Below are 139,324 nucleotides of genomic sequence, written 5' to 3' on the forward strand. Positions count from 1 at the left end.
GGCTGGACAGCCGCGGGACCAAGCGTGTCTTGGCTGGGAGGCCCAGTTCGCCTAAGGAGGAGCCAACCAGGCCTGGGGAGGGGCGGGGGATGAGTTAGAGAGACCCACCTTAAGCGTACACTTTGCGCCCTCAATCTACCTTTGAAACCAGAGAGAGAGAGAGAGAGAGAGAGAGAGAGAGAGAGAGAGAGAGAGAGAAATCTTACCTCTGAATTTCCAGTAAATACTCCCTTTAACTTCAGAACCTGATGTAGACAAAGTTGAAAATTTTACCCAAAGCAGGGTTGGCACAACCCTACAAGTCTCTTTCCCTCTAGACAGGGTCTTGTTCATTTAACAATATTTGTACATTATATTCATTCATTCATTCATTCATTCATTCATTCATTCAAGTGTTTGAGTGCCATGAGCCAGGTACTGGAGAAAGAAGAGAGGGAGACTGATTTTCAAGTGACCGACTCCAGACTTGGCAGTGGGGTCAGGGCGAGGGCTGAAAGTAGAGAATGGTTTTGAGATCTATAAATACTAAACACTAAAACCGGAAAATATCCTAAATGAGGATCCAAAGAAATGAGAGCCGTTGTGAAGCACGTGTGGACTTTGGTAAGAAGTGCAGTACTGATGCAAAGTAGTAGGAGTAAAATTCATTTTTATTTGGAGTGAATTCTTTCAACAGACATTTGCTAACTGTCCGTTCTGAGCAGGTCACCTTGCTGGAGGGTGATGGCAGCTTCTAACAGGAATCGGAAGACACAGCTCCTGATCTGACTGGGAACAAAGTTACCTCTGCGGAAATTGTAAATATTGACAGAGGACATGGTGTGTTACACCACGGTTTGTTCTTTCAAGAGAATCAGGGAAAGAGACACTACGAAGGGAGCAATAAAGTGTGTAAAGGAGAGGGCAGAGAATCTCTGGTTAAGGAATTGCAGGCGCAGGAATGTCGCCGGAATGGACACAGGCGTCTCTGTGAGGAGGCTGGAGTGCACTGAGACAGGAGGCTTCTGCCTGGACGGGCTGCTACTGGAGGGAGGTGAGTGTTGAATGCTACACGCTGAAGAGTTTACCACTACTCTGTCCACCCTACAAACACGATGGTCCTCAAAACAACCTAACAAGGTAGATACTGTTAGCCTTATTTTTACATTTGAAGGACCTGAGGGTTTGGATAATTAGCCTCATGGCACAAAGGTGAGATTTAAGCCCATGCTGGTCTGATTCCGTTGCCCATTGCTTTTTGTCCAACCACAGAGCTAAGGAGCTTGGTGTATATTCTGAAGGCTATCGGGAGCCATTGAAAGTTTTCAAGCAGTTAAGTGATGTCACCTCTGTGTTCTGAGCAAGGAACTCTCTCAGCAATGTGAAATGTGGATTGAAGAGGCGCATAAGAGTTTAGAGTCAGTGTATGATTCACAGAAGGCAATCATTTTCTTTTTTTAAATTTTTTTAATGTTTTATTTATTTTTGAGACAGAGAGAGATACAGCATGAGAGGGGGAGGGGCAGAGAGACAGGGAGACACAGAATCTGAAGCAGGTTCCAGGCTCTGAGCTGTCAGCACAGAGCCCGACACGGGGCTCGAACTCACGAACTGGGAGATCATGACCTGAGCCAAAGTCGGATGCCCTACCAACTGAGCCACCCAGGTGCCTCCTCACCTGATTTTTAAGGCATTGAAAATATGTATCTTATTCTCCTGGCTGCAATGAGTCCTCATCCAGGAAAACTTGAGGATAGAGGAAAACTCTGAAAGTCATAGAGGCCATGCGCCTACCTCCAGGCAACAGCTCCTTAGTGACTGACAGGGGTTCCTGAGGTGGGTCTGCTGGGGACACATGGGGCAGATATGTAGAGACAAGGGCTTCAGTGATAGAATGACTGGAAGAGACTGGGCTCAGCTGCTTTGGGTCCGGTCGGTTAGGGACCATCCCTACCACTCTGGAGGGTTCAGCCCTGTGTTCAAAAGGCTGGGGATCTCCTGGAACATTCTCTCCTAAGAGATGACTGGGGAAGTCCAGAATTCAGCACTTGGTGATGGGGAAGCAGATGAGATTTTTAAAACTTCTGAGACCAAAAAGGATCTGTGCCTTCTCTGAATGGCAGCAAGAAGTGTCGCCTCTCACAGGTCTGCCCAGAAGATGGTGCTGTAAGACAAGCCCCACCTCTACCTTGCCCAGCTGGGATCCGGCTGGGGCCCTGGAAGCCTGCAGGAACCACATCTCGGAGCTTCTCCACCGCCTCCCTGCAGCAGTTACCGCTCAGTGCTGAGCACTGGAGTCCATTCCTAGAGGTCCCTAGACCTAGACAGAGCCTTGGTGTTGGGGGGCATCTCAGGAGAGAGGCCTGTGCATCTTGATGGAAAGGGGAGAGGGACCCTAGGAACCAGCGACAAATGCACTGAGAAAACAGGGTCTCTATCAATACACTGTCAAGAAAACCAGGTCTCCCTTTCAACACTGGAGACTCGACCCCGCTCCTTAGGGTAGATGAAGATTGGGCAAGAAGGCTGAGAGGTTCTGGGCATGGAACAAAGTTTATACTCTCACTGCCTAGTGAGAGACCCTCAGATGAGGGAAGTGGGGCTGAAAGGGTGACTTCAGTGTCACGGAGCTAACAAGTGAGAGCTGGAAGCAGGAAAGAGGGTTTCCCAAAACCTTGCTCACCTCCCTCTGCCCTGCTGCCCCTTACTTTCTGCAGAACATTGGAATCTTTTCTTTTTTTTTTAATTTATTTTATTTTTTTAAATGTTTTATTTTTTCTTTTGAGAGAGAGAGAGAGAGAACGAGCACGAGCAGGGGAGGGTCAGAGAGAGAGGGAGACACAGAATCCGGAGACAGGCTCCAGGCTCTGAGCCAGCTGTCAGCACAGAGCCTGACGCGGGGCTTGAACCTGTGAACGGCGAGATCATGACCCAAGCCCAAGTCAGACACCTAACCGACTGGGCCACCCAGGTGCCCCAGAACATTGGAATCTAACACTGACAAATAGAATTGCCACAACAAGGACGGCTTTCTTGGGCAATTTTTTAAAAAGGGGAGCTCTTGACTCAAAATCCCCAATTCACATCTTTTCCTTGCATGTTTTCAAGAAGATTGTTAATAGAGGAAGGAGAGAATATGTACACAAAAGACAAAGAAGCTCCTTGTATAGATTTCTTTTAACGAGACGTATGTAAATAACACATTCGCCAGGTTAGGTAAAAGAGTTGTATTTCCTGGGCATATGTACTTTTATTGGCACCCCCTGAGCTGTGGGGTGAGTCATCCCCAATGCACAGCTGGGGAAAACGAGCTACTGTGGTCTTGGGAGCACAAGCAGTGAGGTCTTGAACCAAGGAAGAAAGGTCTTCCTTTTCTTCACTTAGAAGAAAGGTCTCTCTGCTGTTAGGACAACGACCTGGACTCAGTGGGCCTGCCCTTCCTCTGTGTTCCCTTTGAACCCAAAGGGTTCCAGCAAGATGGAGCGTCAGAATGGCTGGGACTAGGCTGATGGGTGGGTAGGTGGGTAGGTGAGTGCAGGAGGGAGATGGAAAATCAGACACACTTCCCTAGGGCCCATGAGAAACTCCGGCGGGCAATATTAAACGAATCAGAGAAGGTGAGAATCCTGGAAACCCATGCGGAGCTCTGTGCCCCACACGGCCCCTTCCAGTCCGTCCCCAACAAGGATTAGAACGCAGGAAGGCTGCTCTTGTGTCCCAAGGATGAAACAAGTGTTTACAAAAGCTGGAGAAGCATGCCAGGATGCTTGTCTAGGCCCAGAATGGATTTCCAGGACATGAGGTTAATACTACTCCATCCTGAAAAACAACTAGAAGAAAAAAAAGTGGGAGTCTCTAGTTCTGTACCTCTTTTGTTCTGAGGGGGTGCATTTGGGTCTTCTTGAAGTTCTACCTGAATGCATTGAGAGGAGCTGAGGTGCAGCAGGTAAGAAAGAGACAAAGAGGGGCTGGGAAGGCATGGGGAGGGGGTTGGGGGGAAGCAGGGGAGAGACCAGGAGGCTGGGCTGAGAGACAGCACAGGGCTTAGGGCGGCTCCTGCCGGCATCCTGGGTGCACGCGATCCTGAGCACCCCCTCCAAGATGGCGCCCTTCAGGGGATGCTTGACTTAAAGCTCAGACGCTGGGCAGCAGCAGGAAGGAGGGAATTGGGGTGTCCCAGGGCAGATCTGCTCAAGGGGTCTATTTGTAGAGCCAGAGCCCCAGGGACTGCCGTGTGCAAGCTGCTTAGGGCTCTGAGTCACAAGAGAAATAAGGAGCTTCCCTGATGGCAGTCTTACTCCTCCTCTTCCGGACTCACCTCTTCCCTCCACTCTCCTTAAACCTACTGAATCCCTTAGGCAGCTGGGATCAACATAAGCTAGAGGCTGATCCGTGTACAAGGGAAACAGGGGAGCCTGGAAACAGCAGAACCTGGGAGAGGTATCCGTGTACAGGGCAAATGAGGGGAGCCTGAAAACAGCTGAATCTGGGGAGATGGAACTGCCTAGTGAGAGAGCAAGGGGGTTCTGGAAACTGCCGAACCCAGGGAGGCCAATTTGTATACCGGGGAAACATGGGGGAACCTGGAAACAGCAGGATCTGGGGAGACAGTTCGTGTACAGCGGGGCAGAGAGTGAGAAGCCTGAAAACTGTTGAGGCTGGGGAGGCAGATTCGTGTGCAGGGGGAGCGAGGGGAGACTGGAAACTGCACAATCTGGGGAGATGTGCAGTGTACAGGAGAAGCTGGGGCAGCCTGACAACAGGGGCTCTCAGGGGATGGATTTGTGTGGGATTGCAGTGGGGGGATGGGGAGCCTGGGGAGTCTGATGAGGCAGGCGGGGCAGGGAGACAGACAATCACAGGAGTGGAGTCAGAGAGGTGGTGATGTGGAATGGGGGGCACAATGAGCCCCCTCCCTAGGAGGTTTGAGTGAGACTCCTTCGCAGCCCCCATTCTTCCAGACACTGCAGGGCAAGCGAATAGATCTCCAATGGTGACCCAAGATTTCACATGGCAAGAGGAGAAGGGTGTTTGAGAGCAGTTGCTATCCTGGTCCTAAAATGAGCAGAGCCCCAGGGGAGCGGAGGAGCAGGAGCAGGGGTGGGGTGGGGGTGGGGGTGGTGAAGAGATTGAAGAAGCTGTACCATCCCCCTGCCTCCTTCCCTACCCCTCACTGACAGGGAGAGGCCTCTTTCTCCCTTTCACCCAACCAGTCTGACCTCTCCCCCAAGCGGTTCACTTCTGAGTGACAGACAGACAAAGACAGAGCTGGAGACAATCGACTGAGGGAGGCCCCACAAAAGCTCCTTCCCCACCCCTCCAACCCCCCCAGAGAGGCCTTAGGCTGACCAGGGCCAACGGGAGCTGTCACTCCAGTGGCATTGCCTTCAGGTGACAGGTCTTCTGGAGACAGAGTGACGACGGGCTTAGAAAGGCCTGAGATTTTTGGGATTCTGCCTGTGCCTCTTGGAAACCAGCCTGTTAGTTGCCCCTGAGAGAGGAAAGGGAGGGGTACCCGCAGCCACCACAGCAGAAAGCAAAGCGAGGCCCCGCTGTCGGCTAGGTATGGGATCTTGGGCCAGTTATGGGCCCTCTCTGAGTCTATGTTTTGTCATCTGTAAAATGAAAGATTGGTTTGGATCTCGGAAGGCCCTTGCAGCTCTAACATGAGGATTCTTAGGAGACTCGGGAGAAAGAGCCCAGAGTAGCATTTCTTCTCATTGGCTGATGCTGCTCCGGGACTTTGCAGGCAAACATTGGGAGGAGGCTGGCATTTGGATGTTGTGGGAGTGTTTATGTAAGCTTTGCCTGGTGCGGAGGGAGGAGAACTTTTCCCCTTCTCATCGCTCCGAGGGGGTCCCTCCCCCTAAACCACCTTGGACTTCCTGGCTGGTGAATTAGCCTGGAACGTGGAATCAACAACCCTCTCCCACATGTTTTGCTCTGCTTCTGGGCTGGCCTCACCCTTTGCCCCTCTGTCCTTTTTTGTCTTTGACTTCTGTTATTACCCTGTTTCTCTTAAAGCCAGAGATGTTTGGGTCTTGTAATGAAGCTACAGAGTCTAAAGGAAAGGATTCTCCTCTTTCAATAGAAAGACCTCCAGAGTCTGTCTCGGAAGCCAAGGAGGGTCAGGCCTGGTTAGTACTTGGGTGGGAGAAAGGCCTCCAGGTACCCCAAGGCCCTGGGGGCTTACAACTGCCTCTTGCCCACTAGCAAGCCTGGAGAAAGAACACAGTACATCACTTGCAAGGCTGCCTGCTGTGAGCGCATGGGAGATCCGCCTTTAAACAAAACCCCTCAGCCTGGGAGCATGAGAAGCATACTGTGGGATGGCCAGGGGATCAAAGCAACCACAGGCCAAGGTCAGGCCAGGCTGCACCATTTGAGTACCAGACCTGGGTCTCTCCACTCCTCCCTTAGTCCGAGAAAACACGGGTTAGCACAAGGGGCAGAGCTTGGGCAAATGCTCTGCCCGCTCCAGCAGCCCACCTCACTCCCAGTCTGTGCAGAAGAAACCATTTCTAACATTTTCAGAATCGCAATGGAAGAGTCCTGCCTAGGTGGAAGGGGAACTAAGTGGCCTGCCTTACGTCTCTTGGGGACCTCAGGTGACCTGCCTCAACAGAACCAAGAAGGGGGGAGGGAGAGCCTCCAGAGGACAGTACTGGGAGCTGGGCCGCTGGGGGTGGGAGGAATAGGGGGTGTCCATGACCACCAAAGATGGCTTCAGGTACACAGAACCTCTTCCCAACTGGGGCCAGTCACTCCCAAGCAGCGAGTGATGCGCCCGCAGTTCTCACAGGTCCCAAAGCTGCGGGAGCTGGAGGGGCAGTGCGCTGGGCGGAGGAGGGTGGGCTCCGCCGGGCCGCCGGGAGGCGGGGGAGGGGAGGGGATCTGATTAGAAGCCGGGCCGTATGGTGAACGCTGCGGAGATGGAGGTAATCACTGAGCGGGCGAGACAGCGTGCTCGGCGACAGCAGGCGGCCCGGCCGTCGCCATGACAACCGCGGCCTCCGGGGCGCGCGGCTCGGCGCAGCTCCGCGTCCGCGGCGGAACATCTGCTTTGCACGGGGCTGTTGGGAGCCGGGGGGCGCGGGCGCGGCTGCTCCCCCCACCCCGCAAAAAAGAAACAAATTAGGCCAACTGTCCAATGAGGGGCCGCAAATGTATTTATTAATGCGAGGGAAAGGTTGTTCCGGAGCGCAGTTTGATTAATGTTTGAGTCTTCAGCTTGTCAGTCTGGTTTTGTCTCCCGCAAAAGGGAAAGGGGAGGGGTGGGGTGGGGGTTGGAAGGGGAGTGGGGAGGAGAGAGACAACAAAGCGGGAGGGGATGTTAATAGCCAAATAGGCTCTTTTTCATGTTTCCCTCAGCCTGCCACCCTTGATGGATGGCTCAGACAGAGACCGGAGCGCATCGGGGAGACGCGAGCCCCTCCAGAGAGCTGGGGGAATGGAGGAGAGGGGGGTGGCTGGAGCCTGGCTAGGGTCTGCGAGGACGGAGCTCCCCGAGGGCTGCGGGGAAAGGAATGGCCCCAGGAAACGGGCAACTCCTGGGGAGCCCGAGGGAGAGCGTACAAGCTGTTTACAAGCCTCCCCAGTTTGCAACCTCTGGGCCCGGGGAGATAGCACTGGAAGTCAGAGGTTGAGGGTCTGTCCCCTCTGGGTTCCAGGGAGCGGCGGAGAGGCTTTCTCTGTGGGGTTAGGGATGGGGGGAGGGAAGTGGGCAAAAGACGATGGCTTCGAATTGTCCCTCTTTCTGTCCTCTGCTTTTTCCATTGCTCTCCCCCCGCCCCCGCCATATTTCTCATCTTCACTTTTTGCTCCCATCTTCCCTCCCTTCTCTTTGTCTCTTCTTCCATTGTTTCTTTCTCCCATCTTCCCCTCCTCTCTTGGTGACATCAGCTGGCTGTGATAGAGTCTGCCTTCCTGAGATGTCTTCTATGAACACAGGCTGACCACATATAATGCTTCCTGTTTTCTGTGTCTTCTTTTCTGGAGTCATGGGGTAACTGAGGGCCCCATTGGAACCCCAAATTTGGCTTGGATTATGAGAAAACACAACCCTACCCCTTTTCTGCCATCCTCACCAAATTCCCCTAACCCCCAGCTCACTAGGAAATGGGGGGGGGGCAGCCCGGTGGAGGCGGAAAATTACAGATTTCTGGCCAGGCTTGGGATTCAGAAACACAGGAGTCTGTAAACTTAGACTGTTCTGACTTAAGAGGCTTCCTCATTACTATCCCTTGCCAAAACATGAAGTAAAGAGAAGAAAGTAGCCCTTTAAAGACCAGGCAAAATTCTAATGTTATTTTGCAGCTCATTTTATTCGCTCATACAAAAACGAAATGAGTTTATACTTTCTTCCAAAGTGCTTTGCGAGAATGAAGTTATTAAACGTTGGAAAAGCTGCTTGAGCTGCTCAAAAACTTATTTTCCTTAGAAAAATATTGTTTCCTATCATCAGCATCACAATTATTATTATTTAAAGTCTTGGGGTGGGCAGAATGTCCTCTTCATGGCCATAGCATGGTGGTTAAAAGCAGGGGTTCTGGATTCGGACCATTTGGGTTGAATCCTGGCTTTTCCACTCACTAGGTGGATGATCATGGGCAGATTCCTTAGCCTTTCTGAGCCTCAGTTTTTCATCAGTAAAATGGGGATTATAATGTCCCTAGGTCACTGGGCTGTGGATGTAACAAATGAGATAGTCTACATAAAGTGTTTGGCATTGTGTCTAACGGTTATGTACTCAGTAGATGTTGGCTCTTATTATTTCTTGATTATAAGTTCTTTTCAAACAAATCCCATGGTCACCAACACTGAACAGCCATAGTGCTCCAACTATATATATGGCATTATGTTAAATATAAGATGGGTAGAAGTGTAAACATGATATCTGCTCTTAAAGGGTTTACAGTCTTTCTTACAAGAAAGGGTAGGTGCATCAACATTAAGAATTATCTAAGGGATCATATGCCAAGTACCAAATAAGTAGCATAAATGTCAAATGCTTTCAATACTCAGCTGGGAGGGAAGGGTTACAGGTCTTGGAGCTAGGCAAACTCCCCCCACCCCACCACCAAGAGAGAGCCATGGGAACCCAACCTCTAAGGAAGTGAGAGATGGAATGGGGTGGATGGGGGAAGGGATGGCAAGAGCAAAGGTCAAGAGATGACTTGCACATGGATGAATGAGTTTGGCTGGAACCTTAAGGAGCATTGAATATAGACACGGAGAAATTAGATATAGATAGATAGGTAGATAGAGATATATTTTTAAAGGGAAGCTTAATCTTGTGGTAATACATACATAGAATGAATTGATAGAAGAGAGACTGGAGACCAGGGAGCCAGCAAAGTAGGACCTGGACCAGAATGGAGAGGAAAGAGTAAGTGTGAGATGGATGAAAAGGTTTGGTGCCTCACTGATGTGAGAAAGAGAGGGACAAAGGGGAGCAATTAAGTACTGAGGTCTACCTAAGTCTTTGAATCTAGCACAAGGGAGAAGATCCACAGAAACACTGTTTGGTCATCACTGACTTGAGTTCTGGTTGGAGCCTGAGTTGAGCTGGCCACTGCGCAGCCTGGAGAACCGTTGACATTATCCGTTCTCCATCAGCCTGACACGTGTTTTGAATTGTTGGGAATTGATAGCCACGTACATCCTGCCTTCCTCCCTCATGACTGACCTTAGAGGGGAAAGGTTCATCTTTTGGCAAGTATAAATAGCCCTTTTGGGGGATTAAGCCCGGGGCTTAGCCCTAGCAGCCGGAGAGTTCAACAAATGAACCAAGAAGGGTGTGCCCATCATACCGTCTCTGTTCTTCGGGAACCGAAACTCTAAGATGGTGTGCAGTTTGACTATCATGAAATGAGGCAAATTTATAAGCAAATGCCCTCGTAGTCCTGCCTCTCTTTGAGGATATTCCCTCCAAAGTTATCCCATCAGGTGGCTGCATTTGTTCCAAATATTTCCATGGCTCAAAACATTGGCGAAGGCTTCATGAGAAGTACCTACAGAGTCTGTGGCACATTCGTTTCACTGTCCTCAATGGTACTAGACCTTCATTCTTGGGAGGTGGGATGGCTGCACTGTTTTTCGTAGGTTGGTGTTTTTCAAACTGCTTTTAACAAAGTGTTGAAATAAAGCCATAGCCTCCTACTAAAGAGCTTGACTACTGAATGCCATGCGTGATTCTGGATCGGAGCTTGGACTGGAGGTGGAAGGAGGTGGGTGGGAATAGTTCTAAAGGACATTACTGGGAAAGCTGATGGAATTTGAATATGGACTGTGAGTTACATAGTGGTCTTGCAGCAATGTTCAATTTCTGGATTTTGATCGTCATGCTGAGGTTGTTTGTGTAAGAGAATGCCTTTGTTTTTAGGAACTAAATACTAAAGGGACATTATGTCTCCAAATTTCAAAAAGTTCAGGGAAAAAATATGTATGTAAACATGTGGATAGAGAAGGATAAGGCAAACAGAGGCAAATGTAAACAGTGGATGAACCTGGGTAAAGGGCATACGGGAGGCCTTTGTACTATTTTTGATATTCTTCTGAGTTTGAAATTTGTCAAAGTTGAAAGTTACTTTAAAAAAAAGACACCCCCCCAAAATAAAGAACCCAACTATGAGTTCCATTTGAAGGTGAGAGACTCATTTAGATATTGATTCTTTCAAAATAGTTCTCTCAGGAGGTACAGGACTCTTTTTTTTTTATGTTTATTTATTTATTTTGAGAGAGTGTGTGAGCAGGGGAGGGGCAGACAGAGGAAGAGAGAGAGAATCACAAGCAGGCTCCAGACTGTCAGCACAGAGCACGACGCAGGGTCAGTTTCACGTGAGATCATGACTTAAGTGAAAATCAAGAGTCGGACGTTTAAGTGACTGAGCCACTCAGACACCCCAAGGCACAGTACTTTTCGACACTTTATGGAGGGTTGGATGAAGACATAGAAGCCAAGGTCACCAGACCTGGGGATGATACAGAGCTGGTTAATATTTGGATGGTGGGCTCCGGATCTAAGACCTTGGTAGGATAAGAACATTGGCCCAAATTGACCACAGTGAGACATGATAATGTGTTCAATTGAGCTATGTGAGATGAAATGTAAGAAGGGTTAACTGATATGTTTCATATTTGTCATTAAAAACATTTACTCAGTAAGGATGAGGAAGACATGGCCTAAAGGTGGCATATACCCAAACAAATAAGTTTGGTTGACTGTAACCTCCATAATTTGATGATACAGAGGCTATTATGACCTGTGCTTGCCATAGAAAATGATAGCTTCTGATTTGCATTAATAAAAATATAGTCTCTAGAACAAGGGAGATGATAGTCTTTCTCTGTCCATTGGACTTAATCTGGAGTATTCATTTAGGCCTGGAGCAGTATGTATAAACAAAGACATTGTTAATGAAAAGAGGCACAAAGAGGGGCACCTGAATGGCTCAGTCGGTTAAGTGTCTGACTTCAGCTCAGGTCATGATCTCACCGTTCATGGGTTCAAGCCCTGCATCGGGCTCTGTGCTGACAGCTCAGAGCCTGGAGCCTGCTTCAGATTCTGTGTCTGTCTCTCTCTCTCTGCCCTCCCATGTTCATGCTGTCTCCGTTTCTCAATAATAAATAAATGTTAAAAAATTAAAAAAAGAGAGAGGCACAAAGAAAGAGAATAGTGAGATTTTGGAATGAGAGCATTTGAGGAATGGCTGAAGGAACTCTAGGGATGGTTAAACTCTCTGGGCTTCCGGGGTTCCGATTAGCCACCTTCTAGACATTTGATTAGCATCTGAGGAGAAAGTTTACACATTCTCCATCACTTCACAAGGTGAAAATAGAACAGAAGGATGGGAATTACGGGGAGACAACAGGAGAAACAATTTTCTAAACATTAAGCCAGTCTGGAAATAAAGAGGGGATACCTAGTGAGAAAGTGAGTTCCCCGTCACAGGAAGTATTCAAAGAAGGATATTTTCAAGGATACTGTAATAAGAATTCTTGTAGCGGGAAGGACTCTGTTCCCTTGAGCTCCGAAATTCTAGGCAATCATATGTCTGTTTAGGAAAAAAACAAACACAAAACACCAACCTCATTACTCTGTGGTCTTTATTAGATCATGTTTACAAAAAGTGCTTAGAAACCCAGTGCTTTCATAAGGCTTGGGAAGTCTGAACAAGGAAGCTCCTTTGGAGTGCTCTCTGCTTCTCTTCCCTGCCTCTCTTCCAATCTCCTATCTGCTCCTTGGTTGCCTCTGCCTAGAACTTTCCGTGTCTCCCTACAGAATAGGACTCCCTGTGACAGATTTCTAATGATGAACGTTCTAGATGGTGTAGCAGCCCCCCCACCCACGCTGACCCTTGCACAGTTGGCATTTCTTTCAGAGCACAGTTCCTGCACGTGAGGAATTTCGCTAGGACCCCAGCGCTCCCGCTTACGGTGGGAGAAAGCCGAGCGAAGGTGTATGGACTCCGAACCCCAAGTGAAACTAACTTCTGAGCACGGACTACACATCTTAACAACCCAAGGAAGGTAGACAATAGAGATGAGAAATAGGCTCCCCTTCTCTGCTGTAGTCTCCCCCCAATTCTTTTCTGTTTTAATCACAGGAAGAATGATTAGTCAGCCGAGGAAGGACGGCGGAAGAAAGCAGATGAGTTTTATCTGGCTGGGGTCCGCCTGAGCCGTAACCATGTGACTACCTGGCTGACCCGGGGTCTCCATCATGTCCCTGCCTGTCCGAAAGACGGATCAGGCTGCCCTTCTCCACTGCCCTCCCCCTCTCATTCCAGGGGAGGGTTGCTAGGATAATTACGGCCTACTTGTTTCTGTTTCTCCTTCTCTCCTGCTCCTTGAGGTCCTACTTTTTTATTTACATATTTATTTATGTTTACTTTCTCAGGAGACTGAAAAACTTCTTCAGCACTGTGTCAAACTAGAATCTGGACGTGTCCCTTCAGCAGAAATAGAGGTTAGATTCTCAAAAGTCATCCTAATTTCCATCCACTGTTACCTGGGGACTTACTGCTTTGCCCTTCATCTGGGCAACACAGAGCCTCTGCCCAAATACTCAGGCCCTCTCCGGTATCTGGAAAGTCGCTCCCCTCCTGTGATCCCACGCACGCGTTGCAAAATCCCTCAAAGCTTCAGCTATTCCGCTTGCAAAATGGGGAGTGTGATACCTACTTCTCGGAATTTTTGCAAAGATTCAACAAAATAAAATACATAAAGCTCTTAGCCAGGGACAGGCAAAAGACAGGCTCAAAACATGGTAGCTGTTATTCCTTGGGCTCACATTTGTCTGCGCTCCAGGAACCAAACAAAAGGAGATGGTAACGGTTAGGGGGACAAACCAGGGAGGAGACTCCAAGAAGACACGTTGAAGGGGTGGGTTTGGCTAAGTGCAGGAGGGACACGGAGAAGGAGAGAGACGCCTGGAAGAAGGAAGGGACAGGTGGGCTTCCTGGAGACTGGCCTGTGGAGAAGATCGGAAAGTCAGAATGGACGGAACGAGACAGAACAGAGGGATAGGGACAGACAGACAGCAGATGGGAAAGGAAGGTGGCCTGACAGAGGTGGGGGTGTGGGAAACCCAGCTGGTGTGAGACAGACAAGAGGTGCTGAGAAGATAGAAGGAAAAGCGCCAAGTGAGGGGGTGGCCAAAAGGAGAGGGGGAAGCAGGGGCAGGACAGACAGACTGAGAGCGAGTGGGGAAAGCGTAAGACGGACAGACAGATGGCAGGGACAAGAGGGTACCCTGGGTTGCCTGCATTCTGCTGTGTTTACCAGCTAATTGAGTTAAATTGTTGTCAGAGATGTAATTAAAGGGTAGAGAGAGCTCTCTGGCAGGCCCGAAACAGATGGAGGGGGCTTTAATTGGTAATTAAATTCTTCCCTGGCAGCTGAGGAAGGAGCTTGTGCTTCAGCCTCACAAGGCCACGGGTGGCCTTCCCCCCCTCTTTTGGCCCCTCTCAGGGGCTCTTTGGGGAGGGGGCTGGGCTCTGCACACCAACAGCCTGGCAGGCGGGGAGGCCTGGTAACTGCAGGAGAATGCCAAAGCGATCCTTCCTCCCTGCCCGGCTGGCTCAGCTCCCCTGGGCTTCATCCAAGCAAACCCACCCCGGTACCTGCCCCTTCCTGACCTCCAGGCTCCCACCCACCCAACTAGCATTGACCAGTGAATTCCTTCCTGGCCCCAATTGCATCACTCGGGATCCCAGGGAAGAATAATGGGTTCTGGCCCCGCACCTGATCGGCTTGGGAGGGGTTAGTTGGTTTAGTCAGGGACCCAGGCAGACCCATCTGTTGGCACGGCTCCCATGAACCCCTCAGCATCTGCCTCCTCCCCGCTGCCCTCCCTTCCAGGAGCCAGCATGCGAAGATTCCATTCTGCCTGGCACATCGCTGGCGCTGACTCTGCACCATCCTCACCTCCCCCCGCCCCCAGCAGCAAATAAGACAGGATGGGATCAGCAGCCTTGATGGACAGATTAGTTAGCCGCTCTAAGATGTGAGCATTTTTACTAATCGGCTTTCAACTCCAAATCTCAGTTTGACCTGCATTTCATTGGAGAAGGACCCTTGGGACGGCCGATTTCCCCGAAACCCGCATATTCTCGACTTGTTCCACTTCAGAAAGAGAGAAGCACAAAGACAGCAAAGAGGCAAGGCTTTTAAAAAGAAAGCTGAAAGGGAAGTTAGGCAGAAATAACATCCAAGACAGACATTGCGGAATTCTTGTAAAATGCACGGCTGACTGTGAGTCAGTAATCCGGCGTTGCTCCTACAAACGACAGCAAAGCTCCGAGCTGGACGCATAAATAAGGGCCCTGGGGATCATTGTCTCATTATAGCTCAGCTGATCAGACAAAAGTTCTTTGTCTTGCTGTGGGCTCCGAGGGGCCCACAGAGTCATGGAGGAGCTTAGAGGGGTTTCTGGGAAGGCCCAGAGAAATGACAGAAAGGTTCAGGAGGCACAATGCCCAGCTGTGTGGATTTTCACTTGGTTCTTGGAGATCCACTCTGCTGTTTAACTTGAGCGCCACACCTGCTGTTGTATCGGCCCCAGGAACTCGGATCCCTGCCCTCCCACCCTCCTTCCCCAGACTATCTTGAGGCCACAGCCGTGCCCTCCTCTCTTCAGACGCTAACCCTCACCATGGGTCCCCTCTCCCAGCATTGCTGGTTTATTTTTGATTCCCTCACAAGGCTGAAAGGCAAAGGCCAAGGACCAAGTCTACTTCACTTACCACTGTCTCCCCAACATCTCATGTGGGACTTGGCCATTGGTAGGTGCTGAATTCTTTCTTGTGGAAAGAAGAAATAAGCCCAAAACACTCAGCAGGGAGGCAAACTCTGAAAGCCAGCAGTAAAGGTATGCTGTGTTAAAAATGCAGCACAGAGTTAGCTTAGCTGCAGGAAAGACCTTCTTAGAGCTCTTCGTATATTTGCTAAGAGAGAATGAGGGGAAAATCTTTTCATTTTCTTTTTTCAAAGATTTTATTTAAATTCTAGTTAACGATAGGAAATCTCTTTCAGGCATAGAAAGAAGAGAGAGTCAGGGGCATCTGGCCGGCTCAGTTGGAAGAGCATGTGACTCCTGATCTTGGGGTCATGAGTCCGAGCCCCAGGTTGGGCATAGAGATTACTTCAAAACAAACAAACAAATACATATTTTTAAAAAGGAAGGAGACAAAGTCGAATTGGTGGCCACTGTCTCCACTCTGGGCAGCCAGGAGACAGAGTTTAATGGCTGCCAAACACCAGAGCCCCTCCCCCACCATCGGAGATTTTTAAATCGGTAAATTTAGGGGCAAGGGGAAGAAATCATATTTTTTAAATCTCCCTAGTAATTCTAATGATTGGCAGATTTAGAAACCCCTCAATTAAATGCCAGGTTTCTCTCAGCTGCAAATATTTGTTTTTCTTGCCTTCTGCTTGCTGCTCCACGACCTCCCCCTCCACAAGAATGAATCAGTCTGGCCGATTCTAGTAAACCTGAAAGAAAGCCAGCTTTGGGAATATTGACTTCTATATCCTTCACAGAACCTGGGCAAATGTAGGAGTGAAACACGTTTGCTGAGCGGGTGCCTTCACGACCAGCTGGATGAGGTTATGATCCCCAGTGACCACCCTCCACAGTCCCTGTTGAAGAGACCAGATTGAAAATGAAAATGATTTTAACCCTGGTTTAGCAGCCCCATCCCACAAACGTTACAGAAACTCAGCAGTTGTCAAGGTCAGGGACCCCTGGAGTGAGGGCTGAGACCTGCATTTGATTTCTGGTCTCTGCCTCTTGTTGGGTATCCTCCCCACCACACACTGATGAAGTTCACTGGGCTTCGCCCAGAAGGCTCCCGCTCTCTCTGTGCCTGAATGGACCCAAGTCAGGTCCCTTCACCCAGGAGGTCGAGGCTGGGGAGGCCCAGAGAGGAGATGAGTGGCATGCCCCCCGCCCATGCAGTCTCCACGTCCTCTTGCCTCTCAGGGACCTCCTGGTGTTAGAGGGCTCCTGGGTGCCCTGCGTTGGGAGGCCACCGTAAGGCCTCAGGGGGCTGCAGGGTTAAGCATCTCCCAGAGTTTCTTTTTGGCCCCTCAGAGTCAACTTGCCACAAGGCAGAATGTAAAACCCAAGCCTCTTTTTTTTTTAATGGTTGATGTTTTTATTTATTTTTGAGAGAGAGAGAGAGCACAAGATGGGGAAGAGCAGAGAGAGAGGGGGAGACACAGAATCTGAAGCAGGCTCCAGGTTCTGAGCTGTCAGCACAGAGCCTGATGAGGGGCTCGAACCTACTGACCGCGAGATCATGACCTGAGCCAAAGCCAGATGCTCAACGGACCGAGCCACCCAGGCGCCGCGAACCCAAGCCTCTTTATTGTTCTGCATTTCCCTTCTGTATCCTCTGTGGCTTATCACTGCGCCCCACAGAACTGAGAGCTGGAGTCAATCTCAGCCTTCTCCTGGTAGGACAGTTTTCAAGTCCCGGCTTTGGGCAAAGCTTGGTGGGGAGGGGGCTCTCCTGCTTCACCCAAAGCAGTTCTGCTTTTTTTCTGCTTTTATACATCATGTAAGAGTTATGGTCTATGGTGTGCTGGTAAAATTGAACAGCAGCCTGTGGATGGTTGAGGAGAAGTCCCGATTTGGCGCGTTTGCCCATTTCTATGGTGTAAATACTCCACCAAAGCCCATTTCAAGCTACCAACTGGAAGTTACCTGACGCAAAGTTGGGAAATGCACATAAAAAGCTCGTGAAAGCAGCCCGGGTTCTGGTTCTTTAAAAAAAAAAAAAAAAGAAAATAAACGTGAAGAGGGGCACCTGGCTGGCTCAGTTAGTAGCGCATTCAACTCTTGATCTTGGAGTCGTGAGTTTGAGCCCCACGTTGGGCAAAAAAGTTTGCTTAAAACATATAAAAGAAGCGTGAAGACCATGGTCTAGCCCTGACTTTTATTTTTTAAACTTATTTATTTTAAGAGAGAGTGTGCATGCGTGTGTGTGCACACGAGCAGGGGAGGGGGCAGCGAGGGAAGGAGAGAATCCCAAGCAGACTCTGCGCTGCCAGCACAGAGCCTGATGCATGGCTCAAACCCACAAACTGTGAGATCACGACCTGAGCCAAAATCGAGAGTCGGACACTCAACTGACTAAGCCACCCCAGTACCTCTAGCACTGTCTTTTAAACATAAAGCAACTGAGGCCCAGAAAGATTAACTGCTGAGGGTCACACAGTTATCCAGGGTCAGAATCCTCCGGAGTCCCAACCTCTGGATGCCACAATGTATCAATTCTGCTCAACCTCCCCTAGGCGGTTGGGGGAGGGGGGAAACCAGAAATCATCACAGACAGAGCCAAGGCCATGGCCCTGGGGATGGAGAGGCAGCAGATATGTCCAGATAAAGATCAAGGGGTCTTGCAGTCAACATTTGCTGGGCACCCACTTGGTGCTTCTCCTTCCTCTTCATGGGGGCAAAAATAAAAACCCACCCTGAATTATAAAGCTTTAAACTCAAACTAGAAGAGCCCTATTTTTCTTTCTTTCTTTTTTAACTTTAGGGAGTTTCTTTTTATGTATGTATGTATGTATGTATGTATGTATGTATTTTTATTTCTGAGAGACAGAGAAGGGGAGGATCAGAGATAGAGGAGACACAGAATCTGAAGCAGGCTCCAGGCTCTGAGCTAGCTGTCAGCACAGAGCCTGACGCGGGGCTCGAACTCACAAACTGTGAAATCATGACCTGAGCCGAAGTTGGACGCTTAACCGACTGAGCCACCCAGGCACCCCAAGATCCCTATTTTTCAACCAACTTCATTGTCATCCTCAGGGCGTGAATCGTTCCCCATTCCTGGCTAGGATCTCAGGAGGCATCGTACCTCGCCCTCTCCCAGTCTCTCCCAGACCTGCCGAAAGCGCTTGGACAAAGCAATCTATATTGTTGTGGGGGGAGCAGGCAGGAACTGGGAAAGAACAACCCTTTCAGACAAGTCCATGAATGATTATTTTAGCAGCTGTTATATTCTCTTCCTGGGTAAGAAGCAAGGAGAGAGTGAGGTGGATGTCAAGTAAAGGAATCTTCTAGAACCCAGGATCCTAGCTCTGGCTCTGCCACCAATTGGGTGGGCCTCTTCCCCTCCCTATGCATCAGTTTCCCCTTCTGTATTATGAAAGGTTAAAATGGATGCTTTCCAGGATCTCTTCCTTTTAAAATTCTATGAATCACTAAGGGGGAATGTGTAGGCAACTGTCCAATAACGTTTTTCCCCACTCCTGCATCCCACTCTTTTTTCCTGCTTCAAAAGAACCTTTTCCTTGCACTTCTGAAGATGCTCCCAACTATATAGACAACACCCCACAGAGACTCCCTCCCTCCGATTTCTCTGCACTTTCTCTGCATGTGGACCGGAGACCCGAAGTCTCCTGGGACTGCCTTGGGGCTTCCCCAGCCAGGCAGGTGGTCTCCTATTTCCTAGTGATTCTTTGTGACTGTGTTTCTTCCCAAGGAGCTGGGGTCACGATGCCAAGGAGAAGGAATGAGGGGGTGGGGGTCATCGTTTTCCCTCTAGCCCCTGCCCATCTCTCCCTACTCCAGTCTGGTTTGCCAGAGGGGAGGGAGGGAGGGTGGAGGGAGGTGGCAACATAATCCTATGGCCCCCAGGCCTGTCCTGAGACTTTTCACTCCACTGTCTTCCCCTCCACAGAAAAAAAAATGGGTCACGCTCAACAAGGGCCATTATTGCCAACCTGGCCCTGCTGCTGCCTGATAGAGCCCAGCCCTCCCCCGCCAGATCTCATTAAGGGGTCGCCACTTATGCTTCCCAGCCGCCCCCCATCCATCTTTGGCCACGGATGACAGACTGGGTCCGGGGGCTGATGTCCGGCAGGTGACAGGGTTAATGGCAGAAGAGGGCAGAGGGCAGAGGCCAACTCACAGTGGTGGGAGGGCAGCCTGAGGAGGCCCTGGGTCCATTCCAGCTGGGCAGCCCCTCAAATTACAGCACCTGGGAGAGGGATGAGTCCCGGACCCGTCCATCCCTAGGGAAGCAAGGTGGGCAGTGTCAGTCATCTTGGGAGCAGATGGTAAGAGGAGAGAATGTTAGCCTGGAAAGGAGTAAAGAAGTCCAGGGTGCAGGGGGTGGGTGGGGCTGGAAAGAGAAGGGAAAAAAAAAATCCCTACAGTATAAAGTATATAGTCTATAAAAAGCCACTATGTATGTGGGCTTGATGAAAACAATTACCTCTGGGATCCCTGGATGCTCCTTGGCAAGAAACACATTGTCCTGGTGATGTGTATGAAGTCAGGTGAGTGTTTTGAAGTGGGTGCCCTACACTTATTTTGTTTTCCCTCCCGGCTGCCTGGTACAGTTGCCTGGCACTGTGGTTAGGAACATGATTCCAGGGTTGGACCCCGTGGGTCCAAATATGTGCAGGTCCTTCCTGTGTCAGCCCAGGTAAGTTACCTAACCTCTCTGAGGCTGATTTTCTCCTTCTGTGCAATATAGCTCTAGAAGTGCTGGCTCCCAGGAGGATGAAATTACACAGTGCGTGGAAAACACAGCACCCGGGCCTCTGTGAGTGTTCAGAAGGGCTAGCCGCTTCTGGAATGCATTGTTGCACTATTGCATCACCTTTGCAGCTTTCCATCCAGCCCCAGGCTTTTCCCAGGCCGTCTGCCTCAGGACCTCCCTGCATTTGACCTCCTACATGCTCATGATCACCCCCTGGGCTGCTCTACTCACTCCCAGGATGCTGCTGAATGCTGCTTTGGGGGCAGCTGTCCCCCCCCCCCCCGCGATCCCCCCAACCCCCCCTGCTCCCAGAGAGGAGGCCCCACAGTGGCAAGGGTTAGTCCCTCTGGCCCTTTGAAGGCTGGAAAGGGGAGGGGCTGCCCTGCGCTCCTGACCTGGGGGGGGTGGACCAGGCTCAGCCCCCCACCTCCCACCGTGGGAGGAGAGCCAGGAACAATGGGCGGTGGAGGGCTGGCTCCAACGCTGGCCAGCTGGCAGTCAGGGGAGGGGGTAGGGGTGGAGGCGGAAGCACACCCTCCCCAAAAGTGGCAGAAAGTGCTTCAAGAGAGCAGATAGTGGCTGGGGTCTCCCCACGGGGGTGGAGCAGGGGCCCTCAGATACTGAGGGTATCCTATGGAGAGGAAGAGAAGGATTGTTGCAATGTCATCTCCTGGACTGAAGTTGTCCAGAGCCCTTGCGGGGGGTTGCAGGGAGCCCCTGCTCACTTCCAAGCACCCCCCTCCAAATGCACCCCAATCTCAGGGTGGGCAAAAGAGCCAACTAGCGCTGTTCTGTCCTCCTTCCAGAGCCTGGATGGAGTGGCTCCCCCGGGTGTTGATCACCTCCATTAGGTCCTCAATCTTGCGAGGATAATGCATGGCCCAGGCAGGGCCGGGGGAGGAGGCCCCTCCGGCAGGGAGCTGGGAGGCAGGACACAGGGGCCTGAGCAGAATACCAAGTACCAGGCAGCCAGCCTGGGCCTGAGGCTGCCCCTTGTGGCCAGCAAACACAGGCCAAGGCCAGAAATGACATAGGGGGGCTGTCCCCACCCTCCACAGCCCCTGGCCACCTCTGTTCCCTGGTGCCAACTCCATCAACTCCCTACTGTGAACTCCCAGAGCTCACCTTTGGGAGGCCTCACCTTCCCACGGCCATCAGCTCTGCATGATGCCAAAGTCCTGGGTCGTGGGTAGAAGCCTCTGATCCACTCAACTAGTCCAGAGTCCTGCTCAGCTCAGAGCTTCTGAGGATGGCCTCGCAAGACCAAAAACAGAATGTTCTTCCTTTCATTGTCTGTCCACAGTTGTCCAATGAAATCAACTACAACGCATTCTTCCAAAATGACTTTTGCTATGACGCGGCCATGCTAAATTCAGTCCCCTTTGGGAGCGCCTGGGTGGCTCAGTCGGTTGAGCGTCCAACTCTTGATTTCGGCTTAGGTCATGATCCCTGGGTCATGGGATTGAGTCCCATGCTGGGCTCTGTGCTGACCTCATGGAGCCGACTTGGGATTCTCTCTCACCCTCTCTCTCCCTGCCTGTCTCCTGCTTGCTCTCTCTTTCTCTCTCAAAATAAATAAATATTTAAAAAACACAAATATTCTCTCTGTCTTTCCCTCTGCCCCTTCCTCACGTGTGCACTTTTTTTCTCTCTTTAAAAAATAAAAATAAGGGTGCCTGGGTGACTCAGTCGGTTTAGCGTCTGACTTCGGCTCAGGTCTCAAGGTTCATGGGTTCAAGCCCCACGTCGGGCTCTGTGCTTACAGCTCAGAGCCTGAAGCCTGCTTCATATTCTGTGTCTTACCCTCTCTCTGCCCCTCCCCGCCTCAAGCTCTGTCTCTCTCTGTCTCAAAAATAAATAAACATTCAAAAAGTAAGTAAATAAAAATAAACATTGAAATTAAATTCAGTCCCCTTTGGGATGTTGTGGTCTTCGCCTGCACCTCAGTGCACCCCAGCCCAAACTCTTCTTTTGCCTTCCATTGGGAAACACTTGTCTACCACCAGGCGTGTGAGACCACTGTGTGGTTGATGAGCCCTTTCACTTCTGCGGGCACATGTGACTGTCCCTACCCTGCCTGGTAGAGTGACAAGGGTTACTGCCCCTGGAAGGCAGTGTAGCCTAACAGTTATAGACTTGGGCCCTGGAGTCAGAGAAATCCAAGTGGTAAACCAGATCCCTGCTTACCAGCTGTGTGACCTCGGGCAGGCTTCTGTACCTCTGGCGGCCCAAGTTGCTTTATCGACCAAGTGGGGACTAAACTAATATTATCATGTACATTGGTTCTGAGAATTCGTTAAAGGAGATAAGGCATTTAGCAGAATGCCTGGCACATGTTCAATGCTTAAAAATGGCAAAGGGAAAAAGAAGTCTTAAAAATCCCTATTTTAGGGGTGCCTGGGTGGCTCAGTCAGGTTGAGCGGCTGACTTTGGCTCAGGGCATGATCTCTCGGTTTATGAGTTTGAGCCCCGCATCGGGCTTTGTGCTGACAGCTCAGAGCCTGGAGCCTGCTTCTGATTCTGTGTCTCCCTCTCTCTCTGCCCCTCCCCTAATCGCACTCTGTCTCTCTCTCTCTCTCTCTCTCAAAAGTAGATAAACATTAAAAAAAAAAAAAGTATCCCTATTTTATAGGAGAAGAAAATGAGGTCCCGGAAGGGAAGAGTTTGGGCTGGATTATAGGACTAGAGGCAGGTGTCCAAGCGCTCTCTCCATCCATACACCGCACACACACACACACACACACACACACCCACCCAACGGGCATCTTCCTGCCCCTGCCCGTTCTCTCTCACCCTCCTGCCCCATCTCCCAGCCTTGCCCGCATTTTCTCCCAGCATTGGGGAGCAGCTCAGGCTCTAGCCTCTGAGCTCTCCCTGCGCGTGAAAGGCTGGTTCTCGCTTCCTCAGGACCGGGTGGAAATGTTTGCAGTAATGGGAGCAGCAATCAGAATTCACAATTCATAATTCACCCGTGATCAGATGCAGGGGAGGTGCTGGGACGATTATATTAATAACGGTGCCATTAAAAACTAGTAAGTGATGTTCTCATAAAGCATGTGTTGGTTAGGGTGGCTGGGTTTGTTTATTTATTTGTTTTTCCCTTCGGGAGCAAACAGGGCCACAGAGGGCCAACATTAAATTATCTCTTGAAATGATTTAGGTAATAAGTCGGGCAGGTTAGGAGAGCTGTCGGCAGCTCCTGTCAGACCTCCTTCGACCTTTCTGAACTCCTATCTTTCACTTGGCCTTGTTTTATAAGAGGCCAATTACTCCCTTCTGGGTTAGCTGTGTCCCTTGTTTAGAACTGCTGTCTATACGGGCAAAATGTGCATTTTTTCATCAGCCAAGCAAGTCAGAGAGATCGTGTATTACTCCTTGCCAGAAATCAGAACCCTCCAAGTGACGTGGAAAAGAGAGGGGACTTGTGGGGACAAAGGCTTTGAATATTTGAACTAAGCGTCGTTCTGGAAATCAGAACAGAGACCCAATGATCATAACATCAATAATAACCATAACTAATGTTTACGTCTCACGGACAAGCCAGATTCCCTTCTGAGCACTTTATGTGTGTTAACATATTGGATCTTCATAACCCTATGCAGTGGATACTATACGATTAACCATTGTAGACACAAGGAGGGCGAGGGTCACAGCTGGTAGGTGGGGGACTTCCCGGTCTGTGTTCCCATCAGCTACCCTGCCTCGAATATTCTTCATGGGAGGGTGGTGCCTTCCCCATCTTTAACTCTGAGCCGGAGATTCCCTGGCCTGAGCTAAGCAGACAACTCCTGAAGCCTGATGCAGTCACAGCTATGGTACCCCAAGTGCCTTCCGTGAGCCAGGCATTCTACTGAGAAACAGGTCACGTGCATGATCTCACTTGCGACAGTACCTGTGAGGTTGGGACTAGTATGGTTCCCACTCTGCAGATGAGCACAGCAAGGCCCAGAGGTGTCTAGAAGCACACCGCAGCAAGAAGTACCAGAATCAAAACGAGCGCCGACTCTCTGTGCCCTACTGCCCTGGACAGTTGCTCCCACTTCCCACACCGGGATTTTTATGATTCTAATATTCTGAGGTCGGGCTTGGCCTAGGTTTGTTGCCAGGAGTTTAACCCATTTCTAAGAGGCCCAGATTTCTAAGGAATCTTAGGCCAGGAGACCCAGCCAGGCGGAGACAGCACAGACAGGAAGGCACAGGGAGTCTTTCAATTTTACATTAAAAGAGAAGGTCCCCTCCCCACCTCCTTCCCGTCCCCCTGCCTCGGCAACCTTCCAATCACATCAGAGACCCCAGAAGGGGCTTGACCTCTGTCCTCGGGGGAGGTCAGCCGGGGCGACCCCGCCTGTGTGCAGGATCCCGTGAGAGAGGCCCAGCTGCAGGCCCCGGAGGGCTGGAAACGCACCCGGAAACGGGCTTGGGGTCACTGAGGGCGGCTGGGCTGAGGGAGGAGCTTCTCTGGTCCTTTGTGAGCTGATGGGCAGGGGGAGATTAGTTCCACAGGCAGCCCCTGTGTCTCCAGAGAAAGGGGCTATTGTGGGGTAACTCAAAATACAGGGCACAGCCTATCCCACCTCCTCTTTTATCGCCATGGAGATGGAGGCAGGGTTCAGGGAGCAAAAGAGGGAGGGAAAATGCAAGGCAGGTGAAGGGGGAGGGGGTGGGGAGGGAGGGCAGTGGAAGCCCGGCTGGGCAAGAGAGGAGAGAGCTCTGCTCCTTTCTCACCTCTCTCCTCTCTGTGTCCTGCCTGAGGGCTCCTGGAGCAAAGAAGGGCTGGCCCACTACGCTGCAGCTGGCCCAATGACCTTGGAGGGTGAGGGGGTCCAACCATCTGGGAGTACATTTGTAAGATGGCCACATGGAAGGCAGCTGGTGGACAGCTGCTAGGCGTTGTCCAGCTTCTGGACGTACCAAGTGCCCCAAACCACTGAATCTCAGAGTCATCTCCCAACCTCTGTGGCCGCCCTGCCGGATCCTGATCTGGCGTCACCCCGAGGTCCTCTGTGATGGTGACTTTCTCACCAGGGCCTTGTGGGCACCTTTGGCTGTCAGAAAGCGCTTCCTTATAATAGGTAGAAACCTGTCTTCCTCTTCCCTCCACATGCAGGTCTAGTTGTGATCTCTGGGGCTGCACCACAAACAAATCCAGGTTTTTAATAAATACTGTAGGAAGGAAAAATAACTATCAGACACTCCTTGACTCGAACTATTTGGGAAAAGCTGCCGAGAAAGTAATTTTGTTGAAAATACCACAGTCCATAGTTTATTTATTTATTATTAAAAAAAACTTTTAAAATTTATTTTTGAGACACAGTGCAAGCAGGGGAGGGTCAGAGAGAGAGGGAGATACAGAATCTGAAACAGGCTCCAGGCTCTGAGCTAGCTGTCAGCACAGAGCCCGACGCGGGGTTCGAACTCACAAACTGTGAGATCATGACCTGAGCTGAAACCGGACACTTAACCGGCTGAGCCACCCAGGCGCCCTGCACAGTCCATAGTTTAAAAAAATAGCCAGAGTGAAGCGGAATTCCTGGATGGAAAGTGATTCTGGCTCTTGCACCCTGCGCGGGCAGAAGACAGGGCATCTCAAGGCACCAGGGTCCTGGGTGCTTCCCTGATGCCAATACAGAAGGTCATGGACAGGGTCTGGGGTATGTTTTATGGAACTAGGCATTTGGTGACTGCCCAGCCCCACAGACGGAGGTGGAGCTCAGAGTCAGAATTTGCCAGGGGGTTGGTTGTGCCCGATCATGGACTATATGACTGTTGCAAGCAAGGGGATGCCCCCTCCCTCAAACAGAATCCTCTAGAAAAGAGACACCAGCTCCTAGCAAGCAGGCAGAGGATGTGTTCCTGTCAAATACATAGAAAGGAAGAGGCCGCCCTGTTTTCAGGCTAGCAGTCCCTGGGCAGAAAGAGTTGTGATCCCACAGCTTGGAGAGACTCAAGGATTCAGGACTGACCAGGGTCCTCCAATCAGAAAGGTTACAAGTTCCAGCTGGCACGCTGGGGAACCCACTGGAAAACCTCATGTCAGCTTCTCTTCCCCAACAAGTCTCTTCCTGCCCAGGTGGGTCAGCCCTGAGGTTACGGGGGGCAGGGAAGGTAGAGGAGGGACGGGAGAGAGCTCCATCATGGAGGAAGAACTTAGGGCTCTCTTTATGTTCCTTCCCCCTTCCCCATAGCGCTGCCAGGGGAGGCCTAGGGAGCAGGCAGCCCTGGCAGGATGCTCAGAACAGGTGCGGTTGAAGCGCACCAGGCACCAGAGAGAAGCGGAGGCTGTGGTCGTGCTAACAAAGGCCACATCCTGTGCTAGAGAGGACTTGCTTCACAATACCAGGCCTCAGCAGATGTTGAAGACGGCCTTGATTCTTGCAGTAGAGAGAAAAAGGAGAGGCGCCCACGGGTCCCTGTTCCAACGGTGCCAGAGCCTTAGCTGTCAGGAAAGGCAGGCCTACCTGCTGTTGTCTCTTCCCATTCAGCACTGGGGCTCCTGCCCAAATGCTCATGTCCAGATTGTATTTATGACTGTTTTAAGAAGGAGTGACAGAGCCTTTTAATATCCCTGACAGCCCAGGATGTTTTAATAGATGGGGGAGCTGGGCTGCAGGAGTTCAGGAAAAGGAACAGAGTCACTGCGCGAGCTGTCAGGCCTGGTTTCTATGACAGACCTACTGATCCACTCTCCGACAAAATAAAATACGGGGCCGCGTCTCTCCTCGTCCCCGTCAGGTTGACAGACAGTCTGTCACCGTTGTATGTCATCTTTCACCTCCTAATCACTCAGGCTTAGGGGACTTGCATCTAACCGGGAGTCCCTACAGGATTTCTACTCAACCTGCCTCTGGAGCCTCAAGCCTCTGCTTCAACCGCCCCAGACTTCCTTGCTGGCATTCTCCAATTTTCTCCAATTCAAGCAAAACTTTCCTACCTTCAGAGTTCTGCTTCGTTTGTTGCCGTTGGTTAGTGGTGATGACGGGTCTCCCAGGACGGCTCAGTCACCTGTGTTAGATGCAACGGGTGGTGGGGATGGTTGCACAGCAATGTGCATGTACGTAACGCTGATGAATTGTACACCCAGAAAGGGTTAAAGTGGTCACCTGTGTGTTATGAGCTGGGTCACACACACACACACACACACACACGGTGTAAACTTGGGTGTCCCCCTGTGTATGCCTATAACCTGTATAACTTGTCGTCAGACTATTCCCAGCTCTCGACTCCCATGAAAACACTGCCTCCCACCTCCTGCTTCTTTACCTCTTCCCCCCTTCCCAGATCTAATCAGCCTCAAGGTCAGTTTTGGAGTTGAACATCTGGAGGTTCCTTATGCACACTTTTCCGGGATCAGTTGGAGCTGGTCTGACCAGGAACCTCTTGGGTCATATCTTCAGTCTGTCATGGCAAAGGCCCAACAATTTCTCTCACTTTTTTTTTTATGTTTATTTTTGAGAGAGAATGCGTGAGCACAAGTAGAGAGAAAGAGAGAGACAGAATTCAAAGCAGGTTCCTGGTTCTGGGCTGTCTGCGCAGAACCCGACGCAGGGCTTGGACTCACGAACTGTGAGATCATGACCTGAGCTGAAGTTGGACCCTTAACTGGCTGAGCCACCCAGGAGCCCTTTTTTTTTAAATATTTATTTATTTATTTATTTATTTTGGTGGGGGAAAGAAGGGCAGCAAATCCCAAGGTCACTCACTACCTGCTCTTTCCTGGAGTGGTTGAAAAAAAAAATCCCCAAAAAGACCACGAAGTCCTCCTTCCCCCAGCATCAAGTTTATCTGCTCCCCACCATTGGGGCTCCCTCCTTCCAACAGGGCTGCAGGTGCAGAGGCAGCGCTCCCGCCCCTCGCTCCTGGGTCCCTGTCCCTAGGGCGGCAGCTCCAGGCCAGAGCCTCTCTCCACCCTCACCAGCCCAGGGCTCTGCGTTCAAGTCCTCTGCCAGGAGAGAGTTAAGGGCTCGGGTTTAATTTGCCCGTTAATCACAGTTAAAAGAAGTAATGAGCGTCTCCCCAAAGCCTGGGTGTTTCTCTGCAGATTAAGCAGCAATTTGCATAGCCCCTTTATTCATTCCCACCATCCCCTGTGGGGCGGCTTGTCCTCTCAGACACAGCGGAGCGGCAGCCCGCGGCGGGAGTGCGGTGACAAATGGCTTTGCTACACGTGGTTTGGGCGAAAGGGAGGGAGGGGCAGGCTGGAAGGGAGAGGGCAGCTCCCGACAGTAATGGATAGCCGGGCCGTTAAATAGTGCAGAACTTTTTATTAGACACACAGGAGAAGTTTAAATATTCAAACTGGTTTTCTTTGAAGCCTGGGGAATGAGTAGAGGGGTGGCAGGCAGGATAAGTCAGCGTTTACTCAGGGCCAATTTACTCAGAGAGGCCCTGCGCATCAGCTGAGAGGAAGGGCACCTGGAGGACAGGCGGGTCTGCGGTGGCTGGCACTCTGGCCTCGCAAGCCCTGGGGCAGGCTGGGATCCGGGATCTTCCGGGCAGGGCATCTGAGCCACATTCAGCAGAGGGGGCTAGGGGCTCGCCTCAGTTTCAGAGCAGAAGCCGTGGTGTCTCCGAGAGGCTGGGACCAGAGCTCTCTGCTCTCCAGGAGAGCCCTAGACTTAGCAGGGAGAGAGGAGGGAGGAGCCCGGACGACGCTCAGGGCAGAGATCGTCACTGGAAAACATGCAGAAGGGAATTTTAGTTTGACCACTAGTCCATTTTAAAAGCCTACTTAAACCCAAGTTTCTTCCCAACTTCTAGTGCTCTGTGGGACTCTTCCTTTTTGCTAACTGGTGAGCCACGTAATCGTCATATTTTAGAGGTCAAAGTCACTTTAGAGATCATTAAGACAACTGAAGTTTGGAGAAGTTAATTTTGAGATGCCAAAGGGGACACGAAAGTGAGCAAGACCCAATCCCTCTCCTCAGGCAGCTTGGGTTGGGGTACAGATGTCAGGAGGTCACTGCGATGCGGTGATAGGCTCTCCGAAGGGCATCTTCGAGAGGCTTCAGAGATGCCGCTAGGAGGAGGGGCTAATTTTGTCAGGGCCTGAAAATGTCCACAGAGAGAGGTATTTGGGTCTTATCTGAGCAGGGGGGAGGAACAGGGAGGCTCTGGGGACACATGTGGGTTTGGTGTCTTGGAAGGGAGATGGAGATCTGATTACCAAGGGCTGGCCCACTACTCTAGGAGGTTAGGGAGCTAAGTGGGTATTAGAGTTTCTAAGCAGGGAAACAGTTGGGGTGACAAAGCAGACGCTTGGAGCCTGCCAATGGGCAGAGATAGGAAATGTCAGAGAGGGATGAAGAGCGGAAGGGAAGATCATGGGTTTGGTCTGGGACCTGCTGGGATGTCTGAGACACACAGAGCCAGGACCCAAACGCGAGTTTTTAACCTCAGTCCAGGTTATTTCCAGTCCATCCCCTCGCAAAAGCTGACAACGGAGTCCTACTGGACCAGGGACCGCCCGTGCTGTACCTGCCACCGCTCCCTACCCGGAGGCCAGTAGTATCTCGTGCCCTCATTTTACAGGTGAAGGAAATGAGGCACAGAGAGGTCCTGGGCCTTGTCCAGGATCACATGGTAGTAAGAACAGAGCCAGGATTAGACCCGGCCAATCCGAATCTAGACAATGTGCTAATCATCATGATGTTTTGCTTGCTTTCTTCCTAACCTACTACCATTATCAGATTTTGTATGTGCAAGCACAGGAGTGCGGAGGAGAGGATAATAGGTAGCAATTAAAAGATGAAATAAAAATTAGTAACAGGACAAGCAGGTGTCGGAGAGGCAGGGAAGAGCCACAGGACCTGTGTTTCTAGACGAGAGACTGTGTAAGCAACATCTGGGGAATTAACGAGGGAGAGAGAAAGGGGAGGGGTGCACACGAGTGAGTGAGCAGGACTCCAAGCTGGGCCACCATCAGCTCCTGCTCCTGGGGGCCTGGGATGTGCTCTCCTCGGGTCCTCAGCTCCAGGCTGGTTCCCTGAAGCAGGTAATTCTTTCAACGGGTGAGATTTCCCTTGTGGATGACGCCAATAATCCCTGCCCCACACTGGCAATGAGAATCTGGCTCTAGAAGTCCTCGGCAAGCCCTTAGTGGGCAGCCAGATCTGAGATGAATAGTCATTAGCAGTCCCCTCAGCCCATGGTCATGGTCATGAGCTGAGAGCTGGTGACAGGCCTGGGCAGCTGGATTTAGCAGGGAGGGACATCTAGGAAAACTGATTCTGCCTCTTTGTCTGAAGCAGGATGACCAGTTGGCTGGGTGGGGAGAGCCTGAAACCTTCTCTGGAAAAAGGTGGCATTAAAGTGAACATGAAAGCAGGGGGTGCTCCTGGCACTACAATTCACATCAAACTAACGGAAAATCTCAGCCCACCTCGTCCCCTTCTCCTGGAACATTTTCTTGGCAGCCCCAGAAACCGGACTGCTCAGAAGTTGGTCTTCAAGCTCCATGGAGCCTCTCCCCCTTCCCTTCCAGGAAGGCAAGCTAGACCGGGATGAAGAGTCCTCAGCCATTGTGTCACACCCCAGAAGCAAGAGCTTGCCTTGGTCCAGGAGCCCTTACTCTGTGCCAGGCACCAGTCTAAGACCTCTGTGTATATTAACTTGTTTCATCCTCACGATGGATTCTGTCAGGCGAGTCAGAGAAAAGCAGGCAGGTACCCAACTGCAATCACAGTGATGTTAGGGGAAATGTGAGGACGGGTGTGCAGGACGCAGCATTGTTCTCCCCCCCTCCCCCGCCGCCCCAGGGGGCCAGAGAACCTGGCAGGGTCTTTCCGGTCTCAGGGTGGTCAGGAAAGCAGGCCCCAGGAAGTGAAGCCGGGGACAAAGGCATCTGGAGCTAAACGTTCCGGACAACAAACCTCATGTTATAAGGGTTAAAGGCTTTTAAGAAACAATTTACACCAGCCCAGGGTTGGCCTTCGTGTTACCAGGTAAATGGCTAATCCCTCTGAGAGAGAACCGTCCCCTAACCACACCGCTGAGCAACGTGGCCAAAATCTGCTGAGAAACCCCTTTCTGTCTAAACCCACTTCCCCTCCGGCAATGATGGCCAAACCTCAGCCTGTCTGACTTCCTGCCATCGGTCCCAGGCAGGGCCGCAAATGCAGGCGACGGGCTCCTCCGGAAGGGCAGGAGCAAGGGCTCTCGAGGCCGAACCTCCTGCCGCAGTCACGTGGTCCGCAGGGCTTCTGCCTACTGCATGGGGCCTCGAAGCAATAGTGGCCGTGTAGCAGCCGGTGATTGGACGAGGGACATGAGAGGGACACGAGAGCGAGTGCGGGCGGCCGGCCTGGTGAGCTGATGGCTGCTGCAAGTGGCCCGAAGGCCGGTGCAGCCAGCAGCTGAACAGGTGGGGTGGGAGGTGGCGGCCACCCTCTCAGAGGGAAAAGGACGAAGAGACGCAGATAGCCCCCTAGGCCGGGCACAGCCTGCCTGGTCCCCTTTGTGTCCTTCGACTCTTAAGGACGGTTTCACCTCGATATTCCACACCAGTGTTTTCCCTTTCCCAATTCCTAGACTCATTTCAGCCCCCGATACCTCCAAAAGGAGGTGAACAGGCAAAGATCGGGGGGAAGCGACGGGCTGACATTAATTGATAGGAGCAGCTTCGAGCAGTTCATGCTGCCTTATCTCTCTCTCCTTCGGATAGCGTGTGTCCGCCGGAGTCCGCGGGGTCGGTGATTAATAGGGGCCATCACTCACTGTCCGGGATGGCTGAAAGGCAGCGGGGAGGGGGTGGCCCTCCCCAGAACTGAGATAACAAGCAGCAGGAATAATGAGTGGTGTCACTCCACTTTTCATTTTGATGGAAAGTCATTACGGGAGTCAACGGCAGCGACAAAGAGCCATGAATCAACTGCTCTGCTATGAAATTAAAATCGAATTGCCGGCCACCCCCAACCCCTACCCTTCCTGGGAAATGGGGATGGGTAGGTGGCTTGGGAGAGGGGTGCTGTCCCGGGGTGGGCTCTACCCAATCACAGTGTGGGCACTTATGGGTAGGAAGTGGACAGGCCGCTAGTGAAGGTGACAACTCCTGTCTCCACCTTGTTTATCAGACCCTTCCTCCCCAAACCACATTTTCCCCCTGCCTGGAGGTGAGCTGTGATTAAAAGGAAAATACAGCTTTACTGGCTCCAACAAGGCTGCCACTCGACTGCTCCCCTTGGGCTCCTGGCCTGAGTCGGGCAGTCTAGCCTGGCCGTGGAGAGAAAGGGGCCCAGCAGACTTAGCTACCCCACAGCTTGCTGAACCACTTGTAGATGCTAATCTGGGGCCCTCCCTGTCACCAGAAGCAAAGAAGGAGAGTCCCTAACCCAGGATTCCACAGGAATAGCTGATGGCCTGGGGAACCCACTTGATCCAGAACTCCAGGCAAACAGGTGCACAGCCTTGACTCAAGGCCCAGAGAAGCACAAACTGTCAGTGGTGAAGCAAGAGTTTCTTCCTCTTTTATTGAGTCCAACTAGATGATGAGAAGGACCAGAAACTGGGGTTGCAGGCTGACCGGCCACAGAGCTGATCAAGATAGCTTCTTGCCAGAGAGTACAGTGAGTATCTGAGTGTCAAGGTCACCCTCTAGGTGACAGCTCCTTCATGTGGCTTTCCATCCTCCAATCACCTGGTCTCTGGTCAGGAAGGGCCTTGCACATCAGCCCTGGCGGTCTGCACCCTCCTTCCTGAGCGCCAGGCAGACAGGCAGGTAGAACACGGCGGCTGTCACAGATAGGTTCCCATCAGGTTCACGGGACGCCCATTGTACCTCTTGGAAATGTCAGCCTCAATCTGAAAGACAGTGATACCACATGGATAGGATGCAGAGAGGCAAAGGTGCCTCATTCTGTAGAAACTGGGGAACCCCTCCAAGCATTGGTGGGTCTGCCTTTCCTGTCTTACCAGCTTCTGCAGCTCCTTGGTCTTCGCCAGCAGCAGGTCCAGCTTGGGTTCCAGGGCCGCCTGCTCCCGAAGGGCCTCCTGCTGCTTCTGCACCATCAGCTCTTTCTTCAAAGCCAGAAGCTGGGACTGCTTCAGCTTCTGCTGGAGAAACTCGGTCACTCGGTCCACATACCTGTGCAGGGCGCTCGGGTGAGTGGTGAGGCCGAGCAAGCCAAGCATCCCCATTCCTCTGCTGGGAAAGGTGAGGCTCAGGAACCCAAATCCCCAACAGGCCTCTCAGCCTCTACCCGCTGTGCTCCCAGCTCCCCTGTCCTACCCGGGAAGCAGAGCCGTCTTGCCCCAAGAGAACCACCCCTGATCCCAACCTTGACACCACTGCTATGGGAGGCAGCGAAGGGCTCTGGGGGGTCATGGAGGAGAAGAACAAAAGGAGGATGGGGGCTGCTCGAGAGGGCGGAGCCCCACATCATGCTCCAAAACAGGCCAACGTCAAGGGGGACACCAGACCTTGGTGAGGCCAGGATCATAAACAGGTGCTGCATTCGAAGACTGGTGAGCCGGCCAATCAGATCCTGCAGCGCCGACACCATGGTAACCACCTTGGCTTTGGTCTGGCCCTGCAGGATGGTGGGGGCCAGCTGGAATTGGCTCACGGACAAGATGTCTGCCTCCTCGCTCATCTCCACGGCTCGCTGGGACAAGAAGATCTCGAGCTGAGGGCAGAAGAGGATCCGGTTGACACCCAGAAGAGAACTCAGAAGTTTTCAGATGCTCAAAATTCAAGAATGAGATGTGAGGGCCGGACTCTGGGTGAGGAGGTGTTATTTCCTCTGAATACTTGTCCGACTTCAGCTCAGGTCATGATCTCATGAGTCATGAGTTTAAGACAGCTCGGAGCCTGCAGCCTGCTTCAGATTCTGTATCTCTTTCTCTCTCTACCCCTCCCCCACTCACGCTCTGTCTCTCTCTCTCTCAAAAATAAACAAAACTAAGGACACACAGAGTTAGCAGGTTCTCTCTGCCCCAGTGAAGGTATTTTCTCTCTGCGAGGAATGAAATTCAGGGAACAGGAATCCATGTGTGAGAAGCCCTGGATTAAGAAAGAGCTGGGAAGAATCTGGGAACCAGCCGCATATCCTGTCACTCTTTATTCTACCTTAGAAACTGGATCCCTTCGTCCTCCTCTGTCCTGGAGACTAAGAGGGGCCTCTCTGGGCAGAAAGAGAAGGGAATAGGTGAGGACCAAGAACTTCGACGAGCTAGCAGTCCACCGGGAAGGGAAAAGGCAGAGATTAACACAAAGAGGAAGGGTCCTCCCAGAGGATGAAGGTACCTCCATGAGCTCATCAATGAATTGATTCCGGGTCTCTGGGTATTCGAGAAGTGTCAGGGCGTCTGGGCCCCTAGCAACGCCTTCTGGAGCTGCCAGGAAGAGAGACAGAGAAGTGATAGAGTTGCTGGGGACCATGGAAAAAGACCCTCACGTTTGAGAGGCTCTGGAGGGTTAATATGGACACAAACTTATTGCATTAAAGTTACTATCTTCTCATTCTAGGGGGGAAGGGTTACTCTTTCCCGTATGTCTCGCTTCGCCCTAATCGGACACTACTACAGGTGGGGCCAGTCTGTGAGGAGGGCCACAGAGCTGGGTTCAGGGCCTGGAAAGGTCCCCTCTGCTCTGGTGGGCCGTGAAGTTTCATCCTGCACCGCCCTCTAGCGGCTCAGAGAGCTGCTGCACCTTATCAGCCCGTGGGCAGGGGGGTCAGGTCACACCTCCAAGCCCAGCAGCCCGCCAGGTACCTCCCCATCCAGAAAAGATGGCCCATGTTCGGGATCTCAAAAGTTGAGAGCTTCCAGACTTATAATGTCCCTCCACACTCACATCACCATCAAGATTTTGAGAGAACAGTTAAATGTGTGAGAAGCCCAATCTTGGTAAGTGCAGTTTTTCTGTTTCCAGAGACACTGGGAGTAGGCGGTGGGGCTTCTGAGAACCCACTTCTGCCAGGGTCCCAGGGAGGGCACCCTTACCCTGGGTTCCAGCTTCCAGCACTGTGATCTGCAAGGCGGCATCATCTCCCCAGTCTATCCCATCGCCCCCAGCTTCCTAGGTGGAAAGCAAAGAACCGCGGCAGGGTTGTAAGAATCTTCCCAGCAAAGGCAGCCGGGATAAACCAAAGTCCTTGATAAGTGCAAGGCCTGCACATTCCAACTGTACGGAGGACTTCCAGCCCTGACATCGGTGGTAAAGATGGGGGAGGGAGAGGCCATGTATGTTGCCACCTTCATCCCTGCTTAGAGTTACCACTTGCCTGTACCTGACACCTTGCCCCAAACGCCAGGAGAAAAATGTCAAACCTCGGACATGTCGCTGTGGAAACTCTGCCCCAGCCCCCCACACTACACATGGTCTGAAAGCTATGGACTTCAAGTAATGCCTTTAGAGACAGACAACGCGTCTTTTCTCACCAAAGCGGTGATCACAGAAAAGTCCTCAGAGGGATGGACTGTGAAAGCGTCCTAACCTTTGAGTCCGATTCCAGGGAGATGCCCCAGTCAATTCTGGCAGCCTGGGCAGAGATGCCAGAGTCCGTCCCTTCAGAAGCCGCCTCCACCCCAAAGTCGCCCCAGTCAATCTAGGAGGGGAAAAGAGTGTTAGCTCACAGAAAGTGGGTGAAAGCAAAGGGGCCTGCCTCCCCAGGGGCCCTGGCACACTGTTCAAGTGCAACGGCCTCTCCACTCCCCAAAGGCCCAACTTCAGAGTTCACGGGGCTAGTTTGAAGCCAACGGGCTCACTGAGCCTCTTCAGCACCCACCCGTCTATACTCTGGCCTCAAGGAGGCTGGAAGAATAAAGGAACAGGGCCCCCCTGAACTCTATGTCTGGTATCTCTCACCCAAATCCCTCTTTTTTCCTTCTGGGACTCTGAACTCAGACGGGGCTGGGTGTAGGGGTGGAGCTGTGCGGGGAGATGAGGAAGCAGCTCTCACTCTGTCTTACCGTGTCTTCCTCCACCGGCTCAGGAGGCTCCTCGAGGTGTGGCCGTTCCACCACAGAGGGCTCGGTCCCCGTCCTCCATTCGTACACCGTGGCGTTTCCCCGCTTCTGCACGAATTGCAGCATTGGCAACACCTGCTCTGTGGGGCTGCAACAGGGCACGGGGCTGACCCTCTGGCTGCCCACTCACGGAGCCCACTCCGGCGCTGCCCTAGGCCCTACGGCCGGACGGGCGGGGCTCCCACGGGCTCACGTATGTACAATAAAACTCAAATGTCATGTCCGAAAATACAAGCAGAGAAGAGAGGACAGCCAGGGAAAATAGGTCAACTGTCCCCGCTGCTAGAGAGAAACAGCTCCTCTACCTTTCACACACAAACCCCACGCAGGCCTGGTACAGGTCAATGGCTTCGCCCAGGCACTGGGCCCCGGCCCCGATCTCCGCCAGCTGACTCGGCAGGTCCTTCACCAGGGCCAGCAGTTCTCCCCGGACGTTGTCTCCCTAGAGAGGATGGACAAGGGAGGCTAAGACAGGAGTGGCGGGAAGCGGAGCCCAGTGGGTTCAAGGAAACGCCCGGAGGCTGGAGATGGGTGAGACACTGGTCCAGGAAGGGCGCAAACGGGACGAGAAGGGAACCTCTCCCGGATGTCGAGGAGCTGGGCTCAGGCCAACAGAGGCCCGGGGAGCCCTCCCGCTCACCGTGATGCCGTACTGCTTGCACGAGTGGAAGAACTGCTCCCGCATCTCGGCGGCCCCGGCCTGGCCCTCCTCCTCCTTGCGACTGTATTCCTGCTGCAGCTGCTGGCACTTGGCGATCTGCTTCTTCAGAGAGGGGATCTCGTAGTTGACATTCCGAACCAGGAGGCTGGAGAGTTCCACTGCGAAGGCCCCAGGAAGTTCACCCCAGATGCCCACACCACAAGGCAAGCATGCCCCTGGGACACGGACAAGGGACACGAGTCCTGGGCCTGGCAGCAGAGAGCAGTTTGGTCCCCCACGACTCCTCCCTTTCCTAGCCGCGGAACCTCACACAGACACCTTATCCTCTCTAATCCAGTCCTCCTCTGTAAAATAGGGGCCAAAATATTTACCATGAGGACTAACAGAATCCATATGAATCATGAGTATAATTCCTGGCATTCAGTAGATACTCGGTAAGGATGAGCTATTATTATTATTAATAGTTTGGGGAGACATACCCCGAAGTACAATCGGCCCTGTAATTACTCTCTCAGGCATCCGATGTGGCCCCCGGATGGCCTGTGCCTCTTCTGCCCGGTGGAGAAGAGCCATGCAGAGGGAGTTGGTCACCAAGAGGTCAGCGGTGGAAGGTCTACCCAAACCTGCCTGGCCAGGCCCGGCCAAGGCCCTCTACTTGCCTGGTCTTCCACCTCCTCCCAAGACTCTCTGGGGGAATTTGTGGCAAACACCCACACCCCAGCCTCGTCCCCCACATGGACTGTGCCTCCTGGAAGCCTAGTGACTCAGAACTCCGGGCGTGGGCTGCCCCTGGACACCGGCCTCCGAGGCTGGGCACTCTACCTAGATAGATGTTGTCTTTCTCGTACAGGGCTACGATCTCCTGCCAGTCCTAGGTGAGAACAGAAACAGGAAGTGAGCCGCAACAGCACTCTGCAGCCACATCTCAGCTCAAGCCGCACACAGGGGAAGCTCCCCCCTCCCCCAGCATTCACATCATGTCAGATGCAACCCCCCACCCCGCCCCCGGCCTTTTTCATAATGCTGGTTGGACCACCCACTCCATTCTAACAACATGGCACCAACGGGCGCTCCCAAAAGCAGCAGGCCTGAAAATGGAGACCCAGGGGTATGATCTACGTTTGGTGTAAACTTTGGGGATGGAGAGAAAATTCAGGAAATATGCTACATGGGCATCTCCACCAGACCCTCAGCGAGACCAGAGGCTCTGGCCCAGTGGCCCGGAAGCGTAGCCAGCTGCATGTTAAGCGGCTTCAGCCACACTTGCCTTCATTCGCTGTGAAGAATACCGGCCAAAAATATTTTTTGTGGAGGCTTCGGTGCCTTTGAGAAGGTCCACGATCCTTAGGCAGTGGAAGTAGTGAATGTCTAGAGAGCAAGAAAGAGCAAAGACCTTGGGAATTATAGTATCTTGCCCACTTCCTCTGGGCACAAGGCTGACTGATGAATGTGCTAGAATCTTCGCATGCGTAGCTCTCCCCTTCAGCATTATGTGTTAGAAACCAGCATGTACCCCCCAAAGTACATCTTTCTCTAGGGCTCAGTTATAAAGCTAAACAATAAGGGAGGAGTTCAGCTCATACACAGTGCTCCAGGGAAGAGGGGGCTCCAGTAATGTGGCCCCAAAGCACTCACAGGATCCAGAGAGCAGCTGGGCGATCTCCTCACTCTCTGGCATGTCCCTGATGGCAGCATTGATCTTCTCTCGGATGGTCAACACCAGACTCTGCCATTTCAGGCTACAGTGCCTTCTGTCAACCAGCCAGTCTATGTGAGAAATACCCAAATCACAGCATTTGCACGCATGACAGCCAAAACGCCGTCACTTATTCGAGTGAAATATGCTAAGGCACTGGCTAAACACTGGATTCATATGGGTTAAGGTGTGGGAGATCATGGGAAGATGGGGACTAAAGAGAGACTCAAAGGGACCCTCGAGGTTAAAGAGACTCCAGCAACCCGACTTCACCACGGTGTGACTTTTATAGCACAATTGCCTCCATGCAGGGATAAAGAAAGACTGTGAATTAGTTCTGACATCAAAGTGCCACTTTTGACCACTCTAAATTCTCCATAATATTTTTGCTTCCATGAGTAATTATATCTTTCTTACTGACAGAGGATGCTTTTCAACTTCCACTTCCTCAGGGCTGGGATTAACTGTGACAATGGAAAATGCAAGATGATTATGCCAAGTACCGGATGAATGAACAACTGCAAAGCCCCTAATACCTACAGCGCCCTACGGACTAGGTAACACCTGGCAAAACGAGAACACCAATGTGACTGACCTCCTGGAGTCTGAGCCCAGATTTGGGTTTTTAGTAGAGGGAGTGGAGGCGGGCGGGGGGGGGGGTGATGAGAACCATGCACGTTTCCTCAGGAGGAGAGCAATAAGAGCTAGGCTTTGTGGTCACATGGTCCTGGCTTCTCATGATGAATTTTCTTAGGTAAGTCTCTTAACCTTTCTTTCTGTGCCTTGCTTTCCTCACACATAAGATGGGGATAATAAGGTACTGAATACAAGAGGAAATGAAGGTAAAGCACAGAGCACTGTGCCTAACACGTGGCAAGGACTCAATACATCCTAGTAAAAATTATTTTTACAATGTCAAGTGCCTAAAACAGCACCTAGTAGAGCAAACTCTCAATGAATGGTTGTTCCATTGGTCCTTCCCGTGACCAAGGACAAGCTCACACACCAAGAGTGCACAGGTGCTACAGAGCTGGGACAAATCTGAACTGACACTCAAGAAGCGCCATCCAGTGGCCACTGCCCAGGAGGGACCAAAGGGTCCCACAGTGGTGAATCCAGAACCGTGCCCTTGTTAATACACCTGCCAACTAGTCAAACCTTGGGGTCCCACACTAGCTATCAGTTAGACTCCCTCTGCTGTATTCCGTATTCTTCTAAAATCTTCAGAGAGAAAAATTCTGTAGACGTCATAGAACTATGATGCAGGAATACTGTACTCATACACATGTCATCTTTAACGACACAACTAGCATCAGATTAATCCAGTGAGCATTTTAAAATCCAGGAGCTGTGCACTCGCCCTGCAAAGATAATAGTGAAGAGGTCCTTTTCTGGCTCTGAACTGAGAAGGTACAGAGATCAGGTACTGGCAGCAGGGAGATGACCTGGCCACTAAAAGGTTTTTATTCCCAACTGGGTCTCTCTCTTCCTCCTAAAATCGAGGGGCAATGGAAGCTTTTAAAATGAAAGGAAGGTACTTTTTTTTTTTTCGTACAAAAAGCATAGACACTGGGGCCTGACAAACTTAAGCTCCATCTTCAGATCTGCTGCTTAGTAGGTGACCATTTTTAAAGTAAGCCATCACCTTCTTGGTGCCTGAATGACTTGACAACACGTGTTAGGAATGTTAAAGTAAAAGACGCAGGTCAAGTACAGACTATGAAAGGTTCCTTGCAGCTCCTCCTAGCGCTGGCACGTAGCCCCGCAGGGAGCACAGAACTGGGCGACTGGTCAGGGGCCTTGGGGCGTCACGGCCCCCAGCTGTTGGCGACAGGAGGCAAAGGGCCGGGCTTCCCCCTGACAGCGGTTGCGCGGGGCGTCCCCTCCTACCGAGCAGCTTGCTGGTCTGGATGTCGATGGGCACGTGCTGATGGTCCTGGCGGGAAACACAGCGGGAAACGGGGCATGAGCGGGGGGAGGGGGCGTGCCACCCGCGCGCTTATTTCCGGGGCCCAACCGCCACCGTGAGGGGCTAGAATGAAGGGCCGGGGAGGGCCGAACCCGGGAGGGAGGCCAGAGAAGCGGGTGAGGAACCGACGAGCTGAACTCGGTCCAGGGGTCCCGGCCCAGGGCCCCATTCCCTCAGCCCCTGTCTCCACACCTGCATCTTTCCTCCACTTCCGCTTCCGGCCAGCTACCCAAATCAGCCCCACATACAACCAATCCCGCGCAGGTCTGGTTGACCCTCAGTTTAGGCACGATCGGACCTCCTCCGGCCACGTCTCCAACTTCCTCTGAGCCAATCGGGGCGCGCGCTCCACCCCTGGCCACAAGCCCCACCCACCTCGGGGCTCCGAATGGCTGAGCCGGGGAGGGGCGGGAGAACCGGAGACAGCCAATGGGAGATGCGAGGCGGGCTCAGAGTTGGAGAAGGGCGGGGGCGCTGAGAAAAGGCTGCAGGGGCGGCGAGATCACGGCAGACGGCGCCCGAGAGTTGGTCTCAGCCGCTTCCGGCCAGGTGGGCGCCGGGTTTACAGTGCAGGGATTACCGCGCTTGCCGACCGGGTCCTAGCGCCGACCTTGGAGAATTGGAAGCCGTTAGAAATGTCTTCTTCCTGCCTTGCCTGGCTTTACTGTTCGTCGTAGTTCGTAGGTCTGTTGTGGCACTTGTCACAGTTTGCCTTCCCATTCAGTTGATCTGACAGACATGTGTCGAGCACCTGCTATATGTGGTCTGATTAAGGCAGGGAAGGGAAGGAAGGAGGGTCAAGGTAGGCATTCCAAAGAGAACACCTAAATTGAATCTTAAAGGAAGAGCTACAGAAAGAGGGAGATGTGGCTAGGGGTGTTCTGGATGGAGGAGACCATCCAGACAAAGCTTTGGAGGCTACAAACTGCAAGAGGGGTGCAAGGACCAACACCGGCAGTCAGGACTGGCAGCATAATTGGTGGGGTCGGGGCAAAATGAAAATGTAGGGCTCCTTGTTCAAAAGTTGAAGAATTTCCAGGTGCCTGGGTGGCTCAGTCGGTTAAGTGGTTCACTTCAGCTCAGGTCATGATCTCATGGTTCCTGAGTTCAAGCCCCGTGTCAGGCTCTGGGCTGACATCTCAGAGCCTGGAGGCTGCTTCTGATTCTGTGTCTCCCTCTCTCTTTGCCCTTCCCTTGCTCACTCTCTGTCTCTCAAAAGAAAATAAACATTAAAAAAATAAAATAAAAAAGTTGGAAGAATTTCAAGAGGGCCCTGCATCAGGTCTCACATTCATGAAGGGAGCTTCTATGCAGTAAAAGGTTTGTAGCAAGGAGTGGCCAAAGAGACTGTAAAGGTGGAAAGGTCATATCATAGGGAGGAGCCTCATTAGGGAACTTGGACTTCACCCCTGCAGACAGAGAGGAACCACTGGAGGGTTTGAAGCAGGGAGGGACCTGTTCAGATCAACTGCAGGGAGGATGGTTTCACAGGAGATAAGACTGGAGACAGGGAGACTATCTGGAAGTGATCATGCAGAGGTCAGGGCCTGACCTGGGACAAGGCATGAGGAGGAGGCGAAGGGCTGGATTTGAGAGATTTTGAGAAATGGACAGAGCTTGGCCATCAAATGGGTGTGTGGATGGGGGGAGATAGACAGCAAGGATGACATGTAAAGTGGCTGGACTAGGAGTGCCACCAACTGAGACAGGGGTGCAGGATGCTGAGCTGGTATTAAGAAGGAGGGGCCGTTGGCTTTGCAATTACCAGGTTAGTGGTGCTGGGAGGCCCCCATGTGAAAAAGTGTGCAAGAGACACTTGGGTCTACAGTTCTGGAGTTCAGGGGAGCCCTGGGGCTAGGAGCGCAGCTTTGGAGGGCCACAAGCTGACTGATCTGTAGTTCACTTGTGGCTGAAGCTGAGGGAAGGCATGAGATTGGGCAAGAAGTGTGTAGAATGAGGAGGAGACTGCGTGGGCCCAGGCTAGGTCACCAGGGACCTCACAGGACCGGGTGTGCGATTTGGGGCCCCTCCCCTTCCAGGATGTTAGCTCCTCCAAGGGGCTCCGCCTGTTTCTTTGGAAAGGATCCCCCCCACCATCTCTGCCCCAGCACAGCACTTGGGGCTCAGTAAAATCTGTTCTTGAACTGTGTGGTGTGGTAGAGCAAGAAGACCTAGATTTCTCTCCAGGGAGATCTTGGACTATTTCCATAACCTCTCTGCCAGACAGTTTTCTTAACATGGAGCTAGCACCTATCTTGACTGTCTTGGTATTTCTTTTAATTTTTTTTCCTCTTTTTTATTTATTTTTGAGAGACAGCACAAGCAGGGGAGGGTCAGAGAGAGAGGGAGACACAGAATCTGAAACAGGCTCCAGGCTCTGAGCTAGCGGTCAGCACAGAGCCCAACACGGGGCTCAAACCCATGAACCGTGATATCATGACCTGAGCCGAAGCCGGACGCTTAACTGACTGAGCCACCCAGGCGCCCCTATCTTGGTATTTCTGTTTATAGGCTTACATAAATAAACATGCTAGATGCATATAACACTTTACATTTCACAACATGCTTTAATATCTCTCATGCTTTGAAGACTGTGTTGTGTGTGTGAAACATTAATCATCATTGATTTTTTCCCGTTTTTTCAAGTTATTTAGTTCTGAGAGAGAAAGAGAGCAGGGGAGGGGGAGAGGAGGGCAGAGAGAGAATCCCAAGCAGGCTTCGCACGGTCAACACAGAGCCTGATGCAGAGTTCGAACTCAGGAACTGGGAGATCATGACCTGAGCTGAAGTTGGACACTTTACCGACTGAGCCACCCACGCGCCCCTAATCATCATTATTATAACATGGATTGAAAGATTTCCCTGGCAATAGCCCATCGGGCAGAACGAAGGGCCTCTTCAGGGCTCTCTCATGGGAATTTGGCTCCCATCTCAGAGTCCTGACTCAGGCTGCAAGAATTGCTGGGGCTCCCCCATGATTAAACAAACACTTACTGGGCTCCAACTATGTGTTCCTGGCTACCAGGGACACCCCAAGAAGCATGGCCCTGCCCCACCCTCTAGGTGCATCTCTCCTCCTTGAACCAACAGGTGGGGCAGAGCAGGGCAGGGTGAGTTGGTAGAGGCAGAGACCACCAGCAATGCACCCCACCCACAGCTCCCAGGGGTGACTCATGTGGAACAGAAGGATGTTTGAAGTTGGTTCTGCCCGGCTGCTGGCCTCAGCTCAGGGTGGCTGCCCCGGACAGCGCCCGAGTGAGGACTTTGGGCAACATTCTGCAGTGTTTGTCCTTTTCCAAGGCCACAGAGAACCTCAGGCCCTATGGGCAGAGAAGCACACAAGGGGTCTGGCATCCAGGGCATTAGGGCCTGGGGGCTGCCAGCGGTTGGAAGGTGGCATTTGGGACGCCCCACTGTGATTCTCATGATCCTCTGCGGATTTAGCAGATGGGACCCTGAGGAGGTGGAGAAGGACATAGCAGGCCTGTGCCAGCTTTGGACAGGAAAGCACAGAGCCCCAGGGTGCCCTACATGCAGGCTGCTTGACTGTCCTTTGTTAGTTGTGAGCTTCCTTATTAAGTGATAACCTTGTGCCACGTGCCAGTGTAGATGTTGTACAAGCCTTTATTTATCTAACTCGATCCTTCTAACAACCCTATAAAGTGGGTACTATTATTAGCCAGGTTTTGAAAGGTAAGCGAGCCAAAAGCTTAGTCAAGTAACTTGTCCAAGTTCATACAGCTGGTTGTTGGTGGTGCTGGGATTCAAACCCAGGCCTGTCTGGCTCCCCAGCCTGCATTCTTGTTCTCCGTGGGATGTGGTTTCTCTTGAGGCCCTGCCTACCTCATTCACTCAGCTCCCCACCCCCAGCCTCCCCTCAGCCCTGGGGTCTCTTCCTCCCTCCCGCTTCGGCCGGATTCACGGCCTAGTTGTTGTGCCGGACCGGACGCTTAGAACTCCCAGCCTTGCAGTCCCTGCCCCTTTCCAAAGTTCCTTCTTACCACACCTCATTCTGGGCAAGAAAACCCATTACTTATCTGCCTGCAATAATCATAAAAAGGCTTATGCTTGACGTTCAAAGAATCCATTTCTTTTATCCTACATATGTTTATTACTATATGGTCTGTGCTTTCTGTGTGTTTGCTCACAGCCATTCTGTGTGTGTGTGTGTGTGTGTGTGTGTGTGTGTGTGTGTGTGTGTGAGAGAGAGAGAGAGAGAGAGAGAGAGAGAGACTGCCTGCTAAAAGCCCTGGAGACTCTGCAGCCGTGTAGTTTCTGTGTCGTTTTTCTTCAGTCTGTCTCCCCACCTCGTCTGTGAGCACCTTGCAGGCAGGCAGGGGGTCCAGGCTTGCTCATCTGGGTAACCCCGGCCCCTGCATGACGCCCGACGTTGCAGGTCAGGTGCTTCTTGGCTGCTTGTAAACGAAGGAGTGAGAGGGGCGGTGTGTGCAGGCAGCCACGGAGTAACGAGTAGGGACTGGGGTCACTTGGTTCTGGTGGGGGAGGGCTAAACGTTCTCCAGCATTTTTCTTCATCCCTCCTTCCACAGCTCAGGTGTTAGAATCAGGCCCCCTGAACTGCTTGTGACTGTAATCCAATGGGGCCTTGTGTCTTCTTGCCACAACAGGGCCCCAAGGTCCTCGAGGCTCCCGGGATGTATTTTACTTCCTTCACTCAGCAAGGACAAATTTCTGAAGATGCGCACGTCGCATGTTTGTATGTGGAATATCCTACTTGAACTTAGTTTTAGGACGTGCATTTAAAGGTTAAAAAAAAAACCCTAAGGCAATAAAGTGGCCTGTTTAAAAGATATTCATAGTTTATAGCCTTATCTCCAACTCCCCTCCCAACACAGCTCCTCCCAGAAATAAATCTCTTGAAGGCCAAGGGTTGGGCTTGACATCCGGGGTTGGTGCCTCTCAGGAGGGTGGGCCGGAGTCTTCACAGCCTGCACCTGGTTCTGGTGGCATTCTCCAGTGGCCGGCCAACAGGGGGCCTCCACCGAATCCTGCCTGCCACGGTTCTCACTGGGGCTCCTTCTGCAGGGTGGAAGTCAGAGATCAGGACTGTGCCCTTGCCTCCCTCCCCTTCCCCCACAACCAGGTCCCAGGCATCAGAAAGGCCTGGAGTTTGGAGTCAGGAAGTATGGGCATGAGTGCTTCCAGGAGGAACCTCTTCTGATGAAGATGGACATGATGTCCTGGCCCTCAGGCTAGTGCCCATCCCACCAACTCTCTAGTCTCTTCCCAACACCTAAGCTGGGATGAGTGTTTAGCCTCTTCTGGTGTCTTAGACTGGATATCCACTCTCAAAGAGATGGGGCCTTCGGAAAAGTGACAGATCTAGAAAACTGTGGGTGCCTTCCTGGCACAGCCATCTTTATTATTATTTTTATTTTTCATCGTATTTATTTTAGAGAGAGCGCACACAAGCGGGGGAGAGGGGCAGAAGGAGAGGGAGAGAATCTCAGGAAGGTTCCGCACTGGGTGTGGATCCCACTCAGGGCTTGATCCCACGACCTTGGGATCATGACCTGAGCCAAAATCAAGAGTTGGATATTCAACTGACTGAGCCATCCAGGTTCCCCCTATAAGATTTTATTTTGGGGTGCCTGGGTGGCTCAGTCAGTTAAGCTTCCAGCTTCCATGACTCAGGTCATGATCTCATGGTTTGTGAGTTGGAGCCTCACATTGGGCTCTGTGCTGACAGCTCAGAGCCTAGAATCTGCTTTGGATTCTGTGTCTCCCTCTCTCTCTGCCCCTCCCCCACTCATGCTCTGATTCTCTCTCTCTCTCAAAAATAAATAAAACATTAAAAAAAGATTTTATTTTCAAGTAATCTCCATCCCCAGTGTGGGGCTCAAGCCCACAACCCTGAGATCAAGAGTCGCACATTTCACCGACTGAGCTAGCCAGGCACCCTAACTGTGTATGCTTCTTACTAGAGGGAGGTGGACCTTGCAAAATAATATCCTTTTAAGAATATTTTTAAATGTGTTTTATTTATTTTTGAGAAACAGACAGCGCGAGCTGGGGAGGGTCAGAGAGAGAGGGAGACACAGAATCTGAAGCAGGCTCCAGGCTCTGAGCTGTCAGCACAGAGCCCGACGCAGGGCTTGAACCCACGAACTGTGAGCTCATGATCTGAGCCGAAGCCGGACGCTTACCTGACTGAGCCACTCAGGCCCCTGCAAAATAATATCCTTAATTCACATAAACACCTGGGAAGATGATAATTTACAGCAGGCCTGCTGTAGCTGAAATCACAAGAAATGGGCTTTCTTTCACATTTGCCTGACCCAAAGATAAAGGAACAAAGGAACAAGCTAGATTCCGAATTTCTTAGGGTATAGACAGGACTTCGATTTCTCATTTGTGTTTTAAAGCTTGTATGAAGTCCCTACTATGTCAGGTTTGTATCTGTGGTAGATAATTCTTGGTTCTAGGAGCTAAAATTCTCTGTATGTAATTCTATGTGCATACACACATATGATCAATTATGGTATATATCATGTTAACTAAGAGCATGTGAGCGAACTATGAAGGAAGAAAAAAAATTCCTGGTGGCATAGGAGGCATAATAAACAACTCTGGTCTTGAAGGATGAAGAGGAGTTTGCCTTGGTTTAAGCATTTTTTTTAACGTTTATTCATTTTTTGGGAGACAGAAAGAGAGCACAAGCAGGGAAGGGGCAGAGAGAGAGAGAGACCCAGAATCCAAGGCAGACTCCGGGCTCTGACCTGTTAGCAGAGAGCCCGACGCGGGACTCGAACTCACGAACTGCAGGATCATGACCTGAGCTGAAGTCGGCAGTTAACAGACTGAGCCACCCAGGTGCCCCAAGTTTGTCTTTTTTTTTTTTAATGTTTTTTATTTATTTTTGAGAGACAGAGACAGTGCGAGTAGGGGAGGGTCAGAGAGAGAGGGAGATACAGAATATGAAGCAGGCTCCAGGCTCTGAGCTAGCTGTCAGCACAGAGCCTGAGCCCACGAACCGTGAGATCATGACCTAAGCCAAAGCTGGACGCTCAACTGACTGAGCCACCCAGGCACCCCGTCTTTGGTTTACACAAGCGGTCATTTCTGAGCAAGAGCACAGCATGCATTCCTAATCTCAGCCCCTGCAGCCAGGAAGGAAGGCAGAGAAAGAGACTAGTGAGAGAATTTATGGTGGGCTGGGTAAGGAAGGTGAAGAGGCCCATCATAAGAGGGCCAGGCCAAGTGGGTTCCACTATGGGCCACGGGGACCTTTGAAGGACTGTCCGCTTGAGGCCTAGAGGTAGAGGGGCTGTTTAGGAAGGAGAAGGATATGAACTCACAAGGCCATGAGAAGTTGAACCAAGTAGAAACAGGGTTGGAAAGGGGTAGGGCAGGTGTGAGAGGTGGTTGGTTGGGAGTTGGTTGAGGGGGGTAGGAGTCCGAGGAAAGCAGGAATCGTCTGCCTTTTCTCTCCCCAGTAACTGGTTCAGCGCCTGGCATGTACATACTCAGACCCCGGAGGAAGGTAGCTGGGTGGGGGAATTGGGCATCGAAGCTGGGCGGCACTGGGACAGGCAGCTGCAGGGACACTCACGGAACACACAGGGGATATTGCTCACTCTCCAGCGATGCCTGTCCTAAGGGAGAGAGGATGCCGCCACAAACGGGCCAGCTGAGGGGGGCTGCAAGATAACCCTCCCCAAGGCACGGAGCCTGAGGCAAGGGGAGCTGAACGCTGAGCACCACTTTGGCTAATGCAGGTTTGCAGGAGGGGGTGAGTCAGTGAGGGGGATCCGTGAGGACGTAGCCCCCCTACCCAGCTCTCTCTGCCTTCTTGCCTTTCCCTCTCTTCTGGCCTCGCCGCGGCCCCATCTCCCCTCCTTCCCAGAAAGCTGGCCCCAGGTGTTGCCCCCTTTAAAATATCCACCTAAGGCCCATGCAATGGACCCCTGGAAGTTTGCGGGGAGGGGCAGGAAGTGGTACTTCGCACCATACAATAGGAGTATGATCCAGTAACAGGAAAACAAATGCCCCCTCTGCCCAGGCTCGTGGAATTTGGCATCTGATTTCACAGCCTCTGAAGCCTCCCTCTGAGCCATGGAGATGCTTGAGGGTAGGTGGGTCTGGAGAGCCTGGCCCAAGGTGGGGCCGGTGACCACCCCCCACCTTGAGGACGGGCCCTTGAGGTAAAGAGGGAACCACGGCCCCCCACCCAGTGCCCGCTGGAGGAGCACTGAGCTTTGGGGTGGAGCGGACAGCCTGGGAACCGGTCTGCCAACCAGTTTAACCAGGGACTGGTTTCGACTCCGGAGTTCAAAGGAGCTGGGGTGCACCCCGTCCCACCCGGCCAACGGGAGCAGCGGCACTTAACCCTTTCCCAGTTGTGCCTGGGGCAACATCAAGATGCGGTCAGTGATGGAGAGGGTCCAACCCTCCCTGGGCATGAAATGGGCGAGGGTGACCTTGGCTACAGCTGGGGGGGTGTAACCGGGCTCTTGGGAGCAGGGAAACTGAGGAGAGAGGCTCCCTTGTTCCTCCTGCCCCAGACTTCCCTTGGGGTTTCCTCTTCCTGCCTAGGCGATCCCAGGAGGACCCTGGCTTCTGGGTGGGTGCAGGGACACTGGGATTGGATTTCTGGAGTAATGAATATTCATCAGCCCGATCCGGCCTCTGCTTCTGTTTACTTAGCCGGGAGGGGCTGGGTTTCAGGTTCACCTTGACTCCTGGAGCCGCAGCGGAGCAGGTACCCGCTCCTGCACCTGTTTCTCTTGCACCTGCCATCCAGCTGCTCCTACCCAGCTCTCCTGGCCTGAGCCTTGCCTGGCGCGGCACCCTGGAGGCACCCCTACCTCCCCCAGTCTCCCTCCCAGGGAGCTGCTACACTCAGCTCCTTCTCTAAGGAAGGTCTCGCCTCCAGCGCAGAGCAGCCAGGATTACAGGTACAAGCAGAGGGTGAGCGGTTGGGGAAACCAAGGCACGGAGCCCAGTCAGGGCACTCAGTTCCACTTCCATGGCTAACAAGACTAACTGGGAGGGGGAACCCAGGCGGGCCAGCTCCCATTGCTCCCCTAGGTGGGTAGGCAGCCCTAGGACTCATCCCGCTGGCTCTTGGAGTCAATCCAGGCCTCCAGCAGAGCTCTTTCTGGAAAAGTTTTCCTCCAGAGCAGTTCTCTATTAACTCTTACTAAACTGGAAACTACTCCCCCCAGCCCCCTAGCCTGGAGGATATTTCTGGCCGTCTGGTAGGAATATCTCCCTGTTCTTATCCAGGATAGCCCAGTCTTACCCAGAGTGCACAAGTCCCGTCAGGGGCCCTGCAGAGGGATAGGGGCTGGGGTGGGGGGTGGGGGGTTTTTGGGTTTTGTCTTCAAGCATAGAAGCTGACTGGCTTCCTCAAGTCCCCTCCACCCTCCACCCCCAACACTGTCAATGGTTAACTTGTCCCAGCGCAGAAGGGGCCTGGTTCAGTCTGGACAAGGCCTTTGGAGCAGTTTGCAGAGCTCAGCTGGGGTGGTGGGGACTGTTCTGAGGCGGCCACACGCACACCATGGTGCTGGCTGTCACAGGTGGGGTAGGGGTGGTGGTGGCAGGCTGTCCTGTGAGGCCCTTCGTGGGCTCCAGAGCTGTGCAAACGGCAGAGATGTAGCTAGCTCGCATCCTCAGGGGTTGATTTGTATCATCCCATGGATTGCAGGGCCCCAGGGCAAGGGCCCAGCCCTCAGCTTGGCCAGCGAAGGGCCCTGGCAAGCAGACCGCAAGGTCCCACCACACGGCACCAAATGCTGGGTCTTCTTGAAAACCCAAATACACCCTTTGCCTCCCACCCCCGACCCCGTTCCCTCTGGCCTTCTGTGATTAGGCATGGGCAGGTGGCTTAAGTATACTGCTCTTTCCGACCTTCGATAGCTTTCGATATCACATCACTTTTTTGATTTGAAGCAAATTAGAGTTTACACTATCTTGGGGTGGCTCCCTACTTAAAAAAATCTTATAGTTTGGTTATTTTGTAAAAGAAATAGTCCTTTAATTTATCTCTTCTGTTCAGATTTTCATATGTCAAGCTTGCTGAAACGGGCAAATGTCTCTTAGTGGTGCTTATATGTCCTCTCTCGGACAGAAGGGACACCAAAAGGCATCTTGGACCAGAGTTCAAGGCCAGCAGACAAGGGCCTTAATGCCATGGTGGAGGTCCCAGGGCAGAGTCCAAGGTCTATTCCCGTCTCTCTGTATAGTTTTCTGATAAAGTTCCTTGTGTTCGGTCACTCCTTCATTCCAGGGAGAGTTAAGCCGATTTGCAGCAGCAGGTGTCTTTCTTTTAATGTTGTGTTTAATTTTTATTTTTGAGAGAGAGAGACAATGTGAGTGGGGGAGGGCCAGACAGTGAGGGGACAGAGGATCTGAAGCAGGTTCCACGCTGTCAGCAGTGAGCCCAGTGTGGGGCTTGAGTTTATGAACCAGGAGATGATGACCTGGGCTGAAGTCAGACGCTCAACTGACTGAGCCACCAGGCGCCCCTGCAGCAGGTGTATTTTAGCCAGCACAGACAGCACTTTCTCTCAAGGAGGTGGCCAGTCAGATGGCTATCGTCGAGCTCAGGAGCTGGATCCTCTGCTCCCCGAGTCCCTTGGCAACCCGGGATGGGCGGTGGTGGGGTCCTGGGCCTTGCCCCAGATCAGTTGGCGACTGGGCACCCACAGGCCAAGCAAGTGCCCTCCCCACAACTCCTTCCAGAAACCCATTCTGGAACACCAAGTTCTGTACAAGACTGTGCTAAGCCCAGGTGGGGGCAAGCTGCCAAAGCAAATCTCTCAGGCTGTCCCCTTTGTGCGCTCACCTCTCCAGGGTGCCCTGAGAGTATTTATCCGGCCACTCCCACCCCCTCTTTCACTTTCTAAGTGGGAGCTGCACACGATCTCCCCTGGGCTTCTCCTGCTGCATAAGCTCAGCTAGAGCGACAGAGCTGGCAATGTGGGATCTGCTCCCCAGACAAAGACGTAGGAAGGAATCCATCAGGCATGTGCTCTGGGCATGGGGCTGAGTAGATGCAGGGCCAGGGGGGAACAGCAGCAAGGGGCCCATGGAGGTGGCACTCAACCCATTCCAAGCCTAGACCAGATCCTGCTTCCGTTTTCCCCAAATTTGATATGCTCCCCATAAAATCCTTGCTCATTATGGAAGACCTGGAAATCCAAAGCGATACAGGGAGAAAACATCCCCTGTTCTTTTTCCGTAAAGAAAACCACAATTAATCATTTGTCATATTTCTTTCTGGACTTTTTAGAAAATGTAGTTAAGACCTTTGCCTTTTATTTTTTAACTTTTATTTATTTATTTTTTTAAGTGTTTATTTAGTTTTGAGAGGCAGAAAGAGACAGAGCACAAGCAGGGGATGGGTAGAGAGAGAGACACAGAATCAGAAGCAGGTTCCAGGCTCTAAGCTGTCAGCACAGAGCCTGGTATGGGGCTTGAACCCATGGACTGTGAGATCATGACCTGAGCCAAAGTCAGACACTCAACCGACTGAGCCACCTACGCACCCCCAAGACATTTGGTTTTTAAAAAGTGGTGCTATACGAGGTGCCTGGATGGCTCCGCCAGCTAAGTGCCTGACTTGATCTTGGCTCAGGTTGTGATCTCACGGTCATGAGTTCAAGCCCCTCCTTAGGCTCTGTGCTGACAGCATGGAGTCTGCTTAGAATTCTTTCTCCTTCTCTCTCTGCCCCTTCTCCACTTGTGTGCTCTCCTTCTCTCAAAATAAATAAATAAATGAACTTTAAATAAATTAAAAGAAAGAAAAGGAGGTGCTATATTTGCCTGTGCTTGGGCTGTCTGACCATGTAGCCTTCTGGTGTATTGTGGCCACTGTCTCCTCCCCAGGACCCTTCACAGCCACATGCAGAGTCCTGAGAACCAGACCACCACCCTCTCCGGGCCCACAGATGCCTTGATCTCTCATCCCTCTGCCTGCCCTTCCATTGCTCTGAATTCCTCCGGTCTGCTGTCTCTTCCTTCCACCTTACACACCCCTACCTGGCAACCACATCCAGGCAACGTCATCTCTCAGAACGCCTCACTCAAACAGCACCTATGTGGACGTTAGTAAAAGAAGAGGCCACAGCTGTGCTAGGGCACCTGGAGTCCAGCCCCCAAGCCCCACCTCTGCCGGGTACCTTACAGAGGGTCCAGCCTGGTCTAAACTATATCTCACTTCCTTCTAAATTTTCACCTGCCCTGCAGACTCCTGTCCTCATGGACGCCAGGTGGGGGAAAGGAGTGATCCCTCAATAATCACTACTGTTATCATGTTTTACTTTGCCAAGCATGCCTCCTTCTGTGGGCAGGATTAACGTTAGAGCTAAATGTTAGGGCTGGAAGGGACAGTTGAGGACACCGAGGGCCAGAGGAGTAACTTGCTAGAGGTCACCCGGCTGGTACAGTCCCCAGGACTTCCCACTCCCAGCCCGAGCTTTTTCCCACTCAGGAAAAATGCAGCAGCTCCTTCACTCCTGCTGGTCCCCACTGGGAAGTCCAAATTACTCTCAAAATCATAAATCCTATTGATTTTATAAACGAAACGCACAGGGCATTTCTGCCCATCTGATACAAGCCAACCATCTGCCGGCTCCTGGCAGCGGGACCTGGTGGCCTAGCTTGGGAGCTTGGGAAGAGCTTGGGAAGGGTGTCAGTGGTCTGGGTGCTGGGTGACCCAGGCAAGCCATTCACCTCCCTGTACCCCTGAGGGGCCTGGAATCTCAAAGCTCCCTACAACCCTGCGTGGCAAAAGTATGTGGCTGTCCCGCTGCCCCTCAGCCTATTGATGTCCACTTGGCTGGCCCTTCCCCAGACCCCTCTCTTTCCTAATCCTGGGTTTGTTTCGCTCCACCTTCAGTTCTTTCAGGCCTGAACTAATAGATTAGGAGTTTAGAGAGGGCTGCTCCGAGGCACCCCCTGCTCCCCGCTAACTCTTCTCACTGTCCTATCCTGCTCCTGCAGAAGGCCCCACCCTCGGCTCGGGGACGCCATGACCGAAGTGGGATGGTGGAAGCTGACCTTCCTGCGGAAAAAGAAATCCACGCCCAAGGTGCTCTATGAGATCCCTGACTCCTATGCCCAAACAGAGGGCAGTGCGGAACCCCCTGGGCCCGAGGGCGGCGGCCCCGACGGCAACTTTAACACCCGCCTGGAGAAGATTGTGGACAAGAACACAAAGGGCAAGCACGTCAAAGTCTCCAATTCGGGCCGGTTCAAGGAGAAGAAGAAAGTCCGAGCCACGTTGGCAGAGAACCCCAACCTCTTTGATGACAGGGAGGACAAAGGACAGTGAGGGGGGCCAAGGAGGATGCAAGCACCTCCCCACTCCTGCCGTCAGCTGGATCTGAGACAGGAGCTTGCCACACTGGCCTCCTTGGCCACAGGAGCCGTGGGGGCAGTTGACGCCTGCTGGCAGGAAATGTCTGGTTTTAGGTTTGTATTTATATACCCCAGCTTTCTGGAGGGTCTGGGAGGTCCCAGGGTCCTCCCACGTCCCCCAGCACATACAAAAGCACTCCAGCCCGAGGATGAGAGCCCCAGCTAGGAAAGACTGCCCTCCTGGCAGTGGTGGTGCCAGCAGAGAGGTGGCCATGGCAAGAAATGGAGAGAGGGAGCAGACAGACTTCACCTTCTCCACAGGGGCACAGGGTCAAGGGTGAGTTTCAATTGCTCCCTCTACCTTCTCTACCTGTTAACTGTTCTCTGGACCAATTCTGAGAGTGACTTTTCCAGAAGCCGCCTGATGGGGTGGTTTCCTGGAGCAGGAGGAGGTGGAGACCCTGGACTTGAGCTCACCTCCCATCACAAGAGGGAAACGTCCTGGAATTTGGTGCCCAGGTGTGCGGGGAGAGGAGGACACTGGGGGTTGCTGCAGAAGGCCAGGCAAGGGACCCCACGGCTTCCCGCAAACATCCTCAGAGGGACGCTGCACTTGGCAGGGGGTAGGTAGGGAGCTCTGGTAGGACCTAAGAGCAGCCAGCTCTCTGTCCCCCTTCTCCTACTAGTATTTAAGAGGGACAGGCCCCAGGGATGAGTCCTGGAGCCTTGAATTTTGCTTAAAAAAATAATTGTGGGTTTCTCTCTTTGTAATAAATGATGCTGCAAAAGCAGAGAACCTATTGATGCTCTGTCTTACACTTACTGAGGACCGTTTTGAATGCCTTTACTCCCTTCGTGTAAGTAACGTGAAACTTTGCGCTCAAAGTGTTCCTCTCAAGCACCAGAAGGGATTCTAGGGGTCACCTAGCTGGCTGGGTTGCTAGAGCATGTGACTCTTGAGCTCCAGGTTGTAAGTTTGAGCCCCTGGTTGGGTGTAGAGATTACTTAAAAATAAATTTTTTTTTTTTTTTTAAGGAAGGGTCCCCAGTGTAAAAATATAGCAAATATAGCTTCAACTCAGTGGTCAGTTCCTTCTGATCAACAGAGAGACCACCAGGGGCTCTGAGGGAGTGGAGGAGACCTTTGGTGACTGACGCTGAAGTCACAGGGGTTTGGTTTGGGATCAGAATTCAAATTCTCATTCCATAGCTTAGTAAATGGGTGATTTGGGGCATACTTAAAAAAAAAAAAAAGGGTCTCCGAACCTCAACCTCAGTTTCCTCTTCTGTATAAAGGGTTGTGATAGTACCTATTTCAAAGGAACGACCAATATTAAGTGCCCTGTAAATAATCCTATAGTAGGTGCTCAGTTAACATTGGTTTCCTCCCCCTCCCTTTATCAGGGAGCTCCACCATAGCCCACAGCTTCTGTTTAAGGAAGAGGAAAGAGTGTGCTCCCCGTGCTGTTAGGATCAGATCTTTCTCAAACCCCAGGAGCTGGGAACTAGAAAAAAGTGGACACAAATTGGAGCTTTTGGTGAGAACAGAGAGAAACCAAGGTGCCAACCAACCAGTGTGGTCCTGCAGCTTCCAGGTCAGTTCCTTACAAGCTGTTGGGCCACTCCACCCCAGGGAGTGTGGCTCAGGGAAACTTATTACTAAAACAAACAGACCTGTACAAGGGGGCCTTTGTTGGGTGGCCTCACCCAGGCCAGGGGGAGTTCTGAGGATGAGTGAGGGACACCCGGAGCCGGAGAGAGGGAAGGAAGGCTGGCTCAGGTGTGCTGCCTTTCCCAAGGCCTCTTCCCCTATCCTTCCAACCACATGGAACTTTCTAGGGTCCATCCAATTACTTAGTCCATAAGTGTCCCATGGAGGAGCTGACTTCCCCCACACTGTCCAGTTCACGGTGAAGAGCCAAGGTTTACAGGGAGCTTACAATGGACCAGGCCTTGTGGCAAGAACTCCAGGAGGTTCCTCAGTTAATCCCCTCATCACCTGAGGCTGGTGCTACATCCCCATTTTCCAGCTGAGTTAGCTGAGGCGGAGAGAAGTGAAGCCATCTGCTTGCAATGGCGGAGCTGAAACTAAAGCCAGGGCTGGCCTGTGTACATGACTGCTGCACATAGCCCCTTCCACTCTCGATTCTCATCTGCTTGGCGGATGAGAAACTAAGGCTCAGCAGAAAGGAGTATAGTCACCTTCTGCAGAAGGGGAGGTAGGGTGGGAGAGGGCAGTGTCTGGGGCTTGGAATCCGATTCTGGCACCAATGGAGGAAAGTGAACCGCCTTCAAGACTGAGCGTCTTCTGAGACACTAGGCTATAGGAACCTACCACTGAGCCCATCCTGAGGTTCCTTGAGGGAGGTAGGGCTTGGGGATGATGCTGGGCCCTGGGGCACCAAGCCCTGCTTCTACTCGATGCTGGTGCCGCATTGCCACCATTATCCCTCTTAGGTGAGAGGGTCTATGGCCCCTCTGCCTTGTGCGTGAGACCCTGCTTGAGCCTCAAAGTGATGTCTGCAGGAATCTTCCAGGAAGGCCCCACATACATCCCTAAGCTGGGGGCAGCTGGTGGGTGCATACTAAAAGCCAAAGGGAAATCTGGCTGCCAGGGAGTCAGTGGGAGGCAGCAGCAAGCTTTCACGAGGCTGGAGGAGGAGGAGGAACCGAGAGTGCAAATATGTGCAGGAGCTGCAAGAGGCTACGGGTTATCGACCACAGTTTCACTGGGACCCGACCCAAGGCGGGGAAGGGGGAGGCAGGAGGGGCCTGGCCAGAACTGGCCTGCGCTGCCCAGAAGGGGCCAACCCTGGGCGGCGGGCTCCCCCTGCTGGTTACCCAACCTCTAGGGAGAGGAGGACTGAGGTGGGAGGTGTGGCTTAATTCCCAACTCCCCTCTTTCCTGGGGTGGTGGGGGGAGAATGAGGCCAGGCCAGGTTGCATATTAGTATCACACACGGCTGTCAAAGTTTTATTACGGACTTGGCACAGTGATTGTCAAAGAACAGGAAAGGGATAGCTGAAGCCAGGCCCAAACCAAGGGGCTGGGAGGGATACACAGCTTCCAATAACAGGGCAAGATAGAGAAGGGCACCCCAGTGCCTCTCCTACAGCGGCCACAGGGTAGCCTTGTGCCTCTCCTGCACTCAGGCTTCAGAGGGGGATCAGCTCTGAGAGGGCCACCCTTGGATCCAGTTCGTGACACTAGGCGCGGCACACACCCACACAGTGGAATGAAGCCGTTCACAGGGTTGGCAAGTTCAATGCCAACACACACCGAGAACAGATCTCTGATCCTGGCTTAGTCACAGCAAACATTTACCCAGCCTGGCTCCCCCCCACAGCCTGTAGGCCATTTATTCAAGTTGTCATTGGTCACCAGGCTTGAGCTCAGAAAAAGTAAATACAGTTCAGCATAGGCGTCAGCCCAGCCCTGATGAAGAATCCAATGGTGAGGATGGGAAGTCATTGGTTTGGAGGTCAGGGCCACTGCATCCGGTCACCCAGGGATGGAGGTGGTCATGTTAAATGCAGAAATGGGGGGAGGGTGCCTGAGTCAGTTAAGTGTCTGACTTCGGCCAGGTCATGATGTCACAGTTCATGGGTTCAAGCCCTGAGAGTCGGGCTCTTTGTTAACAGCTCAGAGCCTGGAACTTGCTTCGGATTCTGTGTCTCCCTTTCTCTCTGCCCCTTCCCCGTGTGCTCGCTCTCTCTCTCTCTCAAAAATAAACAAAAGTTAAAAGAAAAAAATTTTTTAAATGTAGAATGGGATCCGTGAGTCTGGTGCGGGCTCCCAGGTGGTACCGCTGCTGCCGGCCTGCGGACCACACTGTGAGTGGCAAGGATCTAAACCCGGGGCTCTCAACGTCTGGCTGCACCGAATTCCCTGGGGAGCTTTCAAGTTTCCCAAGCTCGGGCCACACTCAGACCAGTTAAATCCCATCTGATTAAAGCTCCCTGGGTAATTCAGCCTGGATGGAAACCCGTGTCTAGGAGTCATCAGTAGATGTGGGGGGTTGGGGGTAGATAGGTGAAGGGGATGTATGAGTCGTCAGAAAGGTATAATCCCTATAACAATTTTATGCCTGGAAAATGAAATATATGTATATATGTGTATATATATATACATATGCAGATACAGTTCTCAGAAACAAACATGGAAAGTAAAGCTCGATTGAAATCCGCTGGGCTCATAGGTGCCAGTGCATGAATCCCGTCTATAAACTCCTGACGGCCTGGGATTGAATCCCTCTAGAGACACCTGCCACCTAACAGGAAGCCCACTCTGTCTTAGGTAGTCCCGGCTATTTGAAGTCTCTCCTTGCATTGAGATGAAATCTACATCCATGCTGCCACTTATGGGCTCCACAGAATAAATTTAATCTCTTTCCCACATTGTTGTGCTTCAGATAATGGGAGGCAGTCATCAGTAGGGTAGGGTGCTATAAAAATATCCTACTAGTAAATAAGTTAGTTAAGCCTCCTTTAGTTGCAAGCAACAGAAATTGATTCTAGCTAGTTTAAGCCCAAAACAACTTCCTTCCTAACTTCGTTCTTCCCTTTCTTCCCTTTTTCCTTCCCTCCCCCAGCCCCCCACCAGGGACAGTGGGTGTTTTGAGGCAGGAGGAGGAACTGCACAACCCAGAGGAGGGCGGAGGGATCCAAGGTCACTCAGGGAATTTCAAGATCAGCAGCTGGAGGCTGTATCTTCTTGGCTGCCACTAATGACTTGGCTACATGGCCTCTCAGACTCTGGGTCTCTTCCTTTCAAATTTCAAATTTCAAATTGTTGACAAGAAAAAAGCGATTGGCTAGATTGGCTTACGCCGGAACCAATCAGCTTTGGGCTTGGTCACCCTGGTAATGGGGGACCCCGGGGGCCCTCCCAGGGTCACCAAAAAAGGGAATCACACCAGCTATTACCCTATGAGGGACCTATTCCCATAAATCATATTCAAGGTCAAGAAAATAATTGTGGGATTTCCCCCCCATTTCTGAATATTTATTCAGAAATGTTTACACTCTACTAGACCACCTAATTTGAGAGCCAACTGAAAATACAGAATTCAGAGCTTGAACTCTGCAGGATCTTAAATAGAAGGGGTGGGGAGGGAAATGGGTTGAGTGTAGAAGGGCCTGGCTCTCAACCCCACACCCTCTCTTAGCATCCAGCCCTGGCTCCGGTCGGCACCAGCAGATTGGAAGTCAGGGTGCAAGTCTCTCATAAAGCCAGTCTTCCTCCCCAAGGTGGGTCATGGGCCCCAAAGGGGAGTCTCCTGTTGGCAGGCACCGCCGGAAGACGATCCGGTCATGCAGGCGGTTGGTTTGGCCTTGCCAGAACTCCATCACTTGCGGGCACAGGATGTAGCCGCCCCTTCAAGGAGAAGCAGTGGGTTTGTGCTCTGTGCATTTTTCCAGCAGCTCCCACCCAGGGCCCCTTGAAGGAAGCAGCTGATGAGGACAGCCGGGGGAAACAGATCTGTAATCCCACAGATAGGGTTGTGAGTAAACTCGAGGCTTCGGGTGCCCCTTGCTGAAGGACCGCCCCGTATCACTCACCAGGATTTTGGCTTTGGCACCTCTTGCTCTTGGTAGAGCTGTTGCAGTTCCTCGTTTTTCTTTCTCAGATACTGTCCAGGGGAAGGAAACAGAGGAAGGCCCAGACCAGTCAGCACTTCGCGTAATAACTGTTTACTAGGCATGTGCTGTGTGCCAGGCACTGGGGACACAGGTGAGCAAGGCAGGCTGGCCTCTGGGAGCCCAGTCCAACTGGAGGGTCAGATGAAGGAAGCCTATTTTCCCACTTCCCATCCTTACTCCCCCAGGAGGACCATCTTTTCATTCTGCCCAAGAGAGAGGGCACTGGCATCCCCAGGAGAAAGCTGCTGGGGAGGAGTGAAGGGCCCTGCCACCTAGAGCCCAACTCACCTCCCGATCGGGGATCACCGAACTCTGGCGACTGACCACAGCCCCGATCTGGCTGCTCTTGGGGCGGGAGCGGAAGTAGCATTCAGCCTCCTCCTCTGGCAGCTTCTTCACGGAGCCCTCCACACGCACCTGCTCAAGCATGGCCCTGGCTAGATGGCATTCAGCACCCGCCCTTCCTACCAGCACAGGCCCCCTTTCTCTCTTCACCTTACCTGCTGCCCCATCACTGCTGGCCCCAACTAGACCAGCTCATTGAGAGCTATTTGAGAGGCAGGCTGTTTGCCTGCCTGGGGACCTCCACGGGGCTCATCCCTAATGAGCCCCAGGCTGTCCTGGGAATGTTCACTCACCTGGCGGTTGAGGGGCTCCCAATAGAAGACAAGAGAAGCCAAGGGATTGGAGTCCTGGAAGTGACAGAGAATTCATAGTCAGGCATCAGACAGCAGGGAGGACACCTCCACATGCAGAAAGAAGGCTACCACATGCAGAGGACGCATTCACTACAGCATCTCATTCAAACCCTCGAATGTCGGCCTACTCTTACAGGTGTGGAGACAGACTCGGGGAGGTTGAGTAACATGCCCAAGTTCACACGGTAAGCGGTGGAGCTCCGCTGAAAACCCAAGCCATGTGGACTCCAATGTGAGGCTTGCGATATCTCTAACCCATATATTTGCAAGTCCTCCGAAATGCATCTGCGGCTGGCATGGACTCAGGAGGGCTCCTCCTTTGGATTCATGAGTTGAACGCACACAGAGTGTCGGCTCCAGGCTTGACGCCAGGAGAGCGGCTGGGGGGAATGACTGAGACACAACAGACGCAGCCTCTGTCCCCACAGAGCCTACGGGGGGGTTTAGCAGAGGAGACAAATATGAATCACACGATCACATCAATAAACCCACAATTATAAACCAAACAAAGGGCAGAAAGCAAAGCTGCAAGTTGTAATGACAGTGAGGGTGATGGATGTATGTAGCATAGGAAGTGAGGAGGACTTTTCTGGGTCTGAGAGCCGAAGGGACGGGAGGTAAACAGATGACATGGGTGGTTAGAGAGAGCACCCATTCCCGGCAAAGAGAAGGGCAAGTGCAAAGGCCTGCAGGCAGGACCGTGCCTGAGCACAGACAGCAAGTGGCTTGGGGGCAAGGGATGGCATATGAAAGTGACAGAGAAAGCAAGGGCTGAACCCTTCAGGCCCGGGAGGATGTACTCTGAACCCTCACCAGCTCTTTTCCCTTTCGACTCTCGAAGTTAGTGAAGAAACGGAAGCCATCCTTGCCAAAGCCCTTCAGCAGCACCATGCGGGCAGAGGGTTTTCCGTCTCTGGGGCAAAGACCGGAGCATGTGATCAGAGTCCATTTCACAGTTTCTGCTACCACCCCTCCCCACAGGGGCTCCCCTGAGCACCCCCCACCTATTCCCCCTTATTCTGCACTGTCAGGGATCCGGGCTTCCCATTCCCACTTGCCCCTGGGGGTTTGTCCTGGAGGTGTAAGTATGACATCACTGCCTGGGGGCCTGTTATGGATTGAACTGTGTCCCCCTAAAATTCTACATTGAAGCCTAACCCCCAATGGGACTATATTTGGAGACAGGGCTTTGAAGGAGGTAATTAAGGTTAAATGAGGTCATAAAGGGGAGACTCTAATTCAATAGGACTGGTGTCCTTATAAGAAGAGGAAGAGACACCAGAAAGATCTCTCTCTCCCTCCCTTTCCCTGCAGGCAAAAAGGAAAGGGCATGTGAGGACCCAGCAAAAAGGTGGCCATCTACAAGCCAGAGAGGCCTCATTAGGAACCGATTCTGACAACACCTTGATTTTGGCCTTCTGGCTTTCAGAACTGTGAGGAAATAAAATCTCTGTTGGTTAGGTCTACCAGTCTGTGCTATTTTATTAATTAAATAATTAATTAATTAAAAAAATTTTATGTCTTTATTTTGTATTGAGAGAGAAGCGGAGGGTAAGCGGGGGAGGGGCAAAGAGAGAGGGAGACACAGAATCTGAAGCAGGTTCCAGGCTCTGAGCTGTCAGCACAGAGCCCAACGTGGGGCTTGAACCCATAGACGGTGAGATCATGACCTGAGCCAAAGTCGGATACTTAACTGACTGAGCCACCCAGGCGGCCCTATTTATTTATTTATTTAAATGTTTATTAATTTTTGAGAGAGAGAGACACACATATACACACACACATAGAGTGTGAGTAGGGGAGGTGCAGAGAGACAGGGAGCCACAGAATCTGAAGCAGGCTCCAGGCTCTGAGCTGTCAGCACAGAGCCTGATGCAGGGCTCGAACTCACAAACCATGAGATCATGTCCTGAGCCGAAGCCAGAAGCTTAACCGACTGAGCCACCTGGGCGTCCCCCAGGAGATGTAGCTCTTAAAGGGCGATGGGAACAGAGTAAATAGGGAGATGAGGGAGACAAGGGTGTTGGGGTAGGTGCATTAGGGGCAGAGATGAATGAGGCATTACATTTTATTACCGAAATGGAATTAAGTGAACTGTGATCTTGGTTTACAGGTAAAAGCACTAAGGCCCAGAGAGGACAAGTAACATGCCAGAGGCCACACAGCAAGCTAATAACAGTGCTGTAACATAAATTTGCATTCCATTAAGTTGCGAGTTTCCTAAGTTTCCTACTTATCTGTACCCACCCGCAGGTGGGCCTACAGCTCTGCCCACCTGGTGCAGGTAGCCAGGCACATGGCATTGGCTTCCCCTATGTCGGGACACTGAACAGCCTCCTCAAACCAGGCAGCAAACTGCTTTATGGGGTCCAGGGAGGTCAGCTGAGTCTCCTCAAATGCCTGAAAAGGAAAGTTTTATTTAATAAATACATACAGTGCTTACTGTGTACCTGGTACTGTTTCGGGCACTTTTCATAACAACAACACCACCACCAAAAAACCAGTGCCCAGAATCCGCTAGCCCTATTTTACAGGTGAGGACAGAGGCATAAACATACGGCATAACTTGCCAAATCCCAGAGCTAGTGATCGATGAATCACAGTGTCAAGCCTATCACCTGGGGAGCATAAAAAAAAAAACACCACCACATTCCTGGGCTCCACTCCCCCTCCCCCAAATTCTCAGTAGGTCTGAGGTTTAAGGAAAAACTGCATGTTTAACAAGTACTTCTGGAAATGCTCAAGTATAACCGGATTTACAAACGGTGGCTCTGGGCCCCAGTTCCAAAACAATTTTGTTGGTTCCTTCTCTGAGGAGGGAAAAGGAAAATCACTTCTAGAAATGGTAAAGGAACGGGCTGAATCAGGCAGTGAGAGCTGGAGCTTTCTCCTCCCCTCCTCCGTGAGTCAGTACCCTTGCCCATGTGACACTTATCAAATATTAGCTGATTATCACTGTGCTAAGCACTTTGTAAATATCAAAGTCCATAACACCCCTGAGTAAGGTACTCACTTCCCAGGTGAGGAACTTTTGAGACCCCGAGGGGTTAAGTTATTGCCTAAGGTGATGCACCCCGTGAATAGCAGGATCGAAGCCTGGGCCGCCTCCAGAGCTCGCGCGCGTACCCACTATGACAAGCTGCCTCTTTTCATCCTTTTTCCCCAGGGCTCCTCCCGCTGTTGGTGGTGTTTGAACAACCCCTTCTCCTACCCGGACGACCCCAAATCCACCCCGTGGGTTCCTTCCATTCCTCTCCCCTCGGGGGATGACGTGGGGACCCCTCCCTGCGGGAGGCCCTGCCCGGCGGCCGCACCTCTCCGTCCCCGCGGTAACTCTTGCGCATCGGCCCCAGGTCCATGACGGTACCGCCACCGCACAGGTGGCGGAGGTCGGGGGCCACTCGATAGGTCGCCCGAACGTCGCGGTGACGCCTCGCTGCCCGCACGTCATGAGGTCGCCAGCCACGTGACCCAGCGTCGCCCGGCGCCGGGTTCCGTTGGGTTCGGAACCAATTTCTCAGCCCGGGAGTATACCGGGAAGGAAGAATTCGCCAGTTGCCAAGCCCGGCTAACAGGTAGTAAGTCATCGGCGCCAATGGGCGCTCAGGGTCGGAGGAGGGAGAAAGGCGCGGAGAGGCCATTGGTTGGAATTTTGCGAGAGCGAGGCCAATTAGAGCGAGCGCAGAAGAACCCAGCGGCCAATGGGTGGCGCCTCCGGGGGCGGGAGCAGAGAGACAAGGAAATGCTGTCACCGCCGTCAACACGCACGTGGAGGTTTGTTAAAGGTATAGAGACGGCAGCAGCCCAGTCAGGGTGGGGGGGTTGAGGGGTGGAGAATGAGTCACTGGGACTTAAAGGGAGTGGTCAGTGTTAAATGGCTGGTCCCTAGCAGGTGCCTGTAGGCGAGCCTAGTGCAGGAAGCACCCCCTGGAGGGAAGCTGGTGGGCAGGGAAAAGACAAATGGAAAACGGAGATAGGGATCTGACTCTGAGGCCAGGTGATGGGGAGACCCAGGAGGGGCAATTTGGTTGGAGGCAGAAATTGGGCGGGAGAGTGGGAGAGGTTGGAGTGAGTTGTCGATCAGACAGGATAGGTGCTATGTATTGTGCGCAAGTGTATGTATGGGGCGGGAGTGGGGGTGGGAGTGGGGGTTCTCTAGAGTCTGGGGAGATGCAGTGGGGTCAGGAAGAGATTGTGGGGTGGGAAGGGAGACTGCTGAATGGAAAGGGGGGAAAGAGACATTTGGGATCAAGCCATCTCAGACCAGAGCCATTTTCCTTGTCCAGCTCCGATCCCTGGGTTCTCCTTTCATGGTGCAGCGGAGTTCACACTAGCTCGTGTTCTGGTAGATGGAAAGGTTACTGCTGCCCCGCCCCTCCCGGGCCTCCCTCACCTTAGCCAAGGTTCTCCCTTCTTCACATTTTTCCCTTCCTAGGTAGTTGGAGTCTAGTTCCTAGGTCAATGTCAGCCGTAAATGGGGGCACATGGGAGCAGGTGGCTGTGCAAAGCCACTTCCAGGCTGTGGACACAGGGCTAAGAAATGGAAAACCTACCAGTACCCATTTGGGCTTTGACCTGCCTGGGGCAGCCTTGGGTCAAGTGATCTCTGTAGTCCTGGTTTCCACCAACATCGGGAAGGGGAGCTGCAAGAGCCATCTAGGCAGGCACCCCAGGACTGTGCCAGGTAAGGGGAACTTCCTGCCCTACCCAGGTGTCTGCATTACTAGGTACGAAGCTTCATAAAGCCCTACATTAGATACCGGCCATCTTTTATTATATGGTTGTAGCTTGAGCCAGATGGAATCTGGAAGACCAATTTGCTGCAATGAAATAATACATGTCTCAAGCTTAATGATACTGATCTATGGATTCTCCACTGGTTGGAAATTTTTGCTACATCCTTTCCCTCCATCAACATGACTGAGGGAGTTGACTGGACTTACTTTCTTGTTGAGGTTGTCTTTCCACATGTGAACATTGCTGTCCTCCACTCCTTCCAAGCCCGTGCACTTGAACCTGTGGGAGCAGTAATTAGCACCCTTCAGCTCAGATGGTTTTGTTCCTGGGGCCACACTCTTAGCACTCCTGGGCTATGCTGCCCTGGACCCGGGACTCTGGGACAAGACTAGGATCATGAGAATGGTTTGCTTAAAAGCCAAGAGCTCAGGACAGATATTTATTCCTTCGGTAGACATTTGTTTGTTAAAGACTTCTTTTGGATCAGGCACTAAGCTAGGTCTGACAATACTGAGATGAAGAAGGTGACATGCTTCCTGCCCACAGGGGGATTGTAGTTTATAGAGGGAAAAAGGCTGATGAGTTCCAGTTACTTTAACAGTTATCTCCGTGAGATAAAGGGGAGCAGAAAGGAGAAAGTGGTCTTCAGGGGCCAGTCAGAAAGGTTTCGTGAAGGGAGCAGACATTTGATTTGTCCTTTTGAGTACGTGTTTGCCAGATAGACAATGGAACGGGCATGTCAGGAAGAGGGAGCAATGTGGGCAAAGGTGCAGTGTTAGGGAAACGTGAAGTAAACAGTGTGATTCTCCTTGAGCAAGATGGTGAGGAACAGGCTGGACAAGTAGGCAGGGCTCACGCACCTGCTGAAGATCAGGCAGTGAGAAGGGCCAGGCGTTTAGACAACGATTCTTCTTCTTCTTCTTTTTTTTTTTTTTAAATCCTTCTTGCTGTTGTTGAACCAGAGTGTTTAATTTCTGTTTTGTTTTTTTTTTTAAAAGACCAGATGGAGAGAAAAAGTACCAGCTTCCAACAGCCTCTCCCATCCTCGGCGATTAGGCAGGAAGTTTGCAACTGGTTGTCTTTTTAGATTTTCCCTTCTGTCTTGAAAATAATACGTAGGCTTGTGTTGTGCTTTTCTGCCGAGTGGGATTTGGTGTCTGGATCACAAAACAGCCCTGCAGTGCAAGCTAGAGAGGGGCCGGCCCTGCTGCTACTGCTGAAATCCCAGCAGGGATTTTATCTGCGTGGGAGAAATGAATTTTTTATGGTTACTGCTTTTTCTTAAACACTTTGCCACCCTCTTCCCTCCCCCAACTTTGTAACATTATTAATCTTTCCTCGGGAGAGTCTTAAGTGAAAAGAGAACGTGTTGTGATATTTCACTGCACAGAGGAGGCACACTGGTTTCTCAGTGTGAAACAAAGGGCTCGATTTGGGTTCGGGGACTGTGGCTCGCCTGTTTTCTTCCGGTGCTTTTGCGTGTAGGTCCTTATGTCATCTTGTGGTCTAATTGTTTGGTTGAATTATATATTTCGCTTGGACCTTAGTGATTGTGTTTGGGGACCGGACTCTGGTGACCGAGTGGGTGGTGGGTGAGGGAGGGTGAGGCAGTGTCAGGGAGACATTGAGACATTCGCAGTTTGTCTAAGGAGAAGCTGGGAGCCGCGAGCCTGGTGCCAGAGTCTGGGGTGCGGCCGGAGGGGAGGGAATCCACTCACCAGGATAACTTTAGAAAACATGAGTGGTGCTGTTCGTTGAAATGGGGCATGTTGGAGGAGGAGATTTTGGGGGGGAAATGAAGTCAGTCGGACCCATGGAGTGTAAGGGTTTATGGGACACTGATGTTTGGCCAGGTTGGATAATCATGTCTGGAGCCTAGGGCACAGGTCTAGGCTGATGAGACTGGGTTAGGTGTCCGGAGCCGCCGAGGTGGCATCTGAGGCCATGGGGGAGGATGAGAATGTCTGAGAAGAGAAGAGGGCCTGGGAGAATTGAGGAGGATGGGGGAAGGGGGTGGCCCAAGAAGATGGCAGTGACGCTGGTAAAATGCAGTGCCCAGCCTTCTGGGAGGCGATGGCCAGCCAGATGGGGTGTGCTGGGGGCCCTAAGCTCAGGCACTCTTGGGCCCAGCCTTGGGGTGGGCACTTGGTACTCTGCCAGCAGATGCCTGAGCCCTGAGCAGTATGGTCATTGGGGGGGCCCAGATGGGAGCCCAGTCGTCAGAGGCCTGCAGTGGGAGAGAGGAGGCTGACCCTTACCCGAGCGTCCTGCCGTGCTTGCGTGGCTAACCCCTCTCACCACGTGCGTGTGCTCACTTCGCAAACACGGACATTCATGGGCAGCCCCAGGTCTCATCAGAAGTGCCTTCACAGGAGGGACTACATCCCTTACTGTCTCTGGCTCAGGCTCAAAATCCCAGCCAGGAAACGCTCTTCTGTAATGTTTATGCATAAACTGACTTTGTAAAGCTTCTCTGGACCCGGGTGCTAGGCATGGCGAGTCAGGGCTTGGGGGATTTTGCAGCCCGGTGGGCACAGGGCTGAGTGCCTTCGTTGCCTGGAGGGACATTAAACTTTCCAAGGCTGAGTGCAGTATTAGTGCATCCAGCCCTGGCTGCCTTGGTCATTGGAAGGTGGGTCACTGGCAGCGGGAGGGGTTCCCAGGCAGGCTCAAAGAAATCTGACCTGGTGTCTTCTGAGTTGCATCTGAGAAGTCCTGGTTGGTCCTTGCTTTTGGCCTGATCACTGGCCACTTCTCATATCCTCCTGCCCAGGATGGCGATGAACAAGCATCTGGCTCTCCTCCTCAGGCTGGATTCTCTGCCCTGTCTCGCCGTCGTTTGCTCATTCCCGTTCTGTAGTCCATCTTCCCAGGCTGGCTTCCTGCCTCCTCCTCTCCCTTGTTGGCTCCTTCACTAGGAGACTTAGTTGCCACCTGTCCTGACATGACTGCACTTCCTTTAGTGACTTCATCCCAACCCTGAAGACCTTGGTCAGGTCACAAGAGGTCTCCCAAGGCAGTAAATCACCAAGTTAAGGTTCCTGGAACCCACCACCATGTAGACCACAGCCGCATTCCATCAGCCACGAGCCCCCAGTGGGCACAGGGACCTGGGAGGCTGCAGGTGGCTTTCAGTCATTCTCAAGTGTGGGGCCTCAAAAGGCCCTTAGAAGGTTGTTGTAAAGATGGACCGAGAAGTTTGAAGGAAGCCTGAGCTCTATTTGCTGGCTTAGTTTTTTTTTTTCAAGGTATTTTGGCTCGATTTGCCTTTAGGAGAGAGGGTCTCAGAAAGGAGGGACCCAGTCCCCTTCCCTTCCAGGCTTGTAATCCTAGTATCTGGGATCAAAGAGCCGCAGTGTTGAGCATCACTGAGCAGGAGGGGAGTGGTGAGGTGTGGACATGATGCCAAAGAGCCTGAGGAGGGGCTGGGGCAGAGGATGGAACTTGGGAGCGTGACGCACATTCTTGAGCTGCTGGGGGTGGCCTGTCTCCAGATTTTCAGCCAGCGCCTATCAGGTGCTCTGGGGTGAGCTTGGGCTGTATTATGCCATCAACAGCCCCTGCCCCTTACAACTCTCCAGGAAACTAAGGCAGATGAGGGCTGACTTGCCACCAGGTCCTTCTGTTCTTTCCGTAGGCCATCACCCACCGTAGGCAGAGGGCACTCTCCCACTCCCCGTCTGACTCAGGTATCCCAGGGGAAGCAGAGATAGTCAGGCCTGCATATCTCCCTGGAGAAGGGAAATCCCGAGTACCAGCAGGCAGTTCTGCTTGCCGGGGGACTGGCACCCTCATTTCCAAAGGATGCCCAGGCGTTGGGTCAGCTTCTGCATATGAAGCATTATGCCCATGGCTTGGAATCAGCTCCCAGGAAAGGATAATTCTTTGTGTCCTAAGAGTAAAGCTAAGAGGGGAAATGCGGCAGAAAGGGGGCCAATTTATTAATATTCCTTCTCTCCACCAATCCCAGTTCAGAACACAGGAAGACACTTTTCCAGTCTTGTAACCCACACGTGAGGGAGAGAGACAACCTCACGTCTTTCTCCCACTGGCGCGGCGATGAGATACAGGGTCGGTGGGGGCTGGTCGAGAGGCTTCTGTGCCAGAGCACATTCAACTGTTGGTCTGGTTTCCCCCAAAGGGCTTACGTACAGTGGTCCATCTGCGATCCTATCCTTTTTAATTCTTCCGATGTGAGGGTGGGCTGGCTCTAAGGAAACACTATGTGCTTGCCAATGCAGGCCACAAGTGACAAAGGAAACAGAGTGAGGGAATGGAGAGCTCAAAAAAAAAAAAATAAATAAATAAAGGGCCTTGCCACTCTTGCAGAACAGCAGTCCTGGCTACGTCCCTTTGAGGGGAAGAGGCATCGTTAAAAGGAAAGCACATACTGTTCTGTGACTCACCTCTCCCTTCAGCCCAGATGCTCTCCAGGCCCCTGCTGGGTTTGAACGCGTGCCCTGCTGCCTCCTCCTAGCTCTGCTCCCCCAAGACCCCCACCAAAATTTCAAGAGCTGCAGCACGTATTAAAACCGAAATCAACCTGCTGTCCTCTCCGGGGTGCTGGGGTGGCGAATGGAAGGCAAACAGAATCTGTGGCCAGGGCCCTCTCTTGAGTAAAGCTGGGCTCCCAGCCCTCCACCCTGGAAGGGGATCTTGGCCCTTAGGGAACTGCCTTTTCTCCAGACTCTTTAGCCTCTGGGAAGGGGCTAAGCCAGGACCCCTCTGGTCTCTCCCCCAGAGTAACAGATCTTATGGACAGGTTCTGAGGCCAAAGCCTCCCTCTGGAGACTGGGGAGTGGAGGGAGGGCGCTCGCTGACAAGGAAGGCGTCGCTGGGACTCGAGTCTGCAGGCAGAGTGTGCCAGCTCTGACTCCTGCAGAGCTGGCTTCTAGAAGCCGGAATACCCACACCAGGCCCTGCCCCCTGAGGTCTGTTCTTGGGCTGAGTGCCAAGGCCAGGAGGTCCCTGCGACCACTGTCCCCTTATCGGGCTGTGGACCGGCTTTGCCCAGGTCAGGAGGGCAGGTCCTGCCTCGGTCCCAGCGTGGACGGGGTGAGGGGCCAGGGCTCCCTCCCCCGGAGCACCCCCCCCACCAAGCTCTCTCCAGAGTAAAACATAAAAGAAGCTGTGCTGCCAACTTGCAGATTTGCCTCAGGCAACTAAATTTATTAGCAAGAAAAAATTTTTGTCAGCCCAGTGCTGACTAACAAAGTACATCGTTAATAAAGGATAACAAATCTGTCACTTAATTCATAAAACATACCTCAAGCAGTTACAACTAAAAATAAAGTTGGATTTTTGTTTAATTTAAAAGCCTCAAAAATAACAAGCAATATGTTTTTAAACATGTAGTAGACACAATTGTCTATTATACAATATACACTGTACACAAGCAGGGCTGGGGCAGAGAGCAGAGGGTCAGGAGGCGGAGGTGCTCTTGTCTGAATCCAGCTTCGACTTGAAATGCTGTGTCCTTTAGAAAAGAGAACTGCTAGAGAGAGAAAACACCCCCGATGCCCCTCATGGCCCCCAAACCCTGAACTGAAGCAGGTGTGAGGGAGGCAATAACCAGGACAGGAAGAAGGGAGCAATTAAATAAAACTTTAAAGCACACACAATACACAGTGTTCATCATCTGAAGTAGAGTATAAGGCAACGTTCTCCATAGAAAAAGAGGGCATCAGTGGATAGCTCGACTTTTTAAATAGAAAGTTGGAATGTGCTGGAGGAGGGCGGTGGCAGGGCTGGGCACGTGTCATGGGGCAGCCCCGTGAGCCTCCCTGGAGGTGGATGCCGGCCGTGCTCTGGGGACAGGGTCCCGGGGCGTCCTGGGTGGCCGGCGGGGGGCCGGGGAGGGGCAGGGCGAGGGGCAGGGGACAGAGAGGGGCATGGCACAATGCGACTCCGGCAGTGTTGGGGGGAGATGGCTGGAGGGGGGCTCACTTTGCTCCTCGACGGAGTGAAATTCATGTTTTTCCTTTGGAAATAAGGGTTCCCATTCGTCCTGGTTTAGAACGTCTCATGGGGCACGGCCGCTGTCCACGGTCTGGGCAGGCCGGAGCTCGAGGTGAGAGGGAAGGGCCAGGGCAGAGCCAAGGGGCTTCAGAAGGAGGTGAGCACTAGGCGACAGAGCCCCTTCCTATGGGGACCGTCGCAGAGCAGAAGGGAGGGGCTGAGGGTGGCCCAGGGCAGCCTGGAGCCTCCTTTCCCCAGGGGCCCAGGCAGGACACAGATGGGGGACTGTGTCTTCAGAGCCTCCCACCTCAGGTGGCCTTACAAGTTCTTCGTGACCAGGTGGGTCTTGTAATGTTTGGTGAGATGGTCACTCCTCATGAAGCGCTTCTGACACTGGGCACACTCGAAGCGTTTGTCCCCTGGGGAGACAAGACATGTGTCAGTCAGAGCCCCATGCGGGGACACTGTCCCAGCCCGGAATGGGGGTGCCTGTGAGGAGTGAGGGGCACCCCGCACAGCTGGCGTTGCCTCATCATCATATCCTAGCCGCCTGCTGCGTACACACTCGCTCCCTGTGGCCGACTCACCTCAACCCTCCAGCGGCTAAGATTTCTCTCCACCCTCCATGGGATGTCACTTCCTGGTCCACTGTGTTCCCCTCCCTTGTCCCTTGCCAGAAACGCTGTACTTGTGCCCCTGTACCTGCACCCAGGACTCTTCCCAAGTGGTCATCTGGTTCCTGCTGATCTTTGTCCCTGTGGCTGACCCTGGCTCCACGTCTTCCCCCTCCTCGGAAACACCCCACTTCTCACTGACCTGTCGGCTGCCATTCTGAGTATTTATTCTTCAGCCCTTGGGGGGCAGGGGTGGGTAGGACCTGCCCCCCCACTGGCCAGGGGCTGCAGCTTCGGGTCACATGCCCCATCCCCAGTCCCAGGCTGGGGGTCTGCTCACTGGAGGCACTCGCTCTGGCACAGTGGTTCTCAAAGCATGTGCCGCGGGCTGCTGGGGACGCCGGGGACGCCCTTGACAGCATTAGGTGGGAGATGGACGAACGTTGTTCTGTTTTATAGTTTTGCATTTATTTGCCACTGTACTAAAATATGGAACTAGTATCAAGTCTGTGGTGCCAAAAATAATGCATTGGACATAAAGAAGTAAAAACAGGGAAACAAGTTGAGGAAAATCACTCGGTAAATAACAGTAGCAGGGGCAGTGTGGCACAGTGATTAAGAGTATGGACGGGGACGGGGGGTGATCTCGGCTCAGGTCATGATCTCAAGACTCGTGAGATGGAGCCCCATATTGGGCTCTGTGCTGACAGCTTGGGATTCTCTCTCCCCCCTCTCTGCCCCTCCCCTCTTCACGTTCTGTCAAAATAAATAAATAAACTTAAAAAAAAAAAAAAAGGAAACTGAGTATTGACCTGGGAACCAGAGGGCCTGGTGACCAGGCCACCTTCCCGTGCCTAAGTAAAATGGGCATAATAAAGAAGCGTCCCCGCAGAGTCGTTACGAGGATTAAATTGGTTCATTGATAAGACGCGGCATCCAGTGCCTGGCACACCTGGTGGGACTTGGTGAACAGACAGCTGTGCGGCTGCGGCAGACGTCACCAAGGCTGTGCTGCGTAAATGCCGCATCTGGGGAGCACTACAGAAAAGGACTGGCCTGAAAGAACTTCCTGGGTAGGCCTGGACCCCCCCCCCCGCCGGCAGCCCCAGGAAGAACAGTGCCGGCTCTCACTCAGGCCAGGAGCGCCAGAGTCGCCGAGGGCAGTGGAGGGGCAGGGGGAGAGGCCGGGCAGGCCGCAGGGGAGGGGACACACCTGTGTGGGTGCGGGCGTGCCGCTGGAGCTCGTCGCTTCGTGTGAACCTCTTTCCACAGAAGAACCAGTTGCAGACAAAGGGCCGCTCGCCGGTGTGCAGGCGCACGTGGGCCCGCAGCAAGGACGTCTTGCGGAAGGTCTTGCCGCAGTCGGGGATGTGGCACACGTGCTTCTTCTTGCCCTGCTCTCCGGACCTGGGAGTTGGGTTGAGGGTGGGGACGGAGCGGGTGGAGCACCGAGAAAGGGAGGAGGCAGAAGAGGGAGGCAGGACAGGTGGGAGAGAGGATGTGAGGTCAGGTCGGAGGGCACAGGAAAGGGGAGGGGGACAGGTGGCCGGCAGCTGCTACCTCACCCCTCTCCCACCTGGGTCCTGGAGAAGGGCCTGGGGAACAGGGCCCGAGGCGGGCTGGGGGCATGCCCCCAATCACCTCTTGTCTCCATCCTTGCAGTTGGGACACGTGCAGGCCATGCGGCGCCGCTTCTCCCCGGGCTGGGCCTCTCCGGCCAGCGCCTGCTCCATCTGCAGCTGGATCTGGGTGGGGCTCAGGCCGCTGATGGTCAGGTTGTTCCCGGAGACGTTCTGCACCGTCAGCTGCTGCTGCCCTGTGGCGACGAGGAGGGCGCGGTTCAGGGGGAGGAGGCCTGGCGCCCCCTTCCCTTCTGCGCACGACAAAGGGATCATCATGTGCCAGAGGCCATGTTACAGACTTTAAATGTATTAACTGATTTAACCTTCATGACCCTACATTAGATGCCGTTATTCCTCTTTCATAGTTAAGGGGGCTCAGGCTCAATAACATATCAAGGTCATAGCTAACAATCAGTAGAACTTACATCTCAGCCCATTGGAGGCTCGACCTCCAAGCCAGTGTCCTGAACAGTACAGAACACAGGCACAATTCAGTGTCAGACTCTGCCCACGTGACCTCAGTGGGGCAGGGCCTTGTCCTGAGTGGTCTTGGAGGGTTTCTTCAGGAACGCCTCCAACCTCAGGCCCTTGTGAGATACCAACTCTGCTCTTGGGAAGGTCTCCAGGGAGTTTTGTTAAGAAGAGTGAGGAAACGGGACAAATCAAGTCCTCTACAACTTCCAGAAAGCCATTCAAAGCATGGGGAGTGTCAGTGACCCAACACTGGTGTTTCTCTGAGTGGCGTCATCCTTGGCACCAAATCAGATGCGGAAGTGACATAAATTCATTTAAGGATGAGAGGAGATTCGGAGAGCTCCCACTACCTTGAAAAGTGCTCCTCCCCCAGCTAAGAACACTCACCTTGGGGGCACCCCGGTGGCTCAGCCGGTTAGGCCACTGACTCATGATTTTGCCTCAGGCCATGACCTCAGTTTATGACTTCAAGCCCCTGAATCAGGCTTTGCGCTGACAGCATGGAGCCTGCTTGGGAGTTTCTCTCTGTCTGTCTGTCTGTCTCTCTCTCTCTCTCTGCCCCTCCTCTGCTCATGTACTCTCTCTCTCTCTCTCTCAAAATAAATTGTTTAAAAACTTAAAAAAAGAAATTAAAAAAAAAAAGGGGGTGCCTGGGTGGCTCAGTTGGTTGAGTGTCTGGCTTCAGCGCAGGTCATGATCTCACAGTTCATGGGTTCGAGCCCCGCATCAGGCTCTCTGCTGACAGCTAGCTCAGAGTCTGGAGCCTGCTTCAGATTCTGTGTCTCCCTCTCTCTCTGCCTCTCGCCTGCTTGTGCTGTCTCTGTGTCTCAAAAATAAATAAAAAACATTAAAAACTAAAAAAAAAAAAAAAAAAGAAATAAAGAACACCCAGCTAAAGCACCAGGAACCAATTTTGCTCAGTAGCTTCCATGTTCCTTTGCTTATGTGCAAGGGCTGCCGCGCTGTAAATACTGCCCAACACAACCACTCAGCTGACCATTCCCACCCCACTGCCAGAGGCTCCCTCCTTTCCTTCTAACCGTAACTCAAGGCTGCCTCCTTCTAGAAGCCTTCGTTCAAGTCCCTTTATGTGGAACCTCCCTTGAATATCTGTACCACGCTGATCTGCATGTGTGTGTTAGCCGGAGAGCTTTCCTGAGTACATCTTATTTCTCCATCATATTCAGGGTCTTCAGCTGTCAGGTGGGGCCAACACGTGTCTTAAACTATCTCCTGGACATCTGTAAGGACCAAATGGACCTGCTCTCAAGCTAGAAGGGACCGGGCAAACGATGGGTGGTATTCTCGCCATCGTTACTGGGAGGCCCAGGCTGGCCCACACCCTGGCCCAGGGGCCCTCCCTCACCTCCAGTGTTGGTGATGGTGACAGGCACACCTTGGACCTGGACACCATTGATGTTGATGGTCTGCATGGCCTGGGCCGCGGCTGCCAGCTGGGCTGCGTTCAGGCTGATGATGCTCCCGGCGGGGGCGATCTTTGGCAGGGGGCGCTCTTTCCGGAGAATTGCGGCCGAGTGCTTTTTGCTGGTCCCGCTCAGATGGGGAGCGCGGGATGCAGGGCTGCTACAGGTGGTGGCAGAGGTGGCGGCAGCTGTTGCTGGGGGGCTGTCCTGGACGAGGACCGTCTGCACCTCACCGGAAGGCGTACGGATGTAGACCTGGGAAGGGCCAGAGAAAAAGGGTCAGTGCACCAGGAGACTGGGGCCCCCGCACTTTGAATAGTGTCACCGCCCCTCCCAAGTGAGAAGTGGGGGTGCCTCTTCATCCACTCAAGTTTTCTCCAGCTGGCCCAGACCTACATTCACACTGTTGACGGCATCCCCATACTAAGGTGGCAAATGTCGATGACTGATTGGAAACCAAACACCAAACTTACTCAGCATGGAAAGATATGCCAGCCTCAGAAGTAGAGAATTAGAAGGGAACTAAATGGGAACTTCACAAAAGATGCGCCAGGAATGACCGCCAAACGACAACAGCTTTTAGGAGGCACTATCGACAAGGAACAGTTGTCCTCCACCTCTGGTTGGCAAAGATGGAAAAACAAAAGATGATGCTCACTGCTGGTGAGACAGCAGGGACACAGGCACTCCTACGTCAGGAGTAGGAGTGTAAGGTGGTCTGGGCTTACTGGAGGCAAATGTGGGAACGTGTGTCAAAAGCCTTAAAAATGTGCACGTCAGAGCCTGAGTGGGATGAGGAGGGCACTTGTGGGGCAGTGATGACAGCAGCCCGGCACGAGGGTCACAGCCCCAGCAGGCTGAAGACCTGTCCGCATGGGAGAGCTGAGATCTGGGGGGCAGTGATCCAGAAAGGACGATATTCAGGCTAACGGAAGCGAGGTTTCTGTCACAGAAGATGGTTACAAATATGGAAAGGGAGCATCTAGAATGAAGTGTGTGGCACTGGACGGGAATCAGAGGTACTGATGAAAACTCTTGGGTTTCAATACAGAGAAATAGAGATATAAATGTGTGATATATATGTAGGTATGTGCGTGTCCATGTCTTTTTTTATGTAGGTATCACATATGTGTATGTATGTCCTTATGTATACTAATTATATATGTCTCGGCCGTGTCCACTGAGAAGGGCCGGGAGCACCAATACTCCAGGGGCAATGAGCTCACCCAGCACCCAGGTCTTAGTTTCTAAATCTCATGCTCCACTAAAAGGAACCAGGGCTCCTTGGACAAAGAGCTGATTCCAGGTTTGGGGACAGGAAAAGTACAAGAGCTTGGACCACCTGTTGTGCCAGAAAGTAGGAAGGTGTAAGAATGGTGGGATCACGGGAAAGGATGCAGGAGGCAGCCTGAGGGCAGCCCCCCCCCCCCCCCGCCCAGCCGCCCGGCCAAATATGGGAGAACCTGAACATCACAATACTACTACTAATGGATTATAACCCACTGAATAAAATGGGAACCTAATAGTCCCTATTGACATAAATAAACAAATGGAGACGAGAATGACACCCTTTCCAGTAAGAGCCAGGACTTTGGGAAGAATGATCCATTGCAGGGCAGGGGCTAGGAAAATACAAGGCATGAAGGACCTGCTACAACAGGGATGGACCTTGAAAGCACTATTACTAAGTGAATTATTACAAGTCCACTGCAAAAGCTCACCTATTGTAAGGTTCTGTTTAATGAAATATCCAGTATAGGCAAATCCATAGAGACAGAAAATGGATTAGGGTCGCCAGAGGGGTTGGGGGAAAGGGGAAACGGGGAGTGGCCACTAAAGGTACAGGATTTCTTTTTGGGGTGATGAAAATGTTCTAAATCATCATAGTGGGAATGGTTGCACAATTCTGTGAACACAGGAAAACCTACTGAGTTGTACGCTTTAAAAGGATAAATTTCATAGTATGCGAATATCTCACAGCTGATTTAAAAAAGAAAAGGATGGGAGTATGTCAGGGGATACAGGGGTCAACCTGCAAAAGCTCCAAATGGCTGAGGGTGGGACCAAAGTGAGCAACAAAATAAATAACACAGTCCTGGATTATAACCCAAAGTATAAGATAAATATACACGAGTCCCTCAACTGCTAGAAATAAATGATTAAATAAGTAAATAAAGAAGAAAAAAGTCATCTTTATAGAAGAATTCCAAATATTATGTAGATACTTTCTCTTCCAGGATGCAGAGCTTAATTCTTAACCTCGACTCCCGCCCCTGACTATGGGAGACTTAGCAACTCCCTTCCAAAGAACAGAGAGGGGGGCGCCTGGCTGGCTCAGTCGGTTAAGTGTCCATTTCTCTCTCTTTTTTTAATGTGTATTTATTTTTGAGAGAGACCAGGTACAAGCAGGGGAGGGGCAGAGAGAGGGAGACAAAGAATCTGAAGCAGGCTCCACGAGCTGTGAGCACAGAGCCTGACATGGGGCTCAAACTCACGAAGTGTGAGAACATGACCTGAGCTGAAGTCAGAGGCTTAATGGACTAAGCCACCTAGGCACCCCAAGTGTCCATCTCTTGATCTTCGTTCAGGTCATGATCTCACAGTTCGTGAGTTTTAGCCCTATGTCGTTAGTGCAGAGCCTTCTAGGGATTCTCTGTCTCCCTCTCTCTCTGCTCCTCCCTGACCTGTGCATTGGCACACGCTCTCTCTCTCTCTCTCAAAATGAATAAATCAATAAACTTAAATGAAACAACAACAACAACAAAAAACAAAGAACAGAGAATGGGAAAAGGAGCGACTTACAATGAGGAGACCTAGTAAATGCCGCCTTAACCAGGGACAGAGGTTAACATCAGGGACATCACATTATCAGGATGGCATGTGGACACCATGTACTCCTCATATAAGGTGATCAGAGGGCCATTTCACCTCTGTAGGATTCTTTCCAAAAACCCATAACCCCAGACTGGGGGACATTCTGTAGGATCCTGACCAATACACCTCAAGACTATCAAGATCATGGAAATAAGGACCAGGAAGCTATCACCTGAAGGGCGCAGGGAGCTGTGTCTGCTAAGTGTAACACGGTATGCAGACTGGATCCTGGGACAGGAGGAGGACATAATGCAAACACTGGTGACATCCAAATCAAGTTTGGAGTCAGTTAACAGTCATGTGCCAATGTCAGTGTCTTATTTTTGACAAATGTACCTGGTAATGTATGAGGTTTAACCCTTGGGGAAACCCAAGTGAGAGGTAAACAGACACTCTCTGCACTACCTTTACCACCTTTCTGTAAATATAAATTTATTCTAACACAAAACATTAATTTTAGGAAAATCTCTTATAATAAAAGTTACTAAAACAAGTGAGCAAAAGTCTGATGAGGAATGGGATATTTACATAATCTCAAAGTATCTCCATACAGGGGTGCCTGGGTGGCTCAGTTGGTTGACTTTTCCTCAGGTCATGATCTCATGGTTCGTGGGTTTGAGCCCCACGTCGGGCTCTGTGCAGACTGCTCAGAGCCTGGAGCCTGCTTCAGAGTCTCTGTCTCTTTCTCTCTCTGCCCCTCCCTTGTTTACGCTGTTTCTCTCTCTCTCAAAAATAAATAAATGTGAAAAAAAAAACAAAACCCAGTATCTCCCTACAAAGAAAAAAGGTGCAGAATTCTGGTGAACATCACTTTAATTGTTACCAGTAGGGAGACAAATTGATATCATGTACCCCTTCTAGGATACAGTGAGAACACAGCACAGCATTACTTCTCTATTTCTGGGAAAAACAAAAAACAAAACAAAAAAACCCCCACAACCCACAGGTCATGAGGGAACATCACACCTAAACTGAGGAACATTCCACAAATAACTGCCCTGTAGTGTTCAAATGTGTCAGAGTCGGGGCACCTGGGTGGCTCAGTTGGTTGAAGTCATGGCTCAGGTCATGATCTCTTGGTTCATGAATTCGAGCCCCATGTCAGGCTCTGTGCTGACAGCTCAGAGCCTGGAACCTGTTGTGGATTGTGTTTCCCTCTCTGGCCCCCTCCTCAAAACTAAAAAAAAAAAAAAAAATTTTTTTTTAATTTAAAATTAGGGATGCCTGGGTGGCTCAGTCAGTTATGCAGCTGACTTTGGCTCAGATCATGATCTCACAGTTCGTGAGTTCAAACCCCTCATCGGGCTCTGAGCTGACAGCCTGGGGTCTGGAGCCTGCTTCAGATTCTGTGTCTTCTTCTCTCTCTGCCCTTCCCCCACTTGCACTCTGTCTCTCTCGCAAAAATAAACAATATTATAAAAAGCCATGACATCAAGTTAAGACAGAGAACTGTTCCAGACTGAAAGAGGCTAAGGAGACACAACAACTACATGCAATGTGGGAGATTCTTTCGCCATAAAGGAATTTCATGGGGACAAGGGCTGATACCCGAGTGGAGTCTCTAAACTAGACACTAGTGTGTTTTGTTGCTAATTTCCTAGGTGTGATGGTTGTACTGTTATGTAGAATGTCCTGCATGTAATAATGAGACACTTTCTATAAAACATTTGGAGTGAGAGGGATTGTGGTGGCAATTTACACTCAAATGATTCAGGGGCAAAAAGTTATTTGTTAAAAAAAGTCCTGCTGGAATTTTGATTAGGGCTATTTTTTAATTCCTGGGTTATCTGGGACTGTGTTAAAAGCAAAGAAACAAACCTTATGGCATCTCTTAATGAATACACAACTCTGATCCCCAATTTTCTCGGATGTGCCCCTTTTGCACATCATTGCTATTTTCTGTGTATCTGAAGTTTCTGTTACTAGAACACTTTTTGTTCATAATGTAGAGCAGGGTTCAGCAAACTTGTTTTGTAAAGGGCAGATACTAAGTATTTTAAAGTCTGTGGGTCATGATGAGGTCTCTGCTTTGTAGTGCAAATGCAGCACAAATGGACATGTCTGCTTTCCAATTAAACTTTATTTATGAAAGCAGATGGGTGGGCCAGATTGGACCCCAAACTGCCCATCTCTGAATCAGAATATAATGCCTTTTTAAAAAAAAATGTCCAGGGGCGCCTGGGTGGCTCAGTCGGTTAGGCCTCCAGCTTCGGCTCAGGTCAGATCTCACGTTCGTGGGTTCAAGCCCTGCGTCAGGCTCTGTGCTGACCGCTAGCTCAGAGCCTGGAGCCTGCTTTAGGTTCTGTGTCTCCTTCTCTCTCTGCCCCTCCCCCTCCATGCTCTGTCTCTCTCTGTATCAAAAATAAGTAAAACATTAAAAAATTAAAAAAAAAATGTCCAGATCCTTTGCCCCACTTCTAGCTACTTATTTAGCTAGAAAATTGGAAACTGCCTACATCTACAGTTAACAGAGTATTAGTGGTAAAATATACAGCACCTCAAGATACTGGAAACTACTTTATCTTTAAAATAATGTTGTAGGGGGCGCCTAGGTGGCTCAGTCGGTTAAGCATCCGACTTTGGCTCAGGTCATGATCTCACGGTTCGTGAGTTGGAGTCCCATATTAGGCTCTCTGCTGGTAAAGCAGAGCCCGCTTCAGATCCTCTGTCCACCCCCCCCACCCCTTCCCCACTCGTGCTCTCTTGCTCATTCAAAAATAAATAAAGACTTTAAAAAAATATATTAAAAAGCAATAAAATAAAAGAATGTTGTAGCTCCACATATGCATGATTATTTCCTTAGGAAGACTGAGGTTTGAGCCCTGCCTCCATCAATCTCAAGATACAGGACCTCGGGGAAGGGAGGGGAGGTACTGCCAAGGATGTGTGCACTGAGCGGGTGTCACCTCAGTTCCTCTGTAAGGTAGATCTGATAATGATACCTCAGAGATATTATAATAAGTAAATTAAATAATTTAAAGAAAATCACTTGACAGTACAGAATATACCAGAAGGGAGGAGGCATTCCAGGGTAGACCTCCAGGGCATGCCCTCCTGTGTGACTCCCATGTCCACAGGTCAAACTCAAGGGCACTCCTTTTCCACCCAGGAGAGGATACAACTCCCTACTCTCACTGATTGTGATGTCTTGGTTTTTTCTCTATATAGCTGCATTATAAATTCCTCGATGGCAGGAGCTATTTTCTTATAGTTAAAAAAAAAAATCCTTGTTCTCAACTTTAATTGTAGCACCTGCCACTGAGACCCAGCAAGTCAAAGTGAAAAGCAGAAAAGAGCTTCGGGTGTGAAGTCAGAAGTTGGAGTTGAATCCTGGCTCTTGTTACCTACGCCCCATGAGTTCTAAGAGACTTCCTAAGTTCCCTGAGTTCTCCATCTACAGCATGGGCACAATCTCTGGCACTTAGTGGGCATATACAAAGAATAAAACCGCCTCACAGAGCCAAAGAGATTCCAGAGTAATATAGCACCTTAATCAAAGCCCTCAATAAGAATATTCTTGTTGAAGTTCTTAGCGTCACAGATGAATCTAGCCTAAGTGTTCCTGCTGTCAAGCTGGCCTGCGTCTCCCTATTTTTTTTCGTCATTAACAATGACCACAATTTTCTTGCTTTACATCAAATTCTATGCTTCTGACTGAAATTCCTTTCATTCTTGTACCGTTCTGTGGATGCAGTTCCATAATAAGAAAAACACACTTTATTATTAGAAAGTATGTATCTGCCGTCTACCCATCCTACAAAAACAATTCCCCAAAAGGAAAACTGGACAATATAGGTACAGGGGGATGTCTCAGCTTATTTCTAAGGATGAGACATACTCAGCCCTATGAACCGAAGAGAACCCATTTGTCGGCCCAAACGGCCACTTCCTGCCCACCCCGGACGATGCTGACTCCTAACACTCAGGTCAAACTGGGAGATGCATCAGCACTATCTTCCAGAGCAAGCCCAGGGGGAATGGAGCGGCAGCCACTCAGGGCGAAGGAGAGGGAGGCAGGTGCAGAGAGTGAGTGTGGTACCTGAGTAGGCGTCGTCTCAGCTGCCTGGATCTGAAAGTTCTGGGAGGGCTTCTGGGGGACGGTGGGGAGGGTGGCAGATGCCGCCTGCACCACCCGCAAGGCCTGCTGGGGGATCTGCACCACCTGCTGCTGCTCGGCCTTGGGGGGTACCACCTGGACCTGCTGGACCACGGCTGGCTGGCCCCCGCCAGGGCTCTGAACAATGAGTAGGTTGTTTCCTGCCTGGATGATGTTGTCCGCGGTGGTCTCGATCAGCACCGTCTCCACCTGCTCAGCCACAGCCACGGGGGGCTGCGAGGCAGGCAGACTCTTCTTCCGGGCTTTCTTGTTAGTCTTAGACAGTGATGTGGGGGGGCTGTCCGTGAGGAGCTGAGTGGTGGCCCCAGAGTCACTGGTGTTCACGAGGTTGTTGACGGGTAGTGTGAGCGTCACGTTGCCACCTCCACCCGTCAGCTTCACCACGTTGGCGCCGCTCTGCAGAGGAGTGGTGGTCGTACTCGACTTCTGGACAGGCGCTGGCTTGATGGGGACAGGCTTGTGACTGGACGGTGAGGGGGTGATGATGGCTTGGCTGGTGCCGGGGATGATCTGGATCTGGTTGGTGAGGCCGGGCTGTACCTGGATGGTCTGGGAACTGCTCGCCTGTATCTGAGGGACTGCCTGGTACTGGATATTGGCATTTGATCGGTTCCCTTTGTTGATCACCGTGGGGTTCTGGATGGCGAACACCAGCTGCCCCCCAGGATAGGACGCGCTGAGTTGTGACCCCTGAATCTGAAGGATGTTTCCTTTGGAGGACAAGATTCCAAAGCTATTCTTGCCAGGACTGAGAGGGAGAGGGGCAGGTTTGATGGGGACGAGTTTCCGTGGCGTGGGCTGGGGGGGAGCAGGTGGCGTCACCGCAGCTTCGACAGCTGGAGGGCCGATTTTGCTACATGTTGCAGCAAGCAGGGCTAGAGGAGACGGCTGAGAATCCTGCGAGAGAACAGGCGGGGAGAAAGTGAGGCGTGAACTCGCTGCCTGGCCACCCTCTGCCCTGCATGGTCCCTGGCAGGCTCTCCGCCACCACTGCGGTAGGCCAGGTGCCGGCATCTTCCCCCTCCCTGCTGGCTCCTCTTCCTCTCAGGGAGAAAAGTGGGCCATGCCTTCCTCAGGACGGAACTCTCCAGAAGCCCCCAGGGCAGGGTACACTAACACCCTTACTTCCCATTATCCTTATTTCTTAGGGCTCACAGAGCCATCCTCAGCTCTTAGACAGAAGTCCATGGGCCCATCACAGGGGTGAAGGGGACCCTGATTCCTCTGCTGAGGAAGGGAGGGAGGGAGGGAAGGAGGTGGGAGGGGCAACAGGAAGAATAAACACTCTGGTAAAGTAGGGGAGGGCAGCTCTTTGGAGGCTACACGGACAGAGCCTCTGGAGTGTAGAGACATAGCCTCTATTTCCCTTTTATGGTCAGGGGGTCTGGTGGAAGGGACTGTGAGTTTAATCTTGCTTTTCCCCCAGCTCAACTGTGCCGCCTTAGGTAAGCGGCCCTGGCTTCTTAGTTCAGAGAAAGCAGACAACTGAACCTTCCCGGGTCTCGTATCCTAGGATGTTTACAGTGAGCCAGCACAGAGCTCCCGGTTTATGTGGTTTTTTTTTTTTTTTTTTTGAGAGACAGAGAGAGACAGCGTGAACAGAGGAGGATCAGAGAGAGAGGGAGGTACAGAATCTGAAACAGGCTTTAGACTCTGAGTTGTCAGCACAGAGCCCGACGCGGGGCTCGAACCCACAAACCGTGAGATCATGACCTAGGCCGCAGTCGGAAGTTAAACCAACTGAGCCACCGCGGCGCCCCTCGGTTGTGGTTTAAAGTCAGCTTCAGGGAGCGCTTCCAGGCCGATGCAGCCCCAGCCCTCAGAAGCCACTGCCACTCACCTGGGTGGTGGAGGCAGCGGGCTGCAGGTAGTCGCTGGGACTGACAGCGGCAGTGGCAGCCATGCTGGTCTGTGGACCTGCTGGGAGGAAAGACAACAATGCTCAAGGTGCCCAAACAGAACCCGAGCCCACTGGCCTCAGATACTCTTTTCGCCTCCTTGCTGCTGCTTTTCCAAGAGAGGTTAACCTTTCCTTACACCTCCCCCACTCAAGATTAGCAGCCCTACACCTTTTTTTTTTTTAACCTTTATTCACTTTTGAGAGAGCAAGAATGGGGAGGGAGGAGAGGGAGGAGAGAGAGAGAGAGAGAGAGAGAGAGAGAGAGAGAGAGAGAGAGGAGAGAGAGAGAGAGCGAGAGAGCGAGCGCGCGCCAGAATCTGAAGCAGGCTCCAGGCTCTGATCTGTCAGCACAGAGCCCGACTCGACTCGGGGCTTGAAATCACTGACCATGAGATCATGACCTGAGCTGAAATTGGACGCTTCAATGACTGAGCCGCCCAGCGCCCTGTTAGTAGATGACCTTCTCTCCTCTCCTCCAACTTGGCCATCTGGGGCTGTGAGGACAGCTGGTCCTGTCTTCAGCCATCAGAAAGCCTGGGATGATATGAAGATATGAGACGACACCAAGAGCAGCTTCAGTCACCGAATGGAACTCTCTCTACAGGACACTGCGGACTCTCCCTAGCTAGATCGGAATCCCTATTTTGTGGGCAGAGGAGCCCTCCCCTCCAGCTAACTCCCTAGTTCTAACCAAACATCTTGCTCGCTCTTGCTATAGCCAGATGCCAAGCCAGCCTGGGAGAGAAGCATCTCTTAGCCAGGATGTCTGGCAGGGACATGCCTGCTCCGTGAGAAAGCCTTAGGTGCTTTATTTCCAGCCTTCACCACAAAGGCACACCATCTTCAGCGCACAGGTAACTGCCTTAAGCAAATTTATACAGGATAGCAGGTATGGCCCAAAGTTGTCACCGAGACTAGAACTAATGACTGAATATAACAAAAACAATGAAAACAGAGTAAATCCTATTTTTGTTAAATGTGTATATGTTTCTAAATATGAGTGCAGGAGGAAAAGTCTTTAAAAATGCTGGAATGTTAAAGGCCGTTATCCTTTGGTGGCAGAATTTCGTTTGACTCAAAGAATTTTTCACCTTTCCTGGCTTTTCTCATTTTCCCACAATGAATATACTCTATTGTGCCTTTTGTTTTTTAAATAAAGAAAAATAAAGAGCGTTTAGAAGGTAACGAAAGGAATCTCTACTCTGAACTTAAATCTGATCTAAGAGAGATAGAAGTAAAGTGGAAATCCTGAGAATTTGGGGCAAAGAATCTATGCCGTCTTGTAGTTCATAAGTCACTAAGGAAAAGGGCACTGGGCAGTGAGACCTGCATCCTGAACCTCTGGAAAGTAGCTTTCAGAAGTACAGAAACCAGGTTATGACTCTGGAGACTGGAGAAAGCACTGAGGCCCCTGACCTCCCCGAGAAGAGGACTGAGGTCAAGCAGAGAGAGCAACTTCTCAAACCATTCAGTCTTGGCTGGCCTCGGGCAGAGAGTCATTCTTCCATGGGAAAGGTAGGGGGAAGGGAAAGAAAAGGTCCAGGGGGAAGGAACAAAGCCCAGGATAGGCGAAGGGCCAGCAAAGACAGACCAATGCCTTCAATGGTTTCCAGGCCCTAGGGCCATACAAACTGCACTCCAGATTAAGACTTTGCAGGCACATTCACAAACTGTGGGAGAGAAGCCTGGAGGGCAGCTCTGGGCAAAATCGTATAAGGAGATCCTGCAATATTACACACATCGAGCCTTGGCAAAGTCCTAGAACAGCTTACCGCAGGCTACAATTACTGAAGTAAGGAAGCAGTGATCCTAAGGAATAAGCACAGGGTTGCAAAAAAAAAAAAAAAAAAAAGTCATGCTTGTTTCCTGGGGTTTTGCATGCATACATCAAGAGAAAGGTATACACTGTGTGTTTTATTAAACAAGGGATCTGACTGAAATTTTCATAATATTCTTATAAACAAGAAGGGGAAAAAAAACCCCACAGGCAGGATAGTCTGGTTTGGGGGCTAAGCTGAAGGTACTTCCACCTAAAAGGATAGAGATCCACACACCGTAGGGGGTTTGCTGCAAGGTCAAGCAGGGTGTCTCAGACTTAGGGGTGGGCCCCAGGGCAAGGGTCTGCAGCTTCTCCTGGGAGGCTCAAGCTTTTTCTACCAGAATGTTTTATTCCTGTATTTTCACTGTGATGGTCTTTTAAAAAGGAACACACAGTATAGATCACTGGGTGACTGCTGCTCTACCAAGCTTTGCCTGTTTCGGGGCCTGTGCGTGTTTTTACAACGGTACCGGTGCCAAGGGGCGCCACTCTAACTGCGTGGGCTAATTAAGACAACTTAATTCTGCACATTTAATTCACAATACAAAGTGACGGCTCTGCAGAAGCGTGGGAGCACTGTATTGCCTGGCACTAGACAAGGCTGGGTAGGCGTGCGATGCGGAGCTCCGGGAGCCTAATGTGTCAAGTCTGTGGTGTGCTGCTGCTGACAGCAGCGGTACGGGTTCCATCAAGTGTCATCCTTCCAGAGTGGGGTTGTCAATGTGATTTTTACTGGCTTTTCTGTAGTTAATTTTATAGGAGCAAGATCAATGAGTTGATAAACAGATTTATATGCATAATTAAGTAAGGTTGCAGCATTCTAATGAAAACATCTAAGTTGATCCAAAAACAGTTTTTCCTTTAGAGCAGTGATGAGCTAAGTATTTCGACCACGAACCACAGTTATAAAAACAATTTACATCAAGACCGAGTATGCCTGTGCTCAGGCACTGAGTTTCCTGAAACAGAAGCTACCCTACTCTGTGTGATGGACTTGGGTATTTTTCTACTACTCTATTTCATTTTTTTTAAATGCTGGCTGTGACTCACTAAATTGGTTCTGTGCCCTAGAGGCTGGAAAACATGTCTTAAGAGTAGCTGAACCACCACTGAAGTTTGGAAAACCATGCAAAGACCAAGCAGGCAAGTTCAACTCGCAGATGTCACAAAACAGGATTATAAATACAATGGGTGTCAGTATTAGGTTTCAAAGTGATCTTTAAAAACTAGTATGTGCAGTGCTTTTAGAGCATGAGGCTCCATCCAGACCTAAATGAAGGCTGGGACTGTGCTGTCATCTGTGGGGTGGCAGGGGCATCCCTCTCAGCCTCACTGCACTGTAAGGCAAAGGGTATGGCACCTCCTGGGATTCTAGGGGGCATCATTAATTACTATGGAGAGCAGGGAGCACACAGTGCATAATCAATAAATAGTGGTTTAAACTTTGGAGAGGAGTACATCCTGCCCTTGGGTTAAAAAAAAAAATCACATGCATATAGGACAGGAAGACGGAGCTTAACAGTGGTTCTCCTGTGAAAAAGCCCCAGTGGGTTTGTCTCAAAGCTAAATGGGAGGCAACGGAATCTAAATATGGTTGCCAAAAAAGCTATTGCAATCTTAGACTGGATTTCCAAAAGTTCAATCACAGAAGAACAAAAATAATCATCCCAGGGTATTCTGCACACCTGGGCCACATCTGGAGCGGCAGCTTTCATGCTGAGGGACACTTTGAAAGGGGCATTTTCAACTGGAGCTTGTTCAGAGGACAGGAGCAATGGTGTGACCAGGATGCCAGACTAGTGATATCCACCAGGGCACTTATTCTGTATGTGGATCAAAGACTTCAGGGCGGTAACTTCAAGAAGGCAGATGTGGGGGCTGCCTGGCTGGCTCAGTCCGTTGAGCATGCAACTCTTGATCTCAGGGTCATGAGTTTGAGCCCCATGTTGGAGGTGGAGTTTACTTAAAAAAAAAAAAAGAAGAAGAAGAAGGAGGCAGATTTCAGATTAATAATAGAAGGCAAAACTTTCAAAAGGTGGAATCAGTTGTGTTTTGAGGGAATGTTCTCCCTTCTCTGAAACCATTTAGACAGAGGCAGGATGTGTGTCAGTCAGAGATGGGATGTCTGCATGGGGTGGGAAGCTGGACTAAACGAACTTTTGTAAGATTTTTAAAATTCTCAGACCATGCTGTGATTAAAAACACAAGATGAGTTGCTTGCAGCTAAGGCTGGGAAGGGAAGGCAGGGCCTCTCCCAGGAGGCTCCCCTGGGCTCAGGTTCATTAGCTAAAATTGGTGACTGACTCCCCCGGACATCCTCTGTTCCGAAACAGGAGGACACCAGAATGGGACAGAGTGCAAACGACTTGGACTTGAAAACGGGCCTCAAACGCTTCTGACTTGTCTCCCCTTCCCATCTCCCCTTCTCCCTCTGCAGCCGCTGTTACCCTGGACTTGAACTGTTTGGAGACCAGGCTGGGCTCGGAGGGAATCTTCAGTTAGGGAGTTACAGCAGCATCTACCAAAGCAGCCCTGCCGGCACGTGACAGTGTACCATGTGGGTTTGGCTTCATTTTCCTCCCCAGCTGGCTCTTGAAACAACCCTCTAGATTTCAAACCAGTGTTTGTAAGTCTCTCTACTAGTATCACTCAGAGCTTTGTGGCCCCTCGGCTGCAGGCCTAGGCAATGAAAACAGAGACTGATCTCGCTGCCACTGCAGAACTATATCCTGGGATTAACCATGAAGGGGAAAGCAGAAGCAATTCCAGTTGGGTGTTTGGAAATGAAAAGTGGTTCAGAAGTAAGCATAAATGTCTAACTGCAAGACTATGAGCAAAGGCACTTTAGAACCTCATTAATTTGGAACGTTATGTTTAAAACATGTCACTTGGACATAAATTGTGTTTACCTTTGTCTTCATACTATTCAAAGGGAAGCTAAATAGTGTATGAGGACTGCAAAGGGACTCTTGCGTATAACCACGTAACTGTTTTATACCACTTTGAACATTTTAACTGTACCGTGTGCTCTTAACAGCAGTTTACATCCGGTCACTAAAACCTACATTTAGCAGCACTGGTGAGTGGGATTTACTAAGTGTTCTTGAAAGAAAAAGCTGCATTCCTTTCAGAGTTGTGCCATTCAGACTCCATTAATTCAGGTTAGCTAGAACTATCCCAACAGTCCCTGGGCTGGTGAAGTTTTCCAATGATTTATTACACAGGCAACAGTAGCTCTCTCAGGCTCCAAGGAAAACTTCCAAGGGCATCAAGCAAGGCTTCCAGACTGGAGGCGTGGGGTCTCACCCTGATGGCACCACCCAGACTCTCCTTTCCCCAGACTGGAAGCCAGTCTAGTTACAACACCAGCAGAAAAGCATCCCCTGGGTCTCCCAGCTCTTCTGTACACAGATCACCCATCTCCACCTCCATCCCCTCCAGCCACAGCCTTCTCTTCCTTGCTCCCTGGCCAGACCTGGTGGGAAAGCTGCCTGCACCTTCCTGTTCCCTTCCTTTCTCACTTCCTTATTTCCCTGAGCAGCAGCATCAGGACTCTGACCCTGGCTCTCTGCTCTCTCTGCTCCTGCCTGGGTCACCAACGACCTCCTCACTGCTAGATCCAATAGACCCTCAATGGCAGTTCTTGACCCTGACTATTCCCAAGGCCTCAAAATTCCCATGGATCTTCTACTACTTCAGCTTCCTCTTCTCCTTGTGGGCTCTGCTGCTCAACACTCATCCTTCCCATCCAATACCTGTTCCACAGGTGACCATGCCCACTCACATGACTCCAGAGATTGTCCACAGACTGTCACCTCCCAGGCCTGCATGTGGCCCAGGTCTCCTGAGTGGGAGGTGGGTACATCCACCCCGCTGTGAGCCTTCCACTTGGAGTTTCCTACACCGAGCTGCCACCTCTGCCCATTCTCTCCCCAGCCTTCTCATCCCGGCCTCCACAGGCCCTCTTCCAGATCCCTTAAGTTTTCATCTCCACCGCTGACCTTTCCTTGCTCAGAGCTCTTTCTTCTCTCTTTACTAGCTAACACGTATTCACCTTACGCGTCTCAGCCTGTTTTTTCCCCCCTGGCAAAATGTATTGAAAGCCCACTATGTACCCAGCTGTCATTTACTCAGACTCCTGAGGTGAGGCTAACCCCTCTGCTAACACTCGCCACCCATTAAATAATCACAGCCTTAATGTCTCTGGATATTCACAGGAGGGTTCCCAGGGTGGGCCAGGCCTGTTTTCACTGCGCTGCTAAACCAAGCCCAGCACACAACACAGGGGCCCTTCAGTGCCTGCGGGCTGGATGAATAATGGCAGTCTTTGGTTCAACCAGCCTCTGTCTGGTATTTCAATCACTAGGAAACCTGAACATCATCCTCGTTGCCAATGACTCATCAAACCCTCATGATTCTACCTCTTAAATATAAACCTCTCTCCAATCCGTTCACCACTCTCCATCCCCTTTGCCATGACCCTGGCACTAACCACCATCTGCTCAGCCTGGAATACTGCCCAAAGCCTTCAAAATGGCTCCCAACCTCTGGCCTTGCCCCCTCTAATTAGCCTCCACTATCTGTGTCAGAAGAATCTTTAAAACGCAAATCCCATTCAGCCACGCCCCCGCACCCACACCTTTCAATAGCTTCCAGAAGATCTTAGGATAAGCTTGTAAAAACCAACACCCTCTGCCCCTCCCCCTCTACCTCTCCTGTATCTCTTGCTCTTCAGATTCTCCCCACAGGCACTTCAGTGTTTTCCATTTCTGGAACTACAACACGCCCTCTCTCACTTGGAGCCTAAGCTTGCCCTCTCTGGCATTTGTCTGGCCACCTCCAGTCCTCAGAGCTCGGTTTAGAATTCACTTAAGCAGGGAAAACCTTTGCTGACTTCTTCCCTCCCAACCCCCTAGTCTGGGGCAAGAGCCTGTGCTGTGTGCCAGTGTATAGATCCCACCGGCCCCTTCCTCCATCACAGGGCAAGGAGTGGTGTCTATCCTAGAGGTCTTCCCAATGGCCTGGCTCAGGAAGCACCAGTAACAGGAGGAGGCCTCAGACAGGACCCCAAAGCCCTGGCCATCAGACTGGGGGCCATTCCACTGGTCTTTCACTTGAGAACGTTACTCTTTAGACCAAGGGAATGAGAGAGAAGGGGACCTATGAAATACCACAACAGGCTTTAGGAAACTCTTTTCCCTCTGGAGAGAACTTGGGTCAAACTCTATAGCCAGGACTTGGGGGCACCTGGGTTTGTTTTTGGTTTTTTGGTCTCACGGGTTCCTACCATGGCTTTCTTGGCCATCCGCTATGGCATTTCCCCTGGAGGAATTTCACTCTGCACAAACAGTCCTTCTGCAGGCTATTTTGGTCAGCTCAACTGGGCCAGAAGCCAACAAAACAGTTTCTCCCAGTTGCCTGGCCTGGAAGAATTCAGAGCTGGTAAGGGAAAAGCAAGCCATGGCTGGTTGTAGAGAACAAAGTTGGACCTTGAAGGGAGTTCATGAATGGGCTAAGAGAATGGCCTGCATGGAGGGAGCAGCAACACTGGTTGTTGAAAACACCAAACTACAGAGAAGCAAGTTTCCAGCACCATAATAACCATATTATAAGGGACTCAATACGGGTAAAAGGAATTCACTGACTTCAGATGATAAATAAGAACTCTGGGTAGTGACTTACTAATGCCTCAGGCCAAAGGCAGAGGGTGGAAAAGAAGATCTAGTCTCTACTCAGATACCGCAGGAGCCATCTTGTCTTCCCTGTGCCCAACTTTGACCGCAGGCTCAGCCCAGGACCCTCACTCACGTGGGCCCACGATTTCATCACTAAGTTAAAATTCCCTTCATCAGCTTGAGGCGCCTGGGCAGCTCAGTTGGTTAAGCGTCTGACTCTTCAGCTCAAGTCATGATCTCACGATTTGTGAGTGCAAGCTCCGTGCCGATCTCTGTGCTGACACTGTAGAGCCTCCTTGGGATTCTTTCTCCCTCTGCCCCTTCCCCACCTCTCTCTAAAACAAACAAACAAACAAAACAAAACAAAAAATTCCTCGGGCATTTGGGTGGCTCAGTCAGGTAAGTGCCTGACTCTTAGTTGCAGCTCAGATCATGATCTCATGGTTCATGAGTTCAAGCCCCATGTTGGGCTCTGGGCTAACAGCTCAGAGCCTGCTTCAGATTCTCTGGCTTTCTCTCTCTTTCTCTGCCCCTTACCACCGCCCCTCAAAAATAAATACACACTAAAAAAAAATTCCCTTCATCAGCTAAGACCCATTATTTCCCCCTTTTCAAACAAAACCCTTTGCAAGAGTTACCCATAACTGCTGCCCCTAATTCCTCTCCTGCCAGTCTTTCTTGAACCTGCTCCAGGTTTTTGCCCATGCCACAAAAACTTGTGCCACCAATGACCTCTGTGTTGCTAAATCTAACAGTTCATTATTAGACCTCATTTTACGTGTTGATCTGACAGCTGACCCTCTTTCTCCTTGAAACACTTTCTACGCTTGGCTTCCAGAACACACTTGCCAGGCTGACCTATGTCTCTAGCTATTTTTTCAAAGATTCCTTTGCTGGGTCCTCCTCTTCGCTCCAATTCTAACTGGTTGAGCAGCCCGAGGGTGCAGTCTCAGCACCCTTTGATTATTTTCTTCTGTCTATACCTATTTCCTGGGCAGTTTCGTCTGGCCTCACAGCTTTAACAACCAGTAATAGGGGTGACTGGGTGGCTCAGTCGGGTAAGCATCTGGCTTCGGCTCAGGTCATGATCTCATGGCCCGTGGGTTCGAGCCCTGCATCAGGCTCTGTGTTGACAGCTCAGAGCCTGGAGCCTGCTTCTGATTCTATGTCTCCCTCTCTCTCTGCCCCTCCCCTGCTCATTCTCTGTCTCTCCCTCTCAAAATAAAATAAAGACATAAAAATAAATAAATAAATAAATAAATAAATAAAAGACAACAACCACTAACATACAGGTTCTACATAACGATGACCTCCAAATGTGTATCTGCAGACTTGAATGACCAAATGCCTACTGATTATCTCCACTTGGATATGTTAACAAGCATCTCAGATCTAATTAGTGCCTGATACCACCCTAATTCTGTGTCTCTTTCAAACTTCGTGCAGTGAATGGAATTCTGTCCTTCCAGGGGCTGGGTGCTAAAACCCTGCAAATCACCCTTGACCCTTCTTTTTTTCCACACTCTACATTTGACAATCAGCAAACAGTGTTTTGGTTCAAGGTAGAAAATATATTTTGAAGGTACAAAATGCATTCAAAAGCTGATTGCCTTCACTACTACCTGTTATCACTCAGATTCAGGTCTTCGTCATCTCTCACCTGGTTAAGTTTGCAAAAGCCTCCTAGCCTGTCAGTCTGTTCTCAACATGCATCCAGAATGAGACCCATCACACTTAAGCGAAATCACAGTTACTCCTCTGCTCAGAGCTCCCCAACAGCATCCCCTCTCCCATTCAAAATAAGAACCGTGTCCCCACCGTGACACATAAGGACCCTACGTGACCTGTCCCTCTTCACTACTTTAGCCATGCTGGCCTCCCTGATACTTCCCAACATACTAGGTACAGGCCCTCAGGGCCTTTGCACTTGCTGTCCTCCTCCTTGCCCGAGTTGTTGCCCTCCACTCCCCACCCCAGACTGAGCATGACTCAATCTCTCCCCTCCTTCTGACTTTACTCACATGTCACCTCTCACTGAAACCTTTCCTGACGGCCCTATATAAACTGCACCCTTTCGCATATTCTCTCATCTTCTCTTTTTCTCTATACTACTTCTCATTGTCTAATATTCAGTAGTTACTTATTTATTGTCACCCACTAAGATGCAGGCTTCTTAAAGCCAGGGACTTCTTCCCTTACCCACTGTGGTATCCCTCCTACCTGGCACATAGTAGGTGCCTAGTATATATGTTTTGAATGGATGAGTGAATGAGTCCTGGAGACTGCAGAGAGGGAGAGCCTAAATGGAGTTTTAAGAACCACAGGAGAAAACCCACAGATGTGGGATCCACTCGCCAGGTCAGCTCAGCTGATGCTGTCCCAGATAGAACTCCCAAGCCCGCCAGTCACCTCACGTGGGGACAAGTGCCTGTGTGCAGTCGGGCACAGTCCAGTCCTTCTCCTGGACGAAAATCTCAAAGCACACACCTCACCACACACCAGGCACTGCTTTTCAATGCTTCTTTCAGTAAACATGCACTGGGGAAGGGGATTTCTTTTCCAAATGAGTTAAGATGAGAGCTGGCTAGATGAATATGCCTCCTCGAAATGTGACTGTCATTGGGCTAGTTTGCATCCTGCCTGGGCCACACCCTGTGGTACTGGAAGGGACACTGGAGAAGTGTGTGGGGACCCAGGGTGGCAAGAGTGCTGAAAAGTCTTCACCCTAACAGAGCAGTCCCAGGAAATGGTACAAAGAATACTTGGCCTCAGACCGTTCTTGCAGAACAGGAGAGAAAAAGAAACCAAGATACACTTTTTTCCCCCAGAAGAGTGCTGTGTACAAACACGTGTTTTCTCTGCTTTTGGCACATTTATTTGTGAGTCACGCCCACATTCATCCGGGGCTCCGACCCGGTTCTGAAATGAGAGCTGACTTCATTTCCCCTGGGAAGAGAGGGTTGGCTTACCATTTACTGTTCTGAAGGCTGGGGAAGGTTTTGGTCTGTTTTCAGGCTAATCTAAGAAGCCTTCAGTCCGACACCGACCAGGGGCAGAAATGTTCCACTTCCAATCACACAGACCTGCCTGCTGTCTCTTAGTCCCTAGTCACACTCTCTGAGAAGCCGCTTTTCGACTCCACTAAGCCCCAGAGGAAAGCTAAAAAATATCCCAAAGAGGAAGTTCTAGAAAGATTTATCCGGCAGTGGGCAGGCTCCTTCCTCGGCCACTTTCACCCAATGGCTGAGGGGAAAGAGGCCACCTGACAGCCTAAACCACGGCGTAAGGACAAGCCGGCGTCTCAGAGCCCTCAGCAGCAAACACAACAGTCCCCCACGCTAAACCTTGGCATTACGACGTGGTGAGGCTTCTGGCCCCTGAAACCAACTGCAGCTAAGGAATGGGATGTCTCAAGGAGGGATTCAGACAGCTGGGCCTGCACACATGCTCTTCCTGTGACACAAACAGCCTGCACACCTCACCACGGCTCGAAGCCGTTCACGGGGACGGACTGAACAGCATCTAGCCCAGGCTGGGCACTTAGCCCTTTTGCGCTCCCTTGCTCCCCTGCAGAGCTTGGCTCCCCAGGGCACGTCCTGATGAGAAGCGAGGCAATGCCCTGTGCCAGTGACGGTCTCAGAGCACCCAGGAAGAGCACCCCCTAGCCATGTAGGGGAAGCCAAACAGCGAGGGCTGAGCCTGCGCCTGGGTTCTCTTTCTAGCATCCCGTGAAGGCAGTGGAAAAATCAGTTTTCCATCTTGGAATCCTGTCAACCAAAACTAATCTACCAGTACCGCCTGGGAACGTCTCTTCCAGGGCAATCTCTAATCCTTTCCCAATACTTAGGCAAGACAGTGTCTTTGGGTTAGCTGGTAATGTCCCATGTTTTCACTCCCTTAATTCATAGCAAAAAAAAAAACAAATAAGCAAAAACATCAACGAATGTATTCCATAATGACGTCCATCTCCCAGTCCAGCCTGTATTGCTTGGGTCCAGCATGTTGGCCAGGTGTTCCTCATTTAGAATTTAGAAGTGAGAAGCTCCCTAGTCCAGTTAAGCTCTCCAAAGGGACCCCTGGGATGCCTCACGCAGTAAACTCATAAGAAAGTACTGGAGCTTCCCCAAATATATTTTACTTCAAGTCTTCAGCCCACAAGGTTTCAGACTAGATCCGTAATTGTTTACTCAGAAGTGTTCACATATCTATGACTTCTAGTACTCTGTATACACTTTAAAAGTTATTTCTCTGCCTCTTTCATTCTGTGACCACTGTACACGCCCCTCCGAAATAATTACTACATTTTTCAATCCTTGGAAGCGAGACTTCCAACTTGTGTGTAAGCAGAGAACGGAGGCGGTGAAGGTAAGTCACAGAAGAACATCTACATTTTCATCATAGAGACATATGGTAACAAAGGTCTGGAAGATTGCTGAACTCAAGCCAATACCAGGGTCTACTGGCTGGTGGAACAAGCTTAGGATGTCTTCATAAGGGCCCTGGTTGGGCAATACTTGCTAAAAGCAGAGTCAGGAATTATCACATGCCTATTGCAAAGGACTGTTCAAACTACAAGGGATCCTGCAACTTCTCCAAAAGGCTCAACAAAAGAACAAGGAAGTTCAAGGCCAAGGTCACAAGATGCACTGCCCTATATGCTATTATGCCACGAAGCTCCTTTACCCAGATATTTGCCAAAATCTTCTTTCAGCTTCTCTCCTCTGACAGGCCTCTGGAGGACCAAACTTTAATAGAGTCTGAGAGAAGAAAGCCGGCCAGTCTATGTGCTTGTCCACACTGATGCCGAACTTTTCCTCCTGGAGCCAGTTCCCCTTACAGGCAGTCAGGTGAGGATCCAATTATGAACTAATCCCACTTGGGTCTCCTTGGCAAAGACGTTGTGTCTTTAGCAGCCTAGCTCAGGGAGTTTATAATTATGTCGGACCAGCTTTTTTTTTTTCTTTCTCTTATTGCTGCTTTTAAACGAAGAGGGGTTAAGTCTCTGTACAACCAAGTGTAAGAACCAGAATTAGAAAACCTACCGATCGCCCCAGCCAATGAGAATCCATTTCCAACAGGTATTAATGCCTGTTGGAAGCCACTGGAACATTGACGTCATCAGCCCAACTGATGGTTTGTCTGACAGATTCGCCCCCTTCACCACACACAAGAATTTAAAACAAGACACCGCAGTTATATTAATTATTGCAGACAACAGGTGTCTTTGTGTTGTTATTAATCAAAATGACTCCTATGGTGTGGACTTCACCGCTGTTCCCTTAACGACCTGTGAGCTGGCCAACACCCTAAACTTTCTAGCCCTAAAAATCTTATCCAAAATACCAACTCAACGCTTGGGCCTCCACTGTGATACTTAAGGCCTTCTGGGGTACAGCATGCCAAATTGTAGACAGTGCATGCTACTGTACCTTGAAACAATCATCAACCTTTTTTCTGCAATTAAGTCAGTGTAATGGGGGGGCTGTGAGCCAATTCATTGCTTAAAGCAGATCTACTAGCTCCTCCCTCCCTTTCTCTAGGAAACCACAAATAAGGGAACAAGAAATAGCCTCAAGAAGAAAAAACTTTGGGAGAATGTGCACTGAGAAAAGCCAGATGGAGTCCCTCTGGATCAAGTTAATTAAGAAATAAACACGAAGGTTAACTGGAGTCAAAACCAAGGAACGCAGTGAGGACCGGTTTCTCAATTGCCTAGAAGAGAAGACACAGTTCCTTTTCAACTAAAATTAGAAAGCCACTGGGAACATAAGCCAAGAAGCACGGGTAGGAGGCTGAGAACCATAAGTCAGCAATGGAATGAAGGTGGGGTGGAGGAAGAGAGTAAATATCCATTTTATTTTGTCTATCATTTCTCAGGTTTGCACCTGGCTTTTGGGATTCAGCAGCCCCACCGACGAGCATCAGCTAACAGGCCGAGCCTCTGTCAGAAAATTCTTAAACGGCTCATAATTCTGCTACGAGCTTGCAGGTTTCTAGCTGGTGTTCAAGGACCCAAGTGAAAACACTACAAAGTTTTTGTCCACTCCACAGTCTAAGGCAAGAGGTCCTTTGCCCCGGGGCCAGGGGAGGGGGGAGGGGGTGTGCCCTCGTGTCCTGACACCATTTCTCTATTGGGATATATGGGAAACCAGGCTGGCTTCTAGACGCCGCAGTGGCCACGTGGTTGGCGCCGTCTGCATTTCAAGCATTCCCTTGACCCTCTCCGCACCCGGGAGGGCCCTGAATCGCCGGAGGGCACCGAGTCAGAAGGCAGGAGGGGCCCCTGAACACAGGGCAATCGCGAGGAGCGTCGGCCGCCTCCTCGGAGCAAACCCAGGCTATGTCCACGCGCCGGGAAGTACTGAGGTGGGTCGACAACCGGGTGAAGGGGATGCCAGGGATGCCCGTGTGCCCGCACCTCTCACCAGCCCCCGGAAGCGCCGCCCTCCCGCCCAGCGGGCTCCGAGGGGGCGGGGAGTCGAACGCCCCCTTCCGGGTGCCTCCGCCCGTCTGGCTGGCCAGCCCCGCTCCTCCTCCGGGCGGGAATCCTCCCTCCCCCGCCCCTCCCGGAGCCGGGCCCCGGCGCCAGGCCCGGCCCCAGGGGGGAACCCCCGGCCCTGGCTTCCCCTCCCTGCGGCCTCTGCCCGTCTTCCCGACCCTTGGGGGCCGGGAAGACCCCACCGGCAGCGGCCAGGACCCACCGCTCATTACGACATCTTCCTCCCTGGCCTCCGCCGCCTCCGCCGCCACCGAGAGCCTGACACCGCCCGCCCAGCACCCGCCAATCCCGGAGCCCGCCACCGCCCGAGCGACGGCAGCGTTCACCAATAAGAGTTCAGCACATTGGGGACCGACAGCACCACTATCCAATGAGAGAGAGGCGTCGAGAGCGACGTTGGTTTGGCCAATAGGCCTGTGAAATGTCATTGATGGACTGTAGAGGGCACCAGCCGGAAACCTACGGAAGAGTGAACGACATGTTGGCCAGCCAATTGGCGGGACGTAAAGTCCCGCCTACCAGGTGGTTGATGGACAGCAACAGGAAGCTAGTGGGGAGGGGCTTAGCTGAGGAGTGGTTTTGTATTGGCCGTGGTTGACCTTCCACCCACCTCGAACCCAAAAGACGAGTGATAGATTTACCCTAAAGCCAATCAGAAGTCCTTAGGGTGAGGCCCAGAAATGCCCTATAAATAGTACGCGCATTACACCTCAGTCAGTGTCGCCCGGGAGTGGCAGGATCCTCCTGCTCTTCGTCCACTCATGCCTGGTGAGTGTGAACCCACCAGCCTTTAATTTACTACCTCGCCTTTATCGCCTCGGGAGAGGAAAATGAGCCCCCCAGGAGACTTTATTCCTCGAGTCCAACACAATGGCGGGAGTTGGGTTACGTGACATTTCTGAGAGAAGGGATTATTTCGCCGGCTCAGTTCAAGCCCCTGTTCATCCTCACCTGGTTATTGCAACGACCCCCCCGCCTCGCCCCCAACGGGCGGTCCACCCAGAGTCACCTGAAACTCTCCAAAAGGAGATTCCGGGGCAGCCGCTCATAATCTGATTCTGTACGTTTGTCTAGGGTACTCCCGGAATATGCAGTCTGCCCAGCCCCTCGGGCGGACAGACAGTTGGTCCTGATTTACCTCCTTGAATGAGGTGCTTTGTGAGTACAGACAGCCCTTGGAAGGCGCTACCCGGGTACGTTTTTCTTTCCCAAGTCTTTGCTGTACGTGCGTAACTTGGGCAGGCTGCCTGGCATTACTGAGCAGGAATCCACGCTGGCTTCAGACCGGCCGGGGTTTGAAATTTACATCTCACTTACAGAGGGGCTGGGTGCTGAAACTCCCTGCGCCTTACGTCCTCGCTTATAAAATGAGGCTAGTCACACCTACACCTTACAGCAGCGGCTTCTCTTTCTTTAAAAACCATATGCCACCGTGAGAAATAACAATCGAATCCCGACACAATACACTTACACTCAGGTGAAAAGGGTAGCAAAGTTTCCAAAAACAACACTAAACCTTCCTACCGGTGATGTACTGATATTTTCTATACTGTTATTCTTCCTTCCTCCCGCCCTCCCTCCCTTCCTTTTTTCCTTTCTTTTTCTTGATCTTGACTGGGAGTTTGAAAAACCACCATCATAAAGGGTTGGAGTGATAAAATACAGAGCCTAATGCCCACTGCACAGTAATTGATGAATAAATATTAATATTCTCTTCCAGTGTACCCCTCTCAGCCTTTGCCTTTGAAAACAATACTCTAAAAGCAAGATTCCTTCGGGTCCGCGGGTGGCTCACTCAGTTGAGCATCTGACTCTTGGTTTCCTAGGGTTGTAGGATCAAGCCCCGAGTTGGGCATGGGGCTCCACACTCAGCACAGAGACCATTTTTGAGAGTCTCTCTCTGCCCCTCTCCCCTGCTTGATCTCTTTCTCAAATTAAAGAAAAAAAAAAAGCTATCACTCCTCTAGTTAAGCTCCTTCATGGGCTCCGTATGCCATTCTGGATAAAAAGTTCAAACTCCTTTTTTAGGGGGCAATGTCCTTCATATACACTTGTGTATCTTTCCTCCCCCACCCTATTCCCTTTCTACAGACCCTACCCTCTTGCCTCAAGGAAATATTCTACATTTCTTAAACACTTATTCTTCTATTTCCCTTCCTACTTTATCCTTCCTTTCTCCTGGTAAACTCCTATACATCCTTCAAGACCCTGCCCAAACTCTGAACACCTAACTCCCACTGAGCCACAACTTCTTCCTTCTCTACACTGCTGAGGGCTTCACATACTAACACTGCACTTCTATTTTCTGTCCCCTGCTACATACACTGTGAGCCACAGTGGAAGGGTTGAAACCCGTACAAGAGGACTGGCAGGAAGTGTATGTTGAGTTAAAGAATGAATATTTGCATACAATTACATCTACATAGGACTTGTTTATGTAGACCATACATTCTGTTCCCAGGCCATTTTTCAAGTTAAGATTGCTTCACCGTCAAGTCGAGGACTCCACCCGGGTTCAGTGACTCAGCTGTATGAGGGTGCAAGGAGTTTTGGGGGGGAGGTGAGGTTGAATATCCTGCTGGGCCACTGCCAAACCTTTTGTGGCAGCTGTGTTCTCTGACCCCAGGAGGCCCCATCACGAAGATGGCAGAAGCGGGAGGGGGCAAGGGGTGGGGTGTGCATGTGTGTGGGTGGGGGAGCAGGGTGCAAAACCAGAGAATTTGGCAGTTCTGAGTTACTTGTTCTTCCCTTTTAAATACTGCCATGTTTTCTCTTGCCTTGTTTTCTTTCTTTTAGGCTGTCTTGCTCCTTTCTTACTAGAGGCATAGGCGAGGAAGGGGGCGCTTTTCTAAGGAGCCGCTTATGCTTTTGTCAGAACCACTGGAGCCTTTGAGCCTCATTTACAACCCCCTCAAACCACCATACAACGTTCTCTTCCCTCCCATAGGTCGCTGCTTTCAAGATGGCCCCCGTTCACACCAGAGAGGAAGGAGCCCAGGCAGCCAGCTTCTTCTAAGGCTCGCTTTCTCCCTGGCCGCACTTTAGACTCTCTAGAGAGCTATTAATAAGTTCTGAAGTCCAGGTCCAGAAAATCAGAATCTCTGGGGGTGGGCATCCAGTGATGGTATTTGGAAATTCCTTAGATGACTCCCACAGGCAGCCATACATTGAGAACCACTCAGTAGCACAGACATCTTTCCACTGTGGGTGCCCAAGTGAAAAACTATGAACAGTCTGACCCTCCACCCCCACCCACTCCTGTCCCTCCCCTTCCTGAATTTCTCCCCTGCCCACCCTACCTGTTTCGGTCGGTCTTCATGGAGCCAGGGCTGATAGGTGGTTCTGGCTGTGTCTCACCCAATAGGCCTGGAGGCAGGTGCTCGCGCGCGCGCTCTCTCTCTCTCTCTCTCTCTCTCTCTCTCTCTGTGATATTTCCCTTCTTGTTTCCAACTATGCTCAGCCTTTTCTTGCTCTAAGTGGTCAATTTCTCCCCCTTTCTCATTTACAAACTCCCCGTCTGCCACCCTTTAAATCTCTGTCTCATTCACCACTGCACCTCCCACTCCCAGCACATTGCCTGATATATGTGATAGGTGCAAAGTGAGTGTTTGTTGACTGACCAAATGACTGCATCCTTTTGACGCTTTTCATGGACTTCCCTTCTCTTCCAGGCCTAGCTTCCTCCACTTCCATTTCACCTCTCCTTCCCTGTCTGCCTCTTCACCCTCTTCCCTCTTCATTCTCCCCTGCTTTTCCTGCTTCCTGACATTCTCCTTGTCCTTCCCTTTTGCATACAGCTGCCCCCTCTCATTCATCAGTACCAAAGAATGCACTCTCTGTCCCCAAGGATGGGTGAGAGCACCAGAGGGAGGTAGAGAGGGGTGCAAAGCCGTGGTCTCTGCACTTAGGAAGCTCCAGGTTCCTTCCCGAGCCTTGTGGGAAAGGGGTGGTGAGCAGGTGCTCGGTGTCCAGAACCCAGAAGAATATCAGTGTCCCGCCCTCAACTTTCTGCTGGTCCTCACTCATAGCTCCAACCCAAAATTGATTGTTTTATTTTTGAAGAGTTCCAGCCAATTCAGCCTTCTAAAGCCTGCTCATTCTCGATTTCCCAGTAGCCTCTGCTTCTCCCATTGACCTCCTCTGCTCTTCCATGTTCTCATGTCTTCCCTTTCCACCTACAGAGAATTCAAATTTGCCAACTTTTCGAATCATCCCTGACACTCTTAAGCACCTAGACAAAAACACCTAATTTAAGTGAATCCCTACTTTTTTTTCCTCCCAGGCCCATCTATGGTTTCAATCATCTCCATGTCCTTCCATGAGCCCCAAACAACGTCAGAGGCTGTAAAGTGTGTCTCCCACACATTGGCAACTACCCCACCCCGCACCCTGGGGGCACACACACAGCCACCCCTCTTTCTCCACTGCCTAGGGATGCCACTCCTGACCCACGCCCTAACTTGTCAACTCCCTGTGTCCCCTGGTTGCCCTGGCAGACCGATGACTGTCCACCAACTGCCATGGAATCTTCCAGCAAGAACTTTCTTCTCCACAGGATTCTTCCTTCTTACCCGGTTCTTTCCATCCCTTCGTCCCCTTGGGATGAGAGCTGTGGAGCCTTAGGAAGAAAGGGCAGCCCCCCCTCAGCCCCTCCCAGGGAGAAGCCCTTAAGGATAGAAGGCACCTGTGCCCTCTCAGCCTTCTTTGTTGCCACTAGGGGGCATCCAAGGCATTTCTAAAAGCAGATGCTGGGTGGGTTTTGTTTGTTTTAACCTTACTGGAAGGGAAAGACCAGCATAGAAATTAAGTTTTAACAAGCATGCATTGAGTGCCTACTGTTTATCTGGTCTGTGCCCTGCTTCGCCTCGAGACAGGGTATGTTCTAGCCACTACAAAGACTCCTTGAAGAGCCATTTGCCTCTTTAAGGAATCATTTCCTACACCAATCAGCTCATCTTACCACGTCTGGTAACATTCTCCTCTCTTGGCCTCAGCCTCTCCCCTGCACTCAGCCCTTCTCTACCCCTCTGGACCCCGAGGACCACAGCTCTGTGTCCAGGCTTCCCATGACAGACTGGAAACATATCTAGGGACAAAGTGAATTTCCCCAGGTGGGCCCTTTCTCCCTCTCTCTTCTGGGTCCCTGACCCCTCCTGTCAAAGCCCCATGTTGGTCACCATCACTAGCCTCCTGAAAGTTCCCCAGACACCCTGAGTGTGGAAGATGTGGGTTCGGTGAGGCCATTGGCTGGGATGCTGGGCTCAGGAGCATAACTTCGTCACCTGGGATCCCCGACCCAGCTGGCAGAGACTCAGGAAGTGGGTGACGGTGGTGATAACAATAACAGTAATAATAGTAATAATACATTGGGGCCCACAAAATGGCTGTGAAATACCCTCTAATGACCACTTGTATTTATAGATCTCCTTCTCTTCCTCGACACTTCAGAGCCATTGCCCAATTAACCCTCCTAGCTTCCCTAGGAGGGACAATTAAGCCCCTATTTTATAGCCAGGGGAAACCGAGGCTCTGAGAAGGTGATGGCATTGGCTGAGGTCACACAGTGCATTAGCGAGAGCAGAATTTGTAGAGTGGCACTCTCTCCCTGCCTTCCTCTATATGCAGACCCACCTGGGTGTGAGTGCCCCCATACACACTCACGCACACACATCCCTACCTATCCCTCTACCTTGCCACGGACCTCAACATCTGGGAGAAGCTGGAACTGGGGCAGAGGACTGCTGCCGGGGTAACCAGGAAGGACTCCCGGTTCGCGCGGAGCAAGGCTTCTCAGGGCCAGCCAAGGCTCTGGGGAGACCTTTCTCTGCACTCTTGAATACGCCTCGTCGCTCGGGGTGACAGGATCGAGCCTTCCCAGACTTCAGGACTCACGGGGGAGGAGATGGAGGGGGGTCTAGGTCCCCACACAGCATGTCTTCAGTGATCCTGCCAGACACGTGTTTGCCCTGAGAACCAGTGAGATATTGGGGATGGCAATGTGATTCCAGAGAAGAAAGGTGACCACCCCAGAGACAAAGAAGGCCTCCCCGAACCAGGATGGCACTTTATTTTTTAAATTAAGAAATTTTTTTAAAGTGTTTACTTATTCTTGAGAGACAAAGCATGAGTGAGGAAGGGGTAGAGAGAGAGACATATACAGAATCTGAAGCAGGCTCCAGCTGTCAGCACAGAGCCCGACGCGGGGCTCAAACTCATGAGCCACGCATGAGATTATGACCCGAGCCACCCAGGCATCCCCTGATGGCAGTTTATTTGGCCTCCACAAGAAGACACAAGACAGGAACAAGGGGAGAAGGGGGGAGATGGAGCTGGGCAAGGGAATGATTCAGTTTCAAGACTTCACCGGGAAAGTATAAAAGAAGTAAGAAGACGCTTTTTCTCTAGTCTGAACTCAGGCACAGAAAGGGGGAACGTGCTTTTTGTGTAGCTCTCTAATCTGAGAGCTTCCTGGCTACACGAGATAACGCCATGGAACAGGTGGTGGGAGACTGGATGACATTTGGCTAATACAACACCGTTCCAGTTGGCTTGGATGCTGGGATTGGAGTTCTCCATACGTGGGTGGGTCTTTGCTTAGAGCAGCAGTGGGAAGCAAGCTGACCGCGGCCCTGCCTGGGTTCTTCAAGTCACTGATCCTTCCAGTACGGCCCCCACCTACCAGCTCCACTCCTGACTCCTGTCTCTCACCCCTGTGACCCTTGCAGCCAGGGCCTAGGCCCGTCCCTCCCACAGCTCCTGGTTCCCGGGCTGAAACTCTATGGCTCCACATTGCTGAGATTTTACTAGGGCTCCCAGCTGGGTCCCACCTTTGATCTGGCTTCAAAAAATAAAAAGCAGTACCAAGAAAGCAATTTTCCCCCGACCTGCTGGGGAGGAAGGCAGGTCCTGACCAGCCCGGCCCACTCCTCCTTGAGCCTGTAGTCTGAAGCTGATGGAGGGGGGGCGGGGAGGGAGAGGTTGTGGACCAAGGGAGCAAAGCCGTTTTCCTCTCTGACTTCCTTTCCCTTCCTGGCTAGAGCACTGACCTCAAGTTAGTCTTCCTTCCCTTTCCTGCCTGGTAATCAGCAGAAGGACCCAAGGAAAGTATAGCTTCTCCCTCCCACCCCACCTGCTACCCAGCCCTGGACTCCCCACCCCATCCTCTTCCCTGTTGGGCTGGATTAGAGCAGTGCCCCTCGTGGAAGGGCAGTGCCTCTGTCCTCTTCTCCACGTGTGCCCCTGGCTTGTTCCTGGGGAGTGCTGACCAACCACTCAGGGTGGGGCCTGGCAATGGGCAAGTCCGTGCCCACCTGGCTGGGCACCCGAGACATTACTCAGTTAGTTGGCTGTCTCCGCGCCAGCTCTGGTCTTGGGAGGCTGGACTAAGGAGCGGGGAGGGGAAGGCCAGGCTGGAAAGAGGGTGGGTCAGCCTTTTATAGAGCATGTTCCCCATCCCTTTGCGGAAGATACCACAAGCCCTGGCCCAGGATTTCCGTCTTCCGGCAACCCCCACCCCCTGGCCCAGTTCAAAGGCTCTAGCTCCTCACCTGTCCAGGATGCTTACTCGGGGCCCTTTTAAGTGGTTAGCAGCGCACCCCTCCTCCACTCAGCCGAGGTTCAGGGCTTCTCCATGAAGGTGCAGGGGATGTGGGGGACTAGGGTAATGAGGTGCAGAGTCCAGTCTTGGAGAGGAAGCAGAAATACACCCCTAAACCAGTTGAGCTGCCCGCCCTCAGTGATGTCAAACTCTAGACACAGGGCCATTGACTACTAGATCATTCTTTCAGGGCCTGGGAAGGAGCCTGGGGTCAGGCCCAAGGGTAAACTGGCAGCTGAGAACGGAGGGTAGGGGCTACGCTGGGCACCTTCTCCAGTTCAGCCTCTTGGGTCCTTGGTTTAAATGAAGGATGGCCACCAAGCCAGGAGTGACCAAGCTTTCAGCATTTTTGTGTCCTCATTGTGCCATTCTTATCTCCTTCAGAGAAGACATCTACCCCACAATCTTACTCTGAAAGTGGTCCCTAAATCTTGAGACTCTTCCAGAATTGGCCAGAACCCACCCTCCATTCCTGTCCCCGCTTCCCTGGAAAAAGGGGGCCATGGGACCAAGAGCGCCCCTCACTTTAGAGGGAAGCCCCTTCTGGAAGTCTCCCCCTTCACTCCCCCCACCTGGCCCCAGGCATCTCTCCCTGACCTGGGGGCAGAGAGGAGAGTCCAGGGTGGGGAAGGAAGTTAGGAGTCACCTAGTCTCCAGGGGGGGCGGGGTCCCCACAGCGATAACCATCTTTCTGGCAGCTCCAACCTGTTCTATTGGTGAGTAATTTTTTTTTTTTTTTCCTAGAAGAGAAAGGTGAAGGCCTTGGTGGGGAGTTATTCTGGCTCTGAAGTATCCCCGCAGCTCCCCAGGCCCCCTCCTGGCCTTGTGCAAGAGCTGTAAATCTCTCACCACCCACAGGCCTGGGGGTGCCTCCTGCTTGGCTTTCATGTCAGGAGGATTTTATGCTTCTCTGTGGGGCTCCACAGCTCCTGCCTGGGGCCTCTCCCCAGCCTGTAAAAATCCAGTCCCATAAATCTCAGCTGCCCCCCTGGGGCCAAGCAGCGTTCCTCCTCCTCCAACACCCCTCCCCACAGCATCCCACCCCACAAGAGATGGCGGACAGCAGAGCAGGGACAGGGAAGAGAGGCTTGAGTTCTGAGAGGAGCAGCCGCTGGGTGAGGGATTTTCTGGAGCCACCTTCTACTTTGCCCCTCAGTGTGTCACCCACTGCCTGGCTGGGGTTGGACCCTGTAACTGTTTTGACAGCATCCAGTGCTGAAGGGGCTTCTGCAGGTCTCTGGTTTGGGAGGCCCCTCGGCCTCCACTGCCCGCCAGCATCCACCTGAGCCTTCTGAGACAGGTGGCTGTCTGTCTGCCAAGCCCCCGGGTGCCATCGGAGGTGGCAGGCAGCCCAGTGACTGTGCCACTCTTCCTGGATCAAAACGGGGAGCCCGAGGAATGGGAAAGGGGGTAATAGTGCCTGCGACAGACGTGGAGGGTCACCGATGACTGGCACAGTCCAGTGGATTCGGTGGTAAAACGCAGTTCTTAACTTCCCAGTCTGATCGGGGAGACGGAGACTGGACACTCAGGGGAACAGGCCTCAGGTTGCCGGGGCCTGGGGTGTCTCAGGGCTGGGGCAGGTCGGGGAGGGAAGGGCTTGTACCTGGGAATTGGTGGCAGGGGAAGGGGTTACAGGTTTGGCTGGAGAAGTTGGGCAGGGTGAGAGCTGCAGAGGAAGCCAGGCAATGGAGGGAACCGTCTGTTCAAAGGTTCCCTGGGGGAGAGGATGCGGCCAGGGCAGTGGACAGAGCAGGTTTGCCAAGAAGGTGAGGAGCCTGTGCCTGGCTCTGCCCTTCCTGGAATGAGACCTGGGAAGGGAAGAGGGGCCCTCCCGCTGAAGACTGGGAGAGGGCAAGGTGGGAGATGGAGAGAGGGCCCTGCGAGGGACAGAGAACTTCCCACCCCAGGGTCTCACTCACTCTCCTAACTTGCGGGGATCTCGCTGCCAGAAGAGACGATATTGGGAGACCAAGTTCTTGGCCCCGGGAAGTCGCCTCACACCATCCTCCCAGTTCCCACCACGTCCAGACTCAGTCTGACTTGGGCACCATCTCCCCACTCCACGGCCAGGCCAAGATAACTGCTAGTGGTTGCCAGTTTTTACTGGACACCTACTATGTGCCAGGCACCGCTCTGAGCACTTCACATGCACTTAGCCCCACTTTGCAGACAAGAAAGCTGAGGCAGAGCAAGTCTAAGGAATTTGCCCAGGATCACCCAGCTGAATAATGGCACAGTCAGGGTTCCAACCCAGGCCATGTTCTCCATTTCTGCCCTCTGATGCAGAAGCAGAGGGGAGGGCACCATCCACCAGGCCCAGGTACATCCTCCAGCCTCCCACAGACGCCAATAGGAATGTTGTCCTCTGCTCAGGGAAGGAGCAATTCTGGCCCTCTGCCTCCTGGGGTACACCCGCCTTGGAAGCAGCATCAGGGAGTAGCTACTGGCTCCCACTCGATGCCCTGCTTCCGCTAGCACCCAGAAACCATCAGGAAACTGGGCAAAGCAAAAGTGAAACTGACTGGGCCGGTTTCCCGCCCCCGCGGAGGGAACTGGGGAGCGGCCTCGGCTGGACAACAACCAATTAGGCACTTTTTATTGCCCACACTCTCATAATCCTTAGAGCTTGGCCGGGATGGAGAGGAAATGGGATGGAATGGAATTCCAGGATGGCTTCAGAGTTTATCCCAGCCATCCCCCTGCTTCTGGGGGGAGGGAGGGATGCCATTAGGAAAACTTCCCTCTGGGTGAGACCCTCACCTGGAGGTCAGCAGGCCTTTGTGTTCAACAAGATACAAAGATACAAGACACCTCAGAAAGGGGCTTTCTCTTGTCCTTTGCTCCAGCAGCTCGGGGAGGGGAAGAGGAATCCCATTTCTGTTTATCCCCAGGACGGGGTTGACAAGAGCTGGGCTCATCCCTAGGACACAGATGTGGCCATGGAGACCTTAGGTTGTTGTCACCCTGGATATTGGCACCAATGGTCAGGGGAATTGCTGACTTATTTTTTTTAATTTTTTAACATTTATTTTGGAGAGAGAGTGTGAGTAGGGGAGAGGCACAGAGAGAGGAAGACAGCATCCGAAGCAGGCTTCAGGCTCTGAGCTCTCAGCACAATGCCCAACATGGGGCTCGAACCCACAAACCATGACATCATGACTTGAACCAAAGTCAGGCGCTTAACTGACTGAGCCACCCAGGTGCCCCTACTGGTTTTTTTCTTGTTTTGTTTTTATTTTTTATTAATTTTTAAATATTTATTTGTGAGAGAAAGAGAGAGAGAGAGAGAGGGAGAGAGAGCATGAGCAGGGGAGGGGCAGAGAGAGAGAGGGAGACACAATCCGAAGCAGGCTCCAGGCTCTGAGCTGTCAGCACAGAGCTGGATGAGGGGCTTGAACTCACGAACTGCGAGATCATGACCTGAGCTGAAGTCGGACACACAACCAACTGAGCCACCGAGGCACTCCCCATTTTGTTTTTTTAGTACATTTAGTACTCCTCTCTCAGACTGGCAGCTCCCAAGGGCAATCTCTTCCATCAGATTGAAAAGTCCTTAAGAAGCTGCCTTCCCAAGAGAGAGCCATGCCTCCCTGGTAGTCTGCCCCTTCCCTCGGTTGCCCAGGGCAGGGGTTTGTCCCCAGTCGGCCATTCTTGCTGTCTATACACGAATGACTCTGGTTCTGGCCCAAAATGGGCTGCCTTCTGGATGGGAAGTGCAACCATAGACTGTCATAGCCTTCATTTCTTCATCTGTAAAATGGGGGGGATGATAGGACCCGCCTCAGAGGTTGTTATAAAGGTTACATAAGAAAATGTGTGTGCCTGGCCCATCCGGAGGGCCCAGTAAAGGAGAGCTCTTATTAACTTTGGGGACAGCTGGTACAAAGGAGGATAACAGCTTCCCATCCATCAGAAAGCAGGATGGAACTCCAGCAGCCCAGGCTTGAAATGGGAAGGCCCAAAGCCGGCCAGCCCGGCAGCTGTGTGAGGATCTCTGGCTGAGACCTCAGTGGACAGGGCAGCAAGGAGAGAGTAAGGGGAGCTGCGATCAGCACGGGCAGCCTCAGGAACCCAGCAGTGAAGACGGACATCAAGTTAAGACCCAACTGTCAAGGCAGAGTGGAGAGAATGGACCATGTGTTTCATGGCTTCCGAAGTCCATAGCAGTATCTTGGCCAGCGTAGTGGTGGTCTCAAACCAACAGAGATGTTTATCCAGCCTACAGTGGATGGTTGGGCCAGGGGATGGACACAATGACCTCTCCCAGACCATGGATCCCAAGATCTCCTGAAGGAGGGGAGGGGGCAGAAGGAGGCGAAGCCATATCCAAAGCTGAGCACACATCCATCTTCCCTGTTGTGGGTAGAGACACACCCCTGAGTTCAGAGTGGTCTACAGGGTGTTTCAGATGTTGATACCACCTCTCCTCAGGGACCAAGGAGTTTCGAGTTTGGCAGCTGCTTCGAGGAAGAGTAGACACTGACTCTCCAGCTGGTTCTGCCCTGAGTAAGGACCCTGGGTGGGACTGAGCAGGCTGACACTTGGTGGGGAGTCAGGACCCTCAGGTTGGCTGGCGGGCAAGGGGGAGGAGGAGGGAGCACCATGCCAGTTTGGAAGAGATGGGACAGACCCTACTGTCCTCTGTCTTGGGCCTCAAGGGAGAAGCAAGTAAAATAGGAACATAGGGCTGGAGGAAGGCTCTGAATCTGTGGAGAAAATCTCGGGGGAAAACATACTCTCTTCTTCCTTTCTTCTTTTCAGTTTCAACTTAAAAGTTGCCAAAGTGAGAAGCCTTTCCCCCTTGCTCCCTGGGCTTACCTTTGCAGTGATCTGTTTAATGAGTAGAGAAATCAAGTTTCTCCGGTCTTCCCTCCCTCCTCACTGCTTTGGCTCCCTGCCCCCACCCAGGGCAGGGCCTGTGCCCAGTGCTGGAAGTAGGTCCAGAAGGCAACCCCTTCAGGGAGCTGTTGGTCAGATAGGGGAGACGTGGTTCTTGACCATGAAGATTTCCCAGACTGACAGGGGAGACAGAGCACGTCCCTGACTCATCAGGAGTCCAGAAACAAGGACAGACACAAATGGTTAGGATTCTTGAGGTGGCAGCTTGGAGACTGGGAAGATGCCCCAGAGAGCTGGCTGAATTCAGTCAGTGAGGAGAAGGTTCTAGAAGAGAAGGCAAAATAGATTTAGGGGGAGTCCAGTGAATGCCATTTATCCTTTAAAAAAAAAGTTTATTTGTGGTGCCTGGGTGGCTCAGTCGGTTGAGCGTCCGATTTTGGCTTAGGTCATGATCTCACGGTTCGTGGGTTCGAGCCCTGCGTCGGGCTCTGTGCTGACCACTAGCTCAGAGCCTGGAACCTGCTTCGGATTCTGTGTCTCCCTCTCTCTCTCTGTCTCTCCCCTGTTTGCACTCTGCCTCTCTCTCTCTCTCAAAAATAAATAAATGTAAAAAAATGTTTTTTACATTTATTCAATTTTGAGAGAGAGAGACAGAAGGGGAAAGGCAGAAAGAAAATTACAAGCAGGCTCCATGCTCAGTATAGAGCCTAACTTGGGGCTCGATCTCACAAACTGTGAAATTATGACCTGAGCCAAAATCAGGAGTTATACCCTTAACCAACTGAGCCATCCAGGCGCCCTGACCATTTATCGTTAAGCCAGGCTCATTTATCCCAAACAGAAACTGCCTGAGACTTCACAGTAAATCAGTACCTCAGAGCTAGGATTCCAAGTCACCCCTTTTCCCTGGGCGGAGTTTCAGGGGGGGTTGGACTCTAGAACAAAGTGCGGAGAAATGGGGGAGGTGGAGAGGGCTGGAAGACAGGCAGAGGATGGCTGAAATGAAAGGGGGATGGGAAGCTTGTCATTTTGGTGAAGTTCCTCCCCAGTCCACAGATGAACCAAAGTCCCTTAAATGACAAAGAGACAGAGGCGAGTTGAACAGGTCCCTGTCTGGCCGCTGTGAGTCAGGGAGCCGGGGCGTCTGATCCTCTGAGCCAAATCCCTGAATCTCTGGGGCTTTAAAGTCTCCTTCTGTCCAGCCTCAAAGCCACCACCGCCAGGTAGGGATCTGTCCTCTCCCTGACCTCCCTCCTTTTGCTGCTCTCTGACCTCCGACCCTGGGGGCTCCTGGGAAGGCTGAGTTACTTCTCCCCCTACCCAGATTCGGGGCAGACCTGGATAGAAGGTACAGAACGAAGTGGCTATACAGCCAGGCACAGGGCAGGGGGCCAGAGAAATCCATGTTTCTCAGCCAATGGGAGGCCTGGCCACTGCTGGACCCTGCTCTGACAGCCATATGGGAATTAGCTCATAGTAAGAGAGTGCCAGGGTGGGTGGGGAGAAGGTAAAGGTGGAGGGAAGGAGGAGTGTGAACATGGGTCGGTCCCCAGAGCCCCCTTTATGTGGGTGCAAACTGGCATCAGAGGGAAACACTTCAGGGCACAGGAGTCTTCAACTCTGAGTCTGACCCTATAGGGACATCAGGGAATCCCCCATCAGTCCCTGTTCGATAGGCCCATGAGGGACCAGCCCAGAGCTCCTCCTCAGACACCTCCCAAGTCAAGACATTTGAGCCCTCTGGCCTCTTGATGGGAAGGACCCTGTCCTGCCGTCCTGTTCTCAGGCACATTCATGGGAGTGGTCTCCTTGCAGAGCCGATGGCCCATTGAGACAGGGGGTACAGGTGAGGGGAGGGCAGGGAGCGGGATGCGTGTCCCCTTACGGTGGGGGGAGAGCCCCTGGACACTCTGTCCCAGCCCACAGGAGCTGCCACACAGGCCTGTGCCTGGCTGGCTGGGGATGGCTCCGAGCCTGGCTGAGACCCAGTCTCAGGAGGGAGGGAAGAGGGTAGCGAGGGGGTGGGATGCCTCTTCCGCCTGGTAGATTAGGGACTCTGAGACAGGAGAGGGCCTGTCACCAGGCCCATAAATAAAGCAGCCGAGTCTCTCCCTCCATCTGTGTTTATCTGTCTGGCCTCGGGTTTCCGGGTTTCCGGGAGAGGAGATGTCTCAGCACCCCCAGCATCAAACGCCAGGCGCTGGAGGGGGAGGGGCAGGCTCCCTCCCTTTGCCTCCCTCTCACCCTGTTTCTCTTTCTCAAATCCCTTCCTCTTGGTTCCTCTGTCTGTAACCTGGACACTGAGACCAGGCAGGCAGGGTCGGGGGAGTATGATAGGGGTCTCCGCCAGACTCTGATGGCTCTGACTTCCCTCCCCGTTGGTGCTCAGCCTTCGTGGACTGCGGAGAAGGTGCCCTGGGGCCCCCAGAGAGGTGAAGGGTAGGGATCAGCAGGCTGCTGAGGGCGTCTGAGTGTGCAAGCTCCTAGTCTGTGAGGGGTGGCATCGGAAGGGGGAGGCAGGTCTGATCCTTGGTGATGAGACCCTGCATCTCCCCTCCTACCCCACTGACCCCCCTCTCTGCTTCCTTGGGGAGCTGTGAGAGCTCCAGGCTCACCAGGGTTTTTTATTTTATTATTTTTCAAATGTTTATTTGTTTATTTTTAAGAGAAAGAGGTAGAGAGCAAGCAGGGGGAGGGGCAGAGAGAGGGGGAGACAGATCCCAAACAGGGTCGGCACAGACCCTGATGCGAGGTTCATGAGATCATGGTTCTCAGCCAAAACTAAGTCAGACGCTTAACGGACTGAGCCACCTGGGTGGGGGAGGGGAGGGCTAACCAGGACTTTTTTAAAAGTGTGGTCCCCAGACCACTTGCATCAATATCACTGGAAAAGAGAAGGGAAATGCTTGTCTAAACGCACATTCTGGGGCCTCATAGATTTAGTGAATGAAGAGGGACCTTTCATTTTAGTGAGCATCCCAGGTGATGCTGGTATAGCTCACGGTGGGGAAGTGCCCCCTTGTGCTGTCTGAGGGCAGGCGTTCTCCTTTTCCACCGCATTCCCAGCACCCAGCCCCATGCCCGGAACATAGCAAGTGGTCAATAAACATCCCATGATTGGGGCGTCTGGGTGGCTCAGTCGGTCAGGCCTCCAACTTCGGCTCAGGGCATGATCTCACGTTCAGGTGTTCCAGCCCCGCATCAGGCTCTGTGCTGACAGCTCAGAGCCTGGAGCCTGCTTCAGATTATGTATCTCCCTCTCTCTCTGCGCCTCCCCCAACTCATGCTCTGTCTCTCTCTGTATCAAAAATGAATAAAACATTTAAAAATAGAAAAACATCCGATGATTGACTGCATTTCTAGACAGCGACTTCCTACTCTTTCCACTCCAGGCCTTCTTTCCAGGCCTCTCTAACAAACCCAAATCTACACGTTGGAGTGGGGGAGGGGTCCCAGGTTCCTGCTCTCTGCCGAGGTGGTAATGCCAGAATATGTCAGCCAGAGCCACCAGTGTCACTTGTCTTTCAGCAGAAGACATCTCTATACATCCCTGGCACTCACAGAAACCCTCTATTTTTTTTAAATGTTTATTTATTTTGAGAGAGACAGAGAGCGTATGCACATGCGAGAGAGGGGGAAGGGCAGAGAGAAAGAGAACAAGAGAGAATCCCAAGAAGGCGCCATGCTGTCAACGCGGGGCTCGATCTCATGAACTGGGAAATCATGACCTAAGATTAAGAGTCAGATGCTTAAGCGACTGAGCCCCCCGGGGGGCCCAGAAATTGCCCATCCTTGGGGAGCAATAGTGGAGTGAAGGCGATAAGTGGCAGGAGCCAGGCAACGGGAAAATCACAGAGAAGGAAAAATATTGAAACTCTGTAAAAGAAGAGTCACCGCTAAATGAGATGTGGGGGAAGAGAGAACACGTCTGTTGCACAACTCAGGTCCGTGGCTCCTGGGATTTTCCAAAGGACTAAATATCCCAGCCAGGAATGCACAAACAAGTCATTTCTGCTCTCTGAGCCTCAGTTTCCCTGAGTGTCAAATTACCATCTCTGGAAAGAAAGGCGAGGCTCTTCCAAGTGGGGAGTTGAGAGTCGTCTCCTTGTGTCAAGGCCCCTCCAGTGTTGCTGCCTCTTTACACCTGGTTTGCATTGCATTTGCATTAATTTGCTTGAGCCAGACCAATAAGTGCAGTCTGCACATTGATGTACAGTGGTGGGGTTCTAAGGGAAGGAGGCTCCCTGAGGTGGGGACAGAGATGTAGGGGAGGGAAGCACAGACAGATGCCTGCAGCTAGAATGGGGCCTGCGGGTTTACTCGATGGCCTCTCCAGCTCCAGAGTGGAGGAGGCAGGCCTGGACTTTAGGGTCCCCAACACTGCAGACCCCAAGAAGTCTGGGAGGGGAGGGAGCTAGGGACCAGGCATTCTGGGGGAGTAGTGAGGGCAGCCGTGATGGTGAAGGGTGGCTGGTCAGGGTACTCAGACCTCCCAGGAAGCCTGAAGCCAGCCCCAGGGATGCACCCCCTCCATGGGGAACACTTGCCCTGAGGCCCTGGAGAGGGATAAGGGAGGCAGGAGGCTTGAGAGGACAGGGGAGGAGGAGGCAGATGCCAGAACAGAGTTTCCCCAGGAAGGGAGAGGCAGAATCACTCCTGGGCAGGAGAGGGAGATGGCAGAAGCTGCCAGCCTGGCTGTTGTCCGGAGTTGGAGGGGAAGCTAAGAAATGAGAAATCAGCTAATGAAGACCTGGGAGAGACAGACTGTCTGGGTTCCTCCCTGCCGTCGAATGGCTCCTGCCAAATCCCGGCTGGGACAGATAGAGGAGGCAGAGTCCTCTACCCTTGGGAAAAGTCCTAATCTGATGGCAGAGACCCTTCCCACCCCGATGAGAGCTCTCTTTCTCTAAGACACAACCCAGGTCCTTGGGAAGCCCCCAGGCTCATGGGGGAGACACAATCCTTGTGGCCATCCTGGAGTGAGGTGGGGGTACAATGGGACACCACACATTACTTAGGAGCTCTTTCTTTCTTTTTTTTTTTAATGTTCTTTATTTATTTTTGAGAGACAGAGTGAGACAGTGTGAGCAGGGGAGAATCAGAGAGAGAGGGAGATACAGAATCTGAACCAAGTTCCAGGCTCTGAGCTAGCTGGATCTCCCACGAACCGTGAGATCATGACCTGAGCCGAAGCTGGACGTTCAACCGACTGAGCCACCCAGGCGCCCCACTTAGGAGCTCTTTCAGCAACATAGGAGCGAGGGCAAACATAGGGGACAGCTGTGACGCCGAGCCTTTAATAGATGGAGGGGACCCTGGCAGAAAGGAGCACGTGGTTCAGCAGAATTAATCAAGGGGAGGCTCCCTCAGGTGGATTTGGAGTGAGATGTGCAAGATGGAGAAAGACAGGGGTTAGGGGTTCATCCTTGGTTGGCCTGGGGCAGTGAGGGTAGAGTTAGGGAGGACAAGGAGGACAGTTGGCTCAGAGGCCTCTCCGCAGCAACACTGGATGGCCCGGGTGCAAAGACAAGACTCCGTGTCCAGAAGAGCCTTTTTGCGCAGAGATGGTCATCTGACATTTGCGGAAACTGAGGCTTAGAGAAGAGAAGTGACGGGATTGAGACGACCCAGCAGGTGAGGGGCAAATTTTAGGGCTCCAAGTCCTGTACTCTTTCTCCTCCCCCACCTGGCTTGCTGATAACCTAGGGCTGTTGTCAGAAGGTTCCAGGAGCCCTGCCATCCTCCAGGTGTTTTGTTAGAACAGGGGAAAATACCTGAAGCTCTTAAGGCCTCCTTTTCTCCATCTGTACTCTGGGCTCCTTCATCAAGGAGGGGAAAGTCCTTTGCAGGAAGGTCCCACATGAATTCAAGGTATTGGCAGGGGTTGCTAGCAGTTTTTCTGTAGCAGACATGGGTGGCTGGAGAGGATGAGGGAGGCTTGGCAGAGGCTGGGGTACCCTCAGCTGATCAGGCAAGCTCTGCTTCCCCAGGGGCCTGAGCTGATGATTTGGGAGGGGGTGGAAAGAAGACAAATTTGTGTTTGATTTGCATATCAATTGTGTGAATTCCAGGACTGGCCGCGTGCTCTGGAATCTCCCTGGCTCCTGCTCCCTCTGCTGTGGTTTCCCCACCTGCCTGGGAGCCTCCTGGTTGCCAGTTATGTGGCCACAGCTGGGGAAGGTGGGGGGGTTCAGAGGCTGGCCACACTGGCTTCCCCAGGACCAACAAAGTGCCCTCCATGCTCTAGCCTCCAGCCTCCAGGCAGCCCGGGCTCTTCTTGGCCTCCCTCCTGGGGGGTGCCCAGGAGGCCTCCCTGAGGCCTTGTGGAAGTCTCCTGGCTGGCTGAGGGATGGCTCTAATCATGCCCAGGGCCTCCCACCGATCTCTGCCTTCCTAAACCCGGACCCCCTCTGAGGGTGACCCAGCAGGAGTCCCTCGGGCCCTCCCCAGCTCAGAGGGCTGGTGAGAGGGGCCCCTGCACCCCCACCCCAGCGCCCTCAGTGGAGGCCCGGGTGCTCAGCAGCAGTGGGCCGGCGAAGGGCTGTCCCCTCCCACTGGAGCCAAATAATTGCCTCCTGCTTTGTTGTGTGGTGTCTGGGGCCCGGGGCCTCTCATTTGTGGGGACGTGCTGTGGCGAGAGCCTCCCTGCGTAATTACCCTCCTCCCCATCACCGCCGCCGCCGCCACTGAGCCTCCTGCGGCCGCTGGGCCTTACTCACCCCGCCGGCCTGCAGCTCCCCCCACGGCCCAGACGCAGGGAACTCCCCTCCCGGGTCCCAAACTAGCCTCTTCCGGCAAGCCACCTCCAAGCCTTCCCCAAAGACCCCTGCAACCCCGCAAGCGCAAGCCAGGTTGGGGGGGGGGGTCTATCTCTCAAACAGGGACCTGAAAGGATATTTCTGGTCTGCGTACACTCCAATCCTCCAATCCTGCCCCCCGCCCCATGCCCTCAGCCCGGGAACCAGACCTAGGATGGGGCTCCGGGCACGCGCCTAGCATTGCACAACATGTGGACAGGAGTTGCACCTGTCGGGACTTGTTCCCAGTTAGGGTTGGAGCTACCTGCGACCCTGATACCTGGGAGAAAACACTCCACTCTAGCTTCTTTTCTTCCTTTGCGTATTTCTCACCTGTCACCTGTTTACCCAGCTGTTGTAAAGGAAACAGAAAAGAGAGAGCGAGCCAGCAAGCTAACACGGGAGCCTGAGACACTCCCACACACCTAAGAAGAAACAGAAATACTCCCCAAGATAAGAGGGAGAGACTCCCTCAGAGAAACAGAGACAAGGGCCACAGAGAAGGCTGTGTAGTGAGCCCGAGACACACAGCGAGGAAAGGACAGAAGAATGGAAAGGTTTTCATTTCTCTTAAATGAAGACCAATGAAGAAGGAAGAGGAGGAGGAGTAAAAGGAGGAGGAGGAGGAGGAGAAGGAGAAGAAAGGAAGAAAGGAAGGAAGGAAGAAAAGAAAGAAAGAAAGAGGACAAACAAATACTGCAAGTGTCTTGTTTCTTGTTCTATTTCATGAAATTTTAGGTAACATAAACTGTGTTTATGCACTACTGTTGCATAAAGGCTGGACTTGGAGTGGAGGCAGCAAGGCAGATAGTAAGAGGCATCGGATGAGCCAAGACAAATTATAAAGAGAGTCACGTATCACAAAGGATTGCACACAGTAGGTGCTCAATCATAATCAATGGCAGATGACTTCTCTCTTCTGAGGGCAGGACACTGACAACTAAAAAAATCTTTTTTAATGTTTATTTATTCTTGAGGGAGACAGAGTATGAGTGGGGGAGGGGCAGAGAGAGAGGGAGACACAGACTCCGAAGTAGGCTCCAGGCTCTGAGCTGTCAGAAGTCAGCCACTTAACCCACTGCTTAACCAGCTGAGCCACCCAGGCACCCCAACAACTGACAATTTAAATGGCAGCAATAAGGGGCACATGGCTGGTTCAGTCGGAAGAGCATGCAATTCTTGTTTTCTGAGTCATGAGTTCGAGACCCAGGTTGGTGTAGAGATTACATAAATTAATAAATAAGTAAACTTTTAATATTTTGTGTTTTTTATTTATTTTTGAGAGACAGAGAGAGACAGCATGAGCAGGGGAGGGTCAGAATCTGAAACAAGCTCCAGGCTCTCCAGAATCTGAGAGGGAGACACAGAATCTGAAACAAGCTCCAGGCTCTGAGCTGTCAGCACATAGCCCCATGCGGGGCTCAAACTCACAAACTGTGAGATCATGACCTGAGCCAAAGCCCGATGCTTTACCGACTGAGCGACCCAGGTGCCCCCTTTTAAACTTTTAAAAAATGGCAACAATAGGGATGTAGGATGGGCTTTCCAAGCATAAGAACCAATCATCAACCAATAAATGTGTTAGATGTACTATGTGCCAGGCACTGTTGTGGGTGATCCTGATTCAATTAATGTACAAAAACAAACACATATCCTTGGGAATACTTGAGAAGGTTATGGACTCTGCCTGCTAGAAGGACAGAAGAGTACAAATCCCTCTTCTCAGCACATTGTAGGGGAGCTACTTAGAGAAAATGAGTTCTGGGTAAAGGATCTGCCAGAAAATTAGAGGAGGTGAGCTCCAGTAGTTTCAATTGTGGACACTGTCAAACCAGTGGAGGCCAGTGGAACACCCACTGAGTTCAGACCAGGAAAGATCAAGTCCCTCCTGAGGTCACACAACACAGGCAGTTTCACTATCTGCTATGGCTTGGGGTTTGGGGGTACCAGCAAGCAAACCCAGACATTTAGGATCCCTTGGTTGAGAGATTCATTGCAGTGGGAACCTAGCCTAGGAAGCTGTAAGGACATCTTTTCTCTAGGCAGGTCAGTATTCAAAGCAACCTTCATCTCTGTCCTGGTTCCATTCTCATTCTCTCTAAGGACTTCTTTTTTTCAAGTTTATTTATTTTGAGAGAGAGAGAGCAGGGGAGGAACAGAGAGGGAGGGAGAGAGAGAATCCCAAGCAGGCTCTGTGCTGATCACACACTAATAGGGCAGAGCCTGATGGGGGGGCTTGATCCCACGAACCGTGAGATCATGACCTGAGCCGAAATAAGAATCAGAGGCTTAACCTACGGAGCCACCCAGGGGCCACTCTCTCCAAGGACTTCTTAACATGCTTGTTATCAGAAAACTGTCCTGAAGGCCAGCTCAAAGCTCTCTCCCTCAGTGGCAGTGGGGGAAAGCAATGCTTCTTGCCCTTTTCCAGGTCAGAAGAACAAAGAAGCAAGGATGTCATTTGATGAGATGGGGACCAAAGCCGCCTTCACAAACACCCCTCCACCTCCCTCCAGATACCTCTTTTAGGCCCTGAAGCAGAGGAGAGAGATGAAAGGGACAGAACTGACCATGGGGGGGGGGGGAGGGTGGGACCCAACTGGGAATGGATTTCTGGAGCAGATAGAGGGGTGGAGCAGAGGAGAGGAGGGATTCCGACAGTCTCATTGGCTCCCTGGGCATCAAAGCATCCATTAGCTTTCAGCAAACTAGAACTGATTAGCGTGTTTGTGAGAGTATTGGGGAGGGGAGGTAGGGAATGGAGTCCAGGATCCTAGACCAATGTGTTGACTCTGTACAGCTTCACATCCCCCACTCTCTTCTTACCCACCCCCCCACCCCAGAGTCAAGAAATTCTCCAGGAATCTGGCTTCACCAGGTCTTCATTCTGGAGTGACCCCTGTGATCCTCCCGCTGAGGAAATGGACAGATGTGAGGGCCCCTTAAAGGAAACAGAAAATAAAGTTTGGTTTGATGTGTAAAAACATTTTAATGTAGGCATTTATGGAACTATAACATGCATTAAGAAAATATGGAGTGAGCTTTTTCACAAAGTGAATACACCTGGGTAACCAGCGCTCAGCTCAAGGAACATAACTTTACCACTGTCCCAAAGCCCCCTTTAGAACTGAATCCCCCAAAGGTAATGGAAACTCTATTATGACTCCAAAGAACACAAATTGGTTTTTTTGTTTTTCGTTTTGCCTAGTTTTGACTTTCATATAAATGGAGTCATATACTATGTCCTCCTGTATCTGGCCTCTTTCACGCCACATGGTTGTGAGATCACCCTTTGCTTGAATTTGAACCCATCTGTGAGGGGAGGGATGGGATGTACCAGAGATTGTCCCCTTTGGGTCTTAAATGTAGGTTCCCCCAAGACCTTTGTAGCCCCCCTTTCAGAGTTAGGTGTCAGCACCCCTACTTTGCTGGTCCCAAACAGGATGAACATTCCTGGAGACCTTGTCCTCTGGAGCCTCCTATCCAAGCTGGGATCTGAGAACTGTCGGTCCCAGACCACACCCCTCCAAAGGGACTCCAGAGGAAGTCCCCGACCAGGGTGGGGTTAATTAGATGGCGCTTTGAGATCTCAGGATGAAAGGACTGCCTAGAGCCATTGTCCTTGGCCTCCTGTCCAGCTTGGCGGGGGAGGGGAGGGAGTACCCTGTCCCCTCAGGGCCCAGGGAGAGGGCATCAGCCTATGGGATCGGCATTGCCAGTCTCTGAAGGATTCTCTGTTCTGAGAAGCTCCTGCCTACTAAAGAGGCAGGGTGCTCAGGGCTGAGATATTGGGGAGTGGGGAGTCAAGGGCCCACACCTCTGGGGTCTCCCTTTCTGCCTCCCGGGCAGCGCCCAGACAGCCCGGCTCTGGTGCCGTGTGTGGTTTCAGGATAAGCTGCCGATGCCACCCAGAGCGCCCTGCTGACAGACAAGGATCTCACCCGCTTTCAAAGACGCCCTTTCATCTGCCAGGGCTAATTACACCTGCAGAGCAGAGGAGAGGGCACTGGAGCCAGCCCCCTCCCCCTCCCCCCCACCCCCCCCAGCTCCCAAGCCCCCTGCCTCAGGAACCCTTCCTCTCCCTCCCTCCTGCCTGTTTTAAAGCTCTGGCGGGAGCCTCAGCACCTGCCAATTACGTTCCTCTAGTGACAAGTGGCCCTGTCTTCTGGGAGGGACGGTGCCTGAGAGCAGGGGGGTGGAAGGTGGGCCTGTGCATGTCCCTGAGGGCTGGGAGTCCAAGGGTCTGGGTAGCATTTAGGAGGGCTGAGAGGCACCAGGGAGCAGGTGAGGGCCTCATGAGTGTGAAAGTTCAAATCTATGACGGAGGCGGTTTCATGGTGGCTGTGAGCACATGGGCTCTGATTCCAGCAGCTGTGGGCTACTTTATTGGTTGCATGACTTTGCTTCTCGCTTACTTAAGCCTCTGTTTTCTCTCCTGTAAAATGGGGATATGCATACGTACCTCACCGGGCGGTGGTGAAAAATAGATGAGACAATGCACATAAAACACTTAGCTTTTAGCAGGGGGTTATGGGAGCATGAGCAAGATGTCCACTTTAGGTGGGAAGGCTCTTTGGACCCCCAAGGCTGAGTTCGTCTCCACAGCCCTCTTTCTACCCTTACTCCTCTCCCAGCACTCGCTGCTCTGCTGTGCACGATCTGTTTGGTTGTCCTGGTCCCCCTCACCAAGCAAACAAATCCCTTCAGGCGCCATATTGTATCTGTCTCCAGCCTCAGGCCTGGGACCTACAGAGCAGGTGCTCACAACGTGGACGGCAGCGTGGCAGTGGGGAGTGTGATGGAAGTAGGTGAGCGAAGGGCTCCTCCGGAACGGGGAAGGGTCCTGTGGCAGCATGAGCGCGTGTGTGACCGCCATGTGTCACGGCAACACAACGAGAGGGGGTGTATGGGTGTGCACATGCGCAGGCACAAGCGGTTGGTGCGGGAGTATGAGGAGTGGAGATGCTCTGGAGTCTGAATGAGCCTCTCAGTGAGTGACGATCAGGAGGGAAAGTAGGTGAGGTGCATTCGTGTGTGCACGCGGGTGCGTGTGGGTGTGTGTGCACGCAAGCGCCATGGCAGAGAATCTGCCTGTGTGATTACTTGTGAAACTCTGTGCGGGAGGAGCCATAGCCATCTGAGTCTGCAGGTGTGAGGGGTAGAGGGGAGGAACGTGCAGGTGTGGCTGCACCTGAGGGTCTGACTAGGGCTTCCAGCCATGGATGCTGAGCTCTCTAGAAGCAGACGAGGTCCCCAATCAGCGGGCTTCTGCTTTCCCAGGCCCCTCGCATCAAGGCTGGGAGAGAAAAAGGGTGGGAGCCCATCCCTTCCGCAGAGTGGGGTAAGGGGGAGGCAGCCTCCACCCTAACATCACAGTCCTCCACGTCCCTGCTGGTCCAAGGGACCAGGTGAGGTGCTGGCGACAGGCTTCTTGGGAGGTACAGAAAGCTGGGTCTAGGGAACAGTGAGGGGAGAGTCCGAACCCCCTGACTGGCTGTATAGGCAAGTGGCCAGCAGCCCCTGAGCGGGATGCATGGTTGTACACTTCCCATGTTGTCTGTGGGGTTCTGCAATCAGCCCCTCAGCGGTCCTGCTACAAAAAAGCAAGGAGGCTCTTCTCAGTGTCTAACCCAAATCCTCCATATTCTAGGCCAATCAGGGCCCTGCCTTCCTATTGTCAGAATCCTCACACAGACCTGAACCTTTGATCATGGCTACTCTGATCCTCAAGCCAGGGCCCTGACATTACAGCTTTCCCCCATCCTTTCCCCACTTTCTGTCTTTAAAAAAATTTTCTTAAGCTTATTTATCCTGAGACAAAGAGAGAGAGAGAGAGTCAGGGAGGGGCAGAGAGAGAGAGGAAGAGAGAGAATCCCAAACAGGCTCCACACTGTCAGTGCAGAGCCCAATGTGGGCTCAATCCCAGGAACCTTGAGATCACAGCCTGAGCTAAAATCAAGAGTCCGATACTTAACCAACCAACTGAGCCACTCAGGCGCCCCTCCCCCCTTTCCTTCTAAGCCTTGTCATGTCCTGCCCCTTCCCACATCCCCTCCTCTGACCCTGTCCATCTCAGGAAAGGTCCCTCCCCAAGCTCACTCTCACAGCAGCTCCTTCTGGGAGTCTGACTTCCCTCATGATCTCAGGTCCTGTTAAGGGTCTGGGTGTGAGGGGGACCCCACTGGAGCAGTGCAATAAGATGGGGTCTGGTGGCCCGGCTGAGGTCACCGCGCTGAAGTACGTCAGCAGTGGGTGTGTACGTCCCAGCCGGCCACACAACCTCCCTTTCATCCTTTGTTCCTGCCAGCCCGGCCCATTCCCACCGCGGATTCTCGGATTCCCAGCGTGGCGTGTCCGATGAGCCAGAGTCTTCGCCCCGACATGATCTTCTCCCAGCCCTGCCCTCTGCTCACCTCCTCCCTGTCTCTCTCCCAGCCAAGGGGAAACCACTGGGGGCGGGGGGGTCAGCTGCCTGCAGCCTCCCTCCAGCCCTTCTTGCCCAGCCCTCCGCTGGCCACCAGAGGAATTGTGGTCAGATACAACGAAGAACTTCTAGGGGTGTTATCAAGTGGGGAACTTGGGCAGGTGGTAGGCCCCACTTTCCCTGGGAGCAAAAGAGTGCTGGCCAGCGGGTTGGGAGGAAGGGAGAGGAACAGTATGCCTGGAGGCAGAGAGGTAGGCTGAGTGACTTCTCTGGTCTCCCTTCCGCCCTCAGACGGACGCCATCCCCAAAGCTTTGCTCCCCACAGATGTCTGGCCGCTCCGGTCTGGTAGCCAGTCCCAAACATTTCTCCATCCACCCAGGTTTAAAGCTGGGTTTCCACATCACAGGAAGCGGCGGCTGCTGCTGGACCCTCTCAGCCGCCTGCCTGACCTGGTGTCCTGGCCCCCAGTCCCTTCCGGGGCACCATGATGCTTCCCCAACCAAGGCCCGTCTTCCTCCTCATCTCTAAGAGTTCTGCAGCTTGGATTTTCTACTCCAAACACCTTCCTGCATCTTCCTTCCGTCCTTCTCCGGGAAGCCCTCACCTGGCCTTGCTTTCTCCTTCCTGCCTTGGCCCATCACCCCAGTCCCGAGGCCCTCCCATTCTTTCAGCCAGTCTTCCAGTGTCTCTCCTTGCAGGTGTTTTGGGTCTTGCTTAAGTAACCCAGGAGTTGTCAGAGGATGGGACTTAGATCTCCCCCCCAGTGCCCCGTCCCTGACTGGAAACACCCCAGAAAAGTCCATGACAGCAGGATTGAAGAAGTGAAGGAGAGAATGAGGGTGATTATCAGGGGAGGGGAGGCAAAAGAACTGGCAAGAGTTGAAGCAGAAATAAGAAGTGTGTCTCGGCTGAGCTCTGGCCCACCTTGCAGGGCAGCGAAGAGAAAGGAAGAGTTAGGAAAGCCTAGTGAGGAGGGGCTGGGCAGGGAGAGAGAAAGTCTAAAGGCTTCTCTGGAGGGTCTAGGACCAGAGGCGCCCTGGAATTGTTTACCAAGGCACAGGCTTGCTTTGGTTGTGGAGGGTGCAGGGCATCTGCTCCATCAGCTGGTCCTCTCTTTCTTGAGCCCTACTGCCTAACAGGAGTATTTGGATGCCCTGGGCTGACTGGAGTAAATCCAGAGTCATAAAAAGTGCTAACAAAAGTCCCCAGGCATCCTCCAGTCTTGGCCTAGAAGAGAACCCACTGGATTCTAATCCTGAATCTGCCATTAATTAATTTGCTGAGTGATCTCTGGCAAGTTCCTCAGCTTCTCTGGGCCTCCCTTTCCTGTCCCCGCCCCTCCACCCCACGAACAGGTGCCTGAGGGACGAGAGGTTCCTCCAGGCTGGCTCTGCGGCAGGGGGATGGATGGGATGATCTCTCGGGTCCCTTTCCGTGCTGGCGGTTAGGGCCAATGGCATGGTCCTGGCCCTACCCCTGGTCAGTGGAGGAGGCTGATGAGGGGGATACAGTGCTGGTTCACTCCTAGAGGGAATATTAATCTCTCCACACCTTCTTCCCCAACCCCTCCTCAGGGTGCCTCCCAGTGGATCCCCTCCTGTGCTCTGGGCCTGCTCCCCTGACACTCCCCATCTTCCTGCCCACCTGGGGGCCCTGCATGGGAGCAGGAGCAAACCCTGGGGAGAGAGACTAGCCCAGCACTCCTGATGAGCAATAATTTGTTTTATGACAGAAAAGGAAATTGTCTTCAGTTTCACAAGAGCGAAACGAATTCGTTTGAAGTAGTTTGCCCGGAGGCAGGCAGGAGAAGGTTTCTCTCTCTCTCTCTCTAGAGCTTGCCTTCGCTCTCCTCTCCACCCCCCCTCTTCCCTTCTAATTACTGCAGCTTCCAAGCTGTTGGCAGGAGTCGATGCCAGGCTGTCAGATGCCAACTGCCCCAGGATCTCACCTCTTGGGTGTGGATGGGGGGGTAATGGAGCCACAGGAACAAGGTGGGGTGGCTCTCGGTTCAGCCTCTGCCATGCCCGAAGCCTTACCTGGCACAATCGGAGGGTGGAGGAAGGCTGGGGCAGAGGCCAGCTCCCCAGGACCCAGCAGGTAGACAGTTCCAAGGCCTTGGGCAACACTAGCACCTTGATCCCCAGGGAGGGGCCTGGTGGGTTTTCCCCGAATGCACTGCCCCTGGTTCTCCATCAGCCCTTCTTCCTCCTCATCCTCCCTGATTGCTGGCTGCCTAGAGGCAGAACTCCCGGGAGGCATCTGAGCAAGAGAATGGACCATGGCCACCTACAGTGTCAAGACTCAAAGATTCATTTGGGGGCAGCCAGGATGGGGAGGGGAGCATCTACGGATCATCAATGTTGTCATTAAGAAGTCCAGGGGACGGCGGGCACCTGGGTGGCTCAGTGGATTAAGGATCCACTTTGGCTCAGGTCATGATCTCATGGCCTGTGAGTTGGAGCCTGTCATCAGCCTCTCTGCTGTCAGCACTGAGCTTGCTTCATTCAGATCCTCTGTCTCCCTGTCTCTTCCTCTCCCGGGCTCATGCTTGTGCTCGATCTCTCTCTCTCTCTCTCAAAAATAAATAAACATAAAAAAAAAAAGTCCAAGGGACTGAACATTCATGGGACCTTGCTATGCCCATTCTAATGGTGGTTTCCTTCCTTCCTTCCATTCTTCCATCCTTCCATCTTTTCTTCCTTCCTTTCTTCCTTTCATCTCCCTTCCTTTCCTTGCTTCCTTCCTTCCACCTATCCATCCTTCCTTCCATTCATCCATTCAACAAACTTAGATTCAAGTGAGCAGTGTGTTAGCTACAGAGGGAAGGGGCTATGTCTAGCACGTGCCTGACATAGAGCAGGCATTTAACAATATTTGCTGAATGAGTGACTAAGTGCCCAGTGTGAATCAGAGGTGATACTACCCAAGTTCAGCTGGGGAAGGAAAAAGAGGATCACTTGTTTAACCCCTTCCCTGCCATGCCCGGCCTCCCTGCTCCTTTCCTCTCCGGGGAGCCTTCTCCCCATGGTCCTAAGTCAGGGTGTGAAGGGGCAGCTGGCTGCATGGAGAGCAGGCAGACGCCAGGCTCCAGGGCTGCCAACCTGGCACTGCTGCTTGGCGCTGGGTGCCCTCTAAAACAACAAACTCCATGTCTCTAATTCAGCCCTTCCTGTTTGTCTTGATATTATCTCTTGTCCTTGAAGCCCACAGGTCCAATCACGGGACAAAGGGCAGGAGCTTTGGGGACTCAGGAGAGGGAGGTGCAGGGTTTCTCCTCTCTAGGGTTCCAGGCTGTGCCCAAGGGCACTGGCCAGAGGTCAGAGGTCTAACGCTCCAGGGAACTCAGTGAGGAGTGCCCACATGCAGGAAGTTCCTAGATTCTGGGTTCTGGTCCCCATGGATTCTTGGATCAATGACACTCCTGCTCCTCTGTGACTCCTGGCTTTCTGAATGCTGCAGGAGAGGGAGATTTCAGGGCAGAAATCACCAAGCTTTGCCGCCCTTTCTTTCTCATTTCCAACACTGCGGGAAGTTCTTCTTGTTGTCTAACTTTAGTACTTTTCATTAGCCTTTGGGGGATAGCTCTGACTTGGGGTTAACTGTCTCAGGTTATCGAATCACCACGGTAGCCACCCCACAGATGAACTTTCTTCTAGATTTTGAAGTCTCCATGGAACCAGAGGTCTCCCATAAAAGCAGCCCCCCACCCTGTGAGTGTGTCCACTATGCTAGGCCTCAGGATGGCCTTCCTGTGGGTGGTAGGATCAGGGCAAATTCCAGACAGGCCTCCACCCTGGCCAGAGGGGCAGGCCTCTGCCACCCCCAGAGCTCCAGGTAATAACCTAGGGGCCACGCCAGGCTCGCCAGCACCTGAGCCACCGGCAGCAGATAATGACGGGGGAGCTGGGCAGGCAGAGCCAACCCCTCAATCAGGAAGCAAATTAAAAAGGGGAGGAATCTCCCAGACAGACCACAACAATGAGACCGGCCCCCTTTCCAGGGCACTGCCCGCCCTCCCCTCTCCCCATCTGATTTTGCCTGCCAGGTCCTGATACCAAGCCATCCCTCTAATTCCCCTCTCATGGGATCAAACTGGGGGTTCTCTGGCTGACCCTGGCTGCAGGTTGGTGGCAGTGCCCAAATGGCCAGGACACGGGCTGTGGGCTCTCTCAGTGAGCCTTGTCTGCCAGCTTGATCTTGGCTTCCTGAAAGCGCACTGGGCACGGTGGGGGGTAAAGGGGAAGGGTCAAGGCATGCTTTTGGTGCAGCATCTTGATGCCCATAAGGCAGGCTATGGGTGGCTGTGACAAAGGGAACAGAGAACCCACCAACCTCTGGCCTAGCAGCCCCCTATCCTCAGCAAAGAGTGCAAATAAATCCAGTGCAACATATATTTACCACACAGTCAGTACTAGTCACTGTATGAGATGCTGGGGAAGGTGGGGGTGGGGCGGTGGAGTATGAAGATGACCAGAGAATGACCAGAGAAAATCCCAGTCTCCCAAGGGTCTCATAATCTGACACACACACACACACACACACACACACACACACACACACACACAAAACTAATTATATCGCCCATCAGTGCGAAGTGCTCTGTATTTTAGGACTCTAGGATCACGGGAAAGGGGAACTTGGAGAACTAGATAGAGAAGGATTCATAGAGGAAGGGGACATATGAGTTGGGCTTCAAAGGATTAATAGGAGCTCACAGGCAGAGAAATGAGGAACAGCATTTTAGACATGGAATAGGATGTGTCATAAAAATGTGTGGGCAATAAGGATGGAGTAGACGTCCCCTCCATGGTGGCTGGGACCTGGGGAGGGAGAAGGGTGAGGCTGGAAATGGGCTGAAATCAGACGGGGAATGGGGCTTACCTTCCAGGCTGAAGGGTATGGACTTTCTCTTGTAGGTAATGGGGAGTCACTGAATGTTTTTGAGGTGAGGCATGACATAGTCAGGATCTTGGCACCCTGGTAAGGATTTTAACTGTACACAGAGAGGCCAGGGAGATTCTGCTTTTTCTGCTTTTCTGCATGGTTGCTGTGTCCAGCCAGTCCTTTTCTTCCAGCTTCCATTCACTGCCCTCACTCCCTTTCCCCCAAACCTCCAGTTCATTATTGCAAGCAGGCTGACAAGGCAGAGCCCTTCACTGCCCCTCAGCGCTCACCCAAGCTCTGCACGTCCTAGACATCCTGCTGGGTCCTTTTACCTCCATCCCCAACCAGGGTCCAGGTGGCATGGTGGGGTGTGTGTGTGTGTGTGTGTGTGTGTGTGTGTGTGTGTGTGAGAGAGAGAGAGAGAGAGAGAGAGAGAGAGAGAGAGAAGTATATGAACAGCAGGAAAGCTGGGCTCACTTTCTTCATGGATCTTTGGGTTTCAAGGTCCCTGTTGTGTCTTCTCACCTGACCTGGGCTTCTGCCTTCACTCCTCACCCTGCCTTCACTCCTCACCTCTCCAACTGAGGTGCTTCTGGAAGCTTTGGTGCCAAGGAAATGTTTTTCTAATTCTTTCAGCCCAATGTTTATCTACCCCCTTCTCAAAGAAAGGTGCCAGGCTGAGGGCTGGGTGGCATGAACAGGGCTGTCCCTGCCCTCCAGGAGCCTACTGACCAGTAGGAAAGAGAAGGAAAACAACCCCATGGAAACAGGGCACGTGGCAATTAGTACTAGGGAAGTTCAGAGGAGCAAGCCAGTGATGTGCTAATAGGAGAAGACTTCATAGAGAAGGCAGGCTTTGAGCCAGGAGCTTGAAGGCTGATATGCCTTCCTGAGGCAGAGAGGGAGTAGCAGGGGTGAAAATAGTTGGAGCAAAAGGAGGAGGGCTTGAACATGTTTGGTGGCTGGACACACCGGGCCGGAGGGTTTGTACAAGGACCAATGGAAATGGAGATCGCAAAGGTGATGGAGGCCAAATAGGGGGTCTTGAATGTCAGGGGGAGCACGGGGGAGCCACGAGAGGTGTTTGAGATGGAGAGTGCCAAGCTGATGAATCGGTTATTGGTTTAAAGGAGAACAGTAGGCTATTGGGGAACAAGCAGCAAGAAAGCCCATTTTTCAGGAGACCTGAAGAATAATCCAGATGTGGGGCCCCTGGGTGGCTCAGTCGGTTAAGCCTCCGACTTCGGCTCAGGTCAGATCTCACGTTCGTGGGTTCAAGCCCTGTGTCAGGCTCTGTGCTGACAGCTAGCTCAGAGCCTGGAGCCTGCTTCCGGTTCTGTGCCTCCTTCTCTCTGCCCCTCCCTCTCTCATGCTCTGTCTCTCTCTGTATCAAAAATAAATAAAACATTAAAAAAAAAAAGAATAATCCAGATGAGAAGTAGAGAAGTAATTCCTATCACCAAAGTGACGCTTCCCTAGAAATTTCACAGACCGCTGCCTACCTTCCAATTCATTCAGTCATTCATTTGTTCATTCATTCAACAGGTATTTATAAAGCACTTACTAAGTACCAGGAGCCATTTTAGGCTCTTTCTTCATTATCCCCTCTCTCTTGCTGACTGTAGAATGAGAAGACAAAGGTCAACGAACTCTCACCCACGCCCCTGGGGGACCTCAGCCCAGCCTCCTCCTCTCTACTCAAACTAACCCAGTAGCTTCTGTCTTTAGAGCAGGTATATGGGGAAAAATGAAAGAACTACATGCAGCAAGGGATTGTGGGGTGGCATGGGGTAGGAAGGTTTGAGGGCAGGAGGCTGAGCAGCTGGGGCAAAGAAAGCTGTTGGTGGATGGGAAAGCAAAGGTGACCACTGAGAGTGGGGGAGACAGGAGATACCTGGGGGAGAGAGGCTGGACAAGGAGGGAAAATGGAGGAGGATGGAAAGGCGGCAGGCCTCTGGGTGAGGATGGGGGCCCAGAGGGAATGAGGGAGGGACAAATCAGAGAGCTGGAGGAGGAAGTAGAGTCTTAGTAGCTAGAAGTGGGCGAGGGAGGCGGTGGGGGCGAGGACAGAGGAAATGGGCCCAGGCGCTGGAGACAAAAGTCTGGGAGTCTGAGCCTCTTAGGAGCCACCTGGAAGGTGCAGGCAGCGGCAACATCAAACTTGGGATCCAGGGTTGGCTCTGGGAACAACTGCAGTTGGGGGAGGGGGGGTGCTCCAGGGGGAGCTGAGAACACAAGAGGGGCCTGCTGGTCTTCAGCTCCTCCCAGCACCCTCCCCGCCCCTCTGAAGGCCACAGGCGACTCAGGAGTCCACCCCCAGCACAGAACTCTAGGCCCCCTTGCGCCCACCACTGGCAGTCTGACCTCATCTCTCCCTCCCACCCCTCACTGGTGGTGGGAAAGCACGTCTTCGTTCTTAGTTCTTAGTTCGAGGTGCGAATAGAAGAGGAAAGGGGGTCTTCTGCCAAACAGGGTCTGGGTCATGTTACTAGTCCCTCTCTGGGGAAACCTGGTCAGGGTCTCCACATACCCTTTACGGATCCAAAGGCTAGGGGAAGGGGTGTGGGCCAGCAGGTCCAAGCCAAGGGCTGAGTCTTGTTCTTCCCCCCCAACTGCCCCCACCCCAAGATTCTCCCATCTTTTGGACTGGACCTGCTACCTAAGCATATGGAACCGATTGAAAGAATTTGTATGCTCACCTTATAATTTATGCAAATAAACTCTGTAATTAACTATAATTTGGAGGCATCCTTTGGTATTTGAGACATTTATCCATGAGGAAATGCCCTAGTGATAATGCTCCCGTATTAACATTATTTACTCCACCTGTGTGGTCTCCCCAGCTTGTTCCCCCCCCCACTCTGATTTTTCTGGGCTGGAAGGTGGGGAGGGACAGGGAAGCCCCTCCCTGGAGCCTGCCACAGTCCTGACGCCTGTCTTCTCCCAGGGAGTCATGCTGGCCCTGTCTTCCCAACTTAGCCTAGGATTGAAGGAAGGGGTGCAGTTCTGCCTCCAGAGTCCCCCACCACTCTACTCTCTCCTGCCTCCTGGCTTTCTGCTGAGATTTTTAGCACTCTTAAAGGCCTCAGTGTCCTCATCTCTGAAATGGGGAGAGGAAGGACCTGTCAGGGCCTTTACAGGATAATTACTGAAAAGCTAATGAAGGGACTGGGAATCCCCAGTCTAGAGATTTCTGGGGGTGTGGGGGGAGGAGCAGGACAGGAGTTCAGGATGAAGACTCCTTGACTCACCCTGTGCTAGACTGAGTGGAGGAGGTGGCATGCAAGCCTTAGGTCCATGGACTGGTTCTATGCATGTGCAGAGGGGTGCACAGCAGCAACTGTCCTCAGTGCCAAGGGCACTGGGCTATTGCTGAGCATGGGATACGATCTCATGAAAAGTGTCCAGGCCACTCTCCAATGTGGGTCAGAATTCCTAGGTTCAGAGAACTCTGGGAAACCGGTCTAACTCTGTTTGATCTCCTTTCTCCTTCCTGGTCTTTTGTCCCCCTCTGCTCCAGGACATGCCCCTGTTAGCCAACACGCCTAAACTTACCACCACCCTAAAATTAAATTCACGTAAATAGTTGGGGATGTGGGGCCACCACCTAAGTTCACCCCCAGGCCCCGTCTCCCTTTCCAGGCCACCTTCCCAGCCTCTTCACTCTCCTGGAGTCCCAGGATTCCTGAACTGTCTATAAAAGTTCTTGGTTGCACTCTGCCTCTAGTCTTGGTGACCTCTTGCCCATCCCAAGCTGCCCCACCCTATCTGAGTTGGGGAGAAGGCCTTCCCACAGCATTTCACAATGAAAGATCCCAGATCCAAAAGGTGGATTACATCAGGTCCTGAGGGGTCCAAGTTGGGAAGTATCTGAAACAGAGATGAAGGAAGGGAGGAGGAGGAGGAATGAGGCTCCAGCAGAGGCAGGAGAGACCGGCTGGAAAAGCCATCACTGAAGGGGAGCTCTGCAGGGAGGGACTGACTGAAGAGGGGTGGGGTGCGTCTCAAGTCTTAAAAGTGGTATTTCTTTCTTTCACACCAAATCTATGGAGAAAACATCGGGAGGAGGGAGATGTAATGTGGAGAGTTCCAGCCATTCCAGATCTCTTTGCTGATCCCGTGAGAACCACTTTGTCCCTCTCCCACTGCCCGGCCAACTTCTGGGGAGGGAAGTCCTGTCCCCCCATCCCCCCCCCCCAGCTGCCTCTTCCCGCTGAAATCCTCCTTTCCTGGCAGACCTCAGGAGACTCAGATCTCACCCCCTACCACTCCCCCAGGAGAGCCGGGGGCCACTGTTTCCTGGATTATCCTAAAAGCTTCCGAGAGGCCGAGGACTTGGCAGCAGCACTGCCAGAGGCTCTCGCCCCCCCCCCTCTGGCTCTGGCTGTCGCCTCCTTTATAAAGCCTGGTTCTCCCATCACCCCCACTTGCCCCTCACTGCCGCTGCCAGCTCTGGGCTCCATGGACTGGTAAGAGGGGCTGGGCTGTTCCCTGTCCGGTTCAGGGGACCAAGTCTCCACTCTAAAGGGATCCTGGAGAAGGGTTTGGAAGGCATGATTCTCTCTGAATCGGGGAGGAGGAGATCTTGGGGGACTCTATATGGAGAACGAAAGCGGATTCTTTGGAGGTCTGTGTACTGGGCTGAGCTGAGATCTGGGGGAGAAGTGGAATTGGGGTTCACCAGTTATTAGATAACCAAGGGCTTCATTCTGAGAGAAAAGATGGGCATATATTAATACACATATAAGGCACACGCTCCCCACATGTAAGTTCATGCAGGGTAGAAGACTTGCAGACATAGTAAGGGAGAAACCTCTGTTTATATCTTGTGGGGAACTCCCTTTATGATGGGGACAGGACAAGCACCTCACATCCAGACCCTAAAGGTGCACACAGACACAATGGGAATGCTCCCCCCACCCACACCCCTGCCTTGCCGCCCAGCATACAGATATGCTATCTTCAGCTGGGTTCATCTTACAGACTAAAAACAGATGTGGATGCTAGTGATATTTGGATTTATAATAGAATTAGTGTCCTGTATGGTGTCTGGTTCTAGGTAAACCCTCAATAAGTGTTTGCTGAATGAATACAGATGAAGGGCCCCAGCTCTGGACTCTGCCCAGTTTCCCAGGAACATGGGAGAGCAGGGTGGGAAGAGGGAAGGATAGGAGGAATGCGTTGGTGTCCAGGATCATTAGCAGGTTATCAAATACAGCCTCAAGGCGGAGTGGAAAGCGGGGAAGAGCGAACAACCAGGAACTAGGACATGGGGGGGGGGGCGTTCTGGTCCCTGCTCTGCTTCTGACTTCCTGTGTGACTTTGAGCTACTTGCCTCCCTCTTCTGGGGTTCAGTTTCCCTAACAGTGAAACGAGGATTTGCATTGGACACTTGTTATGGGCAGACAAGCTTTAATATTTTCATAGGTCAGTCTCCACAGGACAACTGAGGTTTAGAAGGGACCACGGAGATAGCTGTGAGTTGTCCCAGCAATCCGAGATGGGACCCATCTGTCCTATTACAGTCAGGATCGTGGGTGGCTTTGATAGGGGGATAAGTTTGAGAATACCATCCCCTTCACCTTCAGCATCGAGGGGAGCCAGACTCCCTGGGCCATCACTTCTACCCTAGTGAGGCTGGATGGAGTAGCAGGCAGAAGAACATGGCTTTGGAGCCTGACAGATCTGGACTCAGTTTCCTTCTCTGTCTCATTTAATAGCTTTGTTATCTTGAGCAGGTCATTTAACATCTTTGATCCTTGGCTCCTCATTAGTACGATGGGAGTAATAATAATGACTTGCTGCATGCCGGTGAGAACCAGGAACATAGTAGATGCTCAATAAATAAATGGTGGCTATTGTGAGCATGGAGACTAGTGAGGCTCCTTCAGGTACAAAATGATTGCTGACTGCTGACTGTATGTGCGGTGTAAGAAGAGGGGTGGCACGGCTGGGCATTTGTGGCAACATCTATCTATTTGGCTCTTTGGGGGAATGAGGGAGAAGACCAGAAATGGCCCGGTTCCTGGGCAAATCTCAGTTTGTGCGGGAGATGACGTGGTAAGCGGCACTGTTCAATGTTGAGAAGACCTAAGAGTACCAGGCAGTGGTGCTGTTCATGCCAACATCCGACCAAGGGCACTGTTTAATAGGAAAACATATGGCAAGTGGGAAATGGAAAGGACTAGAACCAGAAGAATTACAAGTAGAGGGGGATCTGGAAGAAAGACTGCACCCTGTGTCAGAGGCAGACAGCTAGGCAGGGTAGGAGAGCAGGATGGCTAATTTTTCTGAAACAACAGCAATGGGAATCCTAGGTGGCTGCCAGTCAAGGTGGGGTGAAATTAAAGGGGGCCTGGGGCGAGAGTGGGGTGGGAAGTATGCTATCCAGGGGCTGGAAGCCTTTCTTTGTTGCTTTCCAGGGAATGATGGAAGGAGCCAGGAAGATAAGATACACTGGTGCCTATAAATAAGTGGGAGGGTGGACTCAGGTCCCTGAGCAAGTGTTAGCACCTTAAGAGCAGTAGCTTCAGGAATAGCCAGAAGGCCAAGGGGGCTTCGGGGAGGTGGAGGCACAGAATGCCTAAGGGTCAGATCAGACTTAACACAGGAGCCTGAGTCATAGGTTCCGTTGTTCTGGAAGTGGCTGTGAACTGGGATGCAAATCCAAATTGCAGACATTTGCAGGCTGAGCGAAAAGAGATAAAACCAGGTTGATAGAGAGTTGTTGAAGTGGTGGTGGCCACAAAGACCCACGGCAGTTCCAGAGGGTTCTACATCGAAGGGTCTGAGTGTCGAGAAGAAGAAAATTCAACTGACGGGAAAGTAAGATCCCTGATATCCCCCCAACACCCTGAGGCTCCCCAAGAGCTTGTCTTTTACCCTTCAGGGCACCTGCTCTAACTGCATGTAACCTAGGAGGAAACTGAGGCTCAGAGTGACTTGACCCACTAGATCAGCTCAGCAAGCACAGGGCTGAGGCTACGGTTTGGGTCCACCAAGTTCCAGTCCAAAGAGCTTGTGAATATACCTTAATCCAACGAACATTTGCTGGGAACCTACTTATTTAATAATTATAATAACATCTTCATTTTTCTGTGAGCTTACCAAGGGGACACAGGGGCTCCGTGTTTTAAGCACATCAATTCCTTTAAGCCCCAGGGAAGTCTCCCAACTTGAACTCAGATTGCTCAAATGAGGACACTGAGTCTTAGAAAAGAAGGAGATGAACAGAACGAATCAGACATGGACTCCGAATCTAAAATCGGGTGTGTTTGGGGAGGGGGCGGTAAGGGAACCACGGACACAAAGACTGATTTTCAAATGGCTTGTGGATTCAGTTTGGCCCTTTTATACTGGGCTTCGAGTGTGTCCCAAACGGAAATTCGAGTCTGGGAAAGCAATGGTGGCGATTCGCGGCTGTGGAGGTGAGATTAAATCAGCCTAAACTCTGGTGCTGCCGTGTATAATAATTCTGTAAAGACAAAAAACGAAATTGAAAAGGTCGATGGCAAAACACGTAGGGAAAACCAAACGGCGCAACGAAAATAAATATGGAAATTGATCAGAATTCCGGTGCAAGAAAGGAGTCACTTCGGGAGGTCACGGCGGCGGGTGGAGGACTATCTGGGCGCACAGGCCAGCCTGGCGAGGAGGAGGCAGGAACTCCTCTAACCACCGGGCGTCAATATCTCGGTATTCTGGGACCTTGAGAGAAATTTTCCGGTGGGCACCGTGAACGCCTTGAAATTTTGCCAGAATGTTGCCCTGTGTGTGTGCATTTGTTTTCCTCAAGGAATCCCAGACTCTTCCCCAAACTTAAGAACCTGGGGTTTAGACACTCAGGTGAGAATCGTGGCAAGGGGGTCGCTCAATTCTTTCCAGAAGTGTCTCTTCTCAGAGTCACTCAGGAGCCCGTCCCAACCTTCAGGGCTGGGTGCGCGGGGGCAAGGGTGGCAGGGCGGACGTAGGGCTGAGCAGCTCCTACGTAGCAGCGGACGTAGGCTGAGCAGGGGGTCGCGGTTTTGAGAGGTGGATTTAGAAGGCGCTGGGGTTGCTGCCCAAGGGGAGATGGGGAGTGGGGGCTGAGGGGGCCTGGGAGACGAATAGGGGAAGGCAGACCCGGGCAAGTTGGGGGGGGCAGGGGAATGGGCAGAGGAGGAGAGGAGGCCACCCCCAAAAAGGCAAGTGGCCTGAGAGGGGGAGCCAGAAAGGCCGGGCGAAAATGCCGAGGGAGGGTGGTGGTGGTGGAGAGGAGCGGCGGAATGATGGAGGAGGGCGACAGCCCAAAGTTCTCCCGGCCTAGGCCTGGGGTAGACCGGACACATCCTTGCGGTCAGTCCTGTTTCCTTTTCCTCTCAGGACCCGGACAGCGCTGCCCGGCTGGGCGGGTGGGTCGAGCGCCCTGGGAGCCAGTGGCGCCCTAAAAGAGTCTCCTTTTCACGCAGAGAACCCCTGCCCCTCCTCCAGGCCCCCAGGGTCCGAGTCCGGCGTCCCCTGCCACCCGGAGCCAGCTCCGGGGCAGTTTTCCACCGGAGGGGCGTGTCTCGGAACCTGGGGAACGCTCCGCCCAGGACCCCCGCCGGAGGACCGAAGGGGCAAGGGAGGAGCGAGGGAGGGGCGGGAGGCGACCTAGTTAGCTAGCCCGCCCCCTCTCCGCTGGCCGATCCTCGCCGGGCCTCCCGTCCGGCCGAGCCCGCAAGGGTTAAAGGCGGCGGCAGGTGAGGTGGGCGGGGCCCCGGACTCCGGGGGGGAAAAAGGAGCGCAGCGCAGAGGATGAAGGCAGAGAGCGCGGGTGAGTCACGGGCGGAGCTGGCCTCGCTCGCTTGCTCGCTCCCTGGCTCCCGCCCGTCCTCCGCCCTCCCGCCAGCCCTCCGCCCCTCCTCCGCCGCCCGCTGCCCGTCGCCGGCCGCCGGGTCTGGTCGCGGCCCCCGATCGTCTTCGGGTCCTGCCCCTCGACTTTGGAGAGCCCGCCGGAGCGCGGGGCCCATGAGCTTCAGTGGCTAGCGCGCCAGCCAGCGTGCCCGGAGCCCGAGCGCAGCCTCCAGGTAGGAGCCGGGGTCTGGACGGCGAGGGGTGCGCGATCCAAGGATCCTCTCGGAAAGACGCGCCGCTCACTCGCCGCAGCCTCCCGTGGCCTTGGGGAAGGTGGTCCCAAAGAATCCGAGGGGTTTAGAGCCCCGGCCGAGTGAAACCTGGGCGAAGGGGCGAGGCGAGGGACCGAGGAGACTGGAAACTGGGGAAACTGGAGCGACAGGGACAACCGGAGGACCGGGAGTACGGAAGTCCTGACCACCTGAGCGCCGGTGATAGGGAAAGGGAGGCGGCGGAAGGGGGGAAAAGGGTGTCTCTACCCGGCTTCCTGCGTTGGGGAGCGGGAAGCTAGGAGTACGCGCCCTGCTGTCTCCATTCCCGAAACCTTGCAGGCAGGCGATGGCATCCCAGGACTGGACTCCCTGGCCCGCTCTGGAGCCCGGGTCGTTAGCCTCCCCGCCTTTTAGTCCCCGGGGCAGTTCCCAGACGCCAAAAACTATTAGGGACCCAGGCCTCCCTGCTCCCGCCCAGCCCCTTCTGGGCTGCCCCGCCTGGGCCTGAGGCTCCATTCTAGCTGCTTCACCCCGCTCCTTTCTTGTGGTAAGGCAGCGAAAGCTTGAGTAGGCGCCCCAGTCCCCCTCTCCCTCCCTCTTCAAAACTACCTGGGCCACTTCTTTAGTCCCAGAGGCCAAAGGTGGTGGGGTCAGCTGAGTCCTGCTGTGGGAAGAAGTCCCTGCCCTAAACCACTGCACTTCCTCCCCACTATCCAAGAAGGCCAGGCACACAAGCCCCAGACGCCCCAGGCACCAGGGCTCCCAGGACTTAGGGAGAGGTGGTGAGAGAAAAAGGACCTTCAAGTCACAGATCCGTGGTTAAGAAAGAAAAGGGTGGGTGTCCTTTGGTTCCCAATGGTGTAGGGAAAGCATAACAGACCACAAGTGCGGAGAGCTGGTTCAGAGGTACTAAAGCACATATTTGTTGATTGAACAAATCAATGAATGTCTGTTCAAGTCACTTCTCCAAATACTGCCTCAGTTTCCTTTCCTTTCTCTCTTTTTTTAAATAAATAAGAGGGTCTTAGTGTCTGTGATTCTGACTTTCCTTGTTGCCTTCCGCTGTCCCCACTTCGACTCTGCATCCCATAACGGGGTGACAGTTTTACCCTTCTGAGCTTGCTCCTAAGCTCTTCTCCCATTGACCTCCTTCTCTGGGGAAGCTGACCCCTCCCAGCTTTGCATCTGGGCCTCCCCTAAATTGGAGGAGGGCATGGATAGCAAGCAGCCAGACATCTGGCTGGTGCCTGTATGGGTCAGGACAGGAAAGGAAGCTTAGCTTTCTCCTCTGGTGGGGAATCAGCACTGCACTGTACCCCAGGGGGGTGAATCCCTGCCCGAGGGGACAGGGGTGGGGGCCAGGAATGGAAGTGGGTTTTATGGAGCCGTCTGGGCAGAGAGCTGAGGGGAATGGTATTGGACAGTAAAATACGCTTCCTCACTGAACATGCCTCGGGGATGGAATGAGGTCTCTTTGTCCAATATCTCAGAACCTGCTTTGGGCTTTGGAAAGTCAAGTCACCTCAAGCTTTGAGTTTCAGAAACAGACCACCCCCTTCTCATCTGTGTCCTGAGTTAAATTAAGGAAGCTGAGAGGGGTCTGGATCCTACATTTGGGCACGCAGCAGATCTGCAGGGGGTAAATGCCACTGGCCTGGGCAGCTGGGGTGGGGATGGTTTTAGCACAGAGCTGTAGGTGTATCTGACTTACCAGCCTGAGACCAGCCCAACTCTCAGGATGAGCTGGGCCCTGGAGGAGGGATCAGCTAAGAGAAGGTAGACTCCCCCTCCTTGGCTGAGAACCTTACACCCTCAGCCCTTCCTAGCACTTCAGATTCGGTTAACTGGTCTTTAGCTCCCACTCAGAGGTGTGTTCCTCTTTTGCAGCGGCGAGACGGCCAGCCCAGCCAGGAGAGGAGCACTTTGCAGGGAGGCGGCCTGGGTTAGGACTGAAAGTGACTTGGTTACTTTCCTCACTTCACCCCCTCTTTGTCTCCTTTAGGTCCTACCTGAGGTGCCCCTGACCATCCCTGTTCCCCAC

The 139,324-nt window shown here is 52.2% G+C and overlaps 5 protein-coding genes and 2 long non-coding RNA genes across 11 annotated transcripts in view; 4 read left to right on the forward strand and 3 right to left on the reverse strand.

Moving 5' to 3' along the window:
• Positions 1 to 32,418: 32,418 nt before the first annotated feature.
• Positions 32,419 to 40,591, reverse strand: CDK5RAP3 (CDK5 regulatory subunit associated protein 3). Of its 3 annotated transcripts, none has more exons than XM_029928340.1 (14): positions 40,464 to 40,591; positions 40,193 to 40,238; positions 38,242 to 38,373; positions 37,874 to 37,974; positions 37,429 to 37,477; positions 36,586 to 36,764; positions 36,251 to 36,387; positions 35,889 to 36,033; positions 35,414 to 35,524; positions 34,920 to 34,995; positions 34,222 to 34,310; positions 33,396 to 33,601; positions 32,889 to 33,060; positions 32,419 to 32,777 (listed from the first exon to the last, which is right to left on the reverse strand). In XM_029928340.1, the coding sequence occupies exons 1-14, from the start codon at positions 40,467 to 40,469 to the stop codon at positions 32,712 to 32,714; spliced, it is 1,515 nt and encodes a 504-aa protein (XP_029784200.1). In that variant the 5' UTR covers positions 40,470 to 40,591; the 3' UTR covers positions 32,419 to 32,711. The 3 variants fall into 3 exon arrangements, with proteins under 3 accessions (XP_029784200.1, XP_029784199.1, XP_029784201.1); XM_029928339.1 differs by having other exon boundaries at positions 36,586 to 36,821; XM_029928341.1 differs by lacking the exon at positions 40,464 to 40,591 and adding an exon at positions 40,364 to 40,392 and having other exon boundaries at positions 36,586 to 36,821.
• An 8,355-nt stretch (positions 40,592 to 48,946) lies between these two features.
• PRR15L (proline rich 15 like) lies at positions 48,947 to 54,399 on the forward strand. The gene is made up of 2 exons (XM_029929125.1): positions 48,947 to 49,188; positions 53,243 to 54,399. Exon 2 carries the CDS (start codon positions 53,271 to 53,273, stop codon positions 53,571 to 53,573), a length of 303 nt encoding a protein of 100 aa, XP_029784985.1. The 5' UTR covers positions 48,947 to 49,188; positions 53,243 to 53,270; the 3' UTR covers positions 53,574 to 54,399.
• A 3,295-nt stretch (positions 54,400 to 57,694) lies between these two features.
• On the reverse strand, positions 57,695 to 63,544 carry PNPO (pyridoxamine 5'-phosphate oxidase). The gene is given in 8 exon segments (XM_029929124.1): positions 57,695 to 58,975; positions 59,161 to 59,231; positions 59,530 to 59,658; positions 59,880 to 59,933; positions 60,753 to 60,852; positions 62,215 to 62,339; positions 63,254 to 63,330; positions 63,333 to 63,544. Coding segments are annotated over 8 exon segments (783 nt in total). The 5' UTR covers positions 63,391 to 63,544; the 3' UTR covers positions 57,695 to 58,806.
• Positions 63,545 to 63,557: 13 nt separating this feature from the next.
• LOC115282895 lies at positions 63,558 to 88,554 on the forward strand. Its single transcript, XR_003904790.1, has 2 exons — positions 63,558 to 63,724; positions 87,916 to 88,554. It is a non-coding gene; the product is annotated as an uncharacterized LOC115282895 (long non-coding RNA).
• SP2 (Sp2 transcription factor) lies at positions 69,818 to 100,969 on the reverse strand. Of its 3 annotated transcripts, none has more exons than XM_029929123.1 (7): positions 100,952 to 100,969; positions 83,600 to 83,679; positions 81,682 to 82,656; positions 74,711 to 75,023; positions 72,890 to 73,064; positions 72,462 to 72,655; positions 69,818 to 71,053 (listed from the first exon to the last, which is right to left on the reverse strand). In XM_029929123.1, the coding sequence occupies exons 2-7, from the start codon at positions 83,660 to 83,662 to the stop codon at positions 70,953 to 70,955; spliced, it is 1,821 nt and encodes a 606-aa protein (XP_029784983.1). In that variant the 5' UTR covers positions 83,663 to 83,679; positions 100,952 to 100,969; the 3' UTR covers positions 69,818 to 70,952. The 3 variants fall into 3 exon arrangements, with proteins under 3 accessions (XP_029784983.1, XP_029784982.1, XP_029784981.1); XM_029929122.1 differs by lacking the exon at positions 100,952 to 100,969 and adding an exon at positions 97,855 to 97,951 and having other exon boundaries at positions 83,600 to 83,676; XM_029929121.1 differs by lacking the exon at positions 100,952 to 100,969 and adding an exon at positions 97,855 to 97,928.
• On the forward strand, positions 95,816 to 97,200 carry LOC115282894. Its single transcript, XR_003904789.1, has 3 exons — positions 95,816 to 96,000; positions 96,694 to 96,937; positions 97,031 to 97,200. It is a non-coding gene; the product is annotated as an uncharacterized LOC115282894 (long non-coding RNA).
• A 36,168-nt stretch (positions 100,970 to 137,137) lies between the features above and the next one.
• The window catches only part of SP6 (Sp6 transcription factor), a 3,578-nt gene continuing 1,391 nt past the window's right edge, over positions 137,138 to 139,324 (forward strand). Inside the window, exons 1-2 of the mRNA XM_029928840.1 lie at positions 137,138 to 137,244; positions 139,286 to 139,324. The exon at positions 139,286 to 139,324 is cut by the window's right edge and continues 1,391 nt beyond it. The gene's annotated coding sequence lies outside the window, so the exon portion shown is untranslated. The remainder of the gene's footprint in view (positions 137,245 to 139,285) is intronic.

This window comes from Suricata suricatta, chromosome 17 (genome assembly GCF_006229205.1).
Source record: "Suricata suricatta isolate VVHF042 chromosome 17, meerkat_22Aug2017_6uvM2_HiC, whole genome shotgun sequence".
Lineage (NCBI taxonomy): Eukaryota > Metazoa > Chordata > Mammalia > Carnivora > Herpestidae > Suricata > Suricata suricatta.

Excerpts from the sequence above, each read along its gene's own strand:
- SP2 (XM_029929121.1), bottom strand. Across the intron at positions 82,657-83,599 it reads CCGCTGCCTCCACCACCCAG|GATTCTCAGCCGTCTCCTCT; the intron begins GTGAGTGGCAGT and ends GTTCTCTCGCAG. Across the intron at positions 73,065-74,710 it reads CACCATCACCAACACTGGAG|GGCAGCAGCAGCTGACGGTG; the intron begins GTGAGGGAGGGC and ends TCGTCGCCACAG.
- CDK5RAP3 (XM_029928339.1), bottom strand. Across the intron at positions 37,975-38,241 it reads CCAGCTGCTCTCTGGATCCT|ACATTCACTACTTCCACTGC; the intron begins GTGAGTGCTTTG and ends CTTGCTCTCTAG. Across the intron at positions 33,061-33,395 it reads ATGATCCTGGCCTCACCAAG|GTATGTGGACCGAGTGACCG; the intron begins GTCTGGTGTCCC and ends CGCCCTGCACAG.
- PRR15L (XM_029929125.1), top strand. The coding sequence starts at position 53,271 with ATGACCGAAGTGGGATGGTGGAAGCTGACCTTCCTGCGGAAAAAGAAA.